Source organism: Chaetodon auriga, chromosome 7 (genome assembly GCF_051107435.1).
Source record: "Chaetodon auriga isolate fChaAug3 chromosome 7, fChaAug3.hap1, whole genome shotgun sequence".
In the NCBI taxonomy this organism is placed as follows: domain Eukaryota; kingdom Metazoa; phylum Chordata; class Actinopteri; order Chaetodontiformes; family Chaetodontidae; genus Chaetodon; species Chaetodon auriga.
In genome coordinates this window covers 21678006-21816759 of record NC_135080.1, presented here as the reverse complement: position 1 = coordinate 21816759, position 138754 = coordinate 21678006, and the positions used below count along the sequence as shown (strand labels likewise).

Here is a 138754-nt window from a genome sequence, read left to right as displayed (position 1 = left end):
CAGCTATTAACAGAGAATAGATACAAACAGATCCAGAGATTTAAATCATGCTGAGACAACCTTTATTCCTTTTTTCTTTTTTTTTCTTTTTTTACAACTTTGATTAGGTCAGACAGGTTTTTTTTCCCTCCACTCTTTTGGGGCATCCTATGGGAAGATAATCAAGTGCTAACAATGTATTCTGAAAGTCATCACACACACATACACTCACACACAGACACCAGGGTTGCTAATTGGAGCTGTTGCTCCCCTGCTAGGTGTCATCAGCCCCCTCCTGCTGGAAGTGGAGCTTTACACTGAGAGCAGATGATTAGAATGCAAACGGGTGTGTGTGTGTGTGTGTGTGTGTGTGTGTGTGTGTGTGTGTGTGTGTGTGGTGTGTGTGTGTGTGTGTGTGTGTGTGAAAGTGTGCGTGCGTGTACGAGTTAGGAGTGCTGTTACATTCTTTTTATTGTGTATATGTTTGCATAGAGAACTTGTATTGAAGTTCAAACTTTTTTGTGTGTGCGCGCATGTGTGTGTGTGTGTGTGTGTGTGTGTGGCCTTTGCAGGCCTACGGTGTCGGGGGCATGAGGAAGAGACAGGAGCCGCCTGCCATCGAAGACAGAGACAAGCCTTACGTCTGTGACAGTGAGCACTGCAATTTTATTTCTTTATTCTTGTTTTTCCTCCTTTTCCTAAGTTTCTCCTTTATTCTTGACTCACACATGCAGAAAACTAATTGTCTACACTCTGTGTGTGTGTGTGTGTGTGTGTGTGTTACAGTCTGTGGAAAGCGCTATAAGAACCGACCAGGGCTGAGTTACCATTATACTCATACACACCTGGCAGATGAAGAGGGGGAAGAAGACTCTGAGCGACACACACTACCCTTCCAGCGCAAGAACAACCACAAGCGTGAGTCTACTGTCTGACTTATAGCCGTCCAGCAGTCCATCATCATTCATTGTTTATGTCACGTCGAGTGTTTTGGTTGCTCAGACAGGCTCAGGTACAGAGCAGTTTAGTTTAGTTTAGTTTAGACTTTGCAGATTCAGGGTCATCCCAATAAACCTCAAAAATCACAATATTATCGACAACTACTGATCGTGCTGGAGTTGCTCCTGCAGCATTATAGATAGTTACAGTGCTGACTGAGCCAAATCCAAAATGTGCACTTGTGTGGATGACAGATTAGATTTCTCCCACTGGAGTGCTGGGTTTAGCTGATTTTTCCAGCTCTCACTGATTCCCTTTTCAGACTGATGCTCTGACGCAGGTTAAAACTGCGATTGTGGTCGATCAAAGTGGGCCAACATAAATCATCCGACTTGGCTTCTTGGCCTGGGTTAAACAAGGGCCGATGTTAGTGAACCAAAAGTCTGAAAAAAAACTTTGTTAGGTAAGGGCCTAATGCAGTTCTGTGTAATTCTGCTATAGTTCTAACTTATGCAGCTACAGTTGTGGATGGAGCTTGTGTAGAGACAGAGAAAACGAGGATTAACCTGTGACTGCACCCTAATATGCATGAAGACACAAGGGGTTTAAACATGCATTGGAGTAGACCTGCACCATAAGTCTGTCCCTTCCATTAAAAGTTGTTTCACTCAGATAGTTGCTACATTTTTGCTTGTTGTTCCCTGTTGATGGCAGAATGTGTGACTCTAAGGCTATTGAAGGTTGCACATGAAACTTCAATATTCAAATGGTTGGCCAAAGGCTATCTTAGCCCAAGGGTAATTTTACCTTTTTCTGCACTGTAGCATTTAACCTTTCATTGTCTGGGCTGCTCTAGCCCAGGGCTAAAGTCACTGTCAGACCTCTAGTATTAAAGGTCACACAGTCAGGTAGAATGTACAATCAGCTGCCAACAAGCACAGGGGATCGTATAGATATTTGTATGATAATAATATTCAGAAAAAAGACAGGATAATGATAAAATTCTGACTGAAAATGCCGCTGATGATCAGCACTGAACATCATTCCAGTGTTTTAAGGCATCAAGGTTCATTTCATGTCCTTCTACAGCACAGGGTTGTAAAATCAAACATAATTCATAGACCCTTCACGCTCACATAGAGCATGTATACAGATTTTTAAATTAGAATAGAAGAGAATAAAACTAAAATGAACTTATTAATAAATCTGTCATCACCTATTTTAGTTAATGCAACACTTCAGACAGTTTCAAGAGCTCCTGCAAAGATACCCCAGCTCTTCAATCAACACTCGTCAGCTCTAAATAGCTGTCAATGAACAACCACCAGTCACACACTCTGGGAAATTTCTGAGGAAATACCGTGCCTTCCAATTTACAGCTCACAGTATGGCTGCAGCTATCAGCGTCTTAATGAGTATCCATAAATGTGCTGGTCCAGAATATCATGAGTTAGTCATGAAGACGCATGGTGCTGTTTTCCAATGCCTCCAGCACTTCTTGCCAGACAGTCTAGGTATGTGTGTAGGTGCAGAATGGAAGGGACACAGGTGTTTCTGTCATGAAGTGGCATATCATAAATTAATACAGTCAAATGTCAAGTATGTTTAGCCATGCTAGTGGCATGGCTCTATGAATGGCAATGTTGGTTGGTTGGTCTGTCCAGACTAAAATATCTTAATAATTATAGGCTGAATTATAATCATGCTGGTGATCCCTTGACTTGATGCTGTCATCAGGTCAAAATTGCAGTTTGTCAATACTTTGGTTTATCACCAAATACCTACAGAATTAATGGCATTAGTCTCAACTGTACTTAGTGGTAATTAGCAAAGGCATAGTAACATGCTAAATTAAGATGGTGAACATGGTGGATATTATACCTTACTATTAATATTATCATAATGAGCATGTTAGTATGCTGACATTAGCCCTTAGCTCAAAGCTCCACTGGACCATAAGCATTGTTGTAGGGAGCATAGGCATTAGTTTATCCCATACCCGAAGGCCCCAGCTCAGAGTTCCAGGAATCTCATTCCTATTCGACAATGCTGCACCTCACGATTTATGTCCAGTGTCAACGTTCAGTGCCAGTGCAGGGTGTAGTAAGTCCTGTATGAAGCAAGACAGAAAGTAAGAATGTGGAGGTTGGAAAGATGCATGTTTGACCTGCAGGAGACAGACCTGCAATTTTTGTTTGCCTTTTTACGAACTGTGACCACGATCCTTCCCTAACCATAACCTTTCTTTTGTTATGGTGTTTAACCCTAACAAGACTTTTACCACAATTTGTTTACTTTAAGTACAATCATTCCCTGACTTGAAACATACTGTTGTCGCCATGTGCAGCTATTGTACAAAAGCAAGAATTTGAAAAACATGCATTGCATTGCATTTGTATTGGACCCCACTGTCATTGAACATAATCCAGGGTGTTGCAGAATCAACCAATATCAACATTTCTGGTGATGAGAAGTGTGTACAATCTGTAGAAAAACATGCATTGCATTATAGTTGTTGAACATTTTGACGTTTTCCTGCCTTCCACTTCATTTGGGTGCTCCAATAAGCTGGCGTATATCAACCATGTCTTGGCACGACATGGAAAGATTTAAGGGAATATGACCACTATAAATGTTATTACTTACACCTATGTTTGACAAGTTATGATGCCCATCATGAAATATGTCTTGTGTACATCTGGCTGAGGGACATTCACTCACACTGAATGTCGGTGTGGATTTCACCTCATACCACCTCATTCCCTGTGGAACTTTTGGCTTAAATTTAATAAGATGAACTGCAGAAAGTAAGTACGAGAGTTATTGCGTTTTGGCAGACTTCCTGAAGCTGTAAAGGGGCCTGGTGCAAAACCTAGAGGGATCCAGGTTTGTACAGGCATTTAAGCAGTGGAGTGTGATTGTCCAAAGATCACTTGTGCAGTAAAAAAAGCATTGAATTATAGTGAACAATATGTATGCAGTAACAGCACTGTGGGTTGTCGCCATAGTGCAAAGCTACAGTGGTTCTGCTAAGTGTATCGTGGTTGCCATAAGAGAGCAACGAATGCTAGTGAACAATAATTAAAGCAAATATTAAGGTCTGTATGAACAGGTCATGAATCAGACTCCTGTCACCTGCACCGTCCGCACCAACGCTCACCATCTTGGCTTCTTTTTCTTTCAGTGTGTTTTTTTCATTTGCTGCTGGCTTCTGTGTGTTTTTTGTTTGTTTTTGAACACTTCTTTTAAGGACAATAGTATGCATTTATCCTGCAGGGGATTGTGTTTTGGCCACTTATCGTCAGTAAAATGGCTACAGTTGTTCACACAAGACAAAACAAAAAAACAATAGAAATAGCAGTGGACATTTGAAAAGGGAGTGTGGACGATTCATCCGCGGTCTTTTCTTAAAACAAGCAATTTGCTCAGAATAGAATGCAACTAAACACAAAAACACACATGTCCACATTATCTGTGGATGCTGCGCTACAACAATGTCCACACTGAAACTATGCTGCCTCTCAGTTAATTGGCAGTGTGTGTTTTTAAATTGGCCTGTCTGACAGAACAGACTGGCCCTGTGTGTGTGTGTGTGCGTGTGTGTATTTGTGTGTGTACCCATGCTGCAGTCTTAGGTCTCTCCAGTGGAGGAGAGCAAGAGAGACAGCATTTGAATCGTTTAATATCCCCCATCACTCCCTCCCAAACAGTCAGTAATCACACACACACACACACACACACACACACACACACACACACACACACGTACAAACACACACACACACAGACACCCACACAGTCTCAGAAAATGCAATCTTCTCTGCTGAAATGGAAAAGGAAGCTTAGCCTTTTGGGTTGGTGTGTATATGTGTGTCCACATGCACAAGTGCACATGCATTTGCAAAGCTCTGTGAGTGTGTTCATATGTGTGAGTGTGCATTCACAAATGTGTGTTTGAGCCATTATAGCCTTCCCCAATTTGCTAAGCGTCATGGAGGAGACCCTCCACCCTCTACCCCTCGGTATATTGCCACATATGTAATAATTTTAATATGGCTCCCGCAAATGAGAGCAGCCCTGCATGCATAATTCATGCTATACAAAAAGCTGTCTAGACGCTATGGCATGTATGCCGCATCCACTACACAAGTGTGAGCTGAAACTTATCAAAAAAACTATGAAACTGTCTTTTCTGAACCTTATCCAGCTCCATTCTCTCTCTCTGTTTTTCCATCAGTGTGATAAATGAGAGATTATTCCACCAGGAGATGAGATTTTCCTTCTCTCTCTTTCTCTTCGTCCATCTTTCACCACTTTCCTCTTCTCCTTTTGCTCTGCATCCTCACTTAACCCTCCTCTCCCATCCCTCTCTGCCTCTCATTTTCCATTCTCTTCACTCTTGTTTTGCTTCATCCATCACCCAGCTTTGGGTTTCCTTTTAATTTATTTCTTTGTTTTGTGTCTACGCTTCCCCCGATCATCACCAGAATCAACCACCACTACTAAACCTCTCCATATATCTGGATCCCAGCTGATATACTATTTACTCAAAATGAGCAGCGGCATTAAAATTCATGACTGCGCCACACACTATGTGTTTTTTTTACACTCTTCCTCTACTTCTTTTCCTCCAAACAGAAGGCTGGAGGTAGAGAGGGAAGGAGGGAGGAAGGGAGAGTTAGATATGGGGTGGGGAGGGGGATCTTTTGGCATTGATGATGATGGTGGTGGGGTGGGGGAAGAAGGAGAAGAAGAGGAGGAGGAGGAGGCTGAGGAGAAGTAGATGAATAAGGGGGATGTTTACTTTAGAGGTTGGCCCTGCAGTGTCCACCTGAAAATTGGTTTTTGTGGGTATGGAGAGAGAGAGAGAGAGAGAGAGAGAGAGAGAGACAGAGAGAGAAGGAGGTAAATGAGAAATAGACAGCAAAATAGAGCGGAATAGTGAAATAGCAGGGATAAGATAAATAGATTGCAAGAAGGACACAAACTGAGAGGAACAACAACTGTGAGTGAATGAAAGAAATAAGAAAAAGACAGAGATGCTGAGGGGAAGGGGTGGGGGGGTGAGGGGTGGGGGGGTGGGGAGGTATAGATGTCATTAAATCCCCCCTCTCAAATCAGAGCTGAGATTCAGAGGCCACTTTATCTGGACGGACAGACGGTCCTACGGTGTGGAGCAGCAGGGACGCTCTGAGTATGTGTGCCTGCGTGTGTGTGTTTAAAAATGCGCGCAGCATACACACATGCATGTTCATTTCTTTTGGTGTGTGTGTGCGTGCATGTGTGTCTGTTTGTGCTTCTGTGTGCCACCGAGCCATGTGAATGCGCTCTATGTGCAATCATGTCCAACTTTGAGTGTGTACTTGTGTGTGTGTGTGTGTGTGTGTGTGTGTGTGTATGTGACATGTAATTGAGCCCTTTGAAGGTCAGCGTCCCTCTGTTCCTACTCACCATTGTTGGCTGTTGTGGCTTTTTTTTCCCCCTCTCCAGTTTTTTGCCTTGTGTCTCAAAATGGCCTCCCTGTCCCCCTCCCGCTGTCTGCAGACAGAGGAGTGAAGGACGAATTTTGATCAACCAACATCAATATAAAACAACACTGAGAACCTAAAATGGCCACTCCCCATTCTGTGTCTATTGTCACTCCATGTGTGCACCACAGCCGCCGTTTTTTTCTCTCTCTCTAGACCTATCTGTCTTTCTCTTCTGCATAACGCAAGAGACGGGCAGCAGCAGCTCAGTAGGGACAAGTCCAGCAGCAGTCCAGACCATGTTCCTGGAGGGTGGACTGGTAGCTGGAAGTAGCTTGAGCAAGGCACCAAAGTCCTAACTGCCTGGAGTGCCGACTATATGCAAGCCCAGTCTCCCTCTCTCCACTAATGCATGTCTATAGGTCCTGTGTGAGTGCGTGTGTATTTTGGGCCTATGTGTGTAATGATTGGTAACAATAGAGTGTAAAAATTGAATTTCCCCAAGTTCGATTAATAAAGTCAAATTAAAAATCAATGAGGATTTGAAGTGTGGTAAGATTCCAGCTCCTGCGTTTATTGCTCAGGCTGCTACATTGCCATTTAGAGCAGTATCACTGGGCAGATACAGATGTGTCTCTCTACTGGGATTAGTCTTCGTCAGTTCACTGGGTCTTATAAGATGTTAAGTCTCTGCATCTAATACTGTTTGCCACCAAAACTTTCCGAACCTGCCAATGCTGACTGCGATTCCTGAGGAAAAAGTTGGGGACTGCATTGTCATTCAGTTCGCGTTTAATTTAAGTCGCCCCCCTCTCTCTTGAAATGCTCTCAAATTCTGGTAGATTTCTGCTGATTTTTCCTTCATTCTTGCTCTTAAATGTAATGTCAGAGATCAGTTTTGAAGTATGAAGAATGCCAGCGCTTGCCAAATTGCCTAAAAGGCCCATATTTAATGAGTCATCTTTTAAACTTCCTTCCAGTGTGCTCCAGTGGTGTGTGCAGACGTGTAACTGCATGTTAATGAGCACATGTGCTGCCTAAATTGCCTATTATTTATCTGTATGTGCATGTGCACAGAAAAACTGGCTTTGTGATTCACATTCAGAGGAAAACCTTTGCAATGTTTTTTCAATTACTACAATATTTTAAGGCCGATTCTGTATAATAACACATTTTCCTATTAATTTCTTGTCTGCCAATGCAAAGACAGATCAATACATATGTATAATATTTGTCCATGTTAAGGCAGCACATGTGGAAAAAGAGAGCAGTGCTCTTTGGACATCTTTTGAACTTTTCACGTACATCGGCATTCCTCCTCAGCTTTTGATTGGTTGATTGTTACCGCTGCTGCACGGCGCAGGAAAGGAAGGGAGAATCGGCTGTTGCCTAGCAATCTGGTTGCCATAGATACCGTCAGGGCTCCCTCCTAAAGAGTACACTGTTATGTACATTGAAAAGAGAGAGAGAGAGATGCCAGGAAAGGGAGGGAGGAGAGGTGTGGGGAGAATAGAAAAGGAGGGAGGAAGAGAGGAGTCAGAAAGAGAGAAGAAGAAGTTGTAGTAGCAGAGAGAATTAGCAGAGGGGGCACAGAGGAGTTCATTAAGAATAACATAAAGAATGGGAGGAGAGAGAGAGTATAGACAAAGACAGAAGCAGGGCGAGAAGCAGAGGAGTTATACAAAAAAAAAAAAAAAAAAGAATCTCTTCATGATTCATCATATAGATTCCCCCAGACAGTTGGAGTGGTGAAAGCAGGGTAATATTGGAGTCTGCTTCATTTGGTATTCTGTCTTAACATGCAGTGCTGCGGCTTGCTGGCTGGTTGTTTTGTGGTTCCACAGTTGTCTTGGCCATGTTTGGATAAGCCTCCACACCACCACAACCCATCCCACCACCAACATACCCCTCCACCACAAATCCACCCTCATCCACGATCCATTTCTATCTGTGTGTTTGTTGTCTGTTTTTCTGTCTGTGACTGAATGCAGCTGTAACTGTAAACACAACGAGGAGAGGAGGAAAGAAAATCAACAATACAATCGTTCCATACATGCTGTATTCATAAATGATTTCTATGATCATATAAATGTCCATCAGTGAATTGTCGTAATGCGATGATGAATTAATGCACGAAAACTTTCCCACATTCTAATCTAAACTCTAACTGATTGCAGTGTCGTTCTTTGGGAAAATCCTCTGCTTCACAATAATGATGTCCTTTACAATTCCGGTTTGCTTAGACTAAAATGCTAATTGGACGTTAGCAAAAGCGGCGATAGGCACCGTCACTGAACACACAAAAAAAACTGCACTATCTACAGAATCTCAAACTCCCTATTTCAGTGCAAAAATGCCTCAAAAGATTGGAGGCAGATTTCCAGATATCTCTCTCTCTCTCTCTCTCTCTCTCTTTTTTTTTTTTTCCAAAATTCTCCCTTTTATGCTTTTGCTGTTTTCCTGGTCCGACTGCTCGTGTTTGACATTTCCACATGACAGTCCACAGCTGACGCGTCACAGTGGACCGTGTGAGGTTGGACACAAGTCAGACAGGATTTCGCAGTCACATTTTTGGCCGTCTCTCCATGGAACAAAATAGGATTAATAATTTGCATTTTAACTCTTCATTAACAGGCACACAAGCACGTACTGGCTAAGTGGCTCTTTTTAAGTTTGTGCAAATGTGAGTGCGTGTGCATAAAGTATAAGTACAGAGGCTGTGTGTGTGATTTCTTTACATGCATGATTTATGGGGCAGTTACAGTGTATCTGTGTGTGACTTATTGGCATGTGTGTCTATTTGCCAAATGTGCAAATATGTGCAGACTGCAGAGCCTTATGGAGTGCGTGTGTGTGTCTCTGTTTCTGCGGGTCAGTGTGATTACAAAGCATCCATAGATCAAGTTTTATTATGCACCAAAACTGCCTCTGTCCTCTTTACTTTGCAATGTCATCTCTGCACACAGGCTCACATTGCACACACACACACACACAAATGCATGCATCCAGACCCACAATGCACTGGGAGTTACGCAACCTGCTGACTGGACATGAGTGAAAGTAGTACTTGTGTGTGTGTGTGTCTGTGTGTGTGCGTGTGTGTGTGTGTGTGTGTGTGTGTGTGTGAGGGGTGGGGTAGGTTTGGAGCGTGCAGGGATGGAAAAGGAGCAGAAATGGGGGGAAAAACAGGGGAAGAACAGAGCATGGCACTGGTGCAAGTATTAGCGTGAGAACAGATGGATTGCAGGAAAGAGTTCCAATTTCCTCTTTGAGAGTAAAGCAGAGGGAAGAGCAGAAGAGAGATAGAGAGACCAAATAAGGAAAGGGAAGTGAAAAAATGAAGCACAATGAAGCGCAGAGAAGAGATCGAATCAGCGGCAGAGAGAGCAGCAGCAATAATGAGAACGCATGAAAGTGCAAAGAGGAAGAGGGAGGAAGAGGATGGGAGTAAGAGTGAGAGGAGGAAGATGGAGAGAGAGACAGAAAGGAAACCAGTGACTTTTCATCTGTGACTGTCGCTTTCCATCTGACTGCATCTCTGCCTCCTTGTCTGCATAAAAAACCTGAAGATGTCTCCTTGAGCATTTGAGCCTCTGTCAGTGTGAATGTACACGTATTTGCTTTGTGACTGAATGTGTGTGTGTGTGTGTGTGTGTGTGTGTGTGTGTGTGTGTGTGTGTGTGGCTGGACAAGGGTTACAAGGACTCTCATTCATCACATTAAAGAGAGCAAGTGGGGGATGGGACTGAAACTGGACAGCAAAAGTTATTATGCAAAGGCTTGGTTGTAAATCTCTGAGTGTGTGTGTGTGTGTGTGTGTGTGTGGTGTGTACTCTACTGTATGTGTGTGGTTGTGGGTGTTTTCATTTGTGTGTGTGTGTGTGTGTGTGTGTGTGTGTGCCCTCATTGTGTTTGTGTGTGCGTGCGCTTACTCCTGAGAGGCTCTCCTCATTAAGCAGTGAGGCGACAGGAGTGCAGAGTGTGTGTTTTCACACACCGCTGCTCTGATACAACGGGAGCCACTTTTTTCGCCTCCCTTCCTTCTCTCCCCCTTTGTGTTTCCTCGTCGCGCTCCTCCTCCTCCTCCCTCCTCGCTCTGTTTTTCTAGTTCCCCTTTTGCCTCATCCGTTCTTGAAATCCTTCCCTGCCTCCTCCTTCTTCCTCCACCTCTCTGCCTCCCCCTTCATCCTCACCCTTTCCTCCCGTCTCAGCCCGTGTTACTGGAGTGTTTGCTACCTTCAGTATATGTGAAGAACAGATACACTCTGAAAGTGAAAACATTCACACTCAACCACCGCTTGTTAATTCCCATCTCAGCCTCAGCCTTCATTAATCAAGTTTTGTATTTTTGTGGTGATGGCAGCAGCAGCAACTTGTGTTTCTTTGTCAGTGGCTGAGCTTAGCTGTGTGTGTGTCTACGTAACAGAATAGAAGTTAAAAGAAACACATTAAGTCAGCCCAATCAGTTCCAGCAAATGCAAATGTTTAATATGCTATCAAATCAAGGAGCAAGGAGAGTGTGGAAAAAAGATGAGAAAATGTAAAAAGTGTGGTGGAAGAGAAAGGAAGAAAAGTCAACAGGTAGGCCTATTTGTGTGTGTGTGTATGTGTGTGTGTGTGTGTGTGTGTGTGGAGGCACAGGTAATTCCCCTCAGATGGAAACACTAAACTGCGGCCGGTCAGAGGATGAGATTATCGACCAGCCAGGGTCGGTCTGTGGTATTGATTCCAGGCCAGAGTCTGTGAGGGAGACGGAGGGGAGGGAGGAAGAGGAGGAGGTAGAGAGGTTGGGAGGAAGAAAATGAGGGACAATGCCAGGATGGGGATACAGACATCAGGTCACGACTTCTTAATTTTTTTTTTTTTTTTTTGCTCCTGTGCTTTCTCAAAGCGTAGCCCTTTTTTTAATTGTACACTGGAAGAAATGTTCTTCTGACCTGGTCACCATTCGTCACATCGTCTTCAAATAAACCTCATTTTCACATTCAATTATTCTGTCAAAGGGTTGAGATCATTTCACTTATTTTAAAACCAGAGTGCAACTTTGCACTCATTGCTGTCCAGTGAAATTTTAAGATTTAAAATTTTTCAGACAAAGGCGAAGGGTTAAGTGTTTTCTTAATGCGTTGAAGCTAAATGAGCCATTAAAAACATGCTCAATTATCTGACAATTCCCACAAAGACGAAAACAGTCTTGTCTAAGCTCATGCTTTTTGTTTGTGTTTGTTTTGGGTTTTCACAGGACAGCGACGTCAGTGTCTGTGGAACGATTACAAAACATTTCAAATCATGCAAAGATTTGAACATTTCTGAGTTCTTTGTGTCTATAAACCGTGACGAGGATATGTGATCTGAAGGAGTGACACACATGACAGCATGATTTAAATGTAAGGATTGTTTTCTCCATCATCCTCTGCTCTCCCCCACTTGATAACACCATTCAGTGTCTCATTGTGACCAGCAAAACTTTGCTTCATTAAACCCCTGAATTGATAAATAATGCATACAAATAAATAAATAAATAAAAAAGAGTCATATATAAAAATACACATTTTGCTGAAAGTGAGGCGAAACTTCAAGGCTCCAACTGAAAAAAGGAGCATGCAGGGCAAGAGGCGGTTCAGAGAGCAGAATCATAACGCAAGGTAACGAAGGAGCAGCACGGAGGAGGAAAGAAGAGGAAATGAGATGGGGGAGAGAGAAATTATAAGCAGAGAGGGAGGAAGGATTGTGACGGGCTGGTGTGTGTCGGGGAGGGGGGTGGGGGTGGGGGGGCTTGGTGAGGAGCATTTGAGGATTCATCTCTTGCTGGATAATTCCCAGGAGGATCTCTCTCCAACACTTGAAAGCTGTGAAGTGTGCGGTTCTGCTCATACTCCTCCTGGTAATTGGAAGAGGAGAGGGGGGGAGGGAGGGAGAGAAGAGAGGGAGAGGAGAGGAGGGTCAGGTAAAGGAGGGAGATATGGAGGTAAGAAAAGAAGAGAAGGAAAGGAGGGTGGCTGAAGTAAAGATTTGGGGATGGAGAGGGAAAAGAGGGAGTGGAGGAGAGGTAAAAGTAACGAGGGGGTTACGAGGAGGAGAAAGAGAAAAGAACCACCTGGGTTGTGCCATCTTTCTTTCTTCAGTCGCTCTTTGTTTTCAACCTGACTTATACCTCTTTTATTTTTGCTCATTAGCTCAAACCTCTTTATTCTCTCTCTCCATCGCCGTCCGCATCCCTCCCTCCGTCCCTTTGCCGACGATGGCGTGTCTGTGGTTGCAGGCGGCTTCTGAAACATGGCCGCAGGCGTTTAATCATTGATAGAGTTTTTTCCTCCATGCAGGCAGGCCAGCGGGCAGCCTCGACTCACTCACATGCGTCAGGACCTGCTGATTCACTCTCTGGGGCCTCCGAGCATGCACACATGAGCACACAGGCACGAATACAAAGGCAAACAGAGATGCACACGCACACACCAAACAGTAGCACACAGGCACAGATGAAATGTAGCCTGAATGTGTGTGCGGCTATCCACATGTGTGCTTGTCTAGTTTATCCCACCAGGGATTGTGAGGACCAATCAGCAGCAGTGAGCCCAAATAAAAGCAGTGAAGATAAAAGCAATTTATTTGACCAGAACAAGAAGACAAAAACGTGTTTGCATTGGCTCCAGGCCTGCATGCCACATATGTCTCTACAGCTTTATGCTCCCTTCTGCTAGACTCGGTAAACATCTGGCTGTGTTGTTCTTAAAAAAGTAAATACACTTATATACTGTATGCTCATCCTGTATCGCTCCGCTCTATATCTGCTGTAGCTGTACTGTATGCTGGCACATACAGCGAGATTCAATGCTATGCTAGCATCGTGGCTCCAGGGATGGCATTGTCAGTCAATCCACCGCTTTGGTCCAGGCTGAAATATCTCAGCAGCTATTGGATGAATTTCCAGGACATTTTGTACAGATATTAAGTGATTCCCAAGACTTCAGCAGCTGTGTTTCCATCAACATATTTCTTATGTTCAGTTTTAATTATTGCATTAGAAAAGGTTGATGGAAAGGGCAAAATCTGAAGAAGACGTCGTGAATTTTGCAAAAAGTTTCTGCACTCCCTTGAGGTGTTTTTTCCTTCTTAGAAACAGAATTAATGTGAGAACGAAACGTCTTTTTCGAATAAATTCTGATGTAGGAACATTTAACTCACACGACTGATCAGCTGTTTCTTCATCTCCTCATCGCTCCACACAGATCTGATGTAACCTTCCTGACATGAAAGCATGAAACAAAGAGAAATGTCATATTTCCATCATGCCTTTTTTCATGTTAGACTGGTGCTCTTTTAATGATGTCAGCTCGTTGCACCCTCTTCTTCTGCAGTGGTATAATGGTTTTTCGACTGGAGAATTGCACCTGCTGCTTATCTCGACGGTCCAACTCAACAATTGCATAAAGGTCTTGGTTGGAAACAAGCAATCATTCACATTTTCTTTTGCTGGCGTCTTGTTAACTGTAGCAACTGATTTAAGCTGAAAATGTCAGATTAAGGAATACCCATTACTGATCAGCGCATCAGACTGTACTTCAACCAAGGTTCAACACAGGCAGAAATTGCATTGCGTCTTTCAGTCCTCGTCACATCCTCACAGACAGTCACGACCGTGATCTTTAAGGCTTAAATAAGGTGGGGTCAAGTGAACCAGACGCTGATTTTCAAGGTTTCGATGATGACCCTGTGATCTGGAGAAAACTTGTTATTTTCTCATGATAAATGATCTTGTTATCCCAAGAAATCTGCCTTTTGTTTTCTAAATGAACCCATTATCACAAGAAAGCTAGCTTTTTTATCTCCAGATAATGAAATAATGAACAAAAATCTCAAGATAATGGCATTAAAGAAGTAACTGCAGACTCGAACAGGCTTCTCGGCATCTGTAGTGCACTGTGTAGTAAATAGGTAATGATTTCAGACACAGTCATACTAAACCAAGATGGTGAACATGAACAGTAGACCTGCAACACATCAGCATGCTAACATTGTCATTGTTAGCATGTTAGCATGCAGATGCTAGCATTTAACTCAAAGCACCACTCCACTGGAAGTGCTTATACAGAATACAGTATCATCATATCATCGCTTCAGCTATATAGTGAGAAAGACCACACTGAATTTTAATAAAGGGGAAAAAATAGGTCAGGACAGATCTGCCCAGCGCTCACTAACACATGGGCCTGATGATGTGCAGGTCATTTTCTTCATAATGAAACTCATAATTTGAAAAAGCTGACACGAGCAAGATTTCATAACATTATCACTGGCAAAAGAGATTATTGAGAGTTATGAGGACAGAGCCATCTGTGTTGAAACGCCAAACTGCAAGCATCGTATTTATAGTATATCCACCTTTTTTTATCTTACACACAGTGAATCTGTAGCACTGAGCATCCCTGCGGACATCCTGGTAGTGAGCGTATTTATAAGTACATTTGATAATTATGTCTGTTGATGGTTGATCCCCAGCTCTAGCTCATACAGTAGTCTCTCCGCCTTGGTATTCATCATTGCACCACACAGCCTTGCAGTAAAGTCCTATATATGCTTCCCTCTTCCAGTACAGTTGACAGCCTCTTGCTTATGGTTTATGCTCAGCGTACTCCTGTTGAATTCTGCAGTAGCAGGTACAGCTTATCATTCACCCCCCTCCCCCTGTTCTCTGTCTGTCTGTCTGTCTGTCTGTCTGTCTGTCTGTCTGTCTGTCTCTCATCCTGATCAGAGAGTTTTTTTATTTATTTATTTATTATTTCTCAGAGGATTAAAGCCAGACCCTGTGGAGTAGAAACCCAATCTCTCTCACTCCCTCCCTTCTCACCCTCCATCAAATTCACCCTCTACTCATACGCCCCCTCCCCTTCCGGCCAAACAAGACTCCACCCTGAAATGGATGGATTAATGACCTCTCTCTGTCTCTCATGTGAACACATGCACAGTATCACCTACAGCACTGTCTGTCTGTTCGCCTGTGTGTGCTTATCTTTTGTCTCTTCCTGCAGGACGGATGGCATTCTGTGCATGCCTATGTATGTGTGTGAGTGTGTACCTGAGTAATCCACTCTGTTGTATTCACTGTGGCTCTGTCCTGTCTGGTGAGTCATGGCGAAAGACCCGTCCAGTGCATTACATCTTCGAGAAGTAAGCGCACATACAAAAGAGGCTGCAGTGGTTATGTGATTGCTTCCATTAAAGTGATTATGCAATCAACAGCAGTAAGTCAGGCAGGAGGCAGACAGGCAAGCAGACCAATAGTAGGACAGACAGACAGAAGAATGAGGGGTGGGGGTAGATGTGTAAGGCACACACATACACACACATATATATGCAGCACTCAGGCAGGCAGGGGGAATTTCTCTCTTGTTGCTAATCATTATGAAACGGCTTCACATGGAGCGCTCGCCTCGCCACGCTCAGCATGATGGCAGGTCTGTCCCAACAACCTCCCTGTGCGCACACACACACACACACACACACACACACACACACACACACACTCACTCATACTTCTCCTGTCTTTCTTCGCTTCCTTTTCTTCTTCCACCTCCTTCACTCATGACAATATTTACCAGGCCCCAGGGGCTCCCAGTGGACATCCCTCTCTGCGCTCCCGCGGCTCTCAGCTCCCTCTTCCTGGGTGAGCCCGGGTTCGGTGAGTCCCAGACTCCAGCGCAGGCCTGCTCCGGTGCTTGTTTTCACCAAAGCAAACAGATGGAAGAAGAGAGAGAGGCAGACAGAGCGTTGTGCCCAGCTGGGATGCCGTACAGTCTAACAACAGGGACTTACGTACACATCTCCTTTCTTCTTCTTTGTTTTTACACCTCAACACTTTACCTCTGATCACTCTCTGTCAGACAGTACTCTGTCGACAATGTTTTCTCTGTCTCAGCACACTTTGGTGATGGCCGCTCTGTTGATCCGACTTTTACAGTCTTTCCCTCTCCACTGTCTGGAGATTGACACCTCTCCTTCACTCCAGGGCAACATTTCATAACACTGACTTATGAGTTTACACTCTCCATTCCCCTTTTCCAAGGGCCTAGGCAGGAGCAAGCTGAAGTCCCACTCTTCCTTACCTGCTTCTCTTTTCTCTTTCTTCTTCCAGCCAAGAAAGCAGCAGACGGCTCAGTGATCGCCAACGGCTACTGCGACTTCTGCCTCGGAGGCTCAAAGAAGACCGGCTGTCCTGAAGACCTTATCTCCTGTGCAGACTGTGGACGCTCAGGTAGGGCTCCGCTGAAGGGGATGATTGGCAGGAGGAAGGCGGTCCTCTGTTGATGCACAATTTTGAAATGTTTCATTTGTTGACTACAGATTTGGTATTTACTATATAAATACTGTAAATGCAAGTTTCAATTGATGTTACCTTAAAATGGACCATACCAGTGTTTTTTGTTTTAGCCTACTACAAATCATGTACAACATACTTAACCTTATTAAAAGCCATTTGCTGTACTGTTTTACATTTTTGAGGTATTTTTCTTACCTTCCAGGCAGCCATTGGTTTACATTTTTTACTACAATTTCAAAACCAATTTGTAGAGGCTTGAAACTAACCCAACATAGCATTTTTTTAAACTATGGTGGCCCTGAAGGACAAAATGCATGAAGTGCAGGCGTAGATGTTACTGGAGATTCTCCAAATTAAAATGCAAATACCAAAACACACTCATATATATATACACACATAAGTACTTAAGTAACATTAATAATGCTAACTCACTGACGTTAGCTAACAAGGTAGCATCACCTCATACTATATGTGGGCAATTAACTGAACACTAGCCTAAACAGAGGTGTTTCTTTGGTGAGTTATTGTCCTTAAAGGCCACTGTACATAAAAATGAAATTCATGCTTACTTTCATTTGTGTAAGTCACACATTTTTTGTAGTTGTGAGTGCAGGTTAATTGAAAAAGTCTGCACTGCATTGCCATTCAGCAGCTGCATACCTAAAATAAAAACATTCATGAACTTCTCCGTGATGCGCTGCCTTTTCTTAAGTTATTCTCTGCAAGTGGATTATTTCTTCTGTTCGGAAAGAAATAGAAACCCTTGACTGCCTGAAAGTTAGACAACAGATTAAACCTTCTTAAACAATATGACATGCTTTAGAAAACAGTGGCTATAATGTAAAATGTACTAAAGTCTTCTGTGCAAGAAGAATGTCTCACTCATCAAACACACTTCTGTTGCTGCTTGAGAGGTGTAAGAGTGGCAGGAATTTAAATCCACTGTGAAACTTTATTTTGAAAGCATCAACACACAATAAGAAAGTGCTATTGTGCATACAGTATAATCAATTTGTCATGAATGATAACACTCAATACATAGTCAGGAACACGGTTTGGGATTTTGTAAAGTTTTGTATAAAATCAAGACTAACAGATAGACAATAAAATATAATAAAACACAATTTAACAAATTGCATGTGGCTCCCAGTATATGCAATAAATATGATGATACGTGTTCTGCAGTATGCCAGAAGTGCACAAACACTCTGCCTGTTTTTAAGGTCAGGAATGAACTTTCATGCTTAGTCTGGCACTTTTATTTTTCACGTGGTCATGTCCATTGATCACAATGATGTCAAACAAAGGCATTTTGTTGGCATTAAAATATGAATGGATTCAATGAAATGTAACCTTTTGGTGTGACCTTCTTGTCTGGCCTAAAAACACAAAATTCTTTCAAATCCTGTCTGCTGCACGCCTTTCAGTCCTGGCTTGTACAACAACCTGCTTTCCATTTGTGATATTATAAACCATTGTCTATTTCTTCTTCTGGGGCCATTTCTCATGTGCTACAAGGAACTTAGATGAGTTTGTGATTGAATGGTCTCCCTCAGTATGTATTTTGGTTGTGAATGGCCAACAGCCAGTTTTCTTGGAGTAGAGTTCAAGTATGATTTTTTAAATATGGTTGTATGATTTTTTCCCATTATGAGTCCCTTTGTTTTGGTATGGGATGTATTTGTATATTCTGGTTATATGTATACATGCAGAGATTGCAGTGTATATGGTGCCGACTTTGTGTATTTATTACTTGATTGCATGTACTGTATATATATATTTTCTCCACATGTTTCTTTTCATCTGAAAAATAATAAAAAAAAAAAACAGAACTAAAAAGATGTACGTGATTTGTAGTGAATGGGCTGCAGCATGCAAAACATTGGTATGGTCCTTCTGTTTATAAGCACCCACAAAAAAAAAAGACAAATGAAGGTCAGGAAATGAGTATGACATAATAATAATTCTGTTGTCACGATCATGTAACAGCAAGTACTGGGAAAAACTGTAATAATAAGGCAGGAAGAGAGACAGAAAATATTACAGTGGAAAAAGGCCATTTTTATTTTCATGTTCCAAAATTGTTGTTTTGGAATTTGTCACCAGGTTTACTGAACATCTTTTGTAGTTCTCAAAATCAAATCAAAAGTGGGCTTAAGGTAGAATTTATTCCAAGATGACTGAAAAAAAAATTATGTTACTTTTTGCTAAATGTTAGAATTGTACCCAAAGTTTAGATTCTTAATGTAAACACGGGAAGACTGCTGCCTGCTGTACTATCTCATGAAATGTAATGTTCACGAATGTTCACGTGTCACACATCGCTGTTTTCATCAAATAGAAATGAATCACTGGTATGAAGCAAACATACTGATGGATAGATAGAGTCGTAGATGATGGATAACTGTCCTGAAAATACAGGAAGAGATGGTGAAAAACATTGTGTGGGGGTGTGCGTGTGTGTGTGTGTGTGTGTGTGTGTGTGTGTGTGCGCGCGCACCCAGGCCATCCGTCCTGTCTGCAGTTCACAGTGAACATGACGGCAGCGGTGAGGACTTATCGCTGGCAGTGCATCGAGTGCAAGTCCTGCAGTCTGTGTGGCACCTCTGAGAACGACGTAGGATCTCACTTTATACTACATGTTAACTCTAAACACGTGGCGGCACACACACGCACACACACATAGTATACTGCTAGTACACACTGTAGTACATGATATTGGGAAGTCTTATTTATGTTTTATACAGTCTGTTATAGGTAAAACGAGTTTGCTTGCCCTTGAAGGAACCAGCTTTTTGGACCCAGGAGCTCGTTTAGATCCACTCGTCTTACAGTCTGGAGTGTATGACCGTTTGAGCCCTCACTGGGATGAAAGAGACTTAAACCAATGAGAGATTTTCAAAGATACATAGATGTCAACCAGGAATAGATGCTGAATAAAAGCATGTATTTGGATAATAAAGTCACAGTGCAGATTATTCTTGTATTATCCGAGCTGGAAGTCGCAGAAGCCGGTGCTTAAGAGAATAAAGAACTATTTCTATGAAGGGAAGTTGGATTCTCTGTTCAAAAAATAACAAGCGACATGTATATCACACCTCAAAGCCTTGATTTAAAGTTATATATATTCATATCTCTGAGTACTATACATGCTCTTGTGTCCTCAGCTTTGATTTTCAAATCTGTCCCCACGTAATAACATCTGTTTATGTGAATATTCTCTGTTCCAGGACCAGCTGTTGTTCTGTGATGACTGTGACAGAGGCTACCACATGTACTGCCTGAGCCCTCCCATGTCTGAACCACCAGAGGGTATGTATAATCACAATACTACGAATGCAGGCATTATAATTGGGAGATACTGCATACCTGGTGTTCTCAGAAGTGCTCATATCAAGGACTACATTTCAATTTGCAGACAAGTATGTGGTCAGACTGCACAGCCCAAAGCAGCCTAATCTGAGAACATTTGTGTTGTTTGTGCAGAATTATGTAACTGTCTGTGTCGTAGGTGGGGAGACAAACACAGGGAGTGAAACCTGCAGTCAAAACAGTCCCTCTTAGGTAGTGATTGCACAGGAAACCCTCAGGCCTCCTTATAATTCTGCATCTGTTTGTGGGAACATCTTTAATCGAAATGCATGAGGCAGGAATGGTCCTGACGGCGTGGCTGGCATCACAGAAATGGAGCGGCCACATCTATTCGAATCCTCTAAAATCTGCCAACTACACATAAGATGGCTGCCTCAGGATGTTTGATGGCGTCGTCATGGAAATGAGTAGTAGAAGAGATAATCTGTTTCCATGGCAAAAGTGTCACTTGTCTGAACATACAGTAGCGGCGCCACTTGTGTTTAACACTCACTAACAGTGTCATGCTCTACCCACACATGCAACACTTTTGATTTACAAGAAACATTTCTGACATTCAGCTGGAGCCTGTTATTATTTTACATTTAGGCTCAAGAAGAGATCTGCCTGAGCGCTCGCAACGATGCTAAACAGAGAGTTTTGTACGTACACTGCTGTGTTTAATGCTCACAGGACACCTTTAGGCACATTGCAGCACACACTTTGAAGTAGAAAGGTTGAGAGTTGCATTTTAACATCCATCTCCACTTGATGTTTAATTAATGTCACAAATCCCGTGCTCAAATCCAAATCAAACTAGTTGTCAAATCCCCTGCATCCTCGAACCACAGGCACAGCATGTGGTGTTTTAACATGGAGCTTTAATTTACAGTATTACTTAACGCTCTGTCTAAAATGAAGGATTAATCCACCAGGCTTTACAATAGCAGTGATTGAACTCTGTGTGTGTGTGTGTGTGTGTGTGTCGTGCAGGGAGCTGGAGCTGTCATCTGTGTCTGAGACAACTGAAGGAGAAGGCCTCAGCCTACATCACCCTCACTTAATCTGTGGAGCTGCGCCTCATCCTCTCGGCCCTTCATCCTCTCCCAGACCACCTCTCCGTCACCCCTCTCTGTGCCTCAGTCGCCCCCTCCACCCCCCCCCATCCTCTGATCCACTCGCTGCCACTTCCTCTACAATCCGTCCCGGTGACCTTTGACACGACTGAGCACGCAGCACCCACAGCGCCGCACCATTCTTGAACGTCTGTCCAGCGGCGAGCCAACCTCCGTCTTTTTGTGTCACTCACATTCCCCCATGTGCTTGACCTGACCCCCTCCCCCCTCCCCCCTCCTGCTCTGTCTCAACAGAGGAATTCATCAGCTGGCAATAAGTTTGCCAGCGAGACACACACTCCAGCCTGCCAAGGGCACTTCAGAGGCATACTACTCCACAGGAACCCTCTTAAGGGCCCTCTGAAGAGCCCTAATGATCTTCAGCTGCAACTCAGTCAAGTACTGAGTGAGAATTAATAAGATGGATAGGTGTTAGGCCGAGGACAGGGCATGGAAGACCCTGGATAACCATGGAGCAGTATGTTTCAGTGTTAGCTAACTGTGAATTATACACCTAACCAAAATTTCATTTACTCCCTCTGTCCTTAACCGTGTACGGCAGAGCTGAGACGCTGAACTCTGCTCCGTTGCTTGTCTGCAGGGCTCGCTGCCCTGTGCAGTTCAGAGGGGAATGAATTGTACAGAATTCAGACTGATTCTCGAGCTACACACTGTTGAAAACTCCCCTCACTGGCAACCAATGAGCATCTGGTAAGGAACTCAGACCATCTTTGACCTCACCATGTCCTCTCTCCTTGCATGTGGTTTCCACAAATTAATGATGCATTATGGGGCCGACACTGAGGGTTTTAGTGTTCGGATGCGATCCTCGGATAAGAGAGAGATGGATTTTTCTCTAATCAGCTATCTCCGATCAAACATATTTTAAAATGACAATTTTAGACTTAGCATCTCTCACAAATCCTCTACCTGACCTTTATCTGCCCTTCCTCTCTATGAAACAATGACTGTGAAGCCAATGCGAGACTGAAACGCTCCTGGTGCTTGGTGTGTATTATCTGTCTGTTAAGAATGTAGGATTGATGTGTGGACAATGCAGATCTTTGTCTGGCCCATGCAGAGGCCTAAAAACGTCCTTTTTTATGATTCCTTTTTTATTTGTTTTTTGCATTTGCATGTTGTTATTTCAATTGTTTTTAACAAAAACTTTTGATTGAAATTGAAAAGAAAGCACACTTAATTCGCAATAATGTGTTTGTGATATGAACTATTTTGGCCAAACTGGGTGTGTTTTAAACTCTGTGTGTGTGCCTGTGTGTCTGTTTGTGTGAGTTTATCTGAGCACTACAGTAATTGTAGCCAGCTCCATGCTAGGGGGTCTCTGTGAGAGGATCTTAGTAGCACGAAGGTTATGTGAATGTAAGGGAGGTCAGCATTTTCCTGCTCAGGCATTCTGACAGAGGCGGACAGTGTCGTTGTTTTGCAAGTCACAAGTGTCACGTTTTGGCAGTGAAGTCCTAAATCAAGGCCAACAAGTGTTAAAGACATAGTTTGACATTCTGGGATATAGACAGAAATCAAAGTGCAAGAAAGTTATACATGTACGGGGGTTATGTGCTGGACTTATTGTGCCCAGCCAAGAAATAATCTGTCACATAATCCACTGTAAAACCATAATGTGTCATTTTAACCTTTGCATTTTGTATGGATTACACAAACAAGATATAATGTGTTAATTGGTGAGCTGTAGAGTTGCTGGTAGGTGGATTTCGTTGCCTTTGGACAGGGTCAGGCGAGCTGTGTCCCCCCCACTCTCAGTCTTAATGCTCAGTTAACTCACCATGTCCTGGCTGTAGCTTCATATTTATCAGACAGGCGTGAGAATTCCCCAAAATGTCAAATTGTCAAGTCTATTTACGAAACATTAGAGTTTTGTGTCCTCAAAAGTCACAACCTCCTAACCAAATTTAATGCCACTGAAATCATTAACTTCAAAGTAAAATCTCCATTTAATTTATTCCCAAGCATGACCCTTTTTTCCTGTTTCTTCTTTAGCAACTCTCTGATTTCACTGCACAACTCCCGGATAAATATCACCACAGCACACTGACTGTGTTGAGGGTCATTGATTTTATGTTTGCAGAGACGCTAAGCTCTTTGTTAGTAGCTTAAAGCAATGCTCAACCCAAATATGTCCTTTTAGGATCAAACACTCAACCCTTTTTGCCTTGAACAGACATTAAACCACTCCTGTGACTTAATCCCTTCTCCTCTTTATAGTTAGATCCAAACAGTCATCGTATCACCAAAATATTTGATCTGTTTATTTATTGGGATCTCTTCCTGGGGTCCATCTTCAAATAATGAAAATATGGCAAAGCACACCGCTTCTGTTTGACGCTGGCTAACGTGCACACTCAAACTCTTGGTGAGGGTACCAAGCCATTGGTGTCAAAGTCAAAGTCAAGTGGCGAGCTGAATTAGCTTACTGGCCTGCCAGCTCTGTTCCTCGCCAAGTGAAACAAGTTGTTTTTATCACCTTTGTGTCCTGCAAAACATGAGGCCAGTTGTTTGTGAGAGAGCGAAACACTGGTTAGAGAGGATGTTGTTCTGCTATCTGCCAGTCTGCTCTGCATGTTACAAGACAGTGTAATGAATCAGCACTTGAAGACCAAGCTCAAATGTTAAAGCTGTATTTTAATGGGATTAATCAAACCAGCCAGCCAGCATGCATTTTTGTGATCTTGCGCTTTTAACCCAAATGCCCATGATGTTATCCTCCACCAGTTTAACTGGACCTCTCAAGGCGACTTTAACGGGCACATCACAAGATAGTTGAAGTGCGAGTGCTGTATGTAGGAGGATGTTGTCAACATTTCTGAATTGTTTGACAGTAAAGAGAAGGCATCCATCCAGTGATGCGTGAGCTTTAAGCTTGGAGACAATAGCTGTAAATAGGGGATTGAATTAAGGGCAACAAATTGCCATTTCATACAGTATTTCATATTCCTGTGTACATATCAGAGTATGAAACAGGTCGAATTCGGTTGGTTTCGGTTTAAATGACCGTCTCATTTTCAATGCTGCATCATGTCCCTAAAAGGAAACTCGCAAGATCAGATGGCTTGTGAGAATGTACCTAAACCGTAATTGTGTTTGCTATCTGATACAGAAAGACATTAGGAGCAAATACTGTGCTAGCCCTCAATGTAACTCCACTGATGCATGAATGACACCAGAAATGTCTCTGTTTTCATATTTTGATATTGTCAGTATTGCTTTTTTAAATAATGATGAGAAATAACCTTTAACTTAAGTTCATTTCCTGCTGATTTCCTTGTTCGAGTTTGTAATCTGTCTTTTCACATTTTTGCACAGCGTGGCTGCATTTTGCTCTCCAAGTGTGTTTATGCCTCTGTGTGTGTATGTGTGTGTGTGTGTGCATATGTGTGTGTGTATATAACCACTTATGATTACTGGAAGGTCAGAGTAAAGCAAAGTGAAAAAAAGAGAGAATTATTCGACATTTCTTCCCAGTGGAACCACTTGCATGGCACAGCACTGCTAGAGGATTGTAACTCTGAGTACAGATTACAACAAGAGTGTACTTGAGTGCACACGTTTCACATAAGGCACTTGGACAAAGATGAATGCTGTTTCATTATACAGTATGTTAAGTGTTGTATTTGCCAAGCAAGCAGTAGTATCCAATCAAAATGTTTTGATTTCCATTAACCAATGAGAGCTAACATCATATATATGAGTGTATGTCTGATGATGAAATGGATGTTGACGATGGTCACTAGACTGAATATAGTGTAAATGCTTGCGTGGCAGGTGGGCGGCGGTGATGATGTCAATGGTGACTTTATATTGGGAGCTTTTGTGGCACTTAATAGGAGAAGCATGGTGGAGTCAAACTAACTTTGATTGTACTGTCTAGGGAGGGTGGGGAAGCCATGTTGGGGTTGTGGAAGAGTATCAGTGTGATTATTTAATGAACGTTGAGCCTTCCCTTTGTACAAATGGACAAACTAAGGTGGTGGTGGTGATGATGAGGGTGGGGGAGGGGTCAAACAAGTTGATGCCATTATCCCCATCTCCCCCCATTTTAAGCTGTTGGGTGGCGCTATCAGAGGGTTGGGACTTCGGGCCACTCGAGGCCTCTCTTGTAAATTGTCATTCTGTGATCTTGCTTGCACTTTTTTTTCATTTCCCAAAAATAAGAAACTAATTGTAAGTATGTGTGTGTGAGTGCGGGTGCACTTTTTATTTTTAATCTTTACATTTTTTTCAACGTGATTGTCTGTTGTAAAGAACACTGGATAAAGATGAGTTTTTAATTTGTATTTTTTACCTTGAGAGGAAGATCAAATCTTCTTGGACATTTTTTAACCCCCGCTCCGGCCCCTCCCCTGCCTCTCTCTCTTTCTCTGTCTGGTACCTGGGAATGCTTTGAAATGTGGACTGTGACCGCATTGCTGTCATCACTGCTGTCAGTCATTCTCTGTGAATTCATCCGACTTTCTCAATTTACCCAGTTTTTTCTCTCTTCCCTCGACTCATTTTTTTCCATTAAAAGATGAGATTGAAAAATGACCTCTACCTTTGTGTTGACATTGTGTGTGTGTGTGTGTGTGCACGCGCGTGTGTGTGCATTTATTTGCTCTAGTTCCTGCGTTATAAATCACTGAATATTTGTGTGTTTTTGGACAGTAGTCAGTCAGTCTGTCTGCTCGTCTGGTTGTCTGTATTGTTGCCAACTAGGGCAGCTTACTTGTCAGTTTAACCATTTTTTTTCTCAGGTGGTGGGGGGGACTTTCTAGCCCACACAATTCTTCCCTCACATGCAGTTTTTGTTGTGGGCTGGGAGCTGAGGCCAACGGCAACCATTTTTTCCTCCTTTTCACTGGGCAGATAACAATCTATCAAAGCAGCGTGTTCAAAGTCAGTTTTCAAAACCTGAATAGCTAATTATCATTTCCAATTTAAATACACTTCACGGTTAAAACACATTCACTGGGTCCCTCTTTTTCTTTTTTGCAGAGCACTCCAAAAATATTCTGACCTTTTCATCTGTTTGAAAAAGGAACAAATTGACTATGACTTGACAAAAGATTAAGGGACAGCATTGTTTTGCCGTAGCTGGCCTGAAAAACTGGGAATAGGGGACAAAAGAGGCCTATTGTCTGCAATTGTTTTCGAACAACACTGCAGAAGAGAATACACTTTGCTATTCAGGGCAGGTACAGTTTTGCTATTTGTGATGTATTCCTGGAGATGAGACATTCATCATAGCTGCTGTGTTGGCCAGACCTGGCTGAGCAACAGCAGCAGGGTGAAGTCAAGCTGATCAACAATTCCATTTTTTCCTTTACCTGCTTCCCTCCAGAAGCAAGAAAACTGAAAACTAGTGCACACTTGGTTCCTTGGGGGAATATAGGTATTTTTAACAATATGCTCTGAAAAAACTCCTCCATCCATCCTTTGGCAGAGCTCCAACCTTATCCAAAATCCTGCACAGCCCCCCCCAACCCCCTCCATCCTGTGCATAGAGAAACCCACACAAACGACCGTGTGCCACACACACTCAGACATGCGTGCACACAAACATGCACTTTCACACACATGCTGTACAGTATGCGCATTCACACACAGCCTAGAGCCCATATCTTCTTATGTGGTTCATTACTCTGACCCCAGTCTCCCTTTCATATCTCTGAGGATGTTTATGCAAGGTGTGTGTGTGTGTGTGTGTGTGTGTGTGTGCGTGCGTGTGTGTGTGTGTGTGTGTGTTTCCTGTGCATGCGTGTGTGTGTGTGTGTGTGTGTGTGTGTGTGTGTGTGTGTGTGTGTTTTCCATTCAATACCCAATAGAATATGAGTATGTATATTTATTTAGGCCCAGAGTAAGCACAAGTGTGCTTGTGTGTGTGTGTTTATGTGCATGTGCGAGGATGTGTATACTGTATGTCAGTGTGGGAATACTGTACTATGTGTATGCAGTGTGTGTGTGCGTGTGTGTGTGTGTGCGTGTGTGTGTGTGCGTGCGCGCATGTGTACATGTGTGTGTATGACTTCCCAGCCAATTACCACATCTCCCAGACAGACTGAGACTGCCTAGACCCTGCCAGCCAATCAGAGTAAGGCTGCGCACTGCCGGGCCGGAGGTGGTTGCTATGGTAACCAGGAGGCCTGTTTGCATGGTGGCTGATGGAAGAGTGATGGATTACAGTAATGGGATGGAGGGAGGGAAGAAGGGAGGAAGATAGGGAAGGAGGAAGGAAGACAGAAGGAGGGAGGTATAAGAAGAGGTGAGGATGGGAGGAAGAGAAAGAAAGAGGGAGAGAGAAACAGAGACAATGGGAGGAGGAGGGAAGGAATGGACAAGGGGAAGCGAGGAGGAGGAGGAGGGAGACAGACTCATACATAAAGATATTGGAAATGTATGAATGCATCTGAAATGAAGCGACTTAAAAAGATGAAAAAAAAAAAAGAATGAAGAAAATGATAAAGGGAGAGTGGGGGAGGAGTGCTGGGGGAGAAGATATTGGAAAATGGGGTTAGGGTGGGGTGGGGGGTGGAGGGGTGCTCTGTAGTGTGTGATTGAATTCCTCTCTTTCCCTCTTCTGTCTGGGCTGAGATGTGTGTCTGGCCATCTGTCCTTGGAGCAGACAGAGAGGTAAGTGTGTGGAAAGATGCAGTCTCACCTTTTTGCCTCCTCAGCAGCACTGCAGTCAGATTGTACCAGAACTACTTCAGTGTTTCCACCCAGTCCCTCCAATCTGCTCCAACTGGAACAACAATATGAAGGCCAGCGTAATGCACTTCATTAAATCACATGGAGTCTTAAAACTGTGCATGTTTTGCCAAATGCCACCTGATATATTCTGCTGTGTTGGTGACATTCTTGATGAGAGAAGTCTCCCCCCAAAATTGATCCAACTGATTATTAAACCGTATGTTTTGTTGACACTGGCTTTACTTCCTCCTTGTTTGGAGTCTCACAGACCCCTTTGATACATACAAATAAAAATAATGGAAACCTGTAAAAAATCTTTTCACATTTTTTCCGACCTCATTAAAACACAATATGCAGAAAAGAGGCAACAGCTCACCTTGCAACAAACTGGGCTTTCAAGTGTGATGACAGTGACAAATACAGAAATACCCTCATACCCTAAAGTATTGTTTTCACACTATTTAAGGTAATATTTAAAACTTTCATAACAGAAATCCAGACACACTGTATTTAGGATTTGGGAGGGTGGAGCTGCGCTACTGTCAACACCAATCACAGATAAAGAGCGGATGAAAATCCATTTATTTTTCAGCTGAGATTTCTGGGACCCCAAACAGGAATAATACACCATTTTCTCTAGTAGAGCTAAAAATCATCAGTTCAAAATCAAGTTTATTAGCAATTTTCTGAAAATCATGGAGTATCAAGGTGATAAAACAGTGTATTTCTGAGCTTTTAAAGAGGGCTCAAGGACCCCAAACAGAACTTTGCGGTTGATGCTTCTGTCCACATCCTGTGACAAATTAAAATGCTGACTACTTAACATAATCCCCCAACAACAATGATCTTCATTATCCACATGGGATCTATGTAACCACAGAGGCAAAAAGCAATTAACAATCACACTGGTTAAGTAGCAGTCTAACCAGCTAATCAATCAAGTGACCAAGATCAATGCAAAACAAGGGATCCTGGACACAGAAGAGACAAAATTGCTCACCAGTGCCGTTCAACAGCTCTTAAACAGTGATTTTTGCTTCCTGGCCTATAGTCTCTCACACATACAGCTTTCCTGTTGAACCACACTGAGTTCCCTCTCATTGACAGACAGACTGAAGATGCTTTTGAGTCAAGGATTAGACTAAATCTGTGTCTGGGGAACCCAACTCCCTGTGATCTTTTTAAGCGACAAAGCGCTATTCAAGTCAATTAAAGATGCAGTCCACTCAAATTAACTTCAGGGCCAAATCAAAAACATAAAAGACATTACTAAAATCCATCATGGTGGTGGTTCAATACATTCTCTTGTCATTCAGAGTGTCACCTTTAATGATTTTCTACCACAATCCTCACTTTGAAGGTGTTTCATGGCTTTGAAGCCATTTATTGAGACGAAACTGTAATTTACTTGTTTTGAGTGTTGATAACAGAGCCTGTCAGTGATTGGACCATCAGTTTGCAGAAAGAGTACTTTCCAGGTAGATAAACACTTGAATAATCTGCAATGCAATGGTGTTCAAAAGAAGAAACAGATTTCAAAGGTGAACTTGAAATCATAATTCAACACTGCAGCCTAGAGGCAGACCATAGCAACAACATCTGTCTTTTACCCAGTACAAAGAGAGACAGCAAAACTTGCTTTACCTGTTCAACATCAGTCAAATGTATGCAAAAAGAAAGGAGGAAATCACTATTTTTTAATTAAATCTGAATGACATAAGTGAGAATACAAATATAAACTGCAATGCTGAGTGTTTTCTGTGATTTCATACGCTGTGTATTTGTTTTATTGCTGCTGTTTGAATTTGCATGCTTTCAACAACAGCTTACAAAGTCTTAGAAATCCAGTGCTGCAATAATTCTGTCCCGTGTTTTGTTGATTATCTGAGTCTTTAGTTTGGCTGCCTTTTCTTCCCTCTCTGGATCTTTCCGCTATTTACATTCAAAATTAGATTGACAGCCGAATATGGATCATTAAGCACTATGTTGACTTATTTCCTATATTAGTATTAAAGCAATTAGACTGAGCAAACACAGTTACAATACTGTGTGCTGCCTTGCAGCCATGTACTGTGAGATTTACACTGATTGGTTAATGTAAAAAATGAATGTCAGCAAAGTAATGGGAAAATACAAGGCTGATTAAATACAGCCTGACTTTATCTTATCCCTATTTTCTGTGTTTTCACTGGCTTCCACCGGCCTCTTATTCCAGTTTGATACGATTCAACCTTCAGCTGGCCACTTTTTAACTAATACGCAATAACTTTATTAGAATTCATTGATGCTTGTAGGGAAACCCATTGTCACAGTGCAGCGTCCGTTAACTGGCTCCAATTTTAAATGGCCTCTAATTTTCCAAGGAGAACTTTTGATCCAGGAAGATTTTGTTGCATGGCAACAGCAATAATCACTTTTATAATTCAGCCAATCTTTTAAGTACAGTTTGAGCTGAGCGTGACTCAACTACAAGTGTTGCTGGAGTTTTGACCTCTTTAAATTTCAGTCCCCAAACAAATTCTTCAGATTTTCTGAACCTAACCTTATAGTGAGGCTAAACCAGTTTTGTCTCTGATTAAATAAAGTGAAGTTTTCAATCTCTTCAAGTATGTCATGTGCTTGACTGAGGTCAGGTATTTAATTCTTGTGGCTACTGTGTATATAGTATGTGTATTGCTGGAGTTGTGTCATAATAATGATGAAAAAAAAAACCACTGTTGAAAAAGAAAGAATTGGCAGATTTTACAGAAAAACCTGTGCAAAGAAAAGCCAAAATTAATTTTCAGAAGAGTAATATTAGGGGCAAGTTGGTACACACAATAAAACAATAACTGTTATCCTGTTGTATATTATATCATTGCTAATACTCATATGCATTTTACTATTACTGCAGTTGGCCAAGGTGGAGTTCATTTTGAGCTTTTCCTTATGGATTCATCTGCTGGTTATTTTCTCCATTTATTGATTGTTTGGTTTGTAAAGATTCAGAAAATAATGAGAAATGCTGTCACAATTACCCAGAGCTTAAAGTGACGCCTTCACACTGTTTGTTCTTATTGAACCAATGGGCCAAATCTATAAATTATTTATGATAAAATGAAATAATTAAAAGGAAAAGGAAGCTGGAACCACAAAATGTCTTTGCATCAAAAATAACTTTAACGATTATCGAAATAGTTGCCAGTGAAAAGTTAAAGGAAAGTAGTATTAAAAGGTGAAATGAAAAGAAAAGATTTAGGTTAAGGACAAGTACCTTCACTACTTTCCACTACTGAAGAGAGCTCAAATGCAGAATAGCGGAGCATAAAGGTTGTGCTTCACACAAAAAAAAAATCTATTCAGATGACATTTTTCTTAAATATATAGAAACTGCGAGAGGATCTGTGAAAGAAAGGAGAGATCTAGTGAAGTTTCTCCTTAAGAGGGAGGCATTCTTGATTTTTGAAGGAAGATCCTTAACCTGCAGAGGGTTACATGAGGAACTAATTGAAGACATTTTTATCCAGCAGAGTGCATTTTTCCTAAAAGAAGAAGATTTTTTGCACACAAATTAAAAAGAACATGCTGATTTTTTGTGTGTGTGTCTGTGTGCTTGACATCTATGGTGATCCACAAGTCACATGAGTAATCAATGAACTGTACATAAGGAAACCTAAAACAACCTCAGACCATGATGTAAGCATGGCAGCTGAAAACAACTGCTGAATAAAACATGGTGCACTGGAACAGAGACGTACAACATGTTTTCATTTTGGGAAGTCTCCATAAGATCAAGCCCCCAGTCTGCTGGTGTGTCTTTGAGCAGGACGCAGATCTCCTCACAAGCCCCAGAGATGCTGCTCTGGAGCTGAACTTGTCCCCTCCGGGCACATGGAGCGAGTTCAAATAGAAACTCCTTCAGGAGGTGTCACATTTAGAAAAGTTTGGTGTTAAGCAAATGTAAGTTAGAGACGTGGGAGGAGTCCACATGTGCGGTTTGCGCATAGCCTGTGCTGTGATCGTGGGAAAAACAACACATGAACAGATATCTTGGTGTTACCTAACCAAGGGCTGTTTTCTAGGGGATTGTTAGTGAATCTGCCAAATGCACATGTTGTAAATATTCCAGGAGGGGAATGCTTTTGTGGTTTTAGAGCTAATAAATGGAGTGCATGCAGTGGTTAACTTCATACGCATTCAGCTTAAATGTCTCATCTCACCATCACCACAATGCTGTAACTTCCTGTGTGACTTACAGTAACTGTGTAAAATGATCTTGTTTCTCACACAATATAAGGGAAGAAATTACTTGCACAACAGGCGTTAAAACCAGGGGTGGAAGAAGTACATGCAGTACTGCAGTAACAAATTACAAGTAAAGGTCCTTTCACTGAGTAAAAGTATAAAGTATTAGCATCTATATGTACCCAAAGTACATAAATCTCAACCTGTAAACTAGCTAGAAACTAAAATTAGAAAATAAATATAGTTGAGTAAAAATATGAAGTAGCAGAAAATGGAAATATGCAAGTACAATTAAGACCAGTATTTGGATGATATGAAATGTTGTCATAGTGATAACATCTAAAAATGTCCTCTTCATATTATCTCATATCTCTCACAAACTCCACTGGGACTCGTGCTAATATTGGCAGTTTCTATATCACTGTTCCATTTTTACACACTCACTCTTGGTCATCCACATCCAAGCTTTCTGTCGCCGCCAAATCCTGGTTCATCCCACGCAAGTATCACATGTCAACAGGGGTTCAGATAGAAGGAGAGGACAAACAAGGTCAAAGGTGAAGAGGAGGCATATATAAAAGCCAGTTTCTGCTCAGGGCGGGCTGTGGCAGCAGACAGGTGCACCGGCAGGTGAGTGAAAACACACAGAAGACACTACAAACACAGCGACGCTCTTTCATGTGCAGACCTAAGCTGTTACAGTGGACCTACATTTACTGCTTGTATTTATGCCAGCACTGTTGTTGAATAAAACATGTATTGACACACATTTATTTTCTGTTTTATTCAATGCTGTGGAACAGGATGAAAACCCTGGTAACTTTGTGTACTCTCCTTTTGCTCCTCTTTTCTGCTCATGCAGACGTCGTGAAACGTTTTCAGGTTTGTGTCCTTATCATAGGAACATTAAATGTGTGTGTGTGTGTGTGTGTGTGTGTGTGTGTTGTGCAAATGGTTCACCTAATAGCCTGTGTTATTTTCTTATTTTGTTCCAGGATGAGCCAGAATGCATGAAATACTTCTATAAAGAGAAGGTGCCGGAGTTGGGGGCTTCCACACCCGGTGCTGCACGTCTCTGTCAGCGCTTTCTCAACAGGTAGGGAAAATCTGTCTATTGCTATTGCTACTATCTTGCCAAGTACTATCTTTCAACCAGGAATATTTCTTAGGCCTCAATTTTCCATTACTATCATCATGCAAGCATGCTTGAATCTGTGTCTTATAAAGATGTTTGAATTCATGCACTGACATGTTGTTGACCTGAGAGGCTTCAGTGGCCTTCACTCTTAGCATGCTTTATGTTGAGAGGCTCCAGCTCTCTGGAAGTAACAATAAGATGCCGACCTTATTGATGTTCCCGAGTAACACACATTGTCTGTGTGGCGTAGGATTTCTTCTCTGATACCAGATTTATGTGCAATAAACTTTTACATTCAAGTAAGGACAACTTGGGCTGAATGAGTTTTTACTTTTTTTACTTGTCAAAGTAAAGTTTGACCGTAAGTACAAGTAGGTAGGTACACAACACTTCTGATCTCCAAGTCACTTTATCTTTGCACCACCAGGTACCACTTTGCCACACTGTATGACACCAACCATCGTATTGCTGTCTACTCTGCCTATTATTTCCAGCCCAGCAATGGAGGTGGAAGGGAAAGCAGGTGGTTTGTGGAGCCTCAGGTTGGTGCCACATTTGTGTATACTGTATATATGCATCCACAGTACTGATGTGGTCAAAATCATCAGCATGTGTAGCAGACGTATCAAGTGTGGAGAGTACTGGTGCACAGGTTGTACTGTTTCTGTCCTTTTAGTGGAGTTTGAGTTGTAAAGAATCAACCACGTGCATAATGGATTGATATATCATATGAGGATAGGTGCTTGCATCTGGCCCACTGACATTTGTTTAAATCTAAGATTATTTGATGTGCCGTATAGCTGGTTGATAAGTCCTGGCAAGCAGAGATGAAGGATGGCTACTGGCTGGGGAGAGACCACCCTGGGGTCTACCAAGGAGACAGACAGGCTCTGAATGAGGACTTCACGTACTCTGGCTTTGACCGTGGTCACCTCAACCCCAACGGACATCACCCAGGTAATGGGCGGTTAACATGGGTGGTTTCTGGGAGAGTTCTCAGTAGGTGGCAACACACAATAGCCCGAACACAGGTGTTACATTATTGCTTTAAATCAATGCTCTTACAATCTATAATAGGATGAGAGATTTCTTACTTTATATAGTGTCATTCACAGAAATTCACATCCTTGTCATCTAACATCTAACTGATGTAAATATAATCTAGTCAATGATAAACTGAACAAGGCTTTTTCAGTGATGAAGTGGCAGCTTCATCAGCCTTTTATCAGCCATCAGTCCTTCATTGTACAAGTTCACTCACTTCATATTGGGAGATAATGTGGACACACAACAATGAATATTGCTTTTACTCGGATTTCCCAGATATTTATTTATTTGTGTTTAAGACTACTTTGCTCTGATGTGAAGGGAAAGTGGCAGATGTGGAATAATAATAGCCGACTGACTCTAAACTTAACCTTCGCATTTTAACTTTGCATCAGTCTGTTCAACAGAAGAATGGAAGGTTGAATTGCTGCGTGCCCGTGGCATCGGTTGTCAAAGCAACCTTCAGACAGCTATACAGCCAGAGAAATATCTGGAATCTCATCTGAGTCTGACATCAGAATATGGAAAGGCTAAAGCACCAGAGGACATTCACAGATGCTTAATTACTAATTGTTATGTCTTTGTTATATGTGTGTTTTACAATACATAAACAAAGGTGAACGGAGTGAAATCATTTTCCGTGTTTTATTTACTTGTGATCACAAAATGAATATTTTTACCATGAAATTATCCCTTAATCTGCATTCACTAAATATTTCATGACCTCAAGCTTGTTATCACAAGATTAAAAAAATCATGATCATTATCGTGAGGAAACATTCTGAAAATGGGCTTTTATGCACGCCTCTCTGGCCTTCCACAGTTTTCAACCTGTTGTTTTGGATGAATGTTAATTCAAATGCTGAGTGTGTTGTTAGCATATATCTGCTTAATGTTAAGTGTAGGCACATGCGTAGCAACCATTATCTTCAAGATTACAGATCAGTCCCTCCAGTCCAGATGCTGCAGCCTTGGATTTTGACATTCTCGAGTAAATGTGCCTCCAGCTAATAACTCAGCAATTAAAAAGAAGAATTTTGGTGACATTTTAAAGCCTGGTGGAATGATAATGATCCAGCTACTGCTTAGTTTCTCTCATGCTTCTCTACCACCCTCTGCATCCGACTAAGCATCTTTCTATGGTAAATGGGCTGCATTTTTCCAGTCTGCCAACCACTCAGCGTGCTTTCCACCACGTGCCACATTTACGCACACATTCACCAGTGAATGAGGCTGCCATAGATGGTGCTCATCAGGTGCGACACAGCGCTTTCTGTCCAAAACACTCCACAGTAGTTCTACGCTAACACACCCACAAGCAATTTGGGGTTCAGTATCTTGACCAAGCACACTTTGACATGCAGACCGGAGGATCCGGGGATGGAAGCACTGACCATCTGATTAGCAGACGACCTGCTCTACATCCTGAACTTCAGCCGCGCATTTTTACATACATATGCATTTATTTCATTCTTTTTCTTTCACAAACTGCATCCTTATTTCTTGCATAACTCACAGTAACTCTCCATTCCTCTCCCTTACAGTCCCCAGCCGCAATGCCACTTTCACCCTGACTAATGTGGTCCCTCAGAACCCCGAGCTAAACCGGAATGCTTGGAAGAACCATGAGGCCCAACTCGCCGACCTTTTCCGGGAGAAGTGCTCTAAGGCTTTTGTGCTGGTTGGTGCCATTCCCTCTGCAAACAACTGGATTATCAAAAACAATGTGAAGCGAGTCAACATCCCAGACTACCTGTGGAACACCTACTGCTGCGTGGACAACAATGGCAGACCCATTCAGAGCGGTGCTGCCACAGCGAGGAACACAGAGGAAAACTGGGTGGAGAAGCTCTCTGTGGATGAACTGGGAGAATTCCTGCAGCAGTTCTCCAATCAACCAGTAGGGGAGCTGTTTTACAACAACTGCAGGGCATAAAAGATAACAGAGGAAGGATGAAAAATATAGGCATTGCCCTTTAATGTCATATTAGATTTGTATTCCCACGAAAACCTATTTTTAATATTGATTCATGTGCGGTAATACAGCAAATTCAAATTTAGTTTCACACTGTTTTCAACAAGGTGCATGTTACCACACAACAGCTTTAAGACTAATACATCCCTTATTATTCATCTCATTCAACCCCAAAAAGATGAATAAAGATAAACTGCAGAGGGATAAAATTACTGTTTATTTGTGTATTTTTCATTGATGGTAAAGGCAAAACATTTCAGACTGAACAATCACGTGTCTGTCTGCACACAGCCTGAATCACTGTCATTTATGGTAACACAGAGTATGAATGAACACATGAATAATTTCCTTGTGTTATCAAAAAGATGAACCACCCCTCCAGGATTATAATGTAAAACACCAGCCAAGCAGCAATTAAAAGAATGCATGTATAAGTATCCATGACTTTTAACATGGAGCTTAGAAGCAAATGATCTGCCAATGAAAGACACAGCTTACTGATCCACAAAAGAAACATCTAAATATCTGTAAGAGCATTAGTTAATGTGACCCTGAAAGCTGACTTACTTTTCAATTAGAATAGGCTTTTCACTCATGAATGGCTCGAATACTAGCGCAGTGAAATAATAATAATAATAAAAAGCCCTCCTCGTGCGTATAGCAGTGATGATAAATGATCAGAGAGAGTAAAGGTTACATCCTTCACTGGCCTTCTCCACCACATGTCCTCATAGTCTTCATTTTCTCTTCATTCAGCCAACTTGATACTTCCATTTAGCTCTCCTCCACTCCCCCTTCTGTCAGCACAGAACTTTCTAAACATTTAACATTACATCTCTATCAAATAAAAGCATCACCTTGATTAGTATTCACATTATCATTTCCTGTCATTATTATTTGAAATCACCACTACAATAATAACAATCACTGAAATTATACTAATCCATTACTTATCATAGACGAACATCCATCTCTCTAAACTTTTAATCAGCATCCGTCTGAAGCTCAGTCATACTGGGCCATGGGGTGGTCAGTCCAGGGAGGCAGGTGGAAGAGTTTCTCCTCAGTATCCCGTCCTATGGGCCAGCCCCAGGCCTTAAAGAATCCAGACAGGTTCATCCCCACAGCGTTGGAGAAAGTCTCAGCATACAGGTTCATCTTTCCTTTGTTGTCAGTGGGAAAGTTGGACATCTTGTGGTAGGCAGCAAACACCTTCTTAAAGGCATTCCAGCCAAACTTATCCTGGAGCTTCAGTACATGGAAGGAGACAGAGGTAGAGAAATACTTGAATGGGCAGAATGTGTAGTAGGTTTATATGGGAATATATACAGTTAATGAGAGACTTAACAAATGAATTGCAGCAAACTAGAAAAGTCCTGAGATGCTATATTAGACAGACTTTATATATATATTTATATATATTTATATATAATATCAGTCCATCACCTTGGTCAAGAATGAAATATTTTACATTTACATCATGGGATGTAAGGTAGAGATGCAAAAAATGTCCATGTTCACTAGTCCCAGACAACTCAGCACAGTCTGTACTGCAGAGTTGGTCATTAGGGATTTCAAATACTGTGCATTGACAGTATAGCACTATTACCATTGCAATTTGGGTTATGTACCTTGCATGACAGACAGTAGTGGCGCTATAGACTTTGAGCCTTGCCTTTTTTTCCTGTGTGGAGTTCCAGTTCTGATAATTGATGACTTCAGTGTGTATTTTCTCAGGGGAATGTAAAATAGAGTAATTCTCCCTCACCTGCAAGTATGTCTCCAGGGCCACCCACACACACCAGTTGCTCAGATTCTTGCCCCCCTTGACATACTCCTCTACAGTTCTCTTCCGGTCTTTCAAGGCTGAATGAGCCTGCATTGAAGACATTGCACTCATATTATAATGTTAACCATAGCGAAATAACAGGAGAAACAATGTGATCACAGGTAAAAGATAAATACTCTGCTCCAATCCATAATTAACTCATTCATTCTGGAGATGTGAGTTTTCTGGGCCTTGATCTTTTTGTATAAAACTGAACTACTTCACCTGTCCCCTGTTGATCCCTAGCACCTCTTCATGCACATACACTGACCACAGGTTGCATGTACACTCTGTGGTGTTTGGTGGGAACTCCCAGCAGCTTTTCTGTTGGTTGTGTCCCAGTTCATGGATGGGGCCCCACAGGCCTTTACTCTTAGCATAGTCAATGCTGAGCAGCTGAGCTGCTTCTACTGAGTGCATCATGATAGGATAGCCTGAATGCAGCCAGCCTGGATGGAGAGAAATTAACAACACAAGTGGTGTTACAGGAAAGTATCTTTACATTTGCATAGCTCTGGCAATGCACTTTAAGAGAGCTACCTCTCAAAGATGGTCTCTGGAGTGGTACACGAACTGAGTCACTGTAATGAGCTCACCATTACAGTATGGTGAACTCACTGTTAGTACAAACACACCTTCCATAAAAACCTGTCATTAATAAATAACTTTCAACAAGAAGTTTTCCATACCTGAAAGGCTTACACATTAAACTAGTAGTAAATGCAGTATATTATTAAGGTCTTATAAACATGCTGACCTATCTATGGTGCATGCTGCCTCTCAGAAACAGGCATAAACAGTGTGAAAGTACACTCACCATGGGAAATTTGCACATCTGCAACAATGCGTTCTTTGCGGGGAAATTTGCGTGGTATGGCAGCCAGATCAGCAACACTCTTCATGATGTCATTCCAGAGCACTGCCACCTCATCAGGACGCTCAAGGTCCCGAACAACATCTGATGGTACAGTAAGGATGATGTTGTCAAACTCCAACTCTGCCCAGGGTGAAGGAGCTGTGCGCAGCCGTGACCAATCAGCAGCTGCTGTCTCACCTGAAGTGGACAAAGGGATTTGTGTTGTCAAATTAATGTATTTATTTGGCAAAAACCCCCTTGTAGGCAGAGTACAGGTACAGCATGAGGCCCTCATGCCAAAAACTACACGTTTCAAAGAAAATATGCAGAAAAGAGACTTTTTACTAAACGCTAAAAATGTCTATGTACTGTATGTGGGTACACTATTAGGTTCATGCAAGGCTAGATGGTTCCACACTCCCAACAGCCCTAGATTCACTGTTAGTGTCAGTTGTTTTGCCAATTTAATCATTTAGTTTTTTAAATGTAACTAATATGCACCAGTAAAGATTAACAATTAAAGCCCAAATGATACTTTCTGCATCCACATCACCACCTATGCAGTCTATATGCAGGCCAAAATTTCTGACAGCGTATGTATGCCTCAACTACACACATTGATACACATGTGAATGTGGAATAGCATCAGCAGTTTGTAAGACATTAATTATTGCAGTATGTTGCTCACTAGGGGTGCAATGATTTGTATTTGAACCTTACCTCAAAAAAAAAGAAAGAAAAAAGAGTAAGTCTACATTGAAGATGGTGACACACACACTCACCACACTTGTAATAAGGAGCAGCTATAGCTTTCTGCACTATGACCTCTGCCCCTTCCACCTTTGTGTTGGGTGGGGCCACCAGGTAGATGAGTCCCCCCCACAGGTTCCACACCTCCATCCTCTCTGTGGTAACAGGAAATTCCTGATAAACACTTGGTGCTCTCTTCAGCTCTTCATGCGCCAAGGTGTCTTTTTGACAACTTATCTGAACCTGAGGAAGACATGTGTTGCTGCTTTGAAAACCTGTATGAAAAGTCTGTTGTGCAGATGTTTATATGGTACAAATCAATGGACACAACACGGGCAAGATGCATACAGAGATGATGATAAATGGAGGCATGAAAGGACAGTATGTAAGATAAGAATATTATTATAAATGACTACATTCATAAATGCTACTTTTCTGAGCAAATTCTTTATTTCAGTTATAAAACTGAGAGAAAAATTAAGGTTTTCTTCAAGAGGTGAAGAGAAGAGAAAAATCAGTCTTTATTTTAAAAATTGTCTCCATAAAATACACCAAGATCATTTTAACCTTAAGCAATGAATAACATTTCCTTATATGTCTGATATAGATATACATCATTAATGAATGTTTGCAAAACACACAGTAATATAACAAATCAGATTTTGTGTACTGTACCGTCCATCCTTTGTTGACAATCTCTGCTGGTATGATCAGCTCAGTCTTCATACCAGGAGACAGGTACAGACCTGTGCTCAGCCACTCGTTTCCTCCTGACACACACACAGAGCAGTAAATGTTATACTCAGAGGTGCATGTAAAACAGGCACAAGCAAGATTCTTCATGTTCACACATTGTATCACTACACACACCACTGCAACATACTAAATTGTTCAGAGACAAATTACAGTTCTGCATGTTTATCTAATAATTATTTTAGATATTTGTTGTGGACTGACCTGCTGTGTTAACATTAATCTTGATTCTTTGATCACAGACAGAAGGCATCATGGGATTGTGCTTGATGAGGTAAAGAAGGAGGGCATCAGGATCTTGGGAAACATTGTATACCTTTGATCCCAAACTGAGGAGTAGGTGGTCTGTGGGACTCTTCACAGGCTTGTTCTCACTCACCTTAAAATACAATGAAAATGAATGATTATAAAACAGATCTCTGTAGCGCAAACATTGGTTGGTCAACAGTTTTCCAGTGGTCACACAGTAATGGCAGCAATATGAATGACTGAGCCTGGCTTAATGATGATGATCTACCTGACTTGGCATCTCAGGTACACAGTGATTGTTCAAAGCATGGGATGCCACATGAATAAAACAGTTTTTTTTTGTTCCTGCTGGACATGTTTGTAGGTAACCATTTGCTAACCCTTTAGCTGTAAGAATTTTATGAGGTGAAAATATGTCACAACATTTGGGAGCCATTTGGCCCCACAGTTGCCAGAAAACATTAGTGCAGTTTATTTCAGCAGAAATACTCTGTGTGAGAGGCTCGTAAAATTCACTGTTTTTCTCAGACCAAGTCTGTTCTTGTTTTTTAGTGAGCGGAACATTTCAGAGCCAGACACTGCAAAGGCTATATTTTGAAAGCCTAAAAGCCATAAAAATTATTGTAGCAGAGAAGCTAATCTCTGACTCACTAGTACCACTCACAAGCACATTCAATGCCCGCAAACTGATGCATATTAGATTACAGTTCTATGTTATCGCTAATAATGTTATAATTGTTATTATTTCAAATAATGTAAACAGCAGATTTAACATGCAAGAAACTAAATTCATTAAACTTAATAGACTCTATTGAGACTCAAACAAACTACGAAGTCATTCAGTGCTCACCTGTGGCATGCCTAACTTCTTTAAAATGTCGGTGAGGGTGGACAACACCTGTGCATAGGACCAGCAGTCATGAGCCTTCATGTCCAAGTAGCTGGCACAGTCCCTACCCAGTTTTTTAAGACATTTCTCCTCATCCTCCGTAAGTTTCTGCCCCCGGGCAACGTGGGCAGCAAATTGGTGCAGAAGATGGCGAAAGTGTAAGGTGTCTTTCATGGCCCGGCTCGGCACAGGGGCCTTGTATGAACCTCCTCCAATAATCTTTTCCAGCAGGCTCAAGCCCATTTTGTTCAGGATCTTGTTTCCTGAAACACAGTTTAACAAACCTGATTTGTTTTACTGTTCATGTTTTATGGTTAGGGTTTGACTGATTGGGTCTAATGAACTCTGGTACCAACACTGTAAAAATTCCAAATAGCACAACTTTTTTCTTTTCTTTTCTTTTTTTCTTGAATCCGATATGCAGGTCTGTTAGATGCACGGTATAAAGAAGTAGCATGGTTATAGGTTTGGGGCAAGGTTAGGATATCCCTCGGTTCTCTCAGTTTAACACAGTGGTCTTCAAAATGGGGTCCAGAGACCAAGAGGGGGTTCTTGAATGGGTGGTAGGGGTCCCCAGCAAAAGGAGGAAAATAATATATTAGTTTTTATTACATTTTTTGGAAGTTGGAACAACAAGGAAAGAAATAGGCTTGGCTATTATAGTGATCCTTGTTTGATTATTTATTGACCACAGACACTTTTTTTTTTTTTAATCTTCAAACCTCCAAACCTAAAAGTAAAAAAGTATTGAGAGGGGAGGGGTCCTTGACAAGAAAATGTTTTGGAACCCCTGATTAACAAGCAGCTGGGATGAAATATATCAATATAAATATTGCAACAACAATAACATAATAACAATTATTATTATTATTATTATTATGCTATTATTATTATTAGTAGTAGTAGTTGTAGTAGTAGTATTTCTGTCATTTATAACATGTTTTCTTCCATAGGCTATTGGTTTTCTAAATATATTATTTTCTCCTGCAGTGACAACGCTGGACTGCAAATATAATAATGATACAATAATGTAATAAGATAATAAAATTCTCACTTAGCACAGTGAAAGTCATTATGTGTGGTTACATTTGCATGCACCTGCCTGATAAGTGTCATTCCTCATAAGTGTCTATTTTATCATGATGGTGCACTTGCCAGTGGGTTGAAATGGTAACCATAGAAGGAAATTCTTGCCATGTGCTGTCATACCTGAGAAATCCGTCATTGGGTTTTGTCCACAGTGTGTCTGTGCCCAGTACCAGGCATGTCCACCAATCAGCAGGCCTCCTCCCTCTGCCACGAAATCTTGGATTTCCTCCATATGATCCTCACTGTACGCTGTGCACACAAATACACTCAGGTCTTTTCTAAACTCCGTCTTCTCAGACTTTAACCCTGAGCTGTTGGGAAGGTAGAGGTGTGGTGCTACACCAACAACCCCCTTCCGGCTTTGGTCCAACCAATCAATGGCATTGTTCCAAAATGAAGCCAGTGTCTGTAACAAAGGTAATTATTCATTAGTTAATCATGTAAAATGATTTGACAGAACAATATGTTACATTAGTTAGCACACTGCTGAGAACCAATCTATGACTGGCCTTAAGTTAAGACCTAGCTAAAGAAGTGACATGTTCTACTATGTTTCATATCTACACAATCCACCTGATCCACCAAATTTTCATTATGTGTTCCATTTTTTATTTTTTTATTTTTTTTTTAGCCTTTATGTTAACGACAGCCGAAGGTACGACAGGAAAGGGGGCAGAGAGAGAGGGGATGACACGCAGGAAATGAGCCGCAGGTGGGAGTCAAACCTGCGGCCACTGCAGAGGACTGACAGGCTCAATACATACGGCACACACCCTACCAACTGAGCTACAGGGGCGCCCCGACGTGCTCCATTTAAATTATGACGACAGATTTCTGTTGATATAACAAAATTCATTGATTGAGACTGCACCTCTTTTCCTAGAAATGCTTCATGTGTCACCACAATGACCCGTCCCAGCCCATGGTAGGCTCCTGCCAGGAATGCCTGTCCATCCTTAGTGGTACCAATGGGGAAGGCTAGTGGGCCATGGACAAGAACCTCAGAAGCTAGTGATTCACCCTGGATGTCAAACTCTGAAACGCTCTTGAGTAAGAACTCCAGGTCATCCTCAAAATCCTTACCAAGCCTGTATTAGGGGAAAGAGGAAGGAGAGAAAGATGTAGAGGGATATGGATGGAGAAAATTCAAATCTAAGGGACGTCAGTATTCTTAAATTAACTTTTCTATAGTATTAGTTACTAGTCTCATCAAATTTGAGTGACTTGAGTGACAGTATCTCTGAATGCAAGGACTTTCATTGAATAAAATCATACTATTGTTCTTAGTAAGTAAACTTATTAAAGTTTTGTGTTTGTTGAATAAAATGTTGTATTATGCTACTACAGTGTGTTGGGGTTGGCATAAATCGAGCTGTTTCAACATTAAAAGAAAAGTAATTCATTTGCAATGGAAGAGGATTATATACTTACTTCAAATTTTTCCATGAGGATGGGATCTGAGAGTAGACAGGCAGGCGCTCTGCCTCACCATAACGCTCAGAAAAGTAGACCCCTGCCACAGCAGAAACCTTGTTCCCGTTAAACTGAAGCAGTGCGTTTTCTTTAGGGTGAACTGAAGCCCAGTGCCACGCCTGCCCTGCTATCAGCACTCCTCCTCCAGCTTTCAGAAACGCCACCAGGTCCTTTGCATCTGCACCCACGCTGTATGCATCAGTCACATACACACCGACCCCCAGACTGTTACTAAAGGCCCCCACAACTTGAGTTTGGAAGCTGGATTTGCTGAGGTTATCAGCGACTGCCTTGACCTTGTTGTGGATCCCCACAGACAAGTTGTCAGATCCATCTCCTCTCAGCCAGGTCAGAGCATTCTCTACCAGAGCAGGAAAGGTTTTCAGGTAGCCCTCATGACTCAAGACCACAATCCTTCCACGGCCATACAGAGAAGCAGCCATCAGGACCTGGCCTCGACTGTTCATTGCTAAAGGAAAGGCATGATCTCCAATCAGAACCAGTTCACTGGGAACACAGGGGCCCCGGAGGTCCAGCTCTCTCAAGCCTTTCATCAGAGCCATGTAGGCCCCTTCATGGTAGGACTGGGTGGACATGGTGACAAGGATTGATGGTCTGAAGGTTGGGTGAAGAGGCTGGAGGGCAGAATGGCAGAAGAAAGGTGTCTTCAGTCAATTGTAAGATAAGATATAATGTTAGCCGGGGAAATGTCTTTGTTACAAAAGGAGACGTAGAAAAAGAACAAATTAACAATAAAAAGGAGGAGGTGCATGCGTGCGTGTGTGTGTATGTGCGTGCGTGTACATTATATACAAAAAGTGTATAAAATAAAATTGCCTTGAGAAGTCTGACCCAGTAAGCTTCGATAGTGAGATTGGTTTAACAACTGTACCAAGATAGAGGTGTGTTGTCTCAGTCAGGCTGTCCTGTGGGAATAGAAAAAGTGTTGACAGACTTTAAAATAACGTTTTAAACATCAGCAACAGTAGACTTAGACTTAGACTTAGACTTTATTGGGGAATTCTTTTGCAGCAACAGGTTAAACATACACATAAGCATGAAATAAAGACAGTAAGAAGAACAAGGATGAGAATAAAACTAAGAGAAAAACAATTCTATGTTGATATACTTAGTTATATTTTCAAGAGTTGTATTTTATATAGTATATAGTATAACATTAAAATGTAAATTTACAACTGGTTCAGAGATTAAAAGAAAATCTACAGTTCTCAATCTGCAAACAAAAGCAAAAACTGACTATACCTGAAATTGAACTTGGTCTTGGCGGTTTTGATTGAGGTGCAGGAGAAGACTGATGATCTGATCTGAGCGGAACAGAATTTAAAATGTAAAGGCTGATAAGAATGAGAAGGAGGAACATCAGCAGGCACAACCCATTAACAGTAACTGACTGACCTCGCTGTTACAAGGAAATGTTGGCACAGAGTTCAGGTGCAGTGAACAGATTAGGAATGAGGAAATGCAGCTGAAAGCCCGGTATATATTGTCTCAAGAGGACATTTATTGTCTCCCATCATGATACACAATCGTAGAGAAAGTCACTGTCTTTCTATTTGCTATGAGAACGATATTTATTGGTGGAAATCATTTGTAAAATAAATAATTCTGTAATTCAAATTTATGTTGCTTATGTAAATAAAGTACAGAAAGTATAAATGGCAGCGGCAGGTTGTTGACACCACATCCTTTGTTTAAGATACTATTATGTACTGTATACTGATACTGTATGTGTTATGTATATAGATTATGCTTGCCTATTCAGTGGGTTATAGGTAACTACCTTGTACCCAAATAAGTAATTTCCATAATCTATATATTCATTGCTATTTAATAACAAACTATGAGATCTTGTTCTGTATGATTTTACTGTTCAGATCAAAACTTACTAGGAATACTTATATATATATGGGACAGCAGACTGGGAACAAGCCAGTTCTCACAAATTCTTAAGAATTTCTGTAGACATTCTTCTGAAAAAGAGGAAGCAATGAAAGTTATCTTTGTATGATTGGTTTGCTTTTTGCTTGTAGTCAGTTTTCCAGAGATGAGTATCAAAGTTCAGCACTTAAAGTAAATCTGGAGATCAGCTTATATATTATTGGGAGTACAGCTCAGTGTGTGGAAACAGTCATATACTCTCTCTCCTGGCTCTGGAGCTTTGTCAGGTCTGAATAAATAAACCCCCTGATGGTTATCACAGTTATATCACCTTGGGCTTGGACAAGTTGCATGGCAAACTATTATGTTGTGCTGTACCCCAAGGGATACAGAGAGTGCCCAAGAGGGGCGTGGGGAGGAACACCCCAACCAGAAGGTTATTGATACAGGACAACAAACTAATGATATTGAGGTCTATAAGACCTGCCCAAAGCTAATCTGAAGGCCCTGGAGGGCCCTGAAGATGATCTGGAGGAGAGGGAAAATCAGCCAGTCATGAAGATAAGCTGAAGGAGTAGAGGAGAGATCTGAGAACCTTGACCAATTTCAGAACATCTCGCTGCTCAGTGTGGACAACAAGATCTTCTTCAACTATGAGACCTGAGACATTCAATGACTCCAGGATTCAACACTGTTGTGTTCATGTATGTGCATCAGAAGATGTGTGTCAGAACTGGTCTAGGTAAACAAGACAGATGTTCCCTTCATAAAAGCCGTAAAAGTCTTGGGAAACCTTAACAGAATCATCATTCGGATATACTTTTTAGATATAACATGTTGAACTTTGAGAATTTAATTTTGTAATCAGATATGCATTTGCGTTGTGCAGTGATACATCAAACACAGTGAATCATATTTGTAACTGTAACTTTCTGTTTCACTTACAGGGACTTTCCAAGGAAATATTTACTAACTGCTGATTATGTTTGCTTGGGAAATATATCAGAAAAGTGGTGTTACACAACACACCCCCAGAAGCTCTAATTTAGCTGGTTTAGATTTAACACGTACAGATACAGATACTGAGAAACACACACGCACACAGTAGTTGGGTTGGTGTCTCATCCTCCAATCAGGGTTCCTCTGGTTCTTATCATATGACACCAAAAGAAAAGGAAAGAAGTCACGCATAAAAGTTAGTGTCAGCTCAGGCAGACTGAGGCTTTATCCACATTTTGCCTTGTTATTTAAGACTTGTTCATGAATTCTACACACCACACCTGTCTTGTTGTACACACCCTGCCAGATTATTAGTCTTTGTCTCTCCCTTATCAAACCTCAATATGTAATTCAGCAGATACAGTATATTACTATATATTGTCACAGTGAGGTGGAGCTGAACTTGGTGGAGAAATTCCTACAGCATGTTTTACAATCAACCAACAGGTTGGTATTATTCTTCTTATTGTTATTATGACCCTGAAGCAAAACCATTGTTAGGATTTGTGTTTTCCAGTGTTTCCTCCTTCCCTTTTTCCCTTGTGTTATTTGTCTGTTTGTCTGTCTCCCCTGTCTGTCTGAGATTGGGTGGGCCTTTCCCCGTGCACTGCTGCTCTGCCTAATCACCTGCACACCTGAGGCGTGTTAGAGCTGAGTGCTGGCAGTATTTAGGAGAGGCTCTCTGGACATGTGGATGCCAGTTCGTCCTGATCTTGACCATGTGAACTTCCTGTCCCTTGTGTGAGTAATTCCTAGGAAGCCTTTATCAGCTCTGCCCTTGTGAATTGTCCTGGAACTTTTTTTCCAGGGGATTTTTGTGTTGCTGTTTTGGACTTATGCTGTTCTGCTCTTCCTTTCAGTGTTCTCAGTCCCGCTCTGTGTGCTTATCAGCCTCAGTCTCCAGCGTAGTTTTTGGTTATTCCCACTCAGTTCGAGTGCACCTTTTGTTCTAAATAAATTGAGTTTGTTTTTTCGACATTGCCTCTGTTTTTGGTCTGCTCATTTGAGTCCTGAAAAATATACCATTTAAGGAAAAATCCTTAACAACCATTTTTTGTTTGAAATAATTGGTACTATGTAATTCAACAACTCCTTCAAACAGCACAGGTTACAGTGTGAAAGCAATATAAATCTAAACCACCTGGTATCAAATGTGTTCATTTAATGACTTCTTAGATTTTGGTATTTTTGGATTAAAGTATTTAACCCTCCCCAACAATTCCATACTTTTTTAATATTGCAATGAATATGGAAAAAAATACATACAACACTAACAAAAAAATTAAAGAGAGTCAGTTAATTGAATTTCCCATTGAAAAATTTGCACTCATTAAACCCATCTCACTCAACTCTCTAAACTTTTAATCAGCATCTGCCTGAAGTTCAGTCATACTGGGCCATGGGGTGGTCAGTCCAGGGAGGCAGGTGGAAGAGGTTCTCCTCAGTATCCCGTCCTATGGGCCAGCCCCAGGCCTTGAAGAATCCAGACAGGTTCATCCCCACAGCGTGGGAGAAAGTCTCAGCATACAGGTTCATCTTTCCTTTGTTGCCGTTGGGAAAGCTGCTCATCTCGTGGTAGACAGCGAACACCTTCTTAAAGGCATTCCAGCCAAACTTATCCTGGAGCTTCATGCAAGAGGACAGAGGTAGAGCAAAACATGAAAAAATAGTAGTGTTGTGCAGTTTTTCAACTAATGTTTTTGTTGTCTGGTGTGTAGAGTGTCACTTGGTAGTTACTTACACTGTAAAGGGATGCAGTTCTGCTTGGATTCTGAATGCAGTGTGACATATTTTCTCTACAGAGTGTAACATACAGTAAATCTCTCTCACCTGCATATATGTCTCCAAGGCCACCCACACATTCCAGCTGCTCAGGTTCTTGCCCCCCTTGACATACTCCTCTGTTCGTTGCTTGCGTTTTTCTAAAGTCATAGCTGGATGAGCCTGCATTGCACAACATGAAATAATGTGATTGTGGAACAATGCAATCCCAGTGAAAAGCCAAAAACTTTTCTCAGAACAAAAACGTCTACTGTGACTTGCACTGATACAGAAATACGTGTGTACACCTTAAGACTATGCTATTGGGCCATTAAAAGAAAAAAAAAAAAAAAACAGAATTCATCCACTCCACCTGTGCCCTGTTGATCCCCAGCACCTCTTCGTTCACATACACTGACCACAGGTTGCATGTACACTCTGTGGTGTTTGGTGGGAACTCCCAGCTGCTTTTCTGTTGGTTGTGTCCCAGCTCATGGATGGGGCCCCACATGCCTTGACTCTTAGCATGGCCAATGCTGACCATCTCAGCTGCTGTGGGCCTGTGTGTCATGATAGGATAACCTGCATGCATCCAACCTGGATGGAGAAACAGATCTTTTCAGTTCCATGTCTATGGCAGGGAAACCTCACATTGTACTGCATGTGCATGCAATTACAGCAACATTGACATCCACATCATCTGTTACATGTCATGCATAAATGGAGCAGTTAGCACTGAGCACTGGCCCTTTTTACATAAAGTTGTCATGAGCATGCAGGTACATACAGGACACTGGAAACTACATTGCCCGTAGATGGTGAGTGAATGGTGAATGTATATGGTTGTCCATCTATTTGTGACCTATCTATGGTGCATGCTGCCTCTCAGAAACAGGCATAAACAGTGTGAAAGTACACTCACCATGGGAAATTTGCACGTCCGCAACAATGCGTTCTTTGCGGGGAAATTTGCGTGGTATGACAGCCAGATCAGCAACGCCCCTCATCATGTCATTCCAGAGCGCCGCCAACTCATCGGGGTGCTCCAGGTCTCGAACAACATCTGATGGTACAGTAAGGATGATGTTGTCAAACTCCAACTCTGCCCAGGGTGAAGGAGCTGTGCGCAGCGGCGACCAATCAGCAGCTGTTGTCACACCTGAAAAGAACAAAGGGACAGGTGTGTTCTGAACTGAGCTTGAATTTGTTCAATTTTGAATTAAACGATGCTCCATGGTTGGTTTAGGGTTATAAACAGAGAAAAAATGATGGGTTTGATGAATAGAAACTGCTTATGACCTCACGTAGGTGACCCCATGGAGACACACAGATATATGTGCCTCTGTCACCCACCACACACTCACCAGATTTATAATATGGTGCAAGTACAGCCATCTGCACTGTGACCTCTACCCTGTCCACTTGTGTTTTGGGTGGAGCCACCATGTAGATGAGTCCCCCCCACAGGTTCCACACCTCTATCATCTCTGAGGTAACAAGAAATACCTCATGAACACATGGTGCTCTCTTCAGCTCTTCAGCATTCAGGTAGTCTGTCTGACAGCCTATCTGGATCTGAAGAAGACATGGAATATGTATGTGTCACTGCTTTGAAAACCTGTATGAAAAGTGCAGTACAGTTATTATGTAGTATATCAAGTATATTTATATGGTATAGTTGTTATATAGTTAGTCATATCACAACTTATCTACAAGTCAGAGGCTGGCAAGAGACTGTACAGAAAGATGGAGTAGTAACTATATTCAGTCATTAGCAGTTCTGCAAGGGCACACAGCCTGATTTGTCAGTAGGGAATTTTTTTTTTTTTTTTTTAACTTAAAAAACATTTCCAGGCTTGTATCTTCAGTATCTCTGTTGAACTTAAATTTGATTTTTTGCACCTTCCATCCCTTGTTGACAATCTCTGCTGGTATGACCACATATGTCTTTATACCAGGAGAGAGGTAGAGACCTGTACTGATCCACTCCTTCCCTCCTAACACACACACACACACACACACACACACACACACACATTCTCACACACACAGGATTGGTATATTATTTCAATGCAAAACACACACATTACTGCAATATATTCAGCTGTGCTCAAATTATGTTGATAGAACAAATGTTCTGCAAATACATTGTATTACTTGTAATTCTGTCATTCTCTTGCCCACAAGAGTGTGGTCTGACCTGCTGTCTGCACATTGATCTTGATGTTGTGGTTGTAGACAACTGGCGTTAAGGGCTCCTGCTTGATGAGATAGGGCAGGAGGTCGTCGGGATCTGGGCAAACATTATATACCTGTGACCCCACACTGAGGAGGAAGTGGTCTTTGGGCTTCGTCACAGGGCAGCTGTCAGACACCTTAAAAATCAATACTGAGTATTATGAAAGAGGTTTTGTAACTGTATCACACTGTATCTGTATTACTTGTACTAGACAGTGTGGAAATTATTGACCATTCAGCTTAAGGAAACTGAATATATTGTCAAGTAGTCACTCAAGGCAATCATTGCCTGAAAAGAAACTGAGAGAACTGAGAAGGCAGAAACAAAAGACACAGTCCTTACTCAAAAACAAGCCATTCAGTGCTCACCTGTGGCATGCCCAACTTCTTTAAAATGTCGGTGACGGTGGACAACACCTGTGCATAGGAGTAGCGGTCATGAGCCTTCATCTCCAAGTAGCTGGCACAGTGCCCACCCAGTCTTTTAAGACATTTCTTCACATCCTCCGTAAGTTTCTTCCCCTCAGTTACATGACCAGCAAAGCAGTGGAGAAGGTGGAGGAAGTGGTAGTTGTCTTTGATGGCCTGGCTCGGCACAGGGGCCTTGTAGGAACCATCCCCAATTGTCTTCTCCAGCAGGCTCAAGCCCATTTTGTTCAGGATCTTGTTTCCTAAAAGACAGTGGAAGAAACCTGGCTTGATCTATATGTATATGCATATATATGAATATATGAATATATATCTATATTCAGCTTGTTTATGTTTTTGTAGGTGCTCTGCCTGCTTAATTGGTATAGAGCAATATTTTTTTAATGGTAAAAATTTAGTAAATATCATTTCTGCCCCAGCATTTCTATGTCTGATTGTGGAGTCCAAAATCAGCTGGACCTAGAAGATTGAGAGAAAGCCTACAAGCACCATCTCATCTGAAGAAGATGGAAGTGACAGTGGCCTATTGAAAAGGAGATTTCAGGTGCTGCACACTTGAGGTCTTCCAGGATTCACTTGAACTCTTGTACCCAAGACCCGATCTGGGACCTTTTCGAGCTTGGATCCATATTTTATACAGTTTGATCAGGAGGGTCTGAGTTGGATCTCGTTCTGCCATCCTTCCCCTGTCTGATTAACATTATGTGTAATATCTGAATGGTTTTGATCAGACAGGGATGATCATGATGAGAGCAGAGGTCAGACTCGTCTCGGAGAGCACAGATGATAATGCAATGCTAATGTTAGCTGCCGTGGCAACAAAAGAGCAATCATTATTACAGTTCAAAAGCGCAAACAGTCGAAGTTATCTTTATTATGCTAGATGCAATGAAATTCCAAAGCTGAATCTAAATGAGTCGTGTTTGTTATCACCTTGACAGCAAGTGGACTTTTAAGATGAAAGTAGATTAGCTGTGCCATTTCAATCACCAAGAGAGGAATAAACTATTTGACAACTTTCTTGGCAAAGAGAATGGATTATGCATCATGGTCAGAGGTGAGAGAGCTAGTAACATTACATTAGGTGAGGCACAAACTTTTGTTTTGACAGCTTGTAAATATTTTGATAGCAATCAGCTGTGGAGTTGATGCTGATCAGTTCTGTCTCAGGTTCAGGTCTGACATTTCTTGATTCTGCATTGGTCCAGATATCGGCTTCTAAATAATAAACAAATCCAGTTCCATTACAGGCAGTACATTTCTAGCAGATATGTGATGACTTGAGAAGAAGCTGTAAGCAATGGTAACCATAGTTGACTAAGAGTTGATTTTACTGAGAGTGGTAATCTCATATGGCCTTACTGTCTGACAACAGCCTTTAAGCATGTATTCTCTTATAACTCATACTCATGTGTTTTACCATAACTACTGATGAATTGAATGTTCTTATAATCTCACCACGGTTTTGATACAATCCTAAAGTGCACTTAATCACCATACTATTGTGTGTTGTGCTCTTATACTTTGTATTATGCTCCCATTTTTCTATATTGTGTTTTGTTAATCTTTTTTTTTTTTTTTTTTTTTTTTTTTAAAAATGGCATAGACGATAGTTAAGAAATAATGGTGTAATTTGGAACGAATAGGGAGAAAATATAAAGGGTGTGTCCTGAGGTTGCACTCTTGCTGAATCAGCATTAACCGGGGAAGATAAGGGGAAAACCAAGGCAGATCAGCTGTCAAAAGATTACCTAATGGTGTAAAGTTGTAGAGACTTTAGAAACAACTAGAGGACGAAAAACCTGTACCAAACTGAATATAAGACAGAACACAGACCACTGTAACTCAGAATCCTTCTGGTGTGCATTCTGTGCATATCTAAACAAATTCTCCTAATTGTCGACAATGAAGTCTTTGCTCTTCAGACTTTTGACTCCAGCAGATCATTATTGAACATCATCAAGAAGATTTTTTCAGAACAATTGAACACAGCTAAATTTAGATTTTTGGTCCTTTGTGGCTTGGAACTTCGGTTTCATTACACCACAACACCTTGTACTTGATTTCCCTGTGCCTGATTTTTATGTACTTCCCTGTAATTATTGTGTGGACCCTGACTTTTTGTGGATGTAGGCATAGACCCAAGGCTGACCTCTAACTTTTCTGTCAGAGTCCATCTTTCATGAGCCTGTCCATCTTGAGCCTGTTTTCTGAAAGTCAGAGTGATGGTACTGTTCCTGCAGTTCAGGATTGTCCCTGGTGTAATTGCCTACATGAGCTGGTAATGAATGCAATTTTAAGTTATGTGTCCTGTTTGTCTTGTTTGTTTTGTGGTGCTCTATCACAGTGCATGTGTTTTAATTGTGACCAGCAGGTGAAATTGAGATTTAAGACGACTCTGGTAGAATACTGAAATTAAAAATACATGTTATTGCTGAAATTGACAGCACAGGATAAAACTCTTGTGATATCATACCTGAGAAATCTGTCATTAGGTTGTTCCCCTGGTGTGTCTGTGCCCAGTACCAGGCATGCCCACCAATCAGTAGGCCTCCTCCCTCTGCTACAAAGTTTTGGATTTCCTCCAAATGGTCATCGCTGTACACTGTACTGACAAAAACACTCAGGTCTTTGCTGAAGTTCGTCGTCTTACAATTAAACTCAAATCCGGTGAAGAGGTTAAAGGCTTGGTCAAGTCTTGGCACCACACCAATGACCCCATTGCGGCCTTGATCCAGCCAGCGAATGGCATTGTTCCAAAACTGAGCCAGCGTCTGTGATAAGGGTTTATCCAAGAAACACAGCAGTTTGTTAATCACATAAAAATACTTGGTATATTATGCACATATTTTTCTCCATTGAATTCCCAGAAGTATCCTGAAATAAATCACACAGATGGGTGACAAATTGATGGAAAAATAATCATAAATTGTCATAGTCAAGTGTCTACAAGTCTCCTGAACTCTGCTGGAAGGATGAACACTGTTATTCCCTCATTTAATGTTTTGATCATGATGGTAAAGAACACTGTTGGACCAAAAATCTCCCATAGGTGTTCAATCTAAGTGAGATCTAATGACTTTGAAGGCTTTAGCATATGGCTGACATAATTTTTTGTATTTGACCTCATATATTTAATTAAAAACACAAACAAAACATACAGTCTCTTAATTAGACCATACCTCTTGTCTCAGAAGCCCTTCATGTGTGATCACAACAACCCGTCCTCGTCCATAGTAGGCTCCTGCCAGGAACGCTCGTCCATCCTTAGTGGTGCCAATTGGGAAGGCTAGTGAGCTATGGACCAAAACCTCAGACGCTAATATTCCATTCTGAAGGTCAAAGTCTGTGACCCCTCGGAGTAAGTACTCAAGGTCCTCCTCAAAATACTTCCCAAGTCTGAATTTGAAAGGGGGGTGAGAAGAGGATAGAGAGGTGACAATTATGAGAGATGAGGCTGAATCAAAATGACTTTTGCTGTGACTTTTCATTGCCACAAGCTACCAAAGTCTGCCTAATGTATTGGCACAGAATTTGGTACAGACATTTGTGGTTCCCAGACTATGAATCCTACTGAAGCTGACAATCCCCTGACTTCTCCTCTAGCTCCACCATGTGTTTGAGGTTTTGAGCAAAATATATAACAATTATTGGATGAAATTGTGACAGAGACATTCAGGTCCCCCTCAGACTAATAACTTTTTCAAATGTGTAAGGAAGAAAATGTATGCACTCACGCTACAGTCATCAAGGAGGATGGGATCTGAGGGTGGACAGGCAGGCGCTCTGCCTCACTGTAATGCTCAGAAAAGTAGACCCCTGCCACACCAGAAACCTTGTTGCCATCAAACTGAAGCAGTGTGTTCTCTTTAGGGTGAACTGAAGCCCAGTGCCACGCCTGCCCTGCTATCAGCACTCCTCCTCCAGCTTTCAGAAACGCCACCAGGTCCTTTGCATCTGCACCCACGCTGTAGGCATCAGTCACATACACACCGACCCCCAGACTGTTACTAAAGGCCCCCACAACTTGAGTTTGGAAGCTGGATTTGCTGAGGTTATCAGCAACTGCCTTGACCTTGTTGTGGACCCCCACAGACAAGTTGTCAGATCCATCTCCTCTCAGCCAGGTCAGAGCATTCTCTACCAGAGCAGGAAAGGTTTTCAGGTAGCCCTCATGACCCAGGACCACAATCCTTCCACGGCCATACAGAGAAGCAGCCATCAGGACCTGGCCTCGACTGTTCACTGCTAAAGGAAAGGCATGATCTCCAGTTAGAATGAGGACACTGGGAACACAGGGGCCCTGCAGGTCCAGCTCTCTCAAGCCTCTCATCAGAGCCATGTAGTCCTCTATATGATGGGTGGACATGGTGAGAAGGATTGATGGTCTGAAGATCAGGTGACAAAGATGGCAAAAGAAATCTGTGCTGAGACAGATGGAAATTATGTTAGCACGATTGTTCTTAAATGGACTGATGTTGTATCCGTCAGGCTGTCCTGTGGGAACAGAAAGAGAGCTTCGAGAGATTAAAACAAAAACATAAAAGTACTACTGATGGCTTACTCTTTCTTACACATCTAGGGCAATAAAGTTAGAACATCAGTGTTCAAGAAATCAATCTAAAACTTCAGCTTCAGAGAGAAAAAGTTAATCCAGTAACAAATTGTGGAGTGCTGTAAGTATGTGGCTTTTCATCACAAACAAAACCAATTTAAAGCAGAAAGTTCCATTTTTACCTGAAAGTTAAGTTGCCTTCCTGCTTGTGCTGTTACACTGTGGCACAACAGTTTCCCAAACAGTCATTCCACCGAGAACACGACCTGACAGGAGAGAAGACTGGATTTAAATGAGAGCAAGCGAAGACGGCACCAGTTCATAAAACAAGGGGAGGGGCCCAGTCACAACAACCAGAATGCAGCTTCTGTCTGTCAACACTTTGTTTTTGTGTTAATAGCACACAGCTTATGTATGTGGGTTCAAACAGAGGGACACGCTGACTGTGACTCTAAGAAACCTGTTCATCCAGGCATGTTGAGACTATAAAGATAATTACATTTAATTCAATTGCGAAATGTCACATTTGTGCATCTAAACAAAAACTATCGATGCAACACTTTTGTTTTGGCTCAATTTTTTTTTTTTTTGAACCATCCACCTGATGGGTGTGGCATGTCAAAATACCGATTGCACAGGTGTGCCTTAAAAATAACAGGCCACTCTAAAATGTGCAGTTCTCACGCAACACAAATGCCACAGATTTGAAGGAGTGTGCAGTTGGCATGCTGGCTGCAGGAGCATCCACCAGAGATGTTGCTTATGAAACGAATGTTTATTTCACTACCATGAACTGTCTCCAGCGTGGCTTCTGATAGTTCAGCAGTTTATCCAACCTCCGTTAATCCATCCTCCACATATGGCTTCTTTGCATGCAAGATTGTCAAAGCCCAACCACCTGGACAGCTGGTGCAACAGTTGGTTTGCAAAACCAAAGAACTTCTGCACAAACTGTCAGAAACCATGTCATGAAGCTCATATGCATACTCGTCGTCCCCATCCCACGTGTATAGAGTCATGTGGGCAAGTGGTTTGTCATGATGTGCCCAGCGGTGGTGGTGGGGTTATGGTATGGGCGGGCATAAGCAATCGACAACAAACACACTTTGAATGCATATGATGAGACCCTGAGGCCCATTGTCATGTCCTTCATCCAGCCATCACCTCATGTTGCAGTGTAATAATGCACAGGCCGATGTTGCAAAGATCAGTGCACAATTCCTAGTACCTGAATATATCCCAGTTCTTGCATGCATATTCATCAGAGATGCCACCCATTGAGCATGTGCTGGATCAACATGTAGGACAGCATGTTCAATTCTTGCCAATATCCAGCAACTTTGAGGAGCCATTGAGGAGGAGTGGACCTTCATTCCACAGGCCACAATCAACAACCTGACCAACTCTATACAAAGTTGTGTACTTGGAAACTTGGAGAAGCAACATTGGAGATGACTTATGGTAGTGAAATGAACTTTCATTCACCTCTGGTGGACATTCCTGCAGTCAGCACGTGAACTGCATGCTCCCGCATCTGTGGCATTTGTGTTGTGAGATAAAACTGCACAGATTTTAGATTGACCTTTTACTGTGACAAGCCCAAGGCACACCTGTACAATGATCATGCTGTTTAATCAGGATCTTAATATGCCACACCTCGGGTCTATGGATTATCCTGGAAAAGGAGAAGTCACTAACATGAATTTAAACAAATTTGAAAACATGTCCATTTTCATTTTAGTGTTAGAAAAAGAATCATAAAGTCAGTCATTAGAAATTATTCCTGCTATTGTGTCCGTGTTGTGCACATCTACATGGTTATTACGTGGATTTTTGCAGGAATTAGTGTTCCGAAACATCAACAGTGGAAAAAGAAGCACCTTACAAGTACACTAAAAACCTGCTCTTCCTGTTTTGGAGCACATTAGTCAGCTGCACTGAGTCTTAACAGAGAAGCTCTGTTGATCTTCAGGCTAAATTATTGCTCGGCTGGATGAGCGCTTGGTCCACCTGAGAACACATTGCTGTATTCTCACAAACTTAGACCTTTTCATTGATACAATATATCATATGAAATTATACAGTAAATAAATTAATAAATGGATGATAAACATACCACATATCCGAAAAATGGCAACTGTCATGTCATTGGTGAATGAGATTTCACTGATGGCAACATGTATAGCTGATAATAATAAAAGTGGAGTTACTTCATTTGGGAGATTAAGTGCAACACAGGTAGGTAACAAAATTATTATTCTGTGATTACAAGAGAACGGTTGGTTGATAATTTTTATCAGGTCAACGTCATGAACTCTTATCATTCATGTGTGCACATGTTGATAAGATCAGATGTTAATGTTTTTTCTCCGGTTAATGTTAAGGAGCCACTATTGTTGAGGGTTCAAGGACAAAAATTGTTGGGTGTATTTCCACTAATATTTTTCCATTTTCCATTGACAGTAAAGGTGATGTAGTTCACTGCGCTGCCATTAAATACATGTATTCATCTTATATACAGTAGCTTGATGGACTTACTGTCACTCATGATATTAAGGGCAGTAGAGCAAACGATGTAAGGGTCAGTTTACCAATTCACACAAGAAAAATTCACACATCTCACAAAGAATCAGTATTATTATAAACCAAAACCCCCTTTTTCTCTTAAATGACTTTTACTGGTAATATGAAATTAATAACCAAAACAGCACAAAATTCAGGTTACAGGTTGTAGCGTCAAGTACTAAGTATTGTGAAAGGTGGAAGTAAAAGGTGTAGAAGCAGATATGAAGTAGTTGCAAGTGAGGGTTGACCTCAGCAGAGAGATTAATGCTGCATTTCCAAATGAAACAGTTTCACTGTTGGTCTAACTCATCTTCAGAATGTAGCTAATCTAAAAGCTGTATATATCTGGTCAGTTATATATGGCTAAAAAAGGTTTAAAAAAGTCAATTAATTGAATCATCTTTGAAAAGATCATGTAAAGGATTTTGTACACATTGAACCCATCACACTCAACTCTACACTTTTAATCAGCAGCTGTCTGAAGTTCAGTCATACTGGACCATGGGGTGGTCAGTCCAGGGAGGCAGGCTGCTGAGTTTCATCTCAGTAGCTGTTTCGATGGGCCAGCCCCAGGCCTTAAAGAATCCAGCCAAGTTCATCCCCACAGTCTGGGAGAAAGTCTCAGCATACAGGTTCATCTTTCCTTTGTTGTCAGTGGGAAAGTTGGACATCTTGTGGTAGGCAGCAAACACCTTCTTAAAGGCATCCCAGCCAAACTTATCCTGGAGCTACATGGAAGAGGACAAGAGGTAGAGGAAAATGTGAAAGTGCTGTTGTGTGCCTCCGCCAACCACTCAAGTGGCAGTTTACATCAGTGTCTCATGTAGTTCATGCAGTGAAGGCTTTGAAGGAATTTGATAAAACGTATTAAGTGTCTTCGTGTGACGTGTGATTCCAGTGAATAATTTCCAGTCAGAAACATGCTGTTTTCACTTTGAGACTATTTTTCCGGAGGAGTTCAGACGACTGATAGAGAGCTTCATCACAGGGTGCAACGACAATCACCTGAGGCTCAATATCAGCAGAACCAATGAACCTGTGATGACTACAATGTTTCAAATATGGCAGTTGATGCAGAGAAGCTACAAACTCAGCACAGTTTGAAGGTGGACTCTCAAGATTAGTCACCAATTCAGTATCTGACCAAATGTGAAACATGGTCACAATCTCTCCTTCTGTTCCTGAGTCATGGTGTTGAATAATGACCAGAAAAGTGTTTCTGCAGAACATTATGACATCATAGTGAAGTTGACCTTTGACCTTTTGGATACCACATGTCATCACTTAATCGTTTCATCCGATGTGACATTTGTGTGAAATTTTGTCATAATCAGTGTATGAATTTTTAGGTATGAGCAAAAATGAGTTTTGTGAGGTTACAGTGACCTTTGACCACGAACTTGTAGTCAGTTCTTTGAGTCTACGTGAACATTTTGCCAAATTTAAAGAAATTTCATCATGGTGTTCCTGAGAGCCTTGAGGGACGCTCTAATGCTCATTAGAAGACTGACTCCAGTGTGACATATTTTCTCTACAGGGTGTAATATACAGTAAATGTCTCTTACCTGCATATATGTCTCCAGGGCCACCCACATGCTCCAGCTGCTGAGTTTCTTGCCCCCCTTGGCATACTCCTTTGCTCGACACTTGCGATTTGCTAAAGTCATATTTGGATGAGCCTGCATTGCACAACATGAAATAATGTGATCGTGGAACAATCCCAGTGAAAAGCCAAAAACTTTTCTCAAAAAAAGACAAAAGAAGTCATCTTTTTGTGATTTTGACTGATAAAAATGTGTCAGAATACACTTTAAGATCAAAACTCATTTACTCCACCTGTGCCCTGTTGATCCCCAGCACCTCTTCATGCACATACACTGACCACAGGTTGCATGTACACTCTGTGGTGTGTGACGGGAACTCCCAGCAGCTTCTCTGTTGGTTGTGTCCCAGTTCATGAATGGGGCCCCACAGGCCTTTACTCTTAGCATGGCCAATGCTGACCATCTCAGCTGCTGTAGCCCTGTGTGCCATTATAGGATAACCTGCATGCATCCAACCTGGATGGAGAACAGAGATAGTCTGCTGACCTATCTATGGTGCATGCTGCCTCTCAGAAACAGGCATAAACAGTGTGAAAGTACACTCACCATGGGAAATTTGCACATCTGCAACAATGCGTTCTTTGCGGGGAAATTTGCGTGGTATGACAGCCAGATCAGCAACGCCCCTCATCATGTCATTCCAGAGCGCCGCCAACTCATCGGGGCGCTCCAGGTCTCGAACAACATCTGATGGTACAGTAAGGATGATGTTGTCAAACTCCAACTCTGCCCAGGGTGAAGGAGCTGTGCGCAGCAGCGACCAATCAGCAGCTGTTGTCACACCTGAAAAGAACAAAGGGACAGGTGTGTTCTGAACTGAGCTTGAATTATTACAGAATAACTTTCTAAACTTTTTTCTGAGATATTATTTTAGACATTTCTAATGGATACCTACCACAGTTTCACCCACCACACACTCACCAGATTTATAATACGGTGCAGGTACAGCCATCTGCACTGTGACCTCTGCACCCTCCACTTGTGTTTTGGGTGGAGCCACCAGGTAGATGAGCCCCCCCCATAGGTTCCACACCTGGATCATCTCTGAAGTAACAGGAAAGCGCTCATGAACACATGGTGCTCTCTTCAGCTCTGCAGCGTTGAGATGGTCTGTTTGACAGCCTATCTGGATCTGAAGAAGACATGGAATGGTGTTACTGGTTGCAAGTATAGTTTGTGCTGTGAATACAAGAATGCAAAGTTAGGATAGATGTTTAGGGTGAGGCCTGCTGCCCCTGGGGGGAAGGGTATTGATGCATGGTGAGGGGAGCCCAGTTAGATGGATACAGAAATACTAACAGAAATACACTGAAGTCAATAATTATTTGATTTCATTTGCAGTACCTTCCATTCCTTGTTGACAATCTCTGCTGGTATGGCCATGTAGGTCTTCATGCCAGGAGACAGGTAGAGACCTGTACTGATCCACTCCTCCCCTCCTGGCACACATACATAAACACCCACCCACACACACAGCAGCAGCAACGGCAAAGATTATACTACAGTCATAGTTACATGCATAAAATCTACAGGACACATTGCAGCTTCCTCTTTCTTAACAGTGAGGGCTGTAAATTAATGCAGAGCAAATTAAGCCAATGATGCACAATGAATGCAAGTGTGCACAAACTGTATACAAGACAACTCAGAAATAGTTCACACTTGCCTACAGCTACTAGGTCTGACCTGATGTGTTAGCATTAATCTTGATTCTGTGGTTGTAGACAACTGGCATCAAGGGGTTATGCTTGATGAGGTAGGGCAGGAGGGCATCAGGATCTGGGCAAACCTTATATACCTCTGCCCCCACACTGAGGAGGAGGTGGTCTTTGGGGCTTTTCACGGGGCAGCCGTCGCACACCTTGAAAGAAAATAAATGGTGACTGTATTAAGGATGCTGCTGTCGTCTCGTCTGACAGGTTGTCAAGCTATGTGCTGTTGGAATTTTTAGTAAAGCGTTCGTGCTGTTTTGTCTACTCACCTGTGGCATACCTGACTTCTTTAAGATGTCAGTAAGGGTGGATACAACCTGTGTATAGGACGAGCAGTCATAAGCCTTCATGTGCAGGTATGTGGCACAGTCCTTGCCAAGCCTTTTAAGACATTCCTCCTCATGCTTGGTAAGTTCTTCACCTTGGGTTACATGACCAGCAAAGCGATGTAGAAGATGGCGGAAGTGGTAGGTGTCTTTGATGGCCTGGCTGGGCACAGGAGCCTTGTATAAACCCCCACTGATTGTCGCCCCCAACAGACTCAAGCCCATTTTGTTCAGAATCTTGTTCCCTGAAAGACATTCCAACATTCGATCGACTGTGTTCCACTGTTGAAATAATTATGAGCAGGTTAAAAGAGCACGAGTGTCAATATTTTTTTTTTGTTTGAGGCCCAAGATAACCCAAATCTGGGTCTGATATTCAGCAACTTTTGGATTTCATCTTCTGCAGGTCTACATATAAAGCAGTAGCCTATTAATGAGAAATACATTATTATCTTTATTATACAGGAAAAACCTTTGGATCCTGATTTCGATAATCTACCACCTTTGTCCAATGTTTTCACATTCCCCCGCTGAGCAGCCATCTGCCCGTGTTCAGGCCAGCTTCCTATGCCTCCTGTGTTTACCAGCAATAGTTTTATGAAGCTGTGAACCTCGCTCCATCCTCACTTGTGAATGACTGAGCCTTTCGGGGATGCCCTTTTCATAGCCAATCATGAAACTATCACCTGTTATCAATGGACCTGTTTACCTGTCACATTACCACACCAGCATATGCATTTAGACAGCAGCACTTGGAACATGTATTGTGCATTATGTTATATTATCATGCGATGAACTGGGCAGTACATAATCAAACTCTTGTGGTGTCTTATCATACCTGAGAAATCTGTCATTGGGTTTTGTCCACGGTGTGTCTGTGCCCAGTACCAGGCGTGTCCACCAATCAGCAGGCCTCCTCCCTCTGCCACGAAATCTTGGATTTCCTCCACATGGTCACCACTGTATGCTGTGCACACAAATACACTCAGGTCTTTCCTGAACTTTGTCTTCTCACACGTCAACCCGGACTTGCTGAGAACTTTGAGCACATGATCTGGCACTACACCAACAACGCCCTGCCGGCCTTCGTCCAACCAATGAATGGCATTGATCCAAAATGGAGCCAGTGTCTGCGATAAAAGGCCATTATTGTAAGAAAGGCACATTAATCACATAACAAGATGTGGCAGATCAGCACACAGCTCAACTGATCTTTAACGTAAATCTACCTCTCGTCCTAGAAATCCTTCATGTGCCACCACAATGACCCGTCCCTGGCCATAGTAGGCTCCTGCCAGGAACGCCCGTCCATTGTCTGTGGTCCCGATGGGAAAGGCTAGCGGGCCATGGATCAGAACCTCAGATGCGATTGCTCCACCCTGGAGATCAAACTCTGAAACCCCCTGCAGTAAAAACTCCAGGTCATCCTCAAAATCTTTACCAATTCTGTATGTGAAATGGAGAAGAGGAGAAAGGAAGAGGACAGTCTATTATGTAATTGAATTAATAATTAAGAATAAGTGTCATCGCTTTTCTGGACCAATCTGTTCTATTCTTGATCCAATATTTTTCTCTGAGTCTAATGAACAACAGTACGGACAACCATATCTTCATATTAACATACAACAATATTATTATTCTTATTCTTACTGTACAGGGGGACCACGTTTTCAGATTAAAAGCTTTGCAAAGTGAGGTGTAAATGACCAACAAAAGAGTACAGTATACACTCACACTACAGCCATCCATGAGGATGGGATCTGTGGGTAGACAGGCAGGCACTCTGCCTCAGCGTATCGCTCAGAAAAGTAGACCCCTGCCACACCAGAAACCTTGTTCCCGTTAAACTGAAGCAGTGCGTTTTCTTTAGGGTGATTTGCAGCCCAGTGCCACGCCTGCCCTGCTATCAGCACTCCTCCTCCAGCTTTCAGAAACGCCACCAGGTCCTTTGCATCTGCACCCACGCTGTAGGCATCAGTCACATACACACCGACCCCCAGACTGTTACTAAAGCCCCCCACAACTTTAGTTTGGAAGCTGGATTTGCTGAGGTTATCAGCAACTGCCTTGACATTGTTGTGGACCCCCACAGACAAGTTGCCAGATCCGTCTCCTCTCAGCCAGGTCAGAGCATTCTCTACCAGAGCAGGAAAGGTTTTCAGGTAGCCCTCATGACCCAGGACCACAATCCTTCCACGGCCATACAGAGAAGCAGCCATCAGGACCTGGCCTCGACTGTTCATTGCTAAAGGAAAGGCATGATCTCCAATCAGAACCAGGTCATTGGGAACACAGGGGCCCCGGAGGTCCAGCTCTCTCAAGCCTTTCATTAGAGCCATGTAGGCCCCTTCATGGTGGTTTTGGATGGGCTGGTTGGACATGGTGAGAGGGATTGATTCTCTGAAGGTTGAAATATTTGTTAATCCAGGTGTCAGTTGTATTAGTGAATGAGGTTAAACAGTTTCATCTAGATGTAGGTTTGTTGTGTCAGTTGTCCTGTGGGGAAAGAAGAGAGAGATTTAACAAACACATGGAGTACTACTGATGGTGGATGTTTTATACGTTTACAACAATCAAATTATAACAACAAAATGTCAATTTATGTCTACAATTAGTTAAGAGACCGAACATGAATCAGCTGCTCCCCACTTGATTCCACCCACAGTTTGCAGGTTGTCATTTCATTTTACCAAAGGGTGAACTTGTCCGTCTGCTTACATTGATTACTGTAAGCACATCTGTGTGCTAATTGTTTTTTTTTCACAGAGAAACGTATTATGACTATGTTTTATAGAGGTCTGAGGAGAATCTGTGTTTTCATTTTGTGCTGTACTCTGGTTTGAAAAGATGACAAATGTGATGTCAGCAAAGTGTTTGTGTGTGTAGTTACAAGTCAGAGAGAACATAATGTAAACCAAAGGGTTGGCAAAAACATGTATAAAGGAAAAAAATAATGAGATCAATCACTGCTCACTCATCACTCCCCGCCGTAGGCTGTATCCCAATTGTGTATTTTACGCTTTCTGTTAATTAGTTTCTGGATATTGTTATAACTGGCAGCACTATTGATCCTAGATTGTAAGAAATCTTCTGGCCCAGATAAGAAAGAGCCTTCCCTTCTTAACACTGCTGCAGATATTATCGCAGAGCCTATTGCCTCTGCTTTAAATTTGAGCTTATCCTCCATTGTCATACTCAATACCTGGAAATCAGCTGTGGTTCCCCTTGCACTATTAAAGGGTGGAGTCCCTGCTGACTTGAATAATTACCATCCCACTATCAGACTGCCTCTTATGTCCAAAGCATTTGAATCTTTCATAAATGACCAATTAAATAATAACACTCTCAGTGAATATCAGTCAGGTTTTAGATCATAGTACCATAACAGTGGTATGCTGCTTACAGATTTTATCATCAGATCTTTAGACAGTAAACAGCACTGTGCAGCTCTATTTGTTGACTTGTCTGAGAGCATTCCACTCTGTCGATCATAACATGCCATGACACAGACTTAGCTGTGTAAGCCTGAGTGAGATGGCACTGAAATGGTTTAAGAATTATCTATCTGAAAGAGGTCAGTGTGTCTCAGTAGAAAACTACATGTCATCCTCATTTACTGTAAACAAAGGTGTCCTGCAAGGATGTACTTAGCCTCCTCTGACCAAACATCTGACCTGCTCTAAGGCAGCTGATCCCACTGTCCTGACATCAGAAGGCACATGAATCGCAAGAGTTACTTCTTACAAATACCTTGTCACATGGCTTGATGAAAGGTTGTCTTTAAATGTGGATATTACTCATCTATTGAAAAAACTTACACCAAAACTGGTCTTTCCTTCCATTTGAAACAAACGCTCACCATTTGAGGCCAGACAGAAGATAGTGCATGCTCATTTCTATCTGTTAGACTACAGTGATGTGATTTACAGTACATGCAACTTCACCCCTAAAAAACTGGATTATGCAAATCAAGCTGCATTACGCTTTGTAATATATGTCTCCAGGGTGCACTCAGTGCTCTGTAACACTGCTGTCTCCTTTGATCCACCCTGGCCATGGAATGAGCAGCAAAACACCATTTTCTTAGAATCATTTCCTTCTTTGAATACCTTTAGTAGAAGTAGTATTAGTATTAGTAGTAGTTTACAAACTGCTCTGATGAGGTGTTGCTGTTTGACATAATGCTTGAGGTGGAATATCTTATGGATATTGCTGGCATGGCCTGTGTGTCCCCCTTTTTGTAGTATATGCGTTCTGACATGGGAAACTGTTTTCTTCTGTCAAACTGCTTCTGCTGCCTCTTGACCAGGACACTCTGAAAGAAGAGATCTTGTAGCTCAGCAGGCCCTTCCTGACTAACTAAAGAATAAATAATCGTGTGTAATTATAGTATAACTTGATGATCTGTCAGTTTTAGACTGTTGGGCTCGATTGATTAATCACGAATGGCAAAAAGGCATTGATTGCAGGGTTAAAGTTGTAATGTTCATATGTTTTTGTTGTAAAGCACCACCACCACCCCAAGCGCCAGTGTCACTTAACATAGTTACAGAATAAATAGTCAATAATGTTATAAAACAATGTGAATATAACGTACAGCCTATGCTCAGCTGGAATATGCTTTCACTGGGGTACATAATTCATCAGCTTGTCCCATTTCCTGCTTGTACCCTCATCTGAGCCTCTCTGAGTCTTGTCTGACAGACAGGGTGGAGGAGTAAATAATTGACTTAGTTACTGCGCAACGTTCAAAACCGAAACTCCACAAAAGTGCAAGAAATAACATTATCATTACGAAAAAAGTCTACTTTACCATGATCGTCCGTGAAATTAAATGGGTCAAAACAGGAAAAGCCAAGCTACATGGAGTTGATAAAAGTGGCCTCTGCCAAGGAAGTCCGGATAGGTGAGTCACAAGCGGAACCTTCCAAGGGGAACACGTTTCTCGGCGAGCGTGCGTATTTTTCTGACGGACCGTGGGTGCGCTGCAAAACAAGCCCCCTCCGGTTTGTTTAACGCTTACTGCACTTCAACAAACAACTAACAAAGAAGTTGTGGTAGTAACGTGACACGCCTAATACATACGCAGCCCCACTCGCACGATAACTATTTTTTTTCTGTGTTTCTTTTCTGAAACGAGTCGTTCACAAACGCATCACCAAACTCAAAGCAAAGCAGCCTCGCTGAGTCCCGCTCGCTCAGATGTCGTGTACGCTGGTTAGCGCCTCTGGAGTTCGGGTCCCTCTGGAGAACGGGAGAGCTGTGATTCTGGGCCGAGGTCCGGACACCGGGGTCACCGACAAGAAATGCTCCAGGCACCAGGGTGAGGAGAAGCTCGACGCAGATACCGGACATGGGTGGTGTTCATGGGGCTGCACGCGTGAATCATTCAATGCCGAATTTGTCGCGAGATCCTCGTAGTTTGCAAAATATGCGTCAGCTATGTGGCTCGTGCTGTGCAGGGGCATGTCATTTTTTGAGGGACACGGGGCCAAAGTGAGGGTGATATGACCCTCATGCCCTGCTGGTTCCTGTTTTCTTGATTACTCTTGTTTTTGCATTATTGCTTAAAAAGTGACTCTAACCATTATTGAATCATGAAAAACTGTTGCAGATCAGTCGATTAATGACTGCGGTAATAATCCTTGTGTTTGTTTCAGTGAAGGTGGTGGCTTGCTATGCAGACCAGGATGTGGTTGTTACTCAGGTATGAAATGCACTTAAGCCCAGCCCAGTGTCTCAGTTTACAATGTAATTAGTCTCCCTTGACTCACCCTGGTTATCTAAAACCCCATAATGTGTGACTGTATAAATGCTGCAGTCCAATGTCCATACATGTCCTATTTTCTTCCACAGCTAGGTCCAAATCCCAGTTTCCTGGAGAGTGAGCAGCTGGGCCGGGGCCAGTCTGGTAAGCTCACCCATGGAGGCACCCTGTACCTGGTTAACCAGAACCATCCCTTTAAAGTGAACTACTCTCTGAACTCAAACGGAGCCGCTTCCAGCGCTGCGGAGAAAAGACTGAAAGCCACAGATAAGACGAAGGGGGGAAGAAACGGGAAGGAGGCACCGTCAAGTCCAAATCTCAAGCGCAGTATCAAGGATTTCTTTTCTACGTCTCCCATGAAGGTAACGCATGTTTAGTCATCCTGTTTAAACCCATATGGTGTGTTAATTCATGTATCTCATTTAACGTTCTTCAAGAGAAGTTGAAATTGAACTAAAAATGGAGATGGTGTATTTATTTTTTTTTTTCTGTTTAGCCATCTAAAAGACAGCTGAGCCCAGGGAGGGGCCACCCTGAGGTGAAGCGCCAAAGACGAGAAGAGAAGGCCTCAGATAGACGAGCGAAAGAAGAGGAGGAGGAGGAGGAAGAGGAGAGACTGGCAGAGGAGAAGCTCAAGCAGCTGCAGGAGTTGGCGGAGAAGTCTAAGACGGAGAGGAGTAACCGCACTCAGCCATCGTCCTCTTCATCACCTTCCTCGTCTTCAAAAGGCTGTTTAAAGAGCAGCTGGCAGCAGATAGGCAACCTGATGCTTTACACCGCTGCTGGTGTCAAAGGGAGCGACAAGGTGGGAGCTTTATTTCTTCATTTATTTCAGTGAGTATCGTGGTGGGCAGCTTGATTCAGAAACTTCATTGTATCAAATAAAATGATCTGGTTAAGTGGATTTTAATTTAGGCCTCGATAAAATACTTTTGATTGCATAAAGGGTAACAGATACACTTGTCAGTGTTTTATGTGCAAAGCAGCCCCAGCTCTTAGTTGCGAGCCCAAACTTTTATCATCTTTCCCCAAATGCATTTCTGCTACAGCAGAGATTCATCAATAATTAATCGATCAATTGATTGATTAGCTGAGCGACAGAAAATCCATGAAGAACTGTTGTCATTTTTCAAGCAAGAAACTGAAATTAGACCATTGTAAGGTGAAAATGTTAGGGTTTTGAAGTGTTGCTTATACAAACCAAGATGTTTACATCCAAAGATGGGCTTAGGTCTAATTTTAATGATGAGTGGAGGAATCAATAAAGTAATCAGCCGTGTCAAATGAAAACCAACAGTCTGCTGAACAGCAGTGAGAAGAGCTCCCTCAAAAGATGGCTTCTCTCACCAGTATGAGGTCGTTTTTCACTCTTTTCAACAGGCTTTATTTTGATATTAACACAGAAGTGCTGTATAGGGGTTTAGTGATATCACATGGAATCTAGGAAATGAAGTTCATGTGTTTCAAGCTGTGATCTCTCTAGAGGAGTCATCCCTACTTTGGAGTTGTGAGTGTTATTCACTGCTTATTAAGGTGTTGCCTAATGTGTAAATGTCTCAACATGTCCTCTCCTTTTCATCCTCTCCAGATTGCTGGGTTTGACATCGATGGTTGCATCATCACCACCAAGTCTGGCAAAGTCTTTCCCACCGCACCAGATGACTGGAAGTACGCCTGCACCGCTGAACTTTCCCTTTTAAACCGTTTGCTAAAGCTACGAGATATGCTATATCACCGTCACTCTCTGTTTTTCAGCAGCGTATACAGATCACGCTTCACATGTACACGGTTTGTTGTAATTGTCCTTGTGTTGAATTCCCAGGATTCTGTACCCTGAGATTCAGCCAAGGCTGGCCAGCTTGCTCAAAAAAGGATATAAGGTGGGAAGCAGCTAAATGCAACAGTTGCTAATATTATCTAGTGTTTAGGCAGTTTAATATGAATGCATATTGAATGTTCTCTGGCAGTGTTTTTCACTGGATTTCTTAGTTGCGCCCTTGCTCTCGTGCTACAGGTGGTGTTCTTCACCAACCAGATGGGGATCGCTAAAGGCAAACTGAGACCAGAAGTCTTTAAGTCTAAAGTGGAGGACATCCTCACCACACTGCAGCTGCCTGTGCAGGTTGGTCGTGTTGTAGGTTGACTCTCGTCTCTCCTGATTTTTCTACAAAACGCTGATATTTGCATGCCCTCCTTGGCTGTGTTTCAGGTGTTTGTAGCAACTGGTCCAGGTATCTACAGGAAACCAGTGATGGGAATGTGGAATCACTTGCTAGAGAAGGTAACTGAATACATGCCCACGTGATTTGACGAACCTGACTTCGTAGACAGAACAAAGTATGAATTCCTGCGCACTAATTCAGCCCTTTGATCGTTCCTCTCAGCATTATTCACTGACAGCTCTGCATGTTTGGCAGTCATCAGTCTATGGCGCCGTAGTTTTAACTGTACATGTCTTTGTATGTGTGTTTCCTGCTCAGGCAAATGATGGCGTGACTGTCGACAAGACACAGAGCTTATACGTAGGAGGTGAGTGAGGCTGGGTATGTCGCCACAGTGATAAACATCCCATGTTGCAGAGAGGCACTCATACACGCAACATTTTGAAAAACAGACTTTCGGCTCAGTTGTTATTCAATCCTTTTCCTTCAACCCAAATCTTCACCATGATCGGTCTCTCACCACCTGAGATGCAACAAAAGCAACCTAATTCAGAAGAGTTTTGCAAATCTTGACATGCTTTAAGAACATTTGATGTCCAGACAGTCAAAAGTCCAAGAGCACGCACATGAAGATGCACACACAGCTTCTGACTTCACCTCTGTGCACAGATGCTGCAGGTCGGCCGGAGAACTGGGCTCCAGGGAAGAAGAAGAAGGATTTCTCCTGCAGTGACCGACTGGTAAGATCATCTTAAATGTTATTAAATAGGTTACAACTTGTTTCTTAATGATACCTCAATCAGGAAAAGCTGCTCTACACTGCTAAAAGCTCTTCTTTTTTTTTTTCTTTTTTTTTTTGTAGTTTGCTCTGAACATTGGGTTGCAGTTCTACACCCCAGAGGAGTACTTCCTGGGCTGGAAGAGCGCCCCCTACACCCTGCCTAAGTTTGACCCTGTGAGCTCAATGAACATACTGGCTGTTGACTGTTTTGTGTGTATGTTTCTCTGTATTTCAGTTAATGTTTTCCTTTATCTGAACTTGTAGAGGAGTATCGACGGCACTGCAGCACTTTATGACCCACCGTCTGCCTCCCTCACCTCCAGCAAGACAGAAGTCATTGTTGCTGTGGGTTTCCCTGCATGTAAGAGAAAGCAGATGGTATATCGTGTGTTTCCGATCTCCTCTCCCAGCGACACCGTTCTGATCTGGTTTTCCTCTCTTCCTTTTCTCCACAGCTGGTAAATCAACCTTCTTCCACACCCACGTCATTCCAAAAGGCTATGTGTATGTCAACAGGGTGAGTGGCTTTCATGAACAGGGCTCAACAAGGCTCCAGTTCTCAATGCACACAGAACCGTCTGGTTTATATACAACGAGATGTTGAAACTGAAAGGATTTTGTGTTTTGCGTTTGCATCAGGACACGCTCGGTTCGTGGCAGAGCTGCGTGTCGGCATGTGAGCGCGCTGTGAGGGAGGGCCGCAGCGTCGCCGTAGACAACACCAACCCAGACCCAGAGTCTCGCAAACGGTAAAGCACAGCTGCATCAGTACGTGCTGTGTCGATGCATGTCTGTGCTCAGGATTCACCTGACGGGGGTACACCTTTCTGCAAACAGGCTTCAGAAAGCATCCATATTCACGCTTTGATTAAGAATAATTTTGCGGACGGATGAGTGTACTTGCAGGCAGGTTGGAGATGTTCAGTCACAACACTAAGCTTTCATTTTAGCCACTTGTCTGATGGACGATGAGTTCTGGGATTGTGGCCCTGTGCCAAGTCTTAGCTCAGTAGAATAGATTGCTTAAATGGGCTACAGCAGCAGAATTCGGTGCTGCGTTCCACTTTTGTCAGCAAAGGACAGAGAGATGATCCAGCTGCACACAGAAACTGTGTCGCTCAGTAGAGGAAAAAACTGCCTGTGACTATGTGACGTCTGTAATCCAAATGGTTGCGCACAGGCCATGGAGGTAAAGGTCATGGTGGACATTACTGTGATACAACTGGCTTATAACGTAACTCTTTATGTTGACCTTGCTGCTGAGTTATACCTTGTTGTTGGCTTTCTCAGCTTTCTCAACAAAATTAGTTGTACAAAGTAACTGAATCTGTTAGTTGTTGGTTTAAGTGTAACCAGGTGTGTGAACAGTACTAAACGATTACTTAGTCTCACCGCCACCACGTCTTTTACAGTTATTAGCCTTACAGAGCCACAAATGAATACGCTCTAACTAATTTGAACATCTTTTACACCCTTTAATGATTTTTAATACTGTATGCACATTTCCAGCACAGGCTGGTCTTGTTTAAGTGCTGCATGGGGAATATTATGGACCCATGATAGCCCCCTGATTCATTCATTGTAGGGCTCTACGTAACCTTCATTGCCACAGCGTTCAGTTTACTGACTGCATGCTGCTGCTGTTGTATTTTGTGGTATGAATGTTCAACCACTGCAGCCTGCTGCTCGTATGTGCATTTATTTTTCTCTGTTTGTGTAACCAATGTTTTGTGTGTCCTTTCCAGCTACGTGGACGTGGCCAAGGCCGCAGGAGTGCCCTGTCGCTGTTTCCACTTCTCGGCCTCTCTGGAGCTAGCCAAACACAACAACAGAGTATGACTCACCTCTCCACACTGACTCTCTTTACCCCTTGTTTTGTTTTATCCTGGCTGGTAATGACAAGTGTTTTTTTTTTTTTGATTTTTTTTTTTTTTTTTTTAATGCTTTCATTTGTTCCCAGTTCCGTGAGATGGCTCCATCAGACAGCAAACACGCCAAGGTCAATGACATGGTTTTCCACAGCTACAAGTATGAAACTCTTTCCATTTCTAAAACATGTTTATGTTAAGATACACTTAGTGATAATAACTCTGATCCTGACAGCTCTAATCTGTCCCCCTCACTGGACAGGAAACACTTTGTGGCTCCCGCTCTTGCTGAGGGATTCTCCGAGATTGTCCAGATCCACTTTGTCCCGAAATTCAAAGACAGCCAATCAGAAACCCTGTTCCGGCAGTTTTCTGAGGGCTGATTGGACAGCTGGCTTTCGAACGCCTTTGACTTGCACAGTCACACTTCTTCACAGCAAAAATACAGATGACAGCCAGTGAAGCAGCCGGCGTGCGAGATCCAAGCAACAAGCAACAGTCACAGAAAACACAAGACAGTCAGCAGACATGCTGTTCTGTTAACAGCTGATGGACTGTCTGGTGTATGGGCTCCCCACTGACATCTGTGCAGTGTTTGTATGTCCTAGCTTATGTGCGTACTGCATGGCTGATGGCCTCTAACTACAAAGTAAGACTGATGATGTTAGCTAGATTTGAATCATTCAAGCAGCGTTTTATTAAACAGTTAAACACATTTATATGAAGGCATAGATACATTATTCTTATATGTGACTCAGGAACTCATTATATGTGTTATATATGTTGAGTTTAGAAAGAAAACAGTGTGAAAACAAGAAGGATTTCTTTTTTATGTTGTTCACTAAACATCTTCATTGATAAGTGAGTTGACTGCACCTCAGCTGTAAAAATCAATAGTATTCTTTCTGGCAATAAAACCTTTGAAAGCTCTATTGAATTCTGTATTGCTGTATTATGAAGGCTTCACCCAGACAGATCTCAGCTTATTGATTGTGGATGTTTCCAGTTCACCTCAGGAGAGGAACTGGATCTCCTCGCCCAGGTGCTCTTTCAGCCACGGCATTATCTTGAACAGGTCGATGTGAAAGTCTCGAGCATCAGGAGGCGGCCTGTCACTGCTGTACCTTCCCTGAGGTGAGTTGAGTGGGTTGCATACGTTCACGGTGCCCCAGCTCACTACTCCCACCTTTGAGATGAAAGCAGGAGAGATGTCAACGTCATGCTGGTTTCACTGTGTGGAATGAGGCTTTTTTAAGTTGCTGACCTGAAAGTAACGCTTTCTTTTTTGCAGAAACAGGGATCCACCAGAGTCACCTGTACATAAAAGAGACAGCATGTAACTGTAACTGTAGGTCAAATGATGGAGGCTATGATACACTGAGTGCAGAGTCCAGACCTTTACAGGTGATAGCATCCTGGTATCCTGAGGATCCGCCGGAACAGAGGAAAGTGTCAGGTACATACTCATCCAAAGTCACATCGGTGGGCTCCTTCAGCGTTAGCCTCGCCTTCTCGACACAGCTAGGCCTCTGCAGACAGCAAATTAATTTCAACTCAACACCCTTTAAAAAAGAAGAACCTCTATTTCCTCCACATTATCGACAGCCCACAGTCAAATCCAGCCACTCACCTGACTCTCTGTTTGAATATGTGTTTCTTTGCGTTTGGAGTTCTTATGGATGAAATAGGCAGCAGTCTCCTTGTGTGAGAGTAGTTCCTCCCCTGTTTACATGAAAACAGGAGGTCTATGTCGTAATATGTTATTAACACTATGTTAACAGGGGAAATATGGCAATAGTCCTGGCGTTCTCTAAATGATATGAAAGCCTTGGCAGAGTGTAAAGATCAAAAGGTCGCGTACGGTGCTGCTGACAGGTAGAATTGACTCTCTTCAGGGCTCGGCTGCCTGGCACGGTGCATGGCAAGCAGATCGGTCTGTTGTATGACAGTATACACACACTCAACACTTGAACTCACATCAAAATGTAGTTCAGTTCCCATGTACACCGTTTTCCTGACAAAATGGCAGTTTGGCTTCTTGTTGAGTAAAATCAGGACCTTTAAGTTTGGCTCGTATGGATCCCTGGTAGCATCTTTGAGCTGTCTTACCTGGCTTTCCAGGAGAGCGGGATACTCTTGTTCACTTGTACCAGAGCTACGTCGTAGTCATAGAACTCAGTCACATTTCTGTGTTTGAGTGCCCTGGTGTTGTACTTGGGGTGCATGATCACCCTCTTGGAAAACACGATGCCCTCGCCTGGGGACAAAGTGCTTGTTATTTCAACATAACATGGTGTGAATTCAACAAAATGGTGAGCATAGCACTGTAGATAATTGAGTTGAGTAAGGCACCAGCAACTTCAGAGGTTATAATTTGATTGCTAAAAGTTTAACTTATGCTAGAAAACATTAAATTAAACTCCGTCTGCAAGCAGGTATATCAATGTCCAAACATTAAAATCATCAAATTGTCACCAAACTTTTGATCCCAAGTACTTGCCCAATACAGCATTTATTTTCCTTCTCATGCCATTCTAGCTTTTTCTCTTTTTTTGACGTGAATCTCAAACATCTTCAAAAATCTTCAAAATAATTTCCCGTACTGACACTGACCGTGTTTTATGTCCACCTGCTGAGAAAATTTGTCTGTGCTCGCTCTGGCAAAGCAGTGAGCAGCTGTGAGCACCCAGTTCTGGCTCACAATGGATCCAAAACACGGCGTAGACTAGAGGGGAGGGAAGTGTCGATGTGTGAAAATCCACTCTAAAATATCAAACAGATGTTTGGATCGGTGGGATATCTCCACTATGATCTTGGTTGCTCTCACCGCTGTCACAGTGACGTGCCAGGGTTTGGTTTGGACTCCTGTATACTCCTCCTGTCCCATAGAGATGTCTTCCTGAGCTACCCCACACATCGTCACACTCTTGTCACCTGTGTAGTGAAACATGACCACCTGTCATTCTAAAGGAAATTAAAAAAACATTAAATTGCTCAAAATCAGAAAACACACACACGGTTTTGTGCCTTAGAGTTAAGAGTGGCCTCCGACTTACTAATCATGCTGTTGAACACCTCTCCCAGAGTTTGGAAGTCTTTCAGAATGAAGACGTGATTCTCACCACGTTTGTTTGAGGCTAAGGAGTTCAGCTGATCTTTCTTCACTTGATCCCCAACACCAAACACATAGACATCTGAAAACACACATAAAACCTACGCTGCATATATACATAGATGACCATGTCAACACACATTAAAATGTGTGCAGTGAAAGTAGTTCATACATGTCAGCAGAGCATGTCTACATGGTGTATTTGCAGATTTAATTCTATTTGTTAACCATGATACCCAGCATTGTCTCATCGGTGTGATCGTGGGATGTGTTGTGGTAACCCAGCAGATTCCGGATCTGGGCCAGGGCAATCTGAGGCTTGTTGCCAGTGTTGGAGTAACCTGCCAGCAGAAAGACACGAAGGGGGAGTGGAGGCTTAATATGAAGATAAGGCTCCTCTAATGTTCCCTTTTCTGCTATTAAAAGAACTCTAATGGGCTGCAAAAAGATTTTTATGAGCTGGAGAAGCTCAACAGATGCTGTTCCAGCATGAATTTTTCAATTTGCGAGACATTCCCTGTGTCTTTACCGTCTGTTTCTATGATGATGATGTTCTGAGTCTCATTAAAACGGTTCTTGGCACTGTTTTGCTTTAAGAAGTTGATCACCTCACTGACACGGTGCAGAGCAGCATGGAGGTTGGTGCCTGTCTTTTGCCCATGGCCTGCAGATGAACAAATGCAAAAGATGGAATAGTTTAAAAATAGAATGATTAATAACTGAATGAACTATTGAACACATTGGTGCATTGTGGTTATTGCATGCTGGTCTGATAAAGGCCTGCTTGAGCAGATCACAGTGCAGGAGACAGAAATATATGGTCATTAAATGAATGAATAGAGTGAATGAAAGAGCCAAGCCGGGTCCTACTATGGTAGTCGAACTCCCTCAGACGCCATATCACATCTTCTATGCTACCACTTATATCCGATTCTGTGATGTCCACAATGTCTTTAGCCTCGCTGGCAAACGACAAGACGTGAAACTTCAGCTGCACCTCGTAGCTGTCCAACTAGAAGGAAAATGAAGAGGACGAGTAAGTTTCACGCCCACCAAGATAAGATGGCAGAAAAACCAGCGGAGCAATGTGAATGATTCCTTTTTTGTTTTTTTTGGCACAGACCTTATTGATAAGAGCGATGGTGGCATCCCTGGATAAATCAAAGTCCTGCTTTCTGATGCTTCCTGATGTGTCCAGTAAAATGTAGATGTTCAGACGGCTGCCTTCAGCCACACGGACGGTTCGGCCAAAGTACATCCTTGCATCTTATACGCACGCACACACACACACACACACACACACAAAGTACTTTTAGTTGCAGTAACCATTTCTTTAACAAGTTTTTGTACTTGCTCTTAGCATTTCATGTTGTTTGTGTTGCAACACAGGCAATATGTTGATGACACAAATAAAAGTTGTAAACACCTTCCTTTTTGGAGTCTGGTGAGAGCACGTCCATGACTCCTGCAAGTGACCCTGCCATGGCCGCTGCCACATCACTAGGGGAGTCAAAGGTGTGCAGACCTGCAGCAAAGCACAAAGACATCAGGCATGGATGTTTTATGAGAACATTCTGTGCTGCTCTGGCACTGCTTCAATGCCCAATTGCTGTAGGTAGAATCTGCTGTTGTTTTTAAGGAAAAACATGGAAATACAACTGTGCACTTATTGTATATGTATAAAACTGACACTTGGCACCTTGGCACCGTGGTGCTGAACCGCTCCACTCCCTGTTCTCCAGGCAAACCCTTTCAGCCGACCCAAGCAGATCCAGGCCAGCCTGGCATGAGAAGATCAGCTTTTGTCCTGTGTGAAACTGGCCTGTTGTCCTCTGGGCCCCTGGTGGGATTCCTGGGTCATTACAGTCATCAGCTGCAAAACATAAACATTTTTAAGGATTTTTAAGGATGTTAGTCTGTGCTTATACAGAAATGTTCAGAATTCAACTTTATTTGCAAGAGCTGGATGTGTAGTACTTTGAAATGGTGCACAAAGTTGTTTGAAGACATCAAAAACACATTTTAGGCATACATATGTCTTCACACACTGAATCTGAAAGTTAAAGAAAGCAAATGCAAAATTTTGTGTCACAGTAACCACAGTGACCTACTCTACAAAACTGAAATGTGTTTATAGGGATCATTTATATGCATTCATCAAAAGCTGCTTTACAATGTAAGCCTCAGTAAGTATGAGCTTAGTCAGTGGCTGCTCATTCTACCATAGGCTCTAACACACCTGATGAACTGCGCTCAAGACCTCATGTAAGTGGATATTCTCATTTATTCTCGATTGCTCTGATGTAAGAGAGGAAAGTACAGCCATGTTTTTGATATAATATTATCAGATATATGATTTATGCTTTCATGAGCAAGCTTTGTAATGCTGTCCATCCTCACCATGGTTGTCACAGACAGGAGTGGTCCCTGTCCACTCCCCAGAGAGGGTGCAGTTCCTCTGGGCTGACCCGTACAGGGTGAACCCTTCATGGCAAGAGAAGCTCTGCGTCGCCCCAACGCGAAACCACTGGTCCCTGGGCCAGAAGTCACCGTTATCCAGCTGGATCTGAGCTGGACACAACATGTCTGGGAGCAAGAGATGGACAGAAAGGAGGACAGAGGATGAGGAAAGAAGGGAAGGATGATAAAGAGCAGTACTTTCAGAGAAAACTCAGATTATGACCACGACAGTCCTTTTGTGTACATATGACACTGAACACATCACCATCAACATTACCTTTACATGTGGCTCGAGACGCTTGTCTGCCATTGGCTAATCTCATGGGCGACCACTCCCCATCAGCACTGCAGAGCCTGTAGCTGACCGGGAAAGGGTACTGTCCTGGGCTGCAGTGATAGGTCAGCACACTGCCCTCCAGCCCTCCCTGTAGAGGAAATACATGACCATTTTTGGAGCTAAACTACGTAACATGAAGCTTTCCAGTAAAGAGATGCTTGGTAGGTTTCATTTTCGAGACCCTCCATTTCCTTTTTTTTTTTTTCATGGCCAGATATACACTCACAAAGGAGCAATTGGTCACTATGGTAAATGTGACATTTTACCTCCAACACCCATCTGGAATGATGTAAATTAAAAACAGCAGGGGTGCAACTAACCTCCCAGACATCAGATTATTGTTTAGTCTTTAAAACAGCAGAAAAAAATTGAAAAATGCCAGCTGCAAGTCAGTCACCCAACCAAAAATCCAAAAACCATCAGTGGACAGTGTATTATTTTTACCTGTGAGTAGGTGACATGACCATTTTTGATGCTCTCCGTGGTTGAGCAGTTCAGAGGCTGTGGATCCTCGTACGTTTCCTCATCATAATTGTACTCGTACTCCTGCACAGACGCTGGAGCACAAACATTACAAGTGTTGGTGATAAGAATGCATCTCTGCGTGCACGCACAAGCAAAAGTGATACACAGACACCATATGGTACGGACCGATACGAAGCTGATGTAATCACACTCAAATGTAAAGTAAGTGCGACACAAAATTGAATTGCTCACCCTCCCAGACAGAGATGAAGAGCAGGATCCATAGTATGGACTTGATACACATGACCGGACTCTGTGTCAGTGGTGTTTGTGTCTTTGAGTGACAGAAACCACAGCGAGAGTGTCTGGCTGGACTTGCAGTCAGCTGCTTTATTTGATGACTGATTACCCATTAACACAGCAGCACCAAACAGGGAAGGAGAGATTGAGCAATTTCAGACAGAACACAGATTTGAGCTCTGACTTTCGTTTTTGGTTGGGCTCATTTTTCTCTTGTGTTAGGATTCTGTGCAGTAATATATATCTCGGTGACACTTATACATTACTAATTCATTTGAAACCGAGAGTAGCCTCATGAAAGCTGCTCTAAAGCTTTAAAAGAAAAATCTATTAGGACACTCAAATACAATGCCATGAGCCCGCTTTGGGCAACTAATGCAATTTCAAATCTCACAATCTCTTTAGCACTTCTCGCTATTTTTTACCATTCCCAAGCCAAACCTCCCACAAACACTGTTGTTGTTTTGATGTGTAATTACGCAGAATCATTACTAAATGGCTCAGACTGCACTGTCTCTGTGCCAGTGTTTGGGGTTTTCAAAGGGTGTGTAGTGCTCACATGTATTAATATTTGTGTGTTGTGCACCTGCTTGCTCAGGTTTGGGCATGCGAGCGTGCATGTGAATGAAACATTTTAGGAGCTTAAAAGATCATTATGGAGATTATAGAGATTTAACAGGGACCCCCACCTCCATCTCAATCCTCACCCCTTCCCTGTCCTCCTCCTCCTCCTCCTCCTCCTCCTCGTATAGGGGCTCAGTCCTCTCAGCTGACTCGGCTTTGTTCAGCACTGTGAAGGAGTTTCTAAAACTCTTTTGTAACCACGCACACCATAAAAAAAAAAAAAAAAAAAAAAAAAAAACGAGAGAAACACAGTTTGATGCTGTTAAAACAGATAGCAGTAGGAGTAAGAGGAGCAGCAAAAATGGTTATTTTGATCATTTTTGAGTTTGAAAATTCTTTGCTTTGAATGAAATTTTTTCCTTTTCATGTGGATTACGTTGATGGATGTCCAACAAAGGGTTCTGCTGTGCCGGAGGAGTGGAGTTAATACACTTAAGCAGAAGCTGACTGTGGGAGCAAGAAGTGAACAATGTTAAGAAAACCCAGGAAAACATCTTTAATGTTCCCTCATGTAGAAACAGCTCTCTTAACAATGTCTCCACAACATCAGGCTCGTTAAAGAAGGGGAGCACTGGAAGAGTGACAGCGGACTTAAGATGTCTGACCTCAGCCAAGTTACAGTGTACTCAAACTCTTCAGATATTTATAAGGTGAGTGACGATGATGAGATTGATGGTGGCTGTTAATGAAGGTGCTGTATAGAGGTTATTGAGACCTTTAACAGGAGATTGGTCAGGGTCAACAGTGATCAGTAGCGGGACATTTTTTCTTGGTAGCCGGCTTCATATCTGACATCAAGTTTGAAGGTTCTTCCTCTTGACTGGTGATTGTTTTTTGCCAGTACTTCAGTTCAAGCCTCATGGACCTGGGACCCTGCTATGCCAGTTCTATTCGTCTACAGCTCACACTTGCTGTGTTTCATTGCGCAATCCTGCTTCTTGGCTGTGTGATTTGGGGCAGTTGTTATTCTTAGTGTAGCATTATTAGTGTAAATGGATCAGTACTGTATGGGTTAGAAGCAATTAGGCCTACACAATGACAGCACGCTGGGTTTCCCTGGATTTACCATGATTAGCATCAGTCACTTGCTGTGGCTAGAATTAATATTTCTATAAGAACTGAATCTGCAGCTTATATCAAGTTTCAGCTCATTTTTCAGCTGTCCATCCCCCAACTTTACTGTTTTGGTTCACTCTCACTGCTCTGATTGTGCAGTTCTTGGCAACAGTTTTTTATTTTCAGCAGAAAAGCTATAAAAACCCTCTGTACACCATCTGCTGAGCACTACACACCATACAGACAGACAGACAAAGCTAGCGACTGGCTCATGAACATAGTAGAGCATTTAGCGGTTAAAGAGCCAAATATTTCCCTCAGGAGATGGTAGAGACCAAAAACAGAGCTAAAACAGAATGAATATTGGACTTACATTCGGCAGGCGGCCAAACACACAACTCCAAATGAATGCTACTGTTGCTTCAGTGGATGTGTGAATAAACAACCGATTGCTAACAAGTTTGTCATATCAACTTAAAATATGACGATATATCAGTGTTGTATTCACAGCTTGTTTCTACTGGCCATGTGGCAAAAAAAAACAAAACAGCTATTGCAGGTTTAGACACCATTATTAGGTTACCTGACAGAGAGTGAGTGGAATGGTAAAGTTAGCAAGACTGACAGTTATGTCCATTATACAGCAATATCTATCTAAAGGTTGCAAACATTAGCTAAGAGCAGCAACCACAAGCCGCTGGTCAAACCAGACCAAGTAGAGCTGGAGCAGGAAAAAGCCCTGAGCATGTTCAAATGAGTGAATATGTGTTTCATTGCTTATGAATTCAACTTTTCTTTTGAAAAATGAAGAATATATGTATTCTTTCAAAAGCAATGTAGTGTTGGTTTGTAAAATTGATTAATTTCCACTTCTTTCTGTTCTGCTTTCCCTAGAATGTGTTCTGCAATCCTGCCTTTGAGCTGGAGGGGGAGCGAGAGGAGAGGGTGGAGGGATTCAGGACATCCTCCTCCACCCCTGAACCAGTCAAACCGCCAGCAGCTAGTGAGTAAACCAATCAGCTTGCTGCTCTCTGTGACGACTAAACTTGAACTGTGTGTGTGTGTATTGGACTGGTAACATTATTGCACCACGTCACCTCTGCTGGCTTTGAGTCCAGTTATCTTGAGGAACAGTAGGAGAGGGTGTAAAACATGGTTATTATGGTTAACTGCAACCAAGGATTGAAGGTGCAATCTACCAATTCTACATGTCAAAGATCAGAAAGAGACAGTAACCCTGATGATGTCATAATAATGTCATTAGATTTGGAGACCACAGAGATAGTCAGCAACGGTCTAATGAAAGATGCTGCTAATTTGCATTGTGGGAAATGCAAGGTCGTGTGTTTTTGGTGTTCGATCATACGGGGAACTAAAATCATCTCAGCATCTCGAGTCCAAGAACTTTCTGGAAGAGCAATGAAACAGTCACTGTGGTGCCCCTTTAACTGAAAACCATGCAACCATGTGAGAGTAATTACATTTTAGAAAAATAAGATGTCTGTCTGCAAAATGATTTAAAATTGATTTAAAGCAACTGTCTTCTTTGAACATTCGATTCCATTTTAATATCAATTAGGTGTTGAATGAAATGGGAGAGGAGAAAAACATCTAACATGCAAAAAAATCCAAAAAACAAGAAAGTTAAAATCACCACTTTGGTAGCAATAAAGATCTCTGTCCTGTCCTGTCATCCAGACCTAGGCTGGGGTCTGTTTGGGGTGTGCGTGATGCGTCTCCGGGCCCCGGGTTGTGGCTGGGGGGTGGTGGTGATCTCCGCTGCTGCCCTGCTCCTGCTGGCAGCCCTCGGGCTGGCACTCGCTCTCATCCTCACACGTGAGTCGGTGCTGGGCCTCAGATCACAATGAAAAAGAAATACCTAAAACAGGCCTTATTACAGATCAGATCAGATTACAGAAGTGGATTTATGAATTCAGACTCCATACGTACAGCCGTCCCTATGTGTGCTTTCACACAAATTCCATCCTGTGTCTTTGTTGTCTGTCCATGGTTTAGAGATAAAAGGCCAGGCAGTGGACGATCAGTTGTTGTTGACCAGCCCCCCAGACCTGCTGACTGCAGAAGATGGAGCGTCCCATACTTTACCCACAATCTCTGCCAACAGAAATCAACTGCACAGCACAACTGCACCACAGCCTGCTAGGATCCCACCGCCTGAAGCACGTAAGAGAGCCAAGCAGAATGGTCATTTATGTTGTAATTTTCAAATACAAATAATTTGAAAGCTCAATTTCACATCTATGCAACACTCAGTAGACATGTTATCTTTTTGTTGCGCAGCCTTTCTTTTGGTGTAACTGAACCAAGGCATTTCTTTCCTTTCTCTCAGGCTGTGGAGGGGTTTTGACTGACTTGGAGGGCAGTTTCAGTTCTCCAAACCACCCCGGCTCCTACCCCCCCAACTTGCTGTGTGTGTGGGTGATCCGAGTCCCACCACCCTCCATGATCCAGATCCATGTTTCCTCTCTGACTGTCGAGGGACCGTCTCCCTGTCTGTTTGACTGGCTTGAGGTGCAGGAGCAGATAGAGCATACCTCTGTGGTCACCAGGTAGGTCCCCCCCACCCCCCGATCTTCATGAGTCAAATACTTTTAGGGCCTGTGTCAGTTTCCAGTCCAGCATAGTTACTTTTACACTGCAACATAAAAGTTTTATGTGTCTATTGCAGAAGGCCTTGACCTTTGCATGCCACATTTTGGTTGTTTTCTGTTGTACTCACTGTCTCTCTAAGAACATCAAAATGCCTCCAGTGTTAATGTAATAAGCTTCTACTCTCTCACCCAAGTAGTTGTATAAGTGTTTGGAGGACTTAATTACTTAAGGCGAGGCAAAGTATGGATGGGTGTTGTGGGAAATACGCACCTGAGCGCATAGAAATGAGAGACTCAACTCAAATTTACCTGTATGCTGATATCAATGAGTCAATTATGAGAAGTTAACTATTTAAAGCAATATTTCTATCCATGCTCTCCCTAAAGGAAACATTACAAGGGCTCATGTCATTACCTTAAATTTTTGGTAGATGGCACTAAAGCTCTGTGCATAATTGCAGACTACTTCTCAGTACTGAAGCCTGATTGGAAAGATTGCATTGCATGTGAATACTTTGACCATACTGCTTTGTTGCCTTCATGGAAAGTGTCAATTCCCGAAATTCCACAAAAGTTACATAATTCTCCCAAGAAATCCTTTTAAGAATTTACAGTGCAAAAATTTACACTCAAGTGGCAACTACAAAGCTGTAATGTGGAGGGGAAAAAAAAGTGGATTATTCAAATAAAAGGTAAAGATTATTAAAAGGCGTGTTCTTCCCTCCTGCAGGTTCTGTGGTAACGTGGCACCACCAACAGTCAACACAAACAGCAGCACAGTGTGGGTCACCTTCCGCTCTGATGGCAGCATCGCAGGCAGCGGCTTCACTGCACAGTACAAGGCCATACTGCCTGGACACAGTCAGTCGTGTGGATGTGTATTACTCATGTTATGGGGACATAAATTTATTTACACAGTCACATTGATTGACAAACAAGTCCCTATAATGTAAAGGGTGTTAGGGTGAAGACTTGGGTGAAGGTTAGGTTTAAGCCTAGGTTAAGGGTAGTGTAAGGGTTAGGAGAATGATCAGGGTAAGTCCCCAGGAAATTAATGCAAGTCTGTGTAATGTCCCGAAAGTGATGGAAACATGAAACGTGTGTGTGTGTGTGTGTGTGTGTGTGTGTGTGTGTGTGTGTGTGTGTGTGTGTGTCTGCAAATACATGTACTCTTGTGCTCCTGCCAGTTTGCATTCATGTGTGTCTGTTCGTGTATCTCCTGTGTGTTTTCTCAGAGAGCTGCTCCAGAGAAGAGTTTATGTGTGACAGTGGTCGCTGTCTGCTGCCTGTGTCTGTGTGTGATGGCCATCCAAACTGCCATGACCAAACGGATGAAGCAAACTGCAGCCATAAACACAAAGGTGAGAGCATGCAGAAAAAGATAACACTGGACATTGTCTGTACCTAACCCTAACCCTTTCACAGAATGTGGTGGGCAGAAGACCGGGCCATACGGTTACCTGTCAAGTCCAAACCACCCCAGGCCTTATCCTCACCAGCAGGTACATTTTTAACCACTGTAGACTGTCAAACGCAGCCCAAACGGGCTCTTACAGCATAATATATGTTTTTCACTAATCGAATGTTCTTCTGTATTCCATCAGTTGTGCATATGGTATTTATCTGTTGAGGAGGGTCACGTCATCACACTGAGCTTCAGGAACTTCAGCCTGGAGACTCAGGATGTGTGTGAGTTTGATTACGTGGAGGTGCACGACAGCGTCGACACCGGAGCTGGAAGAGTGATGGGAAGGTGAGATTCACCACAGCCTTGATCTTCTATTCTGTGCATGCCATGTTAGATTCAAATATACACGAACTGCAGCGTCGAAGATCATTTCTTTGTATGTTGAAGTTAAATAATGATGGATATGTGTCCTCCTTTATGTGAGTTATATAATCTCAATATTCTGTCTCAGGTTTTGTGGCACCACCTTCCCTCCAGACCTGACCTCCTCCGGCCCCCACATGACTGTAGTGTTTGTGGCCGATGAGGGAGTGGCCGACAGCGGCTTCAATGCCACATACCAGGCTGTGTCTGTACTGGACAGTGAGTTCTTGCTTTTGCAAAGCTAATTGATATTTCTTCAAAGTGTTGCCTCTGATCATTCTTTCTTCCATATCCTCTCTTCTCGTTTTACTTCCTGTCTCCTTTGTTCCTCTCCTTGCTCCTTCTTTCTCAGATCTACATTTACTCAGAAATTGTCACTTTATACCTGATGCTTTGTTAAAGTCGTTTCCTATTAAAGTACTTTCCTCATTTCTGTATACCTCTTCCTTTTCTCTTCTTCATTGTCACATTTTACTGCGTATAACCCTCTCCTGTGTGTTTTCTCTGTTACTTAAAGGGACATGTGGGCCCAGCCAGTTTGCCTGCAGTACAGGGGAGTGTCTTCAGCAGCAGTGGTTGTGTGATGGATGGAACGACTGCCCTGACGGAGCAGATGAGCGGGGCTGTGGAAACTCCACCTACCCTCCCTTCAGTGAGTCCCTGTTATCTGACCTCAGTCCCACTGGAGAGTCACCAATGCAGTATTGTTCATAAAAAACCTAAAAAACCCTGAGAAGAAACAGCAGGAGAGAGATGATTTGTCAGTAGCAAACCCAAACAAACAGAAATGTTAAGGCACTAACCCTCCATTGTATCATGGTTGACCTGGTTCTCTGACAGCCAATATTAAATGTAAAATAAAAACAGTAATGATGTCTTTTCTCCATGCCCACAGCTTCATTGTGTGAGTTCATCGAAGTAGAGATGTGTCGAGGCCTCAGCTACAACCTCACCTCATTCCCAAACATCTGGTTGTCCATTGCTGATCAGAGAGAAGCCGCCACACTCCTGCGACAGTATCGGGTAAAAACTGCCTTCATAACTTCAATTAACTATATTTTCTTGCTGCTGCCGTATGATTTTTAAAGTGTGTGAACTGATGCTTTTGCTTCTTATAACTGTACAGCTGTTTCAAGCCAGATGTTCGACCTCACACGACCCCCCTTTTCTCCATTTTGCTGCCCAGGTGCTGATGGAGCTGGCCTGCTTTGAGCCCTTGCGGAGACTGGTGTGTGGGATGTTTCTGCCCCAGTGCAGCCCTCAGGGCGGTGTCCTTCAGCCCTGCCGCTCAGTCTGTTCCTCTGCTGAGCAACAGTGCAGCCAAGCCCTGGATCTCTTCTCCTTCAGTTGGCCCTTCAACTGCCACCTCCTGCCCGACTCACAGGACCCCATGGAGTGCTCGCTGCCTTGATGCTGCCAAGAGTTTGAAGTTTCAGTGCTGTTGTTGGTGAGAGATGATCATCTCCATCCCAGTGTACTTTCTCAGAGGACATTTCGCAACAGATATGCAGCTGCGTTTGAGGACTGAGGGGCCTGCATTTAACAGAACTGGAGACCAATTTACCAGACATGACCAGAGGGTCCACAGCATTAAGAGCAGTGTTGTGTAGAAAGCAGTTTGACAGTTTGAACAAGACTGCAACCCTCATTACACAACGCTGCTTATAAAACTTCTTGTGCACGCAGAAAATTGTGGCGCAATAGCTATTTTTGAAAGCATTAAAGTATGTAGATGAAAGGTTTTTCAAGTTTTTGTGTGATTCAGATACCAACTAAACAAAATGAAAGTTGTCAATCTCCCTCTCCAATCGAAATCAAACTGCTGTAAATTGTCTTTCCACACTATTTATTGCTTTGATGTGAATCACGTGAAAACAGATTTCACCTACGAAGAAAGAGTGACTACAGAGAACACCTTTAAAACAACCTTTATTGCATTGTTCATCAAGACACCACATGATGTGCTTTTGTCATTTCAGTGTTTAACAGTCCAGATTTCATCTAGCATGAGATTAAATGGGCAAGAGTTGAATCACACTAGAAACTATGATCTCTGTTGTAGATGTGCTTTGCTGAGCGAATGTGTTAAAACGCAACGCAAGCCTCCCGTGACCATCAAACAGCAAAAGTTATCTCAGTGATTCGTTGATTTAACTTAAATAAGGATTTGTAAGCATTTACAAAAAATAAAGCAGTCCATAATATATAACATATATATGAATTAACACTGCTTTTTGATGAAATGAATGGCCAAGACTTCCAACACCTGCTCTTAATCAGTGACACACAGCCAGCCATTTTCTTCATACACCTGATGAATTCAATAGAGATTCTTACACACCTGAGGCTCAAAAAGTGGGATAATGTGAAAAGTGTGATACCTTAAAGAAATTACCTTCATAAATAAGTGAGTGAATGAAATGATTTTGTATCCAACCCTGATTCCTGACATGATTTTGCAACACAAAACCTTGATTTCACATTTGTCATAATCTTTGAATCACATGATAGCTGTGCTTTCGCACTGCAGGTGTGACTGAGCTGCTAAGAAGGGACAATGAGTTTCAGCGTGTGGTCTAGGGCGACGGCTGTCAGGCCCCAAACTCGATGCTTCCCGTTACGAAACACTGGGAGGGTGTATCCATACTTGTCACCGGTGCGGAAGTGTGTGTAGCCACGGTTCTGAGGGTTGCACAAGTGGGATAAGGACAGGGTGAAAATCTCCTCCACCTGCGATGCAAACACACAAAGGACGCACAGTTCACAATTTTGGCTAAACAGAAAACAACCTGAAAAGAGGTGTGTATTTTTTCCTTTCGCAGAGTGAAATGGTTTGCAGATCTTGGAAAAATTCACTTCAATAAACTGTATAAAACATAACTTAATACAACACTATCTCCATCATGTCCAAAAAGAAAACTTCCAGTCTTTATACATGTGCAAACCATTTAAAGAAAAATAGGAATAACCTCTCCAGGGTTTGGTTTGAAGGACAACTCCTCTAGGGGACCAAGGTTCGCCAGCACAGGAGCAATCATCATCCCTGACTGGTGACAGAGACGAAATACACAAAGAGCATCACAATCAGACACAGACAAAATCAGAAATCATCAAAAGTACAGTACTACAAACTGTGAAGCCTAGTTTCAATAAAGATTAGTGTCCAAGTAAGTGAGACAAAAGCATTCTTGAAAAAAAAAAAAAAAAAATAGATTACGTCGATATATAATTCCCCAGCCTAAATTTACAATAAAGCAGAGTCTGTATAGTAGTGGACATGAAGTCAACCACGTAGCCAATTGCATACCACCATGATGCCTACCATAAATTCATAAACGGTAAAAGTTCAAAAACCAAATCATGAAATTTCACCACCTGGTGCTTGAAAGCAGCATATTCTGCATACAGCTCACCGCTTCATCACATGACGACAGAGCTGGCACTCACCATGTCCCTGAGAGGCTTCAGGATGCCCCAGACCCTCTCTGTTGCCACATTAAGACCCAGCTCCTCCCTGGCTTCCCTCAAGGCTGTGGCCACTGCATCTCTGTCAGATGGATCACGCTTTCCTCCTGCAAAGCTACAGATGATTGGAAATGAGGACAGATGCAATACTCTACATGTTGAAAACATTTCATGCTGCTCACCTGACATCGCCCTTGTGCCTGCCCTTCAGCGCGCTGGAGCGCAGAGTGAAGAGAAACGCCGGCTCGTCCTCAACAGAGCAGAGACAGACCAGGACTGACGCCCACTTCGCCTGATTCTTTCCTTGGCTCTGACTCACCCCCATTCTCCCATTGTCCACCTCATATAGCTTCAAGTTGGGGCTCAGGCTCTGTCGACATCTGCTTTCATTCTCCGGGGACAGACAGTCTCTCCAGGCGCCTGCTGTGTGAGGGGCAGCCTGGTGAACAGCTCTGGTTTGGTGAAAAGTGATGCTGGAGGATTGTGGCTTACTGTGAAAGTGGTTCAAAATCCATGGCATATGTGTGGACAACCTGAAAGATGTAATAATTTGCTCTCTATGATATAAATGACTGACTAAATGAGTCTTATTGGTGAAACTGAGTGAAGGGTGGCAAATGTCACAAGGCCTTCTCCAGGGTTGAAGGCAAGTTATGTGGCTAAAACAGTCCTGGTCAGTACTGACAGCTGGGAGGTTTTGACCTAAATCTTCTACTACGGTGCATTTCCAAGAATCAGAAATTTGCTTTGCCTTTGCAGAGGCAGGAATCTGAGGGGGTTGATGACGGCTGGACAAAATGGATTTGGACTCAAGGTTTTGATATGAAGCCTCGCTCAGATGCTGATTATCACAGTCCAAACTCAATAAAGACAGCTGTGTTGAACAGGATGCAGTCTCTGTGGACAATGACGATCCCTCCTTGCTTCCATGGATCCCGTCATATCTCCTTTTCTTTGCTGATCTTGCAGCCTGCCATCCAACCCAGGTGTGCTCAGGGAAAGCAGCCAGGTGGGATTCTCTCAGCAGCAACAGTGGCCTAATGGGACAACTCAGGATCTGAGGGACCCTAAACATCCTAGGAAAAGAAACGTACAAAGACAGTCTCAAAGACATCACTTAATCAGGCTCATTGTGCTCATCAGCCAATTACAGCAGCATATGAAGTTCAATCTCACACCTGCCTCCACCCGCAGAGCAGCAGTGATTATGTCCTGGTGAGGCGGTGAGTAACGTCAAATGAGGTCGGTAAAACCCGGCTGATCTGAACTAAGAGGTTTGCCCAAACTTAACAATCACCGCTGGAATAATTTAACGTCACCTTCAGCTGGTTCTCAAAGCTCTCAAACGCATCCAGACAGCTGGTTTCACCTTAGCTTCAGTTCTCCAAACCAACAAAGTTCACCTGTTAGTCTCCAAGTTTGCTTGTTTGTCGATTATTTCCATCGATGTCTAACTTTGGCTAACTGGCTGCAGCTCCTAGTTAGCTAGTCTAGCTGCGTTGACAGTATAAACAGAAACCACATTACGGTAACGTATAATGTTTATAGCTTCACTCTAACTAAAACTATCTAGAGCTGCTTTCGTAGTTGTCAGTGTCATCTTTGGCTCAGCTGTCGACAGGCTAACAAGCCTGCTAACAGCTAGCATGAAAACAAATCTAGGTTAATGTCGTATTCCGACGCTAAAACTTAAATTCAGTCATTGGCAAGCAGCCCGTATGTCCTACACGGGGTCAGGTGACTATCGGGCGCCAGGGGCTAAAACGTAGTTTAAAAACGGAACTCAGTTACCTTAAAAGTTGAATAAACAGCAGCTGGCCTTTCGCCCAGGTAGCCGGCTGCCACTGGTCAAAATGGCGCAGAGCAGCTTCATGCGCGTCAGTGTTGCCCTCACTGCGCTGCGATTACGCCAAACATATTTCTCAACTCCTACGTGTAGCTTGTATTTACTGAATAGAGGGTGGGGGTGAGACAGAATATTCACATTATTTACTGATGAAATCACTGAAGGAACCCTTCACCCATTGTTTGAAATTTGCGTCACTTCCTCGGTCACGTCCTCGGGTTTGCGAAACCAGTCTGTCCTCATGGACACTGAAATACATGTCATGATATTTTAGTCTCCAAGGAGCCAATCATCACCGTCTGGCTAAAAATTGTTAACATTATATGATTCAATTATTACTTTACTTCCCATTACTTTATTTTCACATTAACCTAAAGTTGTCATTAGTTCATGAAATCCACCTTTTGACATTTGACAAATAGGAAAGCACCGATGACATCAGCGAGAGAAACTCCTCACCCCACCTGTTCTACCAGTTCCACCCTGAGCCCAACCTGTGTCAGTTTTTAAGGAGCATTTGATTCATGTAAAGTAGCATTTCAGCCTTGGACGTCTTCGCTTTAATTTATAAGATTTGCCAGCATAATTTCTAGCTCTGTAACCTAATAAAACAAGGATCCTTGTGGTTGTCCATACATCCAGGTCTCAACTCCATCAAATCCAGCTCATCCTCCGTTTCAGCCTGCACCATATGGCCTCTGCCTGGTCTGAAGAGGAGACCTTTGTCTGTTCAGTATGCCTGGACACCCTAAAAGACCCGGCCACTCTACCATGTGGACATTCATACTGCTTGGCTTGTATTCAGAGCCACTGGGACAAGAAAGACAGCAAGGGTCAGTACAGCTGCCCCCAGTGTAGGCAGATCTTCAGCCCTCGACCATCGCTGGCCAAGAGCACTGTGCTTGTGGAGGCTATGGAGAAACTGAGGACCAATAGCCTCAAGCAAAGCTCCTTCACAGCTGTGTCCTCTGCCCCACCGTCTATGCCCATCTACCTGGAGGTCTTACCAGACACAGGGCAGCAACAGGGCAACATGTACCCTCAGCTTCCTGCAGTGGAACCCAGAGCCTGCCCTCAACACAACAGACCCTTGGACCTGTTTTGTCATGAAGACAAGGAGTGTGTGTGTGAGGTGTGCTGCCAGCATGGACACAAGGGACATCATGTGCTCAAACCGCAGGAAGAGAGGAAGGAGAGACAGGTATGTAATTTACGAATTGGTGCTCTTTTATGTTTTTTCATCATGTTGGTCTTGGTACATAAGATGAGGTGCAGGTGAATCAAGATCTGTATTTATCACAAGTGTAGCATTTCCAAAATGTTGCTAAACCTGACGTACTTGTGAAACAACTGTCTTTACCGTGTTTTTCCGTCATATGAGTGGAGGTGTTTTCTGGCCAAAATATGTTATAACATCACAAATGACTCATCCCAAAGGGCAATCTAGGACAATCTATGACTGCCCCACAGTGTGTGTGTCCTCTTTTCTATACTAAACTGTGTGTGTGTGTCTGCTTGTCTGTGCATGTGCGTTTGTCTAGAAAGAGCTTGTTCAGATGCAGGTAGATGTACAGAAGAGAATCCAGGAGACTGAGAAAACTCTTAATGAGCTCCCACATGCTGCTCGCCAACACAAGGTAACAATTCTGATTGTTTGTTAGGATTGTTGTTCTTTACGCCTTGATTTCATAATTTCCTCATCCCAGATCTTCCATGATCCCACTCTTCCTCTCTGTGCACCTCCAGGCCTTGGCACAGGCTCTACAGCAAGAGAGCACAGATTTATTCTCCGAGCTTGTTAAGAACGTGAATCTAACGGGCATCGAGGTTGGTGAGCTCCTCAGCACCCATGAGACCTCCCTCGGCAGCCAGGTTGAGGGGCAGATCCACAGATTGGAGCAGGAGGTGGCACAGCTGCGCTGGAAGAGCGCAGAGCTGACCACGCTGGCTGACATGCAGGACCACATCTGCTTTTTGAAGGTAATTGGTGTGAGGCAGTGTGGTGCTGGAAACTGATTTCATTGAATTTTACTGGATGAATAAACAATAAGGTTCACCATCAATAAATTGAGAGAATTGAGAACTGTGGTTTTTAATTGTAAACCACTGTGCCATCTGAAGAATTTCCTTACCATGGAGCCACTGGGTCAGATGGGTGCCACAGGTGGGTCAATACTGAGTCAGGAAGAAGCGGTGGTAGCCTCAGTCCGCTCAGCCATGAAGGAACTGCAAGAGTCAATACAGGACCTCTGCAAAGCCAGCCTGGCCAAGATCATCACATTAAGTGAGTGCTTCTCTTCTCTTCTCTTCTCTTCTCTTCTCTTCTCTTCTCTTCTCTTCTCTTCTCAGACAATCAACATTTTCCTTTTCTTTTTAGTGAATCATGACGTGGCTCCAAAACCCAGTAGTGCAGCAGGTGCCACAGCAACTAATACCAGTGGTCAGGCCACCACTCAAAACACAGGTAACTTAAAATCACCCACTGTGACACGAGCACAGACTAGGACACTCTCAGATGTGTTTCTTACAACTCTTCCTCTCATTTCCATAGTGTATGAAATGACGACAGACCCTCCACCTTTGCCTCCTCCACGGCCTCAAGGTTAAATTAATTTGGAAACTTCATATCTTGCATGTCTGTGGCTCATAAAACAAATGCTCCTGGCCCTGAAAATGTTTAAATATGGCTGTTAGAAATTTGACAGTTAATATTTTGCTTCATCTGTTCATTCTTTTTTCCCGCAGGCTCATCTAAATCTCCATCTCTACATCCTGCATGTCCTCAAGGTAACAACAAGAAAGCCTGCTATACAGTACATGATTCAATACAGGTTTCAGTGATGTTGGAATTAAGATTTCAATTGGTATACTGTTTGCTTTGTTTGCTCTCTCCCCATCTCCCTGGACATGAAGCCTCAGCCCCCCCTCCACCCCTTCCTCCTCCTCGACCTCAAGGTAAACACACAAGCATTGAAAACTGCCTGTGCAACTACTTCCCCTTGTAGAAGTAGAACATGTAGTGTTAGATGACTTTTGATCCCAGATTTCATAAATTCATTTTTGGTTTTTCCTCTTAGCACCTCCTGTAACAACAATGGGACTTGTTAATCCAGAACCAAAGACAAGAGGGGAACTGCTGAAATGTGAGTTAATCATACTCTAAAATACAAAAAAAATATAGAATGCAGTGTCAAAGCCGTCAGAGGATCCAGATTCTTCGCTAAAATGCATCATATCTTTTCAGTTCGCTTTGAACCCACCATGGATCCCAACACAGTGTATCGCCATGTGCAGCTGTCAGATGGAGGTCATAAGGCCACGATGCGAGCAGAGAATCTGAACCCACCAGACCATCCTGAACGCTTCCACTTCTGGAGACAGGTTCTCTGCACAGAGCCCCTGGCAGGGAGCCCTTATTACTGGGAGGTGGAGTGGACTGGCCAGAAGGTGGGGGCTCAGAAATCAGTGGGAAATGGGTGGTTTCATCTAGGTGTATGCTTCATCACGAGGTTCATATTTGTGGATTTGAGTGAAATGTCTTATCCTAACTATAGGATGGATTGCATTGGATTGATCACAATTGTCCATGTGTTCCTCAGGACAAAGTGTAATAACTGTAGAGATCCCTTAACTTTTCATCATTTCAGAATTGTAACCTGTTCAATACTGAACATATTATGAGCAAAATAATGGCATTTCCATCAGCCTAAGCTGCACTTTGTGTTTGGTGCTAATTACCAAATATTAGCATGCTAGCACAATAAAAACTCTGTCTACTAAGCATAACATCCCACTATTGTGAGTATGTTAGCATGCCTCCATTAGCATCTAGCTTAAAGCACCTGCTGTGCCCAAGTACAACCTTACAGAGCCATTAGCATAACTAACTATAGACTATAACTCTTATAACTGTTTAGTGAATGCAAAAAAAAAAATTATCCTATGTATCAACCTCCGGAGAGTCACTTTATTCAGTGACATCTATTTATGTGTTATTTTTATTTATTTATAGCCACCTGGATTTACCTCCTTATGTATTTTTTCCTTTCCCACCACACAGATCACCATCGGTGTGGCCTACAAGGAGATTGAGCGTAAAGGTTCTGATGATAAAAGCCGTTTGGGCCACAATGCTCAGTCCTGGAGCTTGTACTGGTCTGGGACTGGGTTCTCCTTCTGGCACGATGGCCATGAAAAACTGCTGGGTTCACCTAAGGCCAGACGGATTGGCATCTATCTGGACCAGCATGCAGGGATTCTGGCCTTTTACCGCATCACCAACAACCAGGCTGATCTCATTCACCTGCACCAGAGCCAGTTCACTGGCCCACTATACCCAGGGTTCAGGTTCTGGGCAGGAGTAGGTACAACTGTGACTGTTTGCCAGTTGGATTGACTTGTACATGAATGATGGGATGTTGTTAATGCTTTCTTGCTCAGGAGATCCTTCTACTGAAGAAACATAATTGTTCAGGAATGTCTGGTTTTCACATTTGTCTTTCTGCACCAGCCTTTGTTGATGTGATGTAAATTTTCTAAAAATGTCTTTGTAAGTTAATAAAAGAACAGTAAACACAAATGTGTACAACTTTTTTAGGGGATGAAGGTTAACATCTCTTAAAGCATTTATATATTCTATAGAAATTTGGTTTGTTAATGGTTTGAGTGGCCTTCGATATTCATGTGAATATTATATAGGCTAATACAGAAAAAGTAAGCATATTTCTACCTACCTTCTTATGTGACCAAAGCAATAAACAGAGGTCGACTGATCTTATCTTTGATCCCCACACCTTGGAGACCTGGATGCTTTTAAACTCCCCCTCCGTTGTTAACGTATCCGTAATATCTTTAGTATCCCTGCATGGGTTTGGAAAGAAACCATTTGACTTTCGTCGGTCTTTTGTCCACCCACTTCTTTCTTTTGACACATCTAAGATGTTCTCAAATAGTCCTGATTTGTGTTCAATCAAAGTTTTATTTTGACTCAAAATCTCACCTCCTCACTTATTGCTCTCTCAGGGCAAACATTTTTGAGTCTTTTCTCACTTATTGCAAACATTCATGAGCATAGCCTCGCTTTGTGCTAGCACACTCAAGTAATTCAACACTATTCACAGGAGGGCAGCGGAACTCTCATTTTACATGTGGTGACAATAGTTTGTAGTGTCCTGCCCTGATTGAAAAAGTTGGATAATCTGAGACATAATGAAAACTGATCACATGGCAAAATATCTATTTTGAATTTGAGATTAAAAAAATCTGCTGGGATAGAAAACAATGATAATCATTTAGAGGATTAATGTGATGGACGCAAATCTCAACCTCAGCTCACGTCAACACTTTCCTGTTCTGCCTCTTTTAAGCAGCTTTATGTGAACAAACAGTGTTTTCAGAACAGCAAACTGACTTGTCTACCTTTGATGCACAATAAAGTGTTTCATGCACATGTAAAAGTGGTGCAAAGATGCTATCTTTGTGTGCTGATAGGAACACTGAGCCACATTGGTAACTTGCCTCAGAGGATAGGTGTTACCTGACCTACATCTACACAAAGCCCTGCAGAGTGTGGATGTGTTCATGTTTGTGAAGCCCCCCACTCATAAAGAAAACGTATATAGATACAAATACCGGCATGAATGCAAAAAGGCTGGACTATAGGGCAAACAAAGGGAGGAGCTACCTGAAGGCCAGAAGAACAGAACTGATGGGATGCATATATATATAGGTGTGACTCTTTACCCTCCATCATTCTGTCACACCCTTCTGAAGCAGTCATCACTTGCCAGCATCACCATGCGAGGTGAGACTTAAGGTTTAAGTGTAAAATTTTCTTATCTTTGTTCTCACAAGAGTCCATGTTATGATCCTCTGTGGGTTTAACGGTACACTCTTCTTCTCCCAGCTATTGTATTGCTGTGCCTGTTAGAGGCAGCATTTGTCCAGGCCGCCGATTATTCCTGGACCGGACCTGGCCAAAGCACGGAAAATAGAGGCGTCGATCCCAACACAGAAAATGGTGAGAGCTTTTTATGAGAACAAGTCAAGTTATAGGACCTAGTCAATGTGTCTGCATCTCACCTGCAACCCACTGTACCTCTGTGTGTGCTCAGTGTGTCTTACGGACCAGGCGTCGTGTGGCTGCTGTCTGATGCAGCAACAGATACATAGGATGAAGATGTTCTTTAACATGAGCCTCAATCAGCTGGAGAAGGAGCTGGTGAAAACACAAACTGTCCTCAACAATGTCAGAGGTGAGACAAAGTGCTTGAGTTCCACAAACCAGACGAGAGCAAAGGTCATCAAAAGATCTTAAAGAATAAAACACTTCAGATATGTTGTATGTCATGCAACTCAGTCATGCGCAACTTCATATTTTTCTCTTCCCTCTGCATCTCCAGCTAGCCGCAGTGCTTTCTCTGTTGCTCTAACCAATGAGAAGAATTTGAAATGCTTTGGCCCGTTCCGCGACGACAAGCTCATCACCTACGAACACATCTTCATCAACCTTGGTGATGGCTACAGTGCAGAGACTGGTGTTTTCACTGTTCCCCGCTCTGGTGTCTACAGCCTCGCCCTCACCGTCTATAGTGATGCTGGCTCTCCTGGTAACACCTTGGCAGCCTGCGCCAGTCTGCTGGTTAATGACCAGGTGGTGGCAGGACCCAGAGAGAAAAACATGCAAGACCAAGAGGACAGTGCCACTATTGTAGTGGCCCTTCACCTGAAGGCTGGGGACCGGGTGGCTGTCAACCTGCCCATTGGATGTTTCCTCTGTGATGACAGCAGCCACTATAACACTTTCACTGGTTTCTTGCTGTATTCTACTGACTAAGTTAGGGAAATGTAGCTGCTCTGGGATTTGTGCCAACTCTTGCCCTACTGACAAGGTTTGAGTCTAATACATGAAAACTTCCTGTGTTGATAGTTGTGCTTTGTAGCCCGTAATCTATATCTTCTCTTTTGTACTCTCACCAACACAATGCTCCCATCTTCATTTTCATCATCTTTTATGATCCTCACATCCAACATTAACTTTTGACTGAAGCAAAGTTTTAATCTAAGTTTATTTCTGATGTTTGAAGCCTTTTCAAACCTTAAAAATATAATTTCAAAATACTGTATGTCTGAGTCACTGTTGCCCATGTTAACCCATAACTTTGCTCTTGTAACTGATTATATGTGATCGCAACTGTGATGGAAATATGTGACATACCTGTGAAGAAGAAAATAAAAGAGAATTTTCAAGAAATTTGAACATTCTGAGGCAGTTTGTTTCAATCTCCACAATGGCTCACTGGAGAGTAAGAGTCCACTGATTTAGCGTTGCACTGCTATAACAGATGTCAGAGTCATGATGGACAGTTAAAAAAAAGGATCAAAATTGATGCAGCAGAACTAGAGATTTCTTTTTTCTTCTTCTTCTTTTTTTTTTTTACTCCATGCATTCTTCATGTCCTTGTTCCCTCTCTTGGTGCTGACATCATCCACAATGCAAGTCAACCACAATGTTTCATAAAGAAATTTGGGTGTGCTCTCGTGGCAGCTAATGTAGCCTCAAGTCTGCAGCAGAGATGAGGAGCTGGGTACAAAGGAACTGCAGCCTGTCATAGTATCCACTAGGAAAAGGGTCAAATTCCCTGTCTATCACAGGACTAACATATACAGACACATTCATGCCTACAGGCAATTTAGACATGAAATAATGTGCATTTCTTTGGACAGGCTGGTCATGTTGGGCTCAAACCCAGCACCTTTTTGCTGTAAGGCAGTTCTGTTGCTCTCACCAGGATTACTAAGAAGACTAATATACAGTTTAACTGCTAGCATGTTAAGTGTATTTCTTAGCTTAAAGGCTATATGCGACCTGCTTTTCCAGGGTGTGACAGGAGCCAGAGATCTCAGGACTCCACAGATGACAATGGACCCACAGAACTCAGAAGGAAGAGAAACTGTGTCAGCAGGTTTCACTTGAAGATTGGACTGAGGACTGAAAGCTGCTTCATGCTGAAATGACCTCAGCGGCTGCTGATAAGTAAGAAAAAAATAAACTGCTGTTAACTTACCATAGCTAAACCTAGCGAGGCCTATCTAAGGTAAAATTAACATTGCATTAAGTAGACGCAGAGTCTGGTTGGAGTCTGGGTTTTGTCTGGATCACAGCACAGTAACAGCTTCAGTTTCATCCATTGATGACATTGTCTCTTTATTGACCTCTCAAAAACATTTGATGCTATCAATCATAGAATCTCACTCCACAAACTACAGTGTGAAGGTCAAGATGAAACCACACTTAAATGGCTCTGCTCTTACCTCACTGTTACTGTTGTGCCCAGTCAAACCCCCATCAGAAATGGGTTGCTACAGGGTCTATCCTTGGTCCATTACTGTTTATATTATATATGAATAGCATAATTCTTCCTAATTTATGTCCATTTTTTTATACGCCCCAGGCTCCATCCCAGCACTGATTCTGACTCATTCAGTCTGCCTTTGATGCTTTCCGATTATCATTCATGAATCACAGACAAGTTTTAAATGCAGAAAAGACCAAGAAAGACTATCCTGCCATTAAAACTTTAAATAGCACTCAGATTACTCTTTTTGAGTCATATAGAATACTTAGAATTTGGATTTGAATTTGTTTAGAATTAAAGGATGTCCATCTTCTTCCAACCATAAAACTAGAGTCAACCTTCATGCCTATTGTCATGCTGCTCCATCAAAACTTCAGCAGATTAACCCTGTGTGTCACAGTGCATTATGCACTATTATTATTTCTAAATTGGCTTGTTGAGGGCTGACATATAGAAAAAAGTACATGCTGAGTAGTGAACCTTGAGGGTCGCTATGGAGAGACTGACCTTACTACAAGGATCAAAACAATGTAGCAGGACCAGAGAGGCCATCTTTTTGTTCTATGCTGAGCTGTCAACCAATTTAACCACTAATAAGACAGCGGTAGTAAACGAGACAGCAGCAGGATCTCTCCTGAACTCCACATTCAGAACACCTTATCTCAGACGATAGGTGATACCTGGGTGGCATCAACAACAAAGCTGTGTAGGGTGTGAGTCTGCTTGTGTGTGATTTTTGGAAAATGAGAGCCCCTAGTGATGAAGAAGTAAATCTCCAGCTTGAAAGTTATAAAGGCAAATAGGGCAGACGATAAATAAAAAAACAAGGAGGAGTGATATCAAAAGAGGAGGAATAAAAAATGAGAGGTAACAAAGGGAGGGGCCATCAGAAATATATATATGCACGATTTTTGCCTCATGATCAGTCTACACATCTTCCATCCTTCTGAAGCCGTCATCATTCACTAGCATCAACATGAGAGGTGAGACAAGTTGCAACTACAGTGGCATAATATTTAGGAGGTGAATGGAGCATCAAAGGCATTTAGAACTCCAGAATGACATAATGGAAGTTGCTCAGGTTAGAAATATCCAGACTGAAGGAGGTGGCTTATTAGTGATTACTATCAAAAATGTAATAATGAGATAAAGTGGTTCAAACCTGCATGTTAAATTTTGAATAGATTTTTTTATTTTTTAGAATTTTTTTATCTAAACATCAAGAAAGGAGAATGTTTGGAGAAGAATTGTGTAACTTGTTTAATTCATGGTCTTCTATTGAAGCTTACACTTGTCTCAAAAGTAGCTCATATTGCCTGAGAAAAGCAGCGACAACTCATGCAAAGCTTCTTCTGGATTTCGTGCTACATGCCTTTGCTCTTTTTTTTCCTCCAGCTATTGTATTGCTGTGTCTGCTGCATGCAGCTTTTGGTCAATATTTCTGGGATGAATCTCCATACAGCTGGGATGGCCCAGAAGTTGGCATTGTACCATCAACAAATCCAGACCCCAGTGGTGAGAAATTGTTCAGGAAATAAGTCTATCTCTTATTCCAAACATGACCAATGTGTCTGCACATTCTGTGTCATCTGCAAGGTAATGTATTGATGTGTGTGTCTGTGTCCATGCGCACGTCCGTAGCGTGTCTTACAGACCAGGCGTCGTGTGGTTGCTGTCTGATGCAGGGATGGATACAGAGGATGGAGATGTTCATGAACATCACCGCTGAAGAACTGAACAAGGAGCTGAAAGAAACAAAGATGATCCTCGACAATATGAGAGGTGAGCGACACGTTCACCGGTCCGCACAAACTGGGAGACATCTTCAAAGCATTTTAAAGAACAAAAGTGATCCACTTCTTATACCTCTGGCCTGACTATTTGTTTTTCTCTGCATTTCCAGGCAGTCGCAGTGCCTTCTCTGTCGCTCTAAACAATGACAAAAGTTTTGACTGCTATGGCCCCTTCAGCACTGACAAGCTCATCGCCTACAAACATACCTTCATCAACCTGGGAGGCAATTTTGATATGCAGAGCAGTATGTTCACGGTTCCCCGCTCTGGTATCTACTGCCTCTCCGTCACCATCTACACAACCAGTTCCTCTGGTAGCAGCCTGGCCGCCTGTGCCAATTTGCACGTTAACGGCAAAGTAGTGTCTGCACTCGGCGAGCAAAACGGCCAGGACTTTGAAGACAGTGTCACCATTGTTGAGGCCATGAAACTGAAGGCTGGGGACCAGGTGGCTGTCAGCCTGCCCAAAGGATGTGTTGTCTGTGATCACAAAAGCCACTTTAACACTTTCACTGGCTTCCTGCTGTATGCTACTGACTAAGTTAGCAGATGTAGCTGTTGTCTGGTCCTTGTCCTGACAGTTTGTGAGTCTGTTAGATGAAACTTTTCTGTGGCCACGGTCATTACTTGTAACCTCTATTCTCTGAGTGATCTTTTGCACTATCACCCATCCCAACACAATGCTGTTTTGGTTGCTTTATTCTATCAAGGTTCACTATTCTTCCTGAGATCAAGTCCTATCAATTCTTAATAATACCTTTAGAGGGAAGCCAGGTTTTTAATCCGCCTTGAAAAGCACCTTTCATGATCTTTGATGTCACACTGTTAAAGTATCTTGTTTGTAACAGCCATTGATCCTGAAATGCTGAAATGATGTGTTGTAAATTTTGATAGGAGAAAGAATTTGGGGAAAAAATAAAAATCACTGTACCTGAGACAAAATAAACCAGAGTCCTAAACAACCTAGCTGGCATTCTGAGTCCCTTTTTTTCAATCTCCATTAAGAAGATATAAAAGTGCTTAATACGTACATTAAAGATGTTGTTGTTGACCAAAATGAATTTATAATAAATAGAACTGTTACATTTTAGGATTGACTGATGTTTTTAAGATTGAAACCAAATTATTAACGATTATATTGAAGGCCTCAAGTTACTGTTTTGATACTACTTCATAGAAAATGAAAATGCATTCAATTCAAATGGATGCCACATCGCCAGACGGGTGAAACAGAATCCATAATAAATAAAGTGTGACAACAGTAACATCTCTATTATCAAAATCTTTAGTTAAAGAATAGCATCCAACACTAATATATTGACTGTGGACACTCACCATATCTGTAATGAAAACAGTGAAGAGGTGTCAGGATGGATTGAGTCGTGACCTATAACGTATCTAAAAGATTTCTACCTTTCTAGAGTGATTTTGAACATACTCTTCTTAATTTGGCACAGCAGCAGGGTATGGTACACCCTCAGAAATGAGTCGCAAGCAGATCACAGCAGTATGGATACAGTATTACCTCTATTATCTATACAGCATGACAGCTGCCTGAGACAAAGGAAGGTAAATTGTGGCTTTCTACATGTGAAGAAAGAATTATCAGCACAGACAATAAAAATTAACAGAGACTATCGTGCAGCTCTTCAAATGCTTCTCTTCCGATGAGACTGCCCAGACACTTCTTTCCAGACGACACACGATACCTGGCCTGTAACCAGCTACAGCCCCGGAGGGTGTGTCTTCGCTCTGCTTGTGTGTGATTTTAGAAAGTTAGAAGACCTGGTGATGGTGATAAAACATCTCCAGTTATACAGTTAGAAATGCAAAATGGGGTGGATGATTAAAAGAAAGCACAAAAACAAGGAGGAGCGATGACAGGAGAGGAGGAATAAGACTGAGGGGTAACAAGGGAGGGGCACTGAGAAATAATATATATCCACGATATTTCCTCTACTGATCAGTCCATCGCACCATCCATCCTTCTGAAGCTATCATCATTAAGTGTCAACATGAGAGGTGAGACTTGATACATTCACAGAGGTAGCAGTGGTTCATATGCACAACTTATGCAAAACTCCTTCTGGGTTTGGTGCTACATGCCTTTGCTTCCCCCTCCAGCTTTTGTATTGCTGTGTCTGCTGCATGCAGTTTTTGGTCAGGATGTATTTTCCTGGGACCCACCTGGCCAGAACCTGAATCCAGACAACGCAGGCAGTGGTGAGGAATTGTGGGTACATAATCAGTGTGTCTGCACATAATGTTATTTGCAAGTGTATTCATGTGCCTTTGTGTTCAGCGTGTAAGACTGACCAGGGCTCTTGTGGCTGCTGTATGATGCTGCGAGAGACGGACAGGCTGAAGACGTACTTAAACGCGCGCCTGAATGACTTGGAGAAGGCATACTTAAAAATGAACCAAAGTCTCACCAATGTCAAAGGTGAGTGACGCCTCCACACAAATCAAGATCATTAAAGTATGTTAAAGAAGAAAACACTCTTGCACTCACACTTTAATTTTTCTCAATGTTCATAGGACAGCACCAGTATACTTTTTGCACATGTAATCTGTTGTCTCTCCTTTGCATCTCCAGCCAGCCGTATTGCCTTCTCTGTCGCTCTACACGATGAGGTTCGTTTCAAGTGTTTCGGCCCCTTTGATGTCAACCGAGTAATGATCTACAAACGTGTTTTCCTTAACTTGGGTAACGGATACAGCACAAAGACCGGTATCTTCACTGTTCCCCGCTCTGGTGTCTACAGCCTCGCCCTCACTGTCTACAGTGATGCTGGTGCTGCCAATAACACCCTGGCGGCCTGCGCCGGTCTGCAGGTTAATGGCAATGTGGTGGCCGGGTCCAGAGATGTAAACAAGTATGACCAAGAGGACAGTTCAACTATTGTTGTGATCCTCAGCCTGAAGAATGGGGACCAGGTGGCTGTCAACCTGCCCATCGGATGTTTCCTCTGTGATGATCCCAGCCCCTATAACACTTTCAGTGCCTTTCTGCTTTATTCTACTGCATAAATTAGAGAGGTGTAGTGCGCTGGTTTTTATACCAGCGCTTTCCTAACTAACAAGGTTAGAGTCTGTTTGGTGTGGTGACTCAGCTCAGTCTGCCTTTTCTGGGGGAAGAAAGGTTTTAAATCAGTCACAGCTGCATTCAACCCGTGCAATTTGAAAGCTAACGAGCTTTGGAGCATGAGCATCTTTCTTCTGTAACAGTTGATCTTTTCTTGCTGAAATGATGTCATGTAATGTTTGAGAGAAATACATGAAACACACACAATTAAAATGCTAACAATTACAACCAGGACTTAAAACAAAGTTGGGATTAGAGTTGACTGTTTCAACTGAAGAGATGTGTGATGCCTACACTGAAGAAATTGTTGACAAAATTAAAGTACTGAAATATCACCGTTACTCTGCTGTCTGTTTTTGATACATTTGGAAAATCACGAGGTGAAATGAAAATGAAAGCCATATCATTAGCCAGGTGAAGTAGACTCCCTAATAAAGTGTAGATTACTATACAATGCATACAGTATGACATTTATGGGAGCTACATGTTAACATTTAGTTAAATCATAATTTTAAGGTGTTTTATGCAACATGTTCACCACAATAAAAACACATTATCACCTTCAAAGTTGATATAGAAAACTTGTGAACAAGCAGCTACCCATTTACATCCAGCAGCAGTGAGAGAGCCACATTAGCATTTGGAGAACTTAGATTTACTATTTATTTGTTAAAATGTAAGTTCACTCTTTTAGCTCTTTTTTTTTGTCTCTACCAACTCCTGAGGGAAATATTTGGCTCATTAGCTGCTAATAGCTGCTCCACTGTATTCACCAGCTAGTCTCCAGCTGTGTCTGCCCACTGTTCGGTGCTCAGCAGGTGAGACTGAATAATAACTTATTCATTTGGTCATTTTCTGCAGAGTAAATAATCCACAGTTTATAATGATAAACCTTGTGAATTGTGTTCATTCAAGCAGAAAAGAAGACACAGGTGTGGCAGACTTTGTCACTGAGGTCATTTCAGTTCACGATTGCAAGAGTGACACAGCAGCGGCACCAAAAAACAACAGGCCAATACCAGCAGTATAAGAATAATAATAATAATACATAAAGCAGTGGTTCCCAAACAGGGCGCAGGACCATTGCAGGTGGGAGGTGTACATGACCAGAGAAAAACACGTGGAAACTAAAGTGGAATACACCTTATTCAATGCAGCTGTATCATTTATCGCTGCAGCTGAGCCTCCTGTGCTTTTCCTGTTAAGTCAAAATGTCTGCTGTAAAAAAAGTGAAATGTTCTTAGCTTCCAAAGAGGGGGATCACAGAAAAACATTGGGAGCTGCTGATATAAAGTATCATCATAAATTTGATCTAGAAGGCAACATCAGCCAAAAAGTGCTACGGGGAAGCAGTTCTAGCCTCTGGACCTGCTGCTACTGTTCAAATCCCTGAACGTTTAACCTCAGTTTTCTGTTTGGGGTCAGTGAGTCATTGGGCCCCCTTTATTTACAGCTCAAAACTGAGAACCACTTATAAACTTGATTTTAAGGAAGATCAGACATGTTTCGGAATTCTGCAACAGAAAATGACGCATTGCGTCTGATTGGGGTCTGTTTGTGTCAAACAGAAGGGTTATCACATCAATACTGTTTTTATAAGGTCAGAAAAAAACGTTAAACTATTTCAGTGAAAAGAATGGTTGATTTTGCAAATATTATTAGCATGTCATTATTTTTACACATAAATCAGTGCGATCAACGATGGAAGGAAATAATTTTCCGCACAGGGATAACTCAGACCTCAAACAGTAATCTTAGATTATTTGGATGTATTATTTGGAGTCTTTAGCAAGACATGGCCACTTGCTGCTGCCTGGCATCCATCACAGGAATCTGAGCTCGGCCACATTTTCACCTTGATATCAAAAATCTTGGAAATATGACCGCTCTTTTATATTCACCATTATGCAGCTCTGGTTTGAAATCACATGAGATCAGAGCACGGTGCGCGTCAGTTTCATCCCATGCTGTTATGATGTGAACCATCTCAAGGTCTGGCCTGTTTTGAAGAGAGTTGTTTGCAGAATGAGACCTGAAACACCTGATACACCCTGGCCTCAATCTAGCAGATAAGACTATGTGAAGAATCAGGTTAGCTGACTTGGGACTCCATACACGCAGGTGGTCATCCAAAAAAAAAAAAAAAAAAAAAAAAACACAGATAATGCACTGTCCCCCGGAGCCAAGTCAACTTTAAAAGTAGCTGTCAACACAGGACACACCCTGTTATCTAATATACAAGAGAGACAACAAGGATAGTGACAAATGACTGTGCAACTTCAGGTTATACAGACAAGCAGTAGAGATGAATGACAGCAGGAGCAGTCGTATACACAGCTGGCTGTCAGGTTTGCTTTCAGCTCTGTACGTATGTAGACAGTAATGCATGTAAGAAAACCTCCACTATGCCAAGACAGACTCTCTAATGGGCTGTTTCATCTTTAAATCGATTTACCATCAGCAAACCTAAAGTAGTAGTGAGAGGATTTTCTGTAGTATACTATTTATGCATTTGAAAATATTTCTGTAGTTCTGTAGGGTTTTTAGCACTGATCCTCCCATTTTGAGGATTCTGAATATATATGTACAGTATATGGGCTAAATATGGACCTCAATCTTTAGGCCAAGGTGGATGAGAAGTCCTTCAACTGCCCAGAAAAAATGGAAATTTGAACATCCACAATTTCAAACTCCATCTTCTGACAATGATCTTGCAATATGTGAGTAAGTAATTGAATGTGGTCCTTGATTTGAGATTGCTTTGTCACTTTCAATAGACGATCAATCATTTTGTCACCATATGTATTAACGAGACAAAGCTAGCATGTGTAACACTGTGCATGAAGCTCTAAATGTTTGATAAATATCACCAGACACTTTAGTGATCGTTGTCTAATTTTCCATCTCATTCATTTCTCTGTTTGTTTTTTTCTGTGGGTGCTCAGCTGTGACTTCACCTGGCACTAAGTTTAGAAGCCAAAATGGAGAAAAAGTGCCTCTATAACCAGACATCGCCCAAACAATGACAATCCTGGTTTCTCTTCTAAACATATAACAACATATGAGGCCTTCGCTGGAAGCTCTGACAGCTCTACACTCATCCAACAAATGAAAGCGAAATCTCTAAATCAGGATCAAGGTGGCTCTTTCTGATGTCGGCTTTCTTTGAATCTGTCATTAAAAAACAAGATGAAAGATGGTAACACCAAACTGTTCCTGTTAATGGCTTTGTGACCTATTATTGGATAAAAAATGACCCAAAGCACAATATCAGATATTTCATTCACATGAACATAGAGTCACTTTAGCCAATAACAAAGTCATTTCTCAGCCCACAACAAATCACAATCACTGCATCTGGGCTTCTCCAAAATCTGAAGGGAAAGTAACTATGGGAACACACAGTATCACTTCTCTCTTCCGTCCATCTCAGCATGAGAAACAGGGACGCTGAACATTGTTCTCAGATCTAGGCCTTCATTGATGGACTGATAACACTTCCCAGCTTCTTTTGTCATCTCGTCTGTAGATCATTTTATCCTCCGGGAGCTGACAAGGAAGATCCCCATATCAGCATTTCTGAGCAGCTGGTGTCCTCTAGAAAGGCAACTGGACACCCTTGTCCTAATAAGAGGTATTATGGTCTCAACAATAGGAAGCTGAAAGGTGCAACAGGATCAATTCTTGTTGTTCCTTAAAGGAAAGCCATCCACTGCACTGCATTACCGGGGACGTACGTGGCTGCCTTTGTGTAAGGAAATGGAGTGTCACCACCTGCGTGTGTGAGAGAATGTGTGTGTGTGCGGATGTGTGTGTGTGTGTGTGTGTGTACTCATGTTGTGGGGACATCAATCTGTTAACACTGTCACATTGTGGGGACTTGCCTTCCTTATGGGGACAAAATGCAAGTTTAAGAAAGCACTACTGTGTGTGTGTGTGTGTGTGTGTGTGTGTGTGTGTGTGTGTGTGTGTGTTTGAGAGAAAGAGAGAGAGAGGGTGGAGCTTCTGTCATTTAGGGGAGGATCACCTGAAGTGCATCAATAATACTAAAAACATTCTCTGTTTAAAACTCTCACAAACTCTCACAGACTCCCAACACCTTGACGTAGTCTTTCAGAACGAGGAGATGGAGGAACAAAAAAGAGTAAGTTTAACGTTTCTATCCTTACATAGTGTTCATCGATTATACTGTGAAAAATGAAAATCGTTGTTGTGACAAAAAACAAAACCGGTTGGGTTTGACAGATATTTTAATACATCTGGCATTTTTATTGAATTACATACCTCAAAGCACAAGTAGTGGATTAAGCACGTGGATGACTTCAGTTGTATTATCTATACTTGCTGTCAATAACATGTTTTCTATCTAATCATTTAAGTTCGCATTAAGAGATTTCTGACCAGTAAGAGTCAAAAACAAACGTACAAAAATATATGACTTATGAAGATGAGAAAGCTGTTAGCAAGCAAATGCCCTCTATCACATCCAGCAGACAGAGAACAACACGAGTTTCTCACTATGAGTTGTGTTTATGGCCCTGATTGGAAGTGCAGTAGACTCTTGTTCAGGAGCTCTGTTGAGCTGGGAGATGTCTGAATATCTGAAGGAATATAACTTTATTTCTATACAAAGAAGGTTCTCTGTGGTTGCACTTTAACGTTAATGAGGGCAGTGACACTCAACCATATAGTGGTCTGAGAAACAAAAGCACTGTTGTAAGTGGCTTAAGTATGAGAAGCCTAGAGTTTTGAGGACCTTTTTGCCGTCCAGTCAATGTAAATCTGCAAATTATTACTTAATGTAGATTTAACCAGGCTGAAGTCTGAATCAGCATACAGGCTCCGCATCTATTTCACCAGCAAATGAGACTCTGAGTAGTCCAACAACTGATATTAGAGATATATAAGAACTGATTTGAATTCAGAAACCGTGAGAAATTCAGATTTAATTGCAAATGTACGAATGTAATGATGTCACCTCATGACAATGCTCAGAGCATTTCGCACCTCCGGTTTTGAATCCATGACTGATTCAATACTGAACACTTTTTGTTCTTCAGATGCTTGCATTACCAGTTTTCTTCCTGTTGGGGTCGCTGTGTCTCTGTGGTCGTGTGGAGGCCCAGTCCACCACAGAGATGCTGAAAAAAGCTGCACGTAAGCTGCACTAACTTCCGCATTTGACCCCTTTCACCCAGCTCCCATCTACATGCATTTCATATTTATGCTTCATATTATGTTCAAACTGACCCAGTTACACACATCTGCCGTCCACGCTGAACTTGTCTCTCACATAGCCTTCTGTCCCCACTCTTCTCTTGTTGCTTTCTCACATCCCTGCATCCTATTCCAGTGCAGTTGAATGGGCCTCTGACCTGTGACAAGTGGGACTGCAGCTGTACCTTCAATCGCCAGCGTGGCTGTTGCTGTGCAGCCAATGAAATGTCCCAAATAGAAGACGATACCTTCAAGAGGATTGAAAATTTGTGGCACGTTATCAGCGCACTGAAAGGCAGAGTACAGGAGCTCATGGGTAAACACATTTACAATGATGGATGGTAGATTTAGGACCAACATGTCTGGGCATATGCATATAAAACTTAAGTTTCAAAAATATTTAGTGAATACTGAACTTTGTACTGTACAGTGAATCTCTCTTTCTTACATTTAGGTGGAATGCAGGTTGCCTTCAAAGCCACCATGGACCCAAGCATTGCGGTTGTACTTCCCAGATCTACTGTGCCTTGCTTTGGTCCTTTCAATACTGATGTACCAATCCCCTATGACTTGATCACTCTTAACCACGGCAACGGATACAACCCTTCCCTGGGTAGGAAACACACGCAGTCACAGAAGGAATAAAACATCTTATGAATGCTTTACCCTCTACTTTAAATTTAAACCTCATCATGTAAGACAAGCAGCCCTACAGCTCCACTAACTCTTCATCTCCCTCTCCAGGTGTCTTCACTGCCCCTTTTGCGGGTGTTTATGTCTTTTCCTGCACAGTCTACTCATATGTGGGAAAGAATGAGCGCATCTATCATAAAGTAAACGAAGCAGATTGACTTGATAAATATATGATTTCAGAATACATTTCGCTGCTTTTTCCGCATAGTGATAACAAGTCAAATGTCTCTTTGTGTTTTGTTGCATCTGTAGGTCAAGCTGATGAAGAATGGGAAGGTGACAGTCAGCGTGTGGGAGAACAATCGAGAAGATGGTGAAGACAGTGCCAGTCAGGTAAGACATGAGAATAATCTGATGATATAAGAGTGAAGAAACGTGCTTGCACGAATGGTACTGCAAGCAAATCTAATGATCCTGTATTACAACTCCAGATTGAATGACTTGCTAAGAAAAAGGCTTTCCTTGTGACTTTGGCATGATTTGGAATTGGCTGCTGTGTATGCTCTCAGGTTACGGTGCTGGACATGAAGAGAGGCGATCAGGTCTACATGGAGCTGATGTCTGGGAGGAAGCTCTGTAACCACCTGCAGTACAATATCTTTACTGGTTTCATGCTGTACCCCAACACTGATGAGTAACACACCAGCTGAAGATCCGGGCTATAAACTTTCTGACTCTAGGACCTTGAATGAATCCATTTCTCCTCACTCAACTGACATCCTGATTCATGAAAACAATCTAGAGTTCTCTGGTTTTGGACCTCTCGTGAGACATACTTTAAGAACGCCTGCAGTAGAGATAAGCAAGACAAGTGGTACACACATAGACTGGTGGTCATTTCTGATCAAAGACAAAGAGGAGCACACTTATATTTTTGCATGGCATGAAAACAAATATTTGGAAATATTTGCATTATTAAAAAACAGCATGCGTGTGAATAAACTACCATAACTTCAATAACCGTGTCTGTGTATAGGGCAAGTATGAAATTGTTTTGATTTGGGGACAACATTTTTTTTTTTTTGGACCAGTGATGATTCCTTTATTTTGAAATTTGGCATGTATTTTAGCTTGACACACACACACACACACACACACACACACACACAGTTTGGGAATGATAACAGTTGGTCATAACACTGCTGCTGCTAGCTTTGGCCTCTGACTGTATTGTCTAATACTGTAAACATGTACCTTTCATGGAAGCTCATAAACCACTAAAACGCTGCCAGACTACATTGAATAAACACTTGATGTAGAAACAGTTTACACACATGCTGCGCACATTTTCACACACACATACAACAGGCACGCACTTACACACTGTGAGAGTTTAGACATGCCAGTCATTCCAGTAGGAAGCTTCAGGCTTTGTGGATGTGGATGTGGATGTGGTGGTCGGTGGGTTTTGTTCCCTTTGGACAGAGCCAGGCTATCTGTTTTCCACTGTTTCCACTGTTTATGCTAAGCTAACTGCTCAAGCCTTATGATGGACTGACAACTATGAGAGTGGGATTAATCTTGTCATCAAATTCTTGCAGAGAAAGTCAAAGAGCGTATTTGCCAAAAATTGATTTTCCCAATAGTTTTCTGTCTCTATCGGCCATATTTTTTTTTTCTTGCACCAAACACAACACAATGTGATACAGTGCGTTGCTGCCCTCCTCTGGATTTGTAACAGGGTTCTGTCAGACAGGTGGTGGGGCTGGGCACTCTCTGCGACCCACGCCTGCAGACTGAGACTCAGTACTATGTGCATGTGTTTTATATGTGTGTGGGATAGCCTCAGGCAAACAGGTCAAGACAAACAGGACAAACAATAGGATGCTCAGGCTGCAGTTACAGACAAGAAAAAAATACCCCCCAAAAAAGTTGTGCAGCTCAGTAGTCAGTCCAGTCTCACACCAAAACCTGTAATAAACCCGCCAATCTACAAGAGCATATTGTGCCAGTGTGACGATTTGCCTCACCTAGCCTTGAAAAGTAGATGTGCATGAAGGTGCAGTACCAGCAGGGGGCGATAATTATGGGAGCGAAGGGCAAACGTAGTACAAAAGGGCAACAAAGTCCATCAAAGGGTGGAGGTTGGGTTATTGGTGGATATTCACACAAGAGAGCAGGGTTTGATTCCTGTCAAATAACAACAAAGTCCTTATTTTAAGCCAAACCACCATGTTTTCCTAAATCTAACCAAGTAGTTTAGGTGTATATGTTTTTTATGTTTCTGGGCCCATATTTAAACTCGCTCTGAAGTGAACTACTGTCAGAGTCAGGGGGAGGAATTATATATTTTTCCCCAATTCCACCAAAGCTAGTGATGGTTGTTCTGGTTTTGATTGATATATTAAAATGTCATCACCAAATACATTACAGTTCATCCTGAAGGGGACATGAATGTCAACATGTTTGCAAGATTCCAGATTTTCCAATTGAACACATCTCTTCTATGTGTTTATAGAAAATCCATAAACCTTCTTTCTAAAAAAATACAGTATTTGCTGTTGCAAATGAGTTGTACATGAATGTAGAAATCAATGGAGGAGTTGAAATGCAAACATAAGAAGGGAATATATATGACAGCGTGTGCTCTATTCCACTTTATTTCTTTGTTTGATTTGTTGCCATTCAGGCTTTTATAACACAGTCTGCCTTTTAGCATAGTTTTCCTCAGCGTCAACCATCAAAGGAAGATCACAGAAATGCACACCTAATAAAACACATGGGAATGAGTTCAAACTGCACATGATCCAAGCGGGATTTAATGAGAAGACCACAGACACATGGCATTTAATATTACAGAACCAAAAATGGAAAGACAGGTGAGAAAGGATAGATTTTAAAAACATTTGTGACATTGGCAAGGTTGTTTTCTTAATATACTCAATTACCTTGTGTGCCATTTACTTCATGCACACAGTTTTTGTACACAGTGCGAAAGGCCAGTGATACCGACTTGTTCTGCTGACTTCTCAAATGTTTGCGGTCTAGAGAAAACAGAATTTGGGAGCTGAAGATGATGAATGAATACTCAAAACGATATAGATTTGCAGTTCAATTCAGCTCACATCTGTAACTTTGATATGTTATGGCAAATAAGTCACTGAGAATCTGGTTTGTTACTGCTTTTCCTGTATGAATCCCATATATGTGTTAAATTAAGGCTGGTTACATATGAGTTTCTCATCAATCCGACTTCCAACTTTCCACTGAGGGACTAAAGGCAGCTGTAGTTATAAGCACACGTTCAACAGGCATGCTGTGCCAAAAGTGTCTGCGATGGAATGGAAGTGATGGTAATGTCATAAGTGGTGGTGGCGGGGTTCATGAGTGCGCGCGCACACACACACACACACACACACACACACACACACACACACACACACACACACACACACACACACACAGTGGGTGCAACTACTAAAGAGGACTTACATGGAATTACATGCCTGAATGATGATGATTCTGTGACACCTCCTACTCACTCCCATCCATTTTCCTCTCCTCTTTTTCCTCTCTTCCAATATCATCTCCTTCTTCCTCTCCTCTCCTTCAATCCTCTCATCCCCTCTCCTCCTTCATCATTTCCTTCTTCCTCTCCTTCTTCCTCTCCTCTCCCTCCTCTCCTCTCCTCTCCTCTCTTCTCCCCCTTCTTCCTCTCCTCTTCTTCAGTCCTCTCCTCCCCTCTCCACCTTCATCATCTCCTCTTCTTCAATATCTCATCTCCTCCTTCTTCCTCTCTTTCACGCACCTCCTCCCTTTTTTATCTTCCTTCCCACTTTGTGCAAAGACATGGAAATAAAGAGTAATTCTTGACATCCCTCGTTCCAACACCTCAATTCTCTCTTTTCCACACCCTTTTTCTATTTTCTTTACATCCCATCACTTCTGCCTGCGTCACTACCCCTCCCTGCCCCCCTTTTCTGTCAACCCCCATCCTCTCCCTCTCCGCCTTGCTGCCACTTTGAACAAGGAGGGATGTGGCGAAAGTATTTAGAGAATTCCTGCTGACCAAACCAACGCCGCCTGGCTGCTGTCTCTCCTCTACATGGAGCTGCTCTACCCAAATAAGGCTGGGCTTTTTAACTAGACGTGAGGGGAAGAGACGCACAGACAGGGAGAGGGAGCTGCTGAAAGGCCATTGCCCTTTTAAGGATGAAGTTTCCTTTTTTTTCCTGCCCCTCTCTCCCTCATAGTTCTCTTCATGCTCCCTCCTTCCTCCTCCCTCCCTCCCTCTCTCTTCTGGTAGACTAGTGAAGTCATCTTGCCTCATCTGCTCCTTTTAAGCCGGCATTTTTGAGAGGGAGGTTCCTGCGAAGCATATACAAACACTCAGTTAAGCATCCACACTCACCCCACACGCTGCACTTGTAGCCAGCAGAGACCTATTCCTTCACACAGTGAGTATACTTTTCTTTTATTCCTCCATATACAGGATAAAACTCCTGGACTGGATTTGGGACAGTTAGTCCCAACAGAGTGGCAGATGGTTTGTTAAGAGGTCATTGCTTCATAGATCAGTCAGTCAACAGTTTTTGAGGCCTTCCTTGCTTCTTGTCAAAAAATATGCTGTGTGTCTTTCATGTCTACATATTTCATGTCGTCATATTTTCCATAAGGTAACAATAAGTTGTAGCCATTTCAAAATAAGAGCACTGTAACCCTTCAGAGGTCCAAGGAAAGGTCTGTGTGCCAACATAAACACTTAGAAATGCATCCGCACTTGACTGTGAGTTAAACAGTGGCTATCACATATAAGTAGAATTATTTAATGTTTTCCTAAAGTTGTCTCTGGAGATTATGTGGATATTAGACATTTTGTTTGAGTTACTGCTGCATACAATTCTGCATGGGTTTACATCTGTAAGAATACTGTTAGTTACATGTAACCGATCAGTTATTGTTCACTTGTTCAGGATAATAATCTTTCCACTTTTAACAGTATAATCTGCTAAAAGCTGCTGCTTTGATATGGAGTGTGGTGGAACACGAGCCGTCAGCGTTTTATTGGGATTTCCATAATAACCGAACTGTGACAGAGGATTTTCTCATCATTTATCCTGAATATGATTCATATGTTAGTTGAGGGTTTATATGCATTCCATGTGAATCGAGGAGAGGAGAAGCAGAGAGGTGAGCCAGACAGTGTTGCATATCTCTGTCAGTATACATACTTGTATTTGCACAAGCAAATGATCCATTGCCATACATGGGCTTTGGAAGCCTGTGAATTCACAAGGCATGACAGGTAGCCTCACTTCCTGATGGGGACAGAGATGCAGAGAGACAGATTTGCAGGTATAAGAATTATTTCAGAAAGGCAGACAAAGACATGCAGCAATAGATTCTCTTCACACAAGACATTTAAACTCCAAACTTTCTTTTTATGAGTAGGAGGGTTTTAAAATAAAGGGAAAAAAAGGGCAGCACACCCAGTGATTCCATTAAAACCAAGCCAGTTGAACCAGAAGGGAAGTACCAGCGGGAGTAGCAACAACAGGGGCAGATAACATTATCTCCACTGCCAATCCTGTGGCAGAACATAAACACAGCAGAAAACAGTAGTGCAGTATACAACGCTAGGAACTAACCACGTCTGTGTAATCGAGAAAGGGCTCTGACATTGAGTGGAATCAGACAGCACTATCTAACTTCAGAAACACATCAGCTCAGACACACATCAGCTAAAAAGTTTGTCAGAATAATCAAGAACCATGAAGGCTCTTGGCAGCAGTTTCAGAAAATGCTTTCAGCGCTCGTAAATGTGTGCTCACGGCCAGAGCCATGTAACAAAAGAGCTATGAATCTGAGGAAGTTGTTAACCTGCGGTACATCAGCCAGCAGGAAGAGCATATTTCAAACAGATGACTGCAACTAACTCTGACCTTGAGCAAATTAAATTATCACAGTGACTGTTGACAAATCCCTGGAAGTTTAATCATACCAAATCATTATATGGTGGTTTCCTTGTTAACTGTGGAGGACGTGAGGCCACATGACGCCATGTCCCCTCAGACTGCCACAGTTGCCACAGCCCTCACACTGGTTTCCTGTTCTGGCATCAGGCAGATTTGCCATGGTAATAGAGAAACAGAGCAGGAAAAACACAGCGGGGAGAGATGGGCGGATGGAGGGATGGAGGTGATGAAGTCATGTTTCTGGGATACTGCACACTGGGGCTTTTGAGAGGAAGCATTTTAGGCTTTCTTTTACTTGAATTCTGTGGTTTTATCCTATTTTTTGTCTCCCAAATTTCCCTTTTGTGTCAAAATGTTTTGTCCTTATTACACATATTCAAGATCGAAGTATGTGTTATATAGTATGTATTATGTATAGTAGTATTACATATGTAGTAATAGTACTAATGAAGTAAAACTACTAATGGCAGCACTAGCACATGTAGTAGTAGCAGTAATATTACAGTTGCGTAAAAAGATTTTATGCATGGATAATTTGATCTCATTGTAATCATCACTTGTTGATGCAGTAAAACAAGTTGAGTCAGCAGTAGCAGTAGCAGTAGCAGAAGTGGTTTTTGTACTCTTACTACCTGTAGTAATTGTACTAGCAGCAGCAATACTCTTAGCAACTATAGTAATTGTAGAAATGGTTGTAGCAACGGTATGAAAAGTGGCTGAATTTGACGTAGCACCCTTTGCTTGATACTACAGTAGATACCTCGTGCTGTAGGTTAGTTTAAGTGAAAAGGCACTTCTACAGAGAGCTTCTACGTGTTTTTTTTTTATTGCAAGTTAAAACTGATATGCGTATAGGAGCAGCCAGAGAAGCAGCCAGACAGCACAGAAGCCTGTTTAAGCGGATACTTTTGAGTTATTGGACCTGGGCCGGGTCCCAAGGATAACAACAGGTCCCAGGATACACATAAATACCAGAAATAGAGACCAGGCCCTAACGGACTTATGTAACCTCCAAAAATATTATATGTGGTACGGTTGTCCTGCAATACACAAAAACAGACTGATACAGAACCGAAAGTATGTCTCTTCTCTTCTCTTCTCTTCTCTTCTCTTCTCTTCTCTTCTCTTTTCTTCTCTTCTCTTCTCTTCTCTTCTCTTCTCTTCTTTTCTCTTCTTACCCAATTCCTTCGCATGAGAAGGCATTGAGTGCATAACATGGAGAACATAACTTCTGTTTCTTACCCTACAAAGAGTACAGAGTGTGTGCAATTTGCAAGTGTGATCCAGAGAGTAGTTTATGAGGTTAGAACTAGAGGCCAGTGGAAAAAAAAGACAAGTGAAAGGCATACCAGACAAAGATTACTCTGTAATAAAGATTATATAATGACGTATCAGTGAGAATAACAAGGGATGTGTGTGTGTGTGTGTGTGTGTGTGTGTGTGTGTGTGTGTGTGTGTGTGTGTGTGTGTGTGTGTGCGCGCCAGAAAGAGAGAGAGGCAGACAGACCAAGATAAAATACTGCATTTGAACTTGTGGTTGCATGTAAGTGAGCGTGTTGCCCAGCATGTGTGTTTGGTTTCTTGCGGTCTGGACCAGCACCACAGGGAATGCAAAGAATATTAAACAGGGTTGGTGGTAACACTCTGCGGACAATCTGGGCAGGAATCCATTAATGCCATTGGCACACAGACTCTAATGTGCAGACTTGCAGATTACGTATCTATTTGCAGTGATGGAATAAGTATATAAATGCTTTCTTACGCATTACCACAAGCCAAAAATTTCTCCCCTTCTATAAAGTCCTGCATTGAAGCCGTTACTCACTGTAAGTTCAAGTAAAGAAGTAATTGCATTCAAATCAACTCAGGCAACCAAAGAAAAGGTTAGTTTTGCTTTCTGATGAAACATGCGTACGTACAGTTTCAAGGATTTTCAGGGCCCAAGATTAGTTGAAGAAAAAAAGGAGGACAAAGGAAAGAATGATGCAATGGAGCAAAAAAGGAAAGAAATAAGGAATAGGAAAGACAGAAAGACTGAATAAAGGAATATGAGGTAAAGGGTGAAGCAAAGACTAAAAGGAGAAAGATGAAATTATAGTACTAGCAACAGTACTAATTACTGTCCATCTCCATCTGCATGTCCTCTTGTTGCTAGTAGTTTGTATTGACATGATGATGAGATTTAAAATAGAAAAAAGTCCTACATCACTCCGATCCTGGCCCAGCTGGACATTCTGTCTCTTGCGATGAGTACTGCAGTCAATGGGTACATTCCAGTGACCAGTGGAAAAAGACTCCATGCACTCAATAATACACAAAAGGGTTGTGTATTGTTCACAAACAGAAGTTTATTGTTGCCCTGTTTAACAACATTCCCCGTCTTGTGCCAGAGATGAGCCTCCCCCAGCCAACTCCTGGGTTTGACCTTTAACATTTGAACTTTGAACCTCCCCAGGAACAGGAAGTCGAAGTGACCTGACATCAAGATGGCAACAAAGGTTGGATGGTGTAGATAATGCTTTGACATGGGTTTTGCTCTTGGCTGTTGGCCCAAAGGCAATACAGACGCATAAGGCAAAAAAAAAAAAAAAAAAAAAAGTGCTGGCAATGATTTACTGTATATGTCACAGAGACCAGGAGTGTGTGTGAGAAAATACGCAAGAAATGATGTGGCTGAAAGAGAGCTCCCATCGTACACCACTTTACCTCAGACACAGGTCCTGGAAGGGTTAAATGGTGTGCATTAGGAGACAATGCTGCCAATGCTGCTGTTGTGGAAAAGGTGTTTAAATGAAGTGCTGAGCATTTTCACTAATGTACACGCTTTGATCTGCATGTTCTCAGTGTTTGTATTGGTGTATATAATGTAGACTACAGTATATATATATAAATATGGAAGAAGTACCTGTATGTGTGTATATTAAGTAAATATGCCTTACTCTAGATCATCCACACACCTATGCATGTTTGTGCATACAGGCTATAACTAAATACAACTGCAATGTGATGTGAATGCTAGCTATTGGTTTGCTGCCTAAAAACAACCATTTTTTTACTGAAATGTAAAATACTGGGATTTTAATGCACAAGAAAACAGTAAGTTTATGAATCCTTATGTTGTCATGAATGCTGTATATGTGCTGTTGTAAATCATCAGGATGGGAGAAATGGTGATCCAGCTACTGATCATCACGCACACTTAGATTTTATACTTTCTCCAGATACCATTTTTCACTCACCCATCTCTCTCCTTCTTCTCCATCCATCCCCTCTGCCTTCCCCCTTTCCTCCATGTCACGCTCACCTCTCAGGGAGTCGGCATGGCTAACAAAGGTCCATCCTATGGCATGAGCCGGCAGGTTCAGGATAAGATCGACAGCAAGTATGACCCTGAGCTGGAGCAGATCCTGGTGGAGTGGATTAGCCGTCAGTGTGGCTCTGGCGTGGGAAGGCCAGAGGCAGGCAAAATGGGATTCCAGGCCTGGCTTAAAGACGGATGTGTGAGTGTGACACGCCGGTTTGATTGATTGTTTTATCTCGATGTTGTGAAGTCCTGGTGTTAATGACCTTTTTTACGCCTCTCCTTCTCTTTCTCCCCTTCTATACCTTCCCCTCTACATCTCTCTCTCCATCTCATCTCCACAGGTTCTGAGTGAACTGATCAACACTCTGTTTGCCGGAGAGAAACCTGTGAAGAAGATCCAGAGCTCACCCATGGCCTTCAAACAGATGGAGCAGATCTCCCAGTTCCTCAATGCTGCCGAGAAATATGGCGTCACCAAGACTGACATGTTCCAGACCGTGGACCTTTGGGAAGGTCAGAGGTGTCTTCATTCCTACGTTTCTGCAAGCAATTAATGCTAGAAGACAAGACTTCAAGCACTCTCGTTGTGTGGTAGATGAAAAAAGGATAATTTTGTTTGATAAGTTTGGGATATGAGGATGCAGAGTGCACAGGTGGAAATGTCATCATGTGACTGATGCTAGGGTTAATAATGCAAGCTATATGTGTGTTTGGGGACAGGTAAGGACCTGGCGGCGGTGCAGAGGACTCTGTCAGCTCTGGGTAGCTTGGCCATCACTAAGGATGAAGGCACATACAATGGAGACCCTAACTGGTTTTTCAAGTGAGTCCAGTACATGAAATGGAAAATGCTTTATCTAACCAACCTCGTACCATCAAGTACCCACTGCAGCATCCTGGGTTTGATTCCAGTCTTGGCCCTTCACTGCATTGTCTGCTCTTCCTCTCTCTCCATGCCTTTCCTGTCTCTCTCCAGCTGTCATAGAACAATGTCTCCGACAAGTGCCCTTTCATTCTACAACCTTTTCTCCCTGAGGATTTAGTTACTTTTTAACAAATGCTCCTACATCCTTGGTCCCTGAAGCCCTTATGGAGATGCTTGTACTAGTGACTGTTGTAGGAGCTCACCATGCTTTGTCTTTCACACTGCAGTCAGCACCAGCACAGCTGAATGTTTGTAGTCTTAAGCGGAAATAGTAAAAATGACCCACACATTGCCTCAGAAGTACAAACATCACAATGGCCATGGAGTTTATTTTTATGCATTTAGTGACATTTTCAATGATGTTTTGCAGGAAAGCACAGGAGAACAAGCGAGAGTTCAGCGATGACCAAATGAAGGCCGGCAAAAACGTGATTGGCCTACAGATGGGGTCCAATAAGGGAGCAAGTCAGGAGGGCATGAGCTACGGACGACCCCGACAGATCCTGTAAAATCACTGTGCCAAAATGTCTTCAGCCCCGTATACCTTTTTAGAGCCTGTAAGCGTCTATCTGGTCCACTACAACCACCCTTTCATCATAAAACCTTTTCTGCTTTAGAATTTAGTTACTTTCTAACAAGCACTCCCTGCTTCCTTGGTCCCTAAAACTTTAGGCCAAGGTATATGCTGGTGACTATCGCAGAGCTCACCATGCTTAGTCCCCCCCACTGCAGTCAGGACCTGTGCAATTGAATGTCGTCTTAAGAGGAAATAGTAACCAAAAGAATGACCGATGCATTGCCAAAGTGACCATGTGCCAAAGTCGAGCTTTTCCTTATACAGGGTTTAAGACGCGGCACTCATATTGCAGAAAGCTGACCAGTTTCATCAGGACAGTTCTCATCTACCACTTTCCACAATGCTATGCCTGCTGTATCAGCGCCAATATTTTTGTACATTGTCTTATTAAATAATGACTTTAAAATACATGTCTGATTTGACTTTGTGATTTGGGTACCTCCGTTTGATCATTTCGGGAATTGGGAAAATGCTCACTATACACTGGATGGTTTCTTTAGCACTTATATTGCACGTGAAAAGCTAATTTTTGCCAGTGCGTCTTCAAACGATACTCAAATTACCATAGTTTTAATACAGACTTGAAAAAATGTGAACATATCATCTTACTCACCATTTCTGCCTACTGGCAGTTCAGAATTATGCTACTTTGGGTATTTTACATCTGAAAGGTGGCCCATGTGTACATGATACTGAACGCTCCAGGAAAGTTAGCGATCATCTTAATGCAATTTTGTTGTTTTAAATCACTTTTTAGTTATTTTTTACTTAGTAATGGCAATGTTTATACTTTACTGCCAATACTTTGGTTTATTAGCAAATGCTTGCAATTTAAAGACATTCCCATCAACTTCTGCTGCAGCCCAGCTTCCGTTAAGTACTAACTAGTGAATGTTTGCATGCTTAACTAAAACGGTGACCATGGCAAACATTACCAGCTTAGCATCATCATGCTAAAATCAGCATGCTGCATAATAAGTTAGAATCATGCTAGTTAGCATGCTGACAATAACATTTAGCTCACCACAGTGTCCCTACCAAGGCTGTACTGTATATTCTTGGTCTTGTTAAACTCCTTTGGGTTTGAAAAAATTACTGTTTTTCTGCCACTTTAATGACATTAGGTAAATTTTTTTTGCTTCACCTCACATAAAGAAAATATTTTTACACAACCATAATTATGTAATAATACCATAATAACTCTAATGTACAATCTAGGAGGATTTTATGTCAACAGTCTTTTATTATCATTCAGAACACCTGTGACTTGCACAGCAAAACACAGTTTCCAAACACCCCTTTACATTAAAAAATTAGAGCTCTTTAATACATTCTTAAAAACACTTTGTATAAATTATTAAGCACAGTTTGTATATATCTGTACAGCAGGCACACACTGTGTATATATATTACACTTCATATAAAAATACCTATACAAATCCCATAGTTGAAAATCCCACTTCAAGTTTTCATCAGTAGTTGGTTGATAACCCATAGATAATAACCCCACACTTAAAAAATAAAATGCATCAAATAACACCTCAGAAAATAAATCTCATTCTTAGAATACATCAGTATCGTCTTGGAACCTCACATTTGAGGACATTTCAAGGAACACAGCACACATACTCTGGGCAAAAGCGCTCACTCTCACACTACCACACACACACACACACACACACACACACACACACACACACACACACACACACACACACACACACACACACACACACACACACACACACAGGATTCGTACATTCCACGGTAGTGCACATCACATCACATTTCTGTCTTTCTCTTGGTTTAAAGACCCCACAGGTGTCTCATTTCCCACCAAGATTAGGTGGGAAATGCAGCCCAGACACAGACAAGATATCCTCACTGTGAAGGAATTTGCTCATTTTTTTCTTTCCTTGTGAGGACAGAGGGCAAGGTGGACAAGAGCACACATACAAACTCCTATGTGTCCTATCACAGCGCAAACAAATTTTCATACAAGGCCACCGTTTGGGAAATGCAGAGGACAAAAACTCCACTCTTCAGTCACATCCATCTGCAGTTCACACTGTGACCCCCCACCATCACAGATGAGGGTGACTGGAGGCTGGGTGGGTGGGTGGGTGGGGAGGAGAGGGTGAGAGCCTGAGACGTCTCATGAGCACAGACAGTGAGACCCATCATCTGGCTCGGTGCTATGTTGCAACCTGTTCTCCATTTAAGAGAGTCCCTTTGCCCTCAGAGTCCAGCACTGCATGCAGCTCCACCCCTGAGTCCCGCTCCTCTTCACCCCCATCCTCCTCCTCTAGCAACGGCTCCTCCACTCCTCTCCCTTGGTGCCCCCTCCTGGCCCGGTGACCTCCTCGTCTCCTGCGCAGGCAGAGGAGGCCCCTGAGGTCCAGGTGGGCCAGAGTGACCTCCAGCGTGTAGTAGAGAGACCAGAAAAGAGCAAAGCAGCCCAGCAAGAGCAGGAACTGCAGGAGAGGACAAAGGGGAGAGACAGAGGAGGTAAATCACAAGCCACTGGGTTCTCTAAGTTTGGATGAGGTGGAAAACAAAAAGCAAGAAAGGCTACAAAGAGAGGAAAAGGAGAAGAAGTGAAAGTAAAATTGATGACCAAGTCAGAGCACTCAATGAACTTACTGCAGTATTAGTATTCCTCTGGTTTAGTTGAAGGGATAATTTGTGGGATTTTCCTTTTTAACCAGACTTACATAAATGCTTTTTTTTCTGCATGCAGTTAGAAGGATAAGATCAGCTTAGCTTGAATCTCTTATTGGATGTCTATTGGATCAGTTTGCATCTCATGCTCAAATATTATGCATTAATAATTACATACATAATACATTGCAACTTCAAATTTAACACCACAGACATCGCCCCTCATTCCCACAGGTCCAATAATTATGTTTAGGTTAAGGCTTCAAATGAGAGGTTAATGGCTACGTGGACATACATAAATATCTGGGGTGCATGTCTGCCATGAATCTGGCGTGACTTGAATGCAGCCTGTGATGAAGTATTGCCTGGGAGGCTAAACTCAGGACAGGAATGTGACCTTTACAGCTGGATCAAGATTAATCAAGATACTATATATTTCAGAAACAGCAGTTCTAAAGTGGTCAGAATTTGGTCTATGCTTGTGAAAACATTTATTTCATGTTCTCCGACTTCAAAAAAAATTCCATCCCTTAGTTTTGGGTAACAGCACTCTGAGAATTTTAGTTACCTTTGACTCTGAAGGAGTGAAAAGAAAACTGTCCCATCCCCTCGGAGGCTGGGAGAAGAGAAGACAGGCATGGGAAACATGTATGGTGTTACCTTTAGGTTGTGTACCTTGAGGTTGTTGGAGGTGAAGGGGCTGATGATCTCTGGAGGGATGTCCAGTCCCGGAGGGCAGGGCAGAGAGAAGTTGGTGTCCAGATACTTGCCACTCATAGCCTCCTCCACCAGCCTGTCAATGGATGTACAACCAATCAGCAAGCAACCTCCATGTCAGTCAAGCATTCAACAAAAGAGAATCATCTCCACAGTGTCCAGACAGCAGCATGCCTGCGAGGTCTTACCTCTGTCGGTCTTTGACCTCGCTGTAGGTCATTGAGGAACCATACAGGGTCAACGTCCACTGCTTCAACACTCCCACAGTGGCACACTGCTCAGAGAGCGGCTCTTCTACAGGAGCACAGAGAAGGGTCAGTTTGGACAGGTAAGGTGCACGAGGTCAAGGGACGGACAGGCGTGTGAGTGTTTCCCATTCATGAAAAGACATTCCCATCCCAGCGTGAGCGGTGTCTTACTGTGGTCAGATATCTTGAGAGTGTACTGGCCTTCAGCTCTCTCTCCCCAGCAGCGCACAGTGGAGAAAGTCCAGTCCTGGTAGCCCGCAGGGTCTCTGTGTGCAAAATACAGAGAGCACTTAACTAGACTGCAGCCAAGAATATTATTTTTATGCGGCCACAGTTCAGTTTTTCAGGTACTGTAATATATGATCATTACTCATTTCCTTTCATATTCTTTTTGTACTCTACTTGGGAAACTCAGCTAGCTTTTAAGCAAGTACTACTTTTATGTTTTACTGTTCTCAAAACAATACCAAAGCATGGGTTGGTGTGTGTGTGTGTGTGTGTACCTGTCGATGACTCGGCGTGCCCCGATGACTGATGTCATGTTACTGGGGCAGACCAACACAACCTCCAGATTGCCACGGCAAGGGTGGTTTATCGTCACTGTAACGGCCACATGCTCCAGTGTCTGCATTCCAGACTGTCTCAGGTCAGCAGCAGACACTGAGGGCGAGCAGAGAGCAGCTTAGTCTGAGTGTGTGTGTGTGTGTGTGTGTGTGTGTGTGTGTGTGTGTGTGTGTGTGTGTGTGTGTGTGTGTGTGTTTGATTTCCTGCATCGATGAGGGAAGTTATGTGCCTTTGACCCTTCATCACAACAAAGGAAAAGATCATCAATATGTGAACAAATGTGAATAATCCAGGGTTCACAACTTTAACTTGAGACTTATTAAGATCTTTTTAACACCACACAATATCCAATATAGAAATACAATTTAACACCTGCTTAACATTAAAAGTATGAAAGTAAAAACCAGTTGGGCCTGGAATTCATGCATCCTGTAAGATATAATTAATTCAATTAAGTGACCTGGTCCCAGATAAAAAGGATGGATGGATTAACCAATTAAAAATGATTCATTCATTTAGGTTTATGCTAAAATTAACACTTGACACCCTGGTTACTGCAGGAAGCAGCGGTGACAGAGCTTGCTCTGGGTCTGAATCTTTCAAGAGCTGCAGATATTATTTACAAATTGTAGGAGAATGTATTCAGACTGAAGCTGTGATCAGATAAAACCACTGAATAACAATTGCAAGATTATACACACACACTTAACAAATTAGAAGCTTTTTACACTTAATTTGATACACTCATCTTAGTTTCACATGACTATGTTACATATTTACTGCACGTAGTGTGATAGGAAGAGAAATCAGTCTTCCTGACCACCTCCCGTCCCTCCACTGTAAGTGTCTAGTACTTTCCCGGTATTTCCTGATCTCTGACTACTAATGGGCCGTGGTGCTCTCTGACCATGTAGGGCTGCACACAACCTCAGGGCAGGGAGGGACACAAAGGGACGAGGGAGCGCAGTGTAAACAGAGGTGTGCAGGAAAGACAGAGTTTGGACAGATGCAGACACAGTAAGAGGGACAGGCGGTCAGGAGATGGAGACAAGTGGAGAAGACGTACCAAGAAGGCAAAGGAAAGGAGAAAATAGAAGGAGAGAGGAAACAGAGGCGTGGAAAGAAAAGCTGTCTATGCTTGGAGATGAAAGGATGAAGATATATCTTGCAGCTACATGTGGGAAAATAATTTCTGCTCCTCTGAGAACTCACATCACCAGCTCCTACATTTTAAGTTCGGTCAGTTTTCTGAAGCCAACATCACTTTTACAAGGGACATGTACAGAGTCAATATGAGCCAAATAATTCACTGTGAAGCAATGAACACATGTTGTGGGAATGTCTCTCTGTTCAACACTTTTGGGGTCCAGTATCCAAAGTGTTGTCTTGACCAGAGTTGACCAAACCGACTGTGCTACAAACTCCATGTTAATAGGGATGCCGCCGTGGGGGAGGGAGGATGCGGGCAGGGGGCAGGTGCTTATGAGCGATGATGATTTGCATTCGTTTTGTTCAAGATTTTAAAATAAAGAACCCCAGAAAAGGACCCAAAATATTTTGGGGTTGGGGGTAAATGTATTTGAGTGGGCCGCTCAAACAAAATCTATATTGGAGACATGAAGTGCTCACTGTAGCTGTACATTTTGTCCTCTCTCATGTGGGGTTTTCCCCCCTTTTCACAACAAATTCCAGCCCAATGCTGAACATGTCACATTTTTTACCAACTTTTTTTCCTTAATCACAATTTTCCTTTACTTCAGAATAACCCTAAGCTTCACTTCTTCACTGGCATGACCATCCATGTACACACACACACACACACACACACACACACACACACACACACACACACACACACTGCTGCTTTCTTCTTGAATATCACTATCATTGTCAGTATTATGTGTGAGGTTACATGAGGCTGAAACTGAGCTTTGGTTTGGTGGTGAAAAGTTTTGTGTCAGTTGATGTTGATGGACTGTGTTTGGGTTCACATCCAGTCAGTTTTCACCATCTGGAAAGCTTGTTTAGAGTTCATGTTGCCAAATTCATCCTCCAGTGTGTCGTGAAATTTCAGTTTTGCTTTTTTGCTTTTTTTTTTCTCTTTTGCTGTTTCTGATGTTGTGGTTTGTCATCCTGAGACCAGTGCAGTCTTTGAGCCTGAAAGCTTTATGCTTCTTTTTCAGGCTCAGTTCTAGCTGAGGAGTGATCCAGGATTTGGAGCTGGGATTGTTTTTTCATTGTTCTGACTCTTATAGTGGTATTTATGCAGAAACTAGAATGACAGCGACTCTGTCATTCAAGTCTCCGTCAAAGACGTCCCAGCCAGAGAGCCTTGGAGGTGTGTGATGGCATCCTTGACCATTGTGTGGCGCTGTAGGATTGTGGCTTGAAACATTTAAGTTCCTGTTGGAATATTACTGTGGGTATGAACAGGCACGAAATGTTACTGTAGCGCAAATCCAAGCTGTTCACATAATGTTGAAATAATGACAGAACAGAATGTCCAGCCGGCAGATGTTACAATCCCCTTAGATAAACTCTGGAGCCCTGGAATACTTAGCCAATATAGCATTAGCATCTTTGGCTACCAGCTCAGCTTGGAGTTAGCGATGGGGGATATCTGTCACAGCGCTAAAATGAAGTGTGGAGATAGGTCTGGCTATGAGAGGGAGGGGGATATAAACACAGCTGACAACAAGAGTAGGAAATTCCCGGGGGAGACTGTGGAGACACAGAGACACGATCAGCATCTCCAGAGCAGGCATGCACACCTTAGGCTGCATTATTACACACTGTAGCGACGGACCACATCGCACATCATGATTTTGTCAAAATCCTACCAGCATGCTGATGAAGCATGATATACTACACGCATGTAGATATAAACAAAAAACTGAATTGAACAGATCAGCCCCATTGTCACTGATACTTCATCCAGACATCTGAGTCAGTATTAGACCGATATCTGATATCGGCGTCGCATCGGTGCATCCCCGACACAAACACACTGTGTTCACATGGGAAACCAGCAGTTTGAAATGCTTCTACGTTAGCCAACACGGCAGCCAAAACACATAGAAACTACAACAACAAATACTGCTGAGTAGTGTGACAGGCAGACCTGAACTCTGTCAATGACAACGAGCCAATCAGTGATTTGACCAAGACTGACTGAACGAGGATCAAATGACAAAATGTGTATTATGGTAGTTTGATTTGATTTGGTTTCTTTTTGAAATTAAGCCCAGACACACTTGGTAACTGTCAGCAACTCTTTGCTTTGTCTTGAAGAAACTCCCGGTGCATGAGACCACACACACAAACACACACAATCACACTCACACACACTCGGGTTGTGCTCCTGACTGTGACGAGGCCATGAAAGAGGGAGGATACAGATGGAGGGAGAAGAGGAAAAGAGACGTGGGAGAAGGAATGTTTCTGCTAGAATGAGATCACCGTGAGCTTATGTGAAAAAGTGTGTGTGAAGGAAAAAAAACAGAGACAGATCACATATACAGACAGTTGAATATGAGAAAATCAGAGCGGCGAGAAAGGAGCAAAAGCTCATGAGGGGAGTTCTAAAATGCAAACTGCGGGAAGAACTTAAGAAAAAGGAGGGACAAAAAAGAAATTGAAACAATCTGGAAAACTCTCACTCAGTATTTCAATGTGGAAGAAGAAACACGCAAACATGAGAACATTGCCTAATATGGAGAGGCAGACTGACTGAGAAGCAGGGAGGGAGGGAGAGAGGGAGGGAGAGAGGGAGGGAGAGAGGGAGGGAGGGAGTCAGTGACGCTGTGCAGTGTGTAAACTTTTGAGCAGCTGTGCAATACAGAGGTGAGAGAGTGAGGGAGGAGCAGACAGACTTACCTTTCCAGGTGCGGATCAGCTCATCGGAGTAAGTCGGGATAGATGCTTCCTCCTTTATCACTGAGCTCTGATAGGATACGAGGAATGGCACCGACTCCCATACCTGAGAGACAGAAGAGAGCAAACTTTGGGCTCTGGTGGTAACTTGTGGTGGGGATTATTCTTAAACTAAATGATGCATTAAGAAAATAATCAGGAGATGGATGAAATATGACCATAGCTTGTGTTTGCAGCCAGACTAGCTAGACGTATGCATGTACCTTGGCAGCATTGACGAGTCTCCATGCATTGAGCAGACCGAAGCCGTGCTGGTGGCTGTGATAGAAACCGGCTCCGTTCAGCCTCCAGTCAGCAGCTTTGTCACACTGTTATAGAAATACAGAGATAACAAACACAGCTAAGCTCACTTTCATGTTAATCAATGATCTTTAGAGGTGCTTTTGGCAAATTTTAGCCAGGCTAACTGTTTCCCCCCTTTTTTTAGTCTCAATGCAGTTCAGTTGAGCTAACTGACTGCTGGCTGTAGAACAATCTTCTCATCTAATTTTTAGCATTATTAATATTGTGTGAGTGCACAAGCAGACACAGACACAAGTGAGCGCGTAGCCAAGACAGCACAAAGACCCGCTGCAAATTCTTGCACTATTCTGCTGAGCAAATGTTAACTTAATAATATGCAGCAAGACATTTCATCATGCCTACCTTGGTGGCAGTGAAGGCAATGATGTGCTGGACGTCCCTCCAGCTGAGGCAGGGACGGACCTGCAGCATGAGCGCCACCATTCCTGCCGCCAGGGGGGCTGCAGCAGACGTGCCAGTGTGGCTGTCCGTGCAGCCTGTCCCCTGCTGCATAGACCAGTCTGATGTCACCTGCGGAGACAGACAGATGGGTTATGTGGGGAGGATACGACCATGGAGATTCAGCACAGTGCCAAGGTGGCAACAGCTCGGGGAGGAGGCCAAACACTCACATACGTAGATACGCATCCATTAACAGATGAGTGATTACAGACCTGTCACGGGGTATATCCAACACAAACTATCCAAAACTAGAGCGTGAGGGCTCTGGATCTAAACTAGCAGCAAAGACCACTTCATCAGGCGCCAGCGTCGTGGAGCCATCCTGACATAAAGACATATTTACTGCGGGTAGAGTTCAACACTGTTTGTGTAGTTTAGGGTTTACAGCCCTGCAGAGCTTCAGCTTTTAAAGAGATGAAAGCAAGCCAAGAGAAAAAGAACACGCTGTACCAATCAACATGAAGAGTAGGAAAGTAAAAAACGTATATACACAGAGTATGGAAATGTGGAGGAGTTTCTAATCCTGACAGATAGTGGTTGACCAAAAAGGAGGTAGAAGAGGAAGGATTTCTAGAGAAGATTAACTTCACAAGCAAGTGAAAAGAGATAATATAATACTGGTTTCACAGCTTCGTCTCTCATCTCCATATGCGGACAGTCAAATCCATCCACGTGCACAACTGCAAAAGTCTCATATGTCTTCCATGTACACCACCCGCTGCTACACATGAGCGACAGCCTGTCTGACAGAAGGCGCACAGCGATGAGGGCAGAGGAGCTCCCAGCCCTCTGTGTTTACATGCAGGTGACATGTGGGCCTTTTTAACAGCTGTTCCAGCCATTTAGAAGGTTTGAAGCTAAGATGCAATGTTGCGCATGCAGCGGGTTTCCCAGCAGCGCTGGTCACGTTTACCCAGAGCAGCTGTGGATGTGGTGAGAGTATACAAGCATCATCAGGAGATAAGTTCTGTACCTCAACACGCCACATGTATGTTTACAAAGTCTGCTTATATTCAATTAGAAGCACAGAATCTCTCTTAATAAGACGCACAGGCTGCCATCAAATTTCCAAAACTCAAACTTGAATATAAAATCAGAATTTCCCAGTGTGTGACTGCTGCAGGCTTTCCAGACTCAGAACGCTGTCGTCAAATACATTTGTGAAGGCAGCTGTTGTTGAGACGCTCTAAACTGCTTCTCCAGAATAATACACTAATGGGCAGTGTGTGCTAAGCACTTGGCCTGTGAGTGTACTGCGGTCAGCGGTGGACCGGCCTTCTCCAGGGAGAGCCAGTCCTCGCTATGCTCTTCTCCCCCTGGCGATGACATCCCTGTTCCAAACTGAGTTGCCATGGTGACACCCACAAACAGTGGCAAATAGAGGTCAGTGACTTCAACGGGCCCTTACCCCTGTCATCACCCATCACTGTTTCAGATGAAAATAAGTCTCTGTTCCTCCTGATGTGGAGCTGCTCCTTCACGCGCTTTCAAACATTTGTTTTTAGACCACTTTAACTTTAGACATGTTGTTTTACGTGTCATGTTGTGGAATATAGCAAGCTTTAAGAGAAAGTCTAACCAAAGAGATAATTCATGCATTGCTTTCATATTGTATTACTCAGCTTTCAAAGTCTCTCCTTCAGATAAGCACTAAAGAAATGGCAGCAGATCTTGTACACTGTAATAATGCATAATGTATACTTCCCTTTTACAGATCACTTTTTCTTTAAGTGACAGTATTATATCACTGTATAACAAAAATAAAAGGGATACTGCACTCAAAACATGATTCTACATCTTTTTGCTCTATTAATAATGTAAGGCAACACATCCTAGGAAAGAAAAAATGTTAAAAAAGCAGATGTGTTTCTCAGCTCCAAACAGAAAATGAAAATGAGGTATAACCAGCCTCATAATGTAGGTTAATTATTACATGAAATGTGATTCACTGAAGTCAGCATCAATCGAGCTTTGAGCTGAGCTGCAGTTTGTAAGTGAATATACTTTGTAAAGTAAAAAGATTAGTGCACACATATAGCCTAAGAGTTTTCCAATTGTTGTGGGGACATTTCCATCAAGTCAGTCCACTGGGTCTCCACCTCCTCGGATGGTGGGAGTAGATGAAGACTTTTGTGTTGGCAACAGAGAAACTGCTGTGCTTTGCTCATAATGTTACCTCCCACATCTCCATGTTACTGGAGTCAGCGTTATAGTGAGGAAAATAGTAGTTACTGGGTGTAACTCCGGTTCTATGAGTAGATGCATAGCCCTCTACCTGCATGTTATCACTGCCACAGTATAGCAAATTATTCTTAATACGCTGAAGCGTTTTTCACGCTCATGACAGTATTGCAAAATCCATGTTGTCGCAGAATGTGACACTGGTGAGGAGTAGGATGTACAGCTTTCACAGCTGCTTCAACAAACCAAATGACCCCCGAGTCTGTCTGAACAACAGCAAACAGGTCAGGTGTTAAGGCTCCCTAATTCATTGTGATTGGACCAGTACAATATCATCTATTCATGTCTTTTAACAGCGTTTCTGTGTGTGTGTGTGTGTGTGTGTGTGTGTGTGTGTGTCTGTGCATGCATTGTAAGACCTACAATGCTCCTCAGCTTGTTATTCCCACTGCTGAAAGTGACAGCCAGCATGGACGCACACTCCTCAGCGTAGAAAGGCTTTCTGCCTTTCTCATCGACCGCTCCTGGAAAACACACACACACACAAACACAGATCATTTACAGCCCTATGTACCTGAACTTACAAAGGCACGCTCACACATTTGAGAGGCTCTGTGTCTTACCGACTGTGATGGTGTAGATGGAGTTGGCGTAGCCGTCGTAGTTGCAGTTATCATTGTATTGACCTCCATTGCCACTGGCAACCACGAAGATACTGCCGAAGCCTTGTCTGCCTGCAATGACCCCGTGCTGTAGCGCCGCCTGTAGAGGAAAAACAAATCACACAGTGACAAAAAGAGGGAAAAACAAAGTCAACCAAGTGAAAGCACTGTAATTAGAGCTGCTCTCCTGTGTACAATGTAATTGATGTGTTGTGGTGTACTGCCACCTGCAGGGCAAAAACAGTGCTCCACACAAACTGTCTTTCTCTTACCTTGCCCAGGGGATGGGGTCCATCCACAGTGTGTCCATCATCATCTGGACCCCAACTAAAGGAGACAAGAGTCTGAATTAGAATGCAAGCAAAACTTCCACAATGAAGTACTATGGCATCGTAAAAGATTACACCAAATAACAGGAAATTCAGACTTTATGCAAGTAAGCAAACAAAGACTTGTGGAATCAAGAAACACATGCACACTAACACATCGGTGATATTTTATAAAAGCCACTTTCCTAATGGAGATACTTAACAGGAGCAGAAAAAGCCAGTTTGTTACCTGCAGCTGTAGATGTCGTTGACCTGGTAGTGCTTGTTGAAGGCTATGGCCTCCAGGCTGTCTGTGAGCGGGCCGTCCAGGACTCTGATACCTGAACAGAAGGCAACAAGCGTGAGATGTTTTACCATGGCCACTGAAGCAAAGTCGCAGTTTCTGTCACAGTGTCTTTTAGCACTGGGACATCCAGTTCCAAATTCATTTCTATTGTCTGCACCTGCCACCTTGCTGCCGTAGGCAACCCCTACGGCACAGAAGCTGTTGTTGGGCACGGCTGCGATCTCGCCGGCACACCGCGTCCCGTGGTGGTTGTCACTGCGGTCGTCTGGGTGAGGCATGGGGTCTGGATCATTGGAGTTCAGGTCATAACTGCCCTCTGGACTCTAAGAAGGACATGTGAATAAACAAATAAATAGTATTGTTAGATTCCACTCAAATTAGGTGCAGCAGGGACGCAAAAAAAAAACAAAAAACTGCTACTGCTACATGAAATTCTTCCAACACGTTCACTGTTGTTACTCCTGAGTTTGAATAGGATTAGTTTTAAGCTCAGTCATCTTTTTGGTCACTACTGCACCGTTCACGGGCAAGTCACTGGAAATATTTACAATATATAAATCATAGAATAGAATAACTGCTTCCACTTACATAGTTGGGCTGGATGTCCTGGTGTGTGTGTTCCACCCCATCATCTACTACCACGACTGTGACTCCTCGGCCAGTGATGTTGCGCTCCCACACTCCTGTTACATTGATGTCCATGCCCTTACTGAGGTCATTGTGCTGCAACAGCGAGAAGAGCAAAGAAAGGATGAGGTGATGCGAACGGTAGGAGGAGAATAAGAACAGGATTCAAAAGGTAAGTAAAAAGAGAGACTAGCAAAAAGCACATTCAAAGTACTTTTACTATCTTAAAAACTGCACTTTGGTTGTCAAAGTGATGTTTTTGTAGCCACATGACACACACTGTGCAACTGGGAGACACATTAAGCTTTGAATACAAGTCTAATGCAACTGTACCCAGAAAAGTAGTCTGTACTGAGCACAGTTGAGGACCAGTATCTGTGGTCTCTATCTGTAGTTCTATGGCTTCTACAGCCATTTAAAGGCAGTATAATAGATTTGTGCATTCCCCCTGCGGCATCTAACAGCATTTACCTTGATTAAATCACACACAACCAGCTCCAGGCTGCTGCAAAACAACCACACGAAGGTGTTTGCCTCTGCGAACATCAACAGCTCACCAATGCTACTCTCTGACTTCCTGTGTGAACCACTGAATGCATGAAATGTGTCAACCTGTTCTAATCATGTAAACAAGACTATTTAACAGGATTATCATGGGGAATTAAGTCATCCCAGCAGTCATCTAAGCAGCACTGACATTATTGTCACATATAAATGCAACCAGGCATAACTGAAAGCAGCCTTATTAGTCACTTGAGTAAAACTGTACAACATCGTGTGTGGAAAGCAAGGTCATCTGACTACAAACGCCATTTTTAAAAAAGCACACCTTCGGCCTTTGTGTCATATTTTTATGCTTTGCCACGTGTACCTCAATCTCACTCAAGAGAAGGCACCTGCTCTCTTCTGTTTGGTCAATTGTCCTTACCTTGCTTGTGTACTTGGTACAGCTGTTTAAAAGGGATAAGATTAGTAGTAAGACTGGTTCAAAGGATAATGATTAACTACCCAAACTATCAAATTTATATTGTGCTTTACCCAGCCCTTTAGGCATACAGTATGCTGTGCGTCAATAAACGATCATAGCCTGTTTGACTGTACTGTACTGTACTTATTGTGCTTCAACACATGACCTAATACTTTGCATCCTGACTGACGTGTTAGAAAAGTCCTCACTGGCAAATATCAAGTGGTTTTATTTGGTTTCTCTTTCACTGAGCATCACCACCACGTAAATCTTTGAAAGTAACATTTAAATGCGCTGCCATGATAAAAAACAAGATTAACATATTCACTGTGCTCCTCTATCATTTAACTCATCGTTCTGGATGGCATGGTCATGGTCTGTAAGAGACACCGACATTCTGCAAGACAAAGCCAAAAGCCTCCCTTGAAGGGAAGGCGTGGAGGGAGGGATGTGAAGACACTGTGTGAGGAGAATGAAAAATCCTCATATACCTCAGTCATATATATACTCAGTCAGTCATATATATCATTAGCTCTAAAAATTATATAAAAAAGATTTCTAGCTTCATTCCAAGGAGGGGGTGGGAAATTACCCACATACACACTCTCGACAGGATTAAAAATGACTGGTCAGAACAGGTAAGAGAAATAACTCCAGCACGGATGGGGACAAAGTTTTGATCTGTGCCTGCTCTTAATCGTTGTCCCTGCCAGCCACAGAGTACTCTCACTGACAAGAAACAACAAGAAAAGTACATTTAAGCACACGCTGAGTCTGCTTAAAAGAGGTTCCCAGTGCTCGTGTTGAGACCAAAATAAACACATACAAAAATGAATACTAGATGAAGATATATTGTCTAGTAAATTATTAATTTACCAATTCTTGAATTCTAATGTGAGACTGACCACTAGTCAAATAATGAGTGAAATAATGAGTGAGCAAAATGGTACCATAGTCTTGATTCTCACCAGGTGCCACTGTTTAGGATAGCGGGGATCGTTGAAGGCCATTGATCTCTTAGAGCGGCTGAGCACTCTCTCTTGGGAGTGCCACAGGACTTGAGGATGGGCTGACAGGACGTCTCCAGGATGGACACCCTTGCTCCAAAGAGGTCCAGTTCCAGGCTTGACAGAGCAGAGCAAGTAGTGGCCTTCCAGCTGTCCGATCTGGCCATGGTTCTGCAGCCCAGCCTGCTCTGCTATCTGGGGTGGAAAGAAGACTGATAATAAGTACAAATTTAACAATACTTTAAAAAGTGGCCAATTCGATCCCTGTGGAGGGTTTTTAACAAAAAATGGGGTACAAATGCAGAGGCAACACCAAATGTATCACTCTCACAAATCATAGTCTCATAATCAGCACCAAGTGCATAAATATTGTCGCCCCAGTACGTTCTATTTTATTTTTAAAGAGGCAGAACACAGAAATGAGACACTGAGCTTTGGGAAAATTCACAGAGTATACATCTTATATAAACATTAAAATCTATCAGCAGGAAGTGTTCAGGAAGTTCTGTACCCTGCTGGCTATCATGTCCAGATACTCAGAGCCCTGTTCACCATCTTCTTCCTCACGATGTGGGCCAGTGTGGATCCGGACGGCCCAGGACTGACCCAGGCCGCAGGACGGTGACGGCCAAGGTGAGGGGGGAGAGGAGGAAGAAATGGGGATCAATGGGGCAACGGAGGGCAGGAGGGTCAGAAGCAAGAGGATGAAGGAGGACAGAAAAATGAGGATCAGGAATGTGGGAAAGTAGGGTGTTGCCATGGCAACAGAGGGCAACACACAGGATCAAACAGGCAAGCCCTCCTCTTCATCTGAACAGCAACCTGGATGTGGGACAAAGACAGACAGAAAGAAGGTTTTGTTAATAGTGCGGACAATCTGAGAATGAGTGGCTGGTTATCATCACAGTGCTGCATTCAGAAGCCACTTATCAAATTCACACCATCAGCCAACTGGACGCCAGTTCAGAGAGCACATTCAATTAACACTCTGTGGTTACGTCAAAGTTCCTGCACTGATTACTGTGAAGAGGCTTTTACAGATGGACGCTATTCTATTAGCACTGTTAGGCTAGAAAACTAAATAATAGAACACAACTACTTCAAAACTTTACCCACAGTGACCTTGTTTTGGCATGAAAGGGGTGGAGAACGTAGACCTGCCTATCTGGAACAAAATGTGCAGCTGGATTAACCTGTTAGGTGAGTGCATGAAGCCTGTCACTCCTGGGCACGGCACACATGTGAAATTATACATTGCAGATTCATGACAGACGACAACAAACTAACCAGGACACCTACTGTGGAACACTACCTGGCTCCAGGGTTTCTGTCTGTCAATGAATGGGGGACATTTAATGCTGCTGTATTTTGAGATATGTACCATGCGAGGGTGAAGATCTGGGTCCCCAGGGCAGCTGCCCGCTTTGGTACAGACGGTACTAAATATAAGATAAATAGTCTTCAGCTAAGTGTCTCATCTGGAATTCAAACGTGTCTGACATAAAGTGGACACTGACAGGAAATGAAAGGCAATAAAAAGTTTATAATGAGGTCATCTAGATGGCACAATTGCCACACCCACAGTCTGGAGCTACAATTTAGCCACTGCCTCAAAGGCAATGACTTTAGGAGGAACTTGTATCAGGAAAAAGGTCCAATTATATCAAACAGTTAAAACACCCACCCTGTCTAATTGTCCTTGAGCGAAACTGATATGTGTCTCTGTCCACATTATAACACGATGTATGATATACTGTATGTGGGACAACGCTGGGCACCGTTAGGTGGAAATGTTACCATCAGATGTCCCAGTAGCTCCGATTTTGACATTCATCTGCTTACATTCGTCGTCCTTTTCTGTGGCACAGAGTGAAAAACCAGCTGACATGTGCTGGAATTTGCTATAATCAAACCTGTAAGCTCCTTTGTCTGCTAATGTTAGCTAGCTCACAGTTTTGCTGATTGCTTACTTTTTATTTAGCCACTAGGTCTGTTAGCCAAAGCAGCTAGCTGGGGGTAGTCATTTAATGCACTGCGACGTGACGACGTTGGGTATAATAACGTTAATAAACTCGTATAAACAAAAAACAACAGAATTAAGTCAGAACAACGAGGAGTCGTGTTCAACCGAGGCATTGTTGTTGTCACAGTTAGCTAAGTTAGCTAGTGTCCTGACGCTAACTACTGAGATCGCTGTTCTTTCGTGATATATGACAATACGACGAAGTAAACATAGTCATTTGTTGCGATCACACAGTTATATCTTACCTTCCCACTGAATTCGCTGTTCTCATCTACTACCTGTGAAATTTCTGAGTAACGCTGAACTTGTCATCCCATTTCCGCACCATACATGTCTTAACCCATACGTACTACGTCACACGGTCGTTGCGTCACCTGTGTATGGAGGGTTTAAAGGGCCGAAACTAAAAATACAAAAAATACATAATAATACATTATAATCGTATGATTAGCTTCAATAAATTGCCGCTATCAATAAATAATTCACACAAAGACATTAAATATATTAACGTTCAAACTGAAATAAAACAAATTTGTGTATTTATTTATTTATCTATTTCTCTCTCTCTATGTGTGTGTGTGTGTATGTGTGTGTGTGTGTGTGTGTGTGTGTGTGTGTGTATCTACAGTATATACACACATTTGAATATTTATTCTTTATCATTTATTACCATTCATTCATATATTTACTTATCTATTCATTTGCTCACACATTCATTCATCTACTTAAAATTTCATTTATTTATTTATACTTATTATTACTTACGCAATAAATAAATAAATGCAATTAGAATTAGCTGAGTAACTGTGTGAATAAATTAGAAATCAATAAATACTATACAAATGAGTATGTATGTGTTATTTATATATATTATTATGTATTTATTAATGTATTTGTGTATTCTATTATCTATTTATATATTTATTCTTTAAGAAGTCACCTTGAAGGCGGACACTTCAGCTTGTTGAGCTAATACTGTATTGAAAGGCAGAAAATATAAATGTAATAGTCATTCATTTTCA

At 42.5% G+C, this 138754-nt stretch overlaps 14 protein-coding genes across 19 annotated transcripts in view; 8 read left to right on the top strand and 6 right to left on the bottom strand.

Annotated features, from left to right (window-relative positions):
* The window catches only part of dpf1 (double PHD fingers 1), a 37427-nt gene extending 16185 nt beyond the window's left edge, over positions 1 to 21242 (top strand). The window contains exons 7-12 of the mRNA XM_076734661.1: positions 552 to 630; positions 766 to 897; positions 16519 to 16638; positions 19209 to 19321; positions 19935 to 20016; positions 21049 to 21242. Of these exons, the coding sequence (XP_076590776.1) occupies positions 552 to 630; positions 766 to 897; positions 16519 to 16638; positions 19209 to 19321; positions 19935 to 20016; positions 21049 to 21119 (597 nt within the window). The 3' untranslated portion in view covers positions 21120 to 21242. The remainder of the gene's footprint in view (positions 1 to 551; positions 631 to 765; positions 898 to 16518; positions 16639 to 19208; positions 19322 to 19934; positions 20017 to 21048) is intronic.
* A 7325-nt stretch (positions 21243 to 28567) lies between these two features.
* LOC143323440 (endonuclease domain-containing 1 protein) lies at positions 28568 to 36217 on the top strand. Its single transcript, XM_076735281.1, has 6 exons — positions 28568 to 28580; positions 32959 to 32978; positions 33092 to 33192; positions 33662 to 33776; positions 34035 to 34191; positions 35826 to 36217. Exons 1-6 carry the CDS (start codon positions 28568 to 28570, stop codon positions 36215 to 36217), a joined length of 798 nt encoding a protein of 265 aa, XP_076591396.1.
* A 1000-nt stretch (positions 36218 to 37217) lies between these two features.
* LOC143323592 (TRPM8 channel-associated factor homolog) lies at positions 37218 to 44739 on the bottom strand. The gene is made up of 11 exons (XM_076735520.1): positions 44102 to 44739; positions 43542 to 43758; positions 42791 to 43076; positions 41543 to 41844; positions 40648 to 40822; positions 40366 to 40460; positions 39723 to 39933; positions 38902 to 39138; positions 38310 to 38533; positions 38025 to 38132; positions 37218 to 37504 (listed from the first exon to the last, which is right to left on the bottom strand). The coding sequence occupies exons 1-11, from the start codon at positions 44737 to 44739 to the stop codon at positions 37262 to 37264; spliced, it is 2736 nt and encodes a 911-aa protein (XP_076591635.1). The 3' UTR covers positions 37218 to 37261.
* Positions 44740 to 47025: 2286 nt separating this feature from the next.
* LOC143322895 (TRPM8 channel-associated factor homolog) lies at positions 47026 to 56294 on the bottom strand. Of its 2 annotated transcripts, none has more exons than XM_076734326.1 (12): positions 56207 to 56294; positions 55207 to 55896; positions 54652 to 54868; positions 53946 to 54243; positions 51410 to 51711; positions 51003 to 51177; positions 50705 to 50799; positions 50167 to 50377; positions 49725 to 49961; positions 49176 to 49399; positions 48872 to 48985; positions 47026 to 48667 (listed from the first exon to the last, which is right to left on the bottom strand). In XM_076734326.1, exons 2-12 carry the CDS (start codon positions 55836 to 55838, stop codon positions 48425 to 48427), a joined length of 2748 nt encoding a protein of 915 aa, XP_076590441.1. In that variant the 5' UTR covers positions 55839 to 55896; positions 56207 to 56294; the 3' UTR covers positions 47026 to 48424. The 2 variants fall into 2 exon arrangements, with proteins under 2 accessions (XP_076590441.1, XP_076590440.1); XM_076734325.1 differs by having other exon boundaries at positions 55207 to 55891.
* A 2383-nt stretch (positions 56295 to 58677) lies between these two features.
* LOC143323287 (TRPM8 channel-associated factor homolog) lies at positions 58678 to 67138 on the bottom strand. Its single transcript, XM_076735087.1, has 12 exons — positions 67045 to 67138; positions 63966 to 64727; positions 63461 to 63677; positions 63070 to 63361; positions 62175 to 62476; positions 61880 to 62054; positions 61538 to 61632; positions 61115 to 61325; positions 60740 to 60976; positions 60426 to 60649; positions 60155 to 60268; positions 58678 to 59317 (listed from the first exon to the last, which is right to left on the bottom strand). The coding sequence occupies exons 2-12, from the start codon at positions 64610 to 64612 to the stop codon at positions 59075 to 59077; spliced, it is 2757 nt and encodes a 918-aa protein (XP_076591202.1). The 5' UTR covers positions 64613 to 64727; positions 67045 to 67138; the 3' UTR covers positions 58678 to 59074.
* Positions 67139 to 67209: 71 nt separating this feature from the next.
* On the top strand, positions 67210 to 73739 carry pnkp (polynucleotide kinase 3'-phosphatase). The gene is made up of 17 exons (XM_076735089.1): positions 67210 to 67554; positions 67892 to 67938; positions 68088 to 68360; positions 68495 to 68803; positions 69587 to 69666; positions 69821 to 69878; positions 70013 to 70120; positions 70208 to 70279; positions 70479 to 70527; positions 70830 to 70900; positions 71023 to 71115; positions 71206 to 71302; positions 71397 to 71458; positions 71581 to 71690; positions 72687 to 72774; positions 72902 to 72969; positions 73072 to 73739. Exons 1-17 carry the CDS (start codon positions 67434 to 67436, stop codon positions 73190 to 73192), a joined length of 1827 nt encoding a protein of 608 aa, XP_076591204.1. The 5' UTR covers positions 67210 to 67433; the 3' UTR covers positions 73193 to 73739.
* On the bottom strand, positions 73713 to 79576 carry LOC143323288 (complement C2). The gene is made up of 19 exons (XM_076735088.1): positions 79436 to 79576; positions 79163 to 79275; positions 78659 to 78806; positions 78322 to 78507; positions 77621 to 77794; positions 77348 to 77446; positions 77045 to 77187; positions 76792 to 76933; positions 76451 to 76585; positions 76158 to 76262; positions 75866 to 76003; positions 75637 to 75743; positions 75423 to 75534; positions 74919 to 75066; positions 74671 to 74744; positions 74440 to 74531; positions 74206 to 74338; positions 74074 to 74123; positions 73713 to 73995 (listed from the first exon to the last, which is right to left on the bottom strand). Exons 1-19 carry the CDS (start codon positions 79485 to 79487, stop codon positions 73822 to 73824), a joined length of 2325 nt encoding a protein of 774 aa, XP_076591203.1. The 5' UTR covers positions 79488 to 79576; the 3' UTR covers positions 73713 to 73821.
* A 764-nt stretch (positions 79577 to 80340) lies between these two features.
* mfrp (membrane frizzled-related protein) lies at positions 80341 to 87525 on the top strand. Its single transcript, XM_076735907.1, has 13 exons — positions 80341 to 80757; positions 82058 to 82166; positions 82862 to 82999; positions 83180 to 83347; positions 83514 to 83733; positions 84506 to 84636; positions 85011 to 85136; positions 85201 to 85277; positions 85380 to 85528; positions 85695 to 85825; positions 86124 to 86258; positions 86502 to 86629; positions 86793 to 87525. Exons 1-13 carry the CDS (start codon positions 80704 to 80706, stop codon positions 87015 to 87017), a joined length of 1791 nt encoding a protein of 596 aa, XP_076592022.1. The 5' UTR covers positions 80341 to 80703; the 3' UTR covers positions 87018 to 87525.
* A 625-nt stretch (positions 87526 to 88150) lies between these two features.
* nudt8 (nudix hydrolase 8) lies at positions 88151 to 91142 on the bottom strand. Of its 3 annotated transcripts, none has more exons than XM_076735910.1 (5): positions 90863 to 91142; positions 89254 to 90147; positions 89054 to 89186; positions 88576 to 88653; positions 88151 to 88336 (listed from the first exon to the last, which is right to left on the bottom strand). In XM_076735910.1, the coding sequence occupies exons 2-5, from the start codon at positions 90144 to 90146 to the stop codon at positions 88151 to 88153; spliced, it is 1290 nt and encodes a 429-aa protein (XP_076592025.1). In that variant the 5' UTR covers position 90147; positions 90863 to 91142. The 3 variants fall into 3 exon arrangements, with proteins under 3 accessions (XP_076592025.1, XP_076592024.1, XP_076592023.1); XM_076735909.1 differs by having other exon boundaries at positions 89254 to 90138; positions 90863 to 91086; XM_076735908.1 differs by lacking the exon at positions 90863 to 91142 and adding an exon at positions 90475 to 90813.
* Positions 91143 to 91450: 308 nt separating this feature from the next.
* On the top strand, positions 91451 to 95420 carry ftr86 (finTRIM family, member 86). Its single transcript, XM_076735660.1, has 11 exons — positions 91451 to 92118; positions 92459 to 92554; positions 92664 to 92897; positions 93039 to 93201; positions 93295 to 93381; positions 93469 to 93519; positions 93663 to 93704; positions 93831 to 93872; positions 93995 to 94060; positions 94162 to 94364; positions 94978 to 95420. The coding sequence occupies exons 1-11, from the start codon at positions 91609 to 91611 to the stop codon at positions 95311 to 95313; spliced, it is 1830 nt and encodes a 609-aa protein (XP_076591775.1). The 5' UTR covers positions 91451 to 91608; the 3' UTR covers positions 95314 to 95420.
* A 1293-nt stretch (positions 95421 to 96713) lies between these two features.
* Positions 96714 to 97752, top strand: LOC143323439 (complement C1q-like protein 4). The gene is made up of 4 exons (XM_076735280.1): positions 96714 to 96720; positions 96823 to 96936; positions 97031 to 97171; positions 97319 to 97752. The coding sequence occupies exons 1-4, from the start codon at positions 96714 to 96716 to the stop codon at positions 97750 to 97752; spliced, it is 696 nt and encodes a 231-aa protein (XP_076591395.1).
* Positions 97753 to 100250: 2498 nt separating this feature from the next.
* Positions 100251 to 101608, top strand: LOC143323438 (C1q-related factor-like). The gene is made up of 4 exons (XM_076735279.1): positions 100251 to 100257; positions 100670 to 100789; positions 100916 to 101056; positions 101178 to 101608. The coding sequence occupies exons 1-4, from the start codon at positions 100251 to 100253 to the stop codon at positions 101606 to 101608; spliced, it is 699 nt and encodes a 232-aa protein (XP_076591394.1).
* A 12730-nt stretch (positions 101609 to 114338) lies between these two features.
* On the top strand, positions 114339 to 121191 carry tagln (transgelin). 2 transcript variants are annotated; one of them, XM_076735941.1, is made up of 5 exons: positions 114339 to 114459; positions 119289 to 119477; positions 119623 to 119794; positions 120002 to 120104; positions 120577 to 121191. In XM_076735941.1, the coding sequence occupies exons 2-5, from the start codon at positions 119298 to 119300 to the stop codon at positions 120713 to 120715; spliced, it is 594 nt and encodes a 197-aa protein (XP_076592056.1). In that variant the 5' UTR covers positions 114339 to 114459; positions 119289 to 119297; the 3' UTR covers positions 120716 to 121191. The 2 variants fall into 2 exon arrangements, with proteins under 2 accessions (XP_076592056.1, XP_076592055.1); XM_076735940.1 differs by lacking the exon at positions 114339 to 114459 and adding an exon at positions 118433 to 118475.
* Positions 121192 to 122009: 818 nt separating this feature from the next.
* On the bottom strand, positions 122010 to 138114 carry pcsk7 (proprotein convertase subtilisin/kexin type 7). 2 transcript variants are annotated; one of them, XM_076735733.1, is made up of 17 exons: positions 137978 to 138114; positions 136221 to 136531; positions 135671 to 135904; positions 133697 to 133831; positions 133266 to 133431; positions 133052 to 133142; positions 132766 to 132820; positions 132455 to 132593; positions 132255 to 132355; positions 129552 to 129719; positions 129110 to 129214; positions 128850 to 128952; positions 124913 to 125069; positions 124581 to 124675; positions 124350 to 124455; positions 124120 to 124237; positions 122010 to 123257 (listed from the first exon to the last, which is right to left on the bottom strand). In XM_076735733.1, exons 2-17 carry the CDS (start codon positions 136467 to 136469, stop codon positions 122979 to 122981), a joined length of 2301 nt encoding a protein of 766 aa, XP_076591848.1. In that variant the 5' UTR covers positions 136470 to 136531; positions 137978 to 138114; the 3' UTR covers positions 122010 to 122978. The 2 variants fall into 2 exon arrangements, with proteins under 2 accessions (XP_076591848.1, XP_076591847.1); XM_076735732.1 differs by having other exon boundaries at positions 122846 to 123257; positions 124105 to 124237.
* Between the last annotated feature and the right edge of the window lie 640 nt (positions 138115 to 138754).

What these genes read in the sequence shown, in the direction of transcription:
- LOC143323440 (XM_076735281.1), top strand. An exon ending in ACGTCGTGAAACGTTTTCAG is followed by an intron (nt 32,979 to 33,091) that starts GTTTGTGTCCTT and finishes ATTTTGTTCCAG; the next exon opens with GATGAGCCAGAATGCATGAA. An exon ending in CCCCAACGGACATCACCCAG is followed by an intron (nt 34,192 to 35,825) that starts GTAATGGGCGGT and finishes TCTCCCTTACAG; the next exon opens with TCCCCAGCCGCAATGCCACT.
- LOC143323592 (XM_076735520.1), bottom strand. Translation starts at nt 44,739, where the DNA reads ATGTCCACCCAGTCCTACCATGAAGGGGCCTACATGGCTCTGATGAAA. An exon ending in AGAAGTTAGGCATGCCACAG is followed by an intron (nt 40,823 to 41,542) that starts GTGAGCACTGAA and finishes TTGTATTTTAAG; the next exon opens with GTGAGTGAGAACAAGCCTGT. An exon ending in AGATGTGCAAATTTCCCATG is followed by an intron (nt 38,534 to 38,901) that starts GTGAGTGTACTT and finishes CTCTCCATCCAG; the next exon opens with GCTGGCTGCATTCAGGCTAT.
- LOC143322895 (XM_076734326.1), bottom strand. Translation starts at nt 55,838, where the DNA reads ATGTCCACCCATCATATAGAGGACTACATGGCTCTGATGAGAGGCTTG. An exon ending in TCCTCCTTGATGACTGTAGC is followed by an intron (nt 54,869 to 55,206) that starts GTGAGTGCATAC and finishes TTTCAAATTCAG; the next exon opens with ACTTGGGAAGTATTTTGAGG. An exon ending in TGCACCATATTATAAATCTG is followed by an intron (nt 49,962 to 50,166) that starts GTGAGTGTGTGG and finishes TGTTCTTTTCAG; the next exon opens with GTGTGACAACAGCTGCTGAT.
- LOC143323287 (XM_076735087.1), bottom strand. Translation starts at nt 64,612, where the DNA reads ATGTCCAACCAGCCCATCCAAAACCACCATGAAGGGGCCTACATGGCT. An exon ending in TTGTCAACAAGGAATGGAAG is followed by an intron (nt 61,326 to 61,537) that starts GTACTGCAAATG and finishes TGTCTTCTTCAG; the next exon opens with ATCCAGATAGGCTGTCAAAC. An exon ending in CCCTGGAGACATATATGCAG is followed by an intron (nt 59,318 to 60,154) that starts GTAAGAGACATT and finishes TCTTCCATGTAG; the next exon opens with CTCCAGGATAAGTTTGGCTG.
- pnkp (XM_076735089.1), top strand. Translation starts at nt 67,434, where the DNA reads ATGTCGTGTACGCTGGTTAGCGCCTCTGGAGTTCGGGTCCCTCTGGAG. An exon ending in AGGATGTGGTTGTTACTCAG is followed by an intron (nt 67,939 to 68,087) that starts GTATGAAATGCA and finishes TTTCTTCCACAG; the next exon opens with CTAGGTCCAAATCCCAGTTT. An exon ending in ATGGTTTTCCACAGCTACAA is followed by an intron (nt 72,970 to 73,071) that starts GTATGAAACTCT and finishes CTCACTGGACAG; the next exon opens with GAAACACTTTGTGGCTCCCG.
- LOC143323288 (XM_076735088.1), bottom strand. Translation starts at nt 79,487, where the DNA reads ATGTGTATCAAGTCCATACTATGGATCCTGCTCTTCATCTCTGTCTGG. An exon ending in GTCATGTCACCTACTCACAG is followed by an intron (nt 78,807 to 79,162) that starts GTAAAAATAATA and finishes TTTCCTCTACAG; the next exon opens with GGAGGGCTGGAGGGCAGTGT. An exon ending in ATATTCAAACAGAGAGTCAG is followed by an intron (nt 74,339 to 74,439) that starts GTGAGTGGCTGG and finishes TGCTGTCTGCAG; the next exon opens with AGGCCTAGCTGTGTCGAGAA.
- mfrp (XM_076735907.1), top strand. Translation starts at nt 80,704, where the DNA reads ATGTCTGACCTCAGCCAAGTTACAGTGTACTCAAACTCTTCAGATATT. An exon ending in GATCCCACCGCCTGAAGCAC is followed by an intron (nt 83,348 to 83,513) that starts GTAAGAGAGCCA and finishes CCTTTCTCTCAG; the next exon opens with GCTGTGGAGGGGTTTTGACT. An exon ending in GGCTGTGTCTGTACTGGACA is followed by an intron (nt 85,826 to 86,123) that starts GTGAGTTCTTGC and finishes TGTTACTTAAAG; the next exon opens with GGACATGTGGGCCCAGCCAG.
- nudt8 (XM_076735908.1), bottom strand. Translation starts at nt 90,515, where the DNA reads ATGGAAATAATCGACAAACAAGCAAACTTGGAGACTAACAG. An exon ending in AGGCACAAGGGCGATGTCAG is followed by an intron (nt 89,187 to 89,253) that starts GTGAGCAGCATG and finishes AATCATCTGTAG; the next exon opens with CTTTGCAGGAGGAAAGCGTG. An exon ending in TCAAACCAAACCCTGGAGAG is followed by an intron (nt 88,337 to 88,575) that starts GTTATTCCTATT and finishes TTTGCATCGCAG; the next exon opens with GTGGAGGAGATTTTCACCCT.
- ftr86 (XM_076735660.1), top strand. Translation starts at nt 91,609, where the DNA reads ATGGCCTCTGCCTGGTCTGAAGAGGAGACCTTTGTCTGTTCAGTATGC. An exon ending in GGCCAAGATCATCACATTAA is followed by an intron (nt 93,202 to 93,294) that starts GTGAGTGCTTCT and finishes TTTTCTTTTTAG; the next exon opens with TGAATCATGACGTGGCTCCA. An exon ending in GGCCACCACTCAAAACACAG is followed by an intron (nt 93,382 to 93,468) that starts GTAACTTAAAAT and finishes TCATTTCCATAG; the next exon opens with TGTATGAAATGACGACAGAC.
- LOC143323439 (XM_076735280.1), top strand. An exon ending in CGATCCCAACACAGAAAATG is followed by an intron (nt 96,937 to 97,030) that starts GTGAGAGCTTTT and finishes GTGTGTGCTCAG; the next exon opens with TGTGTCTTACGGACCAGGCG. An exon ending in TGTCCTCAACAATGTCAGAG is followed by an intron (nt 97,172 to 97,318) that starts GTGAGACAAAGT and finishes CTGCATCTCCAG; the next exon opens with CTAGCCGCAGTGCTTTCTCT.
- LOC143323438 (XM_076735279.1), top strand. An exon ending in AACAAATCCAGACCCCAGTG is followed by an intron (nt 100,790 to 100,915) that starts GTGAGAAATTGT and finishes GCACGTCCGTAG; the next exon opens with CGTGTCTTACAGACCAGGCG. An exon ending in GATCCTCGACAATATGAGAG is followed by an intron (nt 101,057 to 101,177) that starts GTGAGCGACACG and finishes CTGCATTTCCAG; the next exon opens with GCAGTCGCAGTGCCTTCTCT.
- tagln (XM_076735940.1), top strand. An exon ending in CCTGGCTTAAAGACGGATGT is followed by an intron (nt 119,478 to 119,622) that starts GTGAGTGTGACA and finishes TCATCTCCACAG; the next exon opens with GTTCTGAGTGAACTGATCAA. An exon ending in GACCCTAACTGGTTTTTCAA is followed by an intron (nt 120,105 to 120,576) that starts GTGAGTCCAGTA and finishes GATGTTTTGCAG; the next exon opens with GAAAGCACAGGAGAACAAGC.
- pcsk7 (XM_076735732.1), bottom strand. Translation starts at nt 136,469, where the DNA reads ATGGCAACACCCTACTTTCCCACATTCCTGATCCTCATTTTTCTGTCC. An exon ending in CATCTACACCATCACAGTCG is followed by an intron (nt 132,356 to 132,454) that starts GTAAGACACAGA and finishes TGTGTTTTCCAG; the next exon opens with GAGCGGTCGATGAGAAAGGC. An exon ending in TCAAGGTACACAACCTAAAG is followed by an intron (nt 123,258 to 124,104) that starts GTAACACCATAC and finishes CCTCTCCTGCAG; the next exon opens with TTCCTGCTCTTGCTGGGCTG.